Source organism: Nyctibius grandis, chromosome 3, assembly GCF_013368605.1.
Source record: "Nyctibius grandis isolate bNycGra1 chromosome 3, bNycGra1.pri, whole genome shotgun sequence".
Taxonomy (NCBI): Eukaryota; Metazoa; Chordata; class Aves; order Nyctibiiformes; family Nyctibiidae; genus Nyctibius; species Nyctibius grandis.
The window spans coordinates 57,614,474-57,725,869 of NC_090660.1; the positions used below are offsets into that span (position 1 = coordinate 57,614,474).

At 39.0% G+C, this 111,396-nt stretch overlaps 1 protein-coding gene across 4 annotated transcripts; it reads right to left on the minus strand.

Annotated features, from left to right (window-relative positions):
- Window positions 1-550: 550 nt before the first annotated feature.
- Window positions 551-90,102, minus strand: SMCHD1 (structural maintenance of chromosomes flexible hinge domain containing 1). 4 transcript variants are annotated; one of them, XM_068395847.1, is made up of 49 exons: window positions 89,888-90,102; window positions 77,711-77,786; window positions 77,116-77,277; window positions 72,300-72,382; window positions 72,074-72,204; window positions 70,076-70,190; window positions 69,803-69,922; window positions 66,764-66,930; window positions 64,411-64,504; window positions 63,994-64,204; window positions 60,722-60,842; window positions 60,437-60,620; window positions 59,724-59,921; window positions 59,474-59,587; window positions 58,846-58,943; window positions 58,485-58,567; window positions 58,216-58,329; window positions 53,747-53,824; window positions 53,545-53,664; window positions 47,059-47,203; window positions 46,722-46,818; window positions 44,213-44,281; window positions 43,308-43,380; window positions 41,461-41,600; window positions 39,403-39,537; window positions 38,166-38,393; window positions 37,306-37,454; window positions 35,296-35,384; window positions 34,033-34,151; window positions 33,174-33,341; window positions 31,789-31,914; window positions 28,460-28,539; window positions 26,764-26,921; window positions 22,450-22,565; window positions 21,927-21,988; window positions 18,281-18,368; window positions 17,740-17,871; window positions 16,359-16,508; window positions 12,686-12,812; window positions 12,400-12,519; window positions 10,914-10,999; window positions 9,834-9,956; window positions 9,374-9,564; window positions 8,444-8,553; window positions 6,740-6,810; window positions 4,882-5,053; window positions 2,691-2,849; window positions 1,857-1,974; window positions 551-871 (listed from the first exon to the last, which is right to left on the minus strand). In XM_068395847.1, the coding sequence occupies exons 1-49, from the start codon at window positions 90,065-90,067 to the stop codon at window positions 754-756; spliced, it is 6,168 nt and encodes a 2,055-aa protein (XP_068251948.1). In that variant the 5' UTR covers window positions 90,068-90,102; the 3' UTR covers window positions 551-753. The 4 variants fall into 4 exon arrangements, with proteins under 4 accessions (XP_068251948.1, XP_068251946.1, XP_068251949.1 ...); XM_068395845.1 differs by having other exon boundaries at window positions 58,846-58,952; XM_068395848.1 differs by lacking the exon at window positions 44,213-44,281 and having other exon boundaries at window positions 58,846-58,952.
- Between the last annotated feature and the right edge of the window lie 21,294 nt (window positions 90,103-111,396).

Below are 111,396 nucleotides of genomic sequence, written 5' to 3' on the forward strand. Positions count from 1 at the left end.
ATGTTGAAAAGTGGTTAGCATTGGTACAATATTGTATCTCATTCGCACCCATGAAGTATTCCTACTCACCACTCTCCCAGTCCATAAAGTAGCCTCCTAGCAAACCTGTTACACTTTTCATACTCACAAGTTACTACTTTGTTTTTTCCATTGGCACTGTCTGAAGGAGATATGAATTCTCATGTCAACACCTTGGCCACAGCCTTACATATCAGCTTGTTGTTAACTGTCTGAAGACTCTACAAAACGGCTGTGGTTAGATCTCAGTATATCACTGCTCAAACCCTCCCTTTTAAATTGATATTACCTTGACACTTCATCCATCAAAAAAGAGCAGTCCAGAAAGTTCTCTTCCTGAAGACAGCCAGGGATGCTTTTAAAATGAAAATCGCATTTCATGGCACAATCTGTTGACTTAATTATTACAATCTATTGTATTGGAAGCGCTTTGTATTGAAGCAGTTTTATTGAAAAGATCGATTTTTTTTTATAAATAAAAAAGGATATATTTTAAACTTTTTTCACACATGAACATAAAAACTCTGCAAGCTTTTAGAAATGAAAATTAACTATACAAAAATTAATCTATCAATGTTAAATACTTACATTTTTGTTACTACTAACTGAAATACATTTGTATCTTCTGTAAGTATAAAAATCTTCATAGTAATGGGTAATACAACATGAATATTTCCTTTAACTGAATGTATTCACATTTTCAATACATAGCTATTTCCAGCAAGTCTCATCAGTCTATGCCTTTCTCTTCCGTGGAGTTCCATTAAGTTCTGAAGGGGATATCTGCAGTGGTTGCTGCTGCTGTTGCTGCTGCTGCTTCTTTGTGGGAGAGGAGATCCATTCTTCTTCAGAGCTAAACAAAAACATAGCACAGTAGATTATAAACCAAGCCCTTTTTTCTATATATATATTACATATATGTCTTTAAATTTTTATATATATTTGATATAACTGATGCAAAAGCACAGAGCTCCCATTAGTATGAATATTATAAAACCCAAATTTTGTGCACAGCTTCTTATTCTTGTAATTATTGTTAAAATTAGCAATAGCATCAGGCTAACATTAGGTAATTTAAATACATAACCACTTAAGTTCTACATGTGGATAAAAAAAATTAAAATAGTAACAAATATAAATAACAGACATAGTAATACAGTGAAAACTCATTCTAACATTTACAGAACACAACTGAGTAAGATTTAAATAATCTCAAAAATATGACCATAGTTCAGCAAAGACAATGACACAGTCATAAGGAGAGCCAGTTCTATGTCATTTTAAAGATACAGACGTACAGATTTCCCTGATTTTATTTTGTGTGTACACACGTTCATTGGCCACAGAGGCAATGCAGAAGTAGATACACAGGTAAAGAGATAACTGTGTTAAATACTTTACCACCAGCTCACCTCTGACAGTTACTTAGAAAAAGTTATATAAAAATTATTCTTTCTCTGTTCATCTGCCCAGTATTTGACATCGACCCTTAAAAGAATTTACAGACCAAGCCATCTCAAATATTTCTGGGGTGTAACGGAGCTGAATATACCAGAAAATATGGCGAATGTGAATGCAGAAAGATGCCAATCAATCAGTTCATAAAGAGAAACAGAATTAGCAAGCAAATCTTTATATCAAGCTTAATAACAGCAGAAACTTTAAAGGAAATAAAAATTACCTTGAAAATCAGCCTTACGCAAACTCTGCTCACTGTTGGTTATTGTATACAAATACGAATTAAAAAAAAAATCTCCCACGCAAAAAAAAACAAACTAGCTTTTGCTTTGAATTCAGGATATGGGAAAGTAATGACTAGATTCAGAATATAGACTTACCTATACAATTTTTTTACTGTTTCTCTTCGCATTCTTTTGGAAGGGACAGGGGTGTCAGACATATCTAACATTATAGGCTGAAGTAATGATTCAGTGACTTTATCCGATGGAGTCATACCTATGAAAAAATTGCAAGTAAGAACAAATTTTAAAAAATATTAATTCTATTGGTTGTAAATGGGCCCTGTAACAGTAGTGTTAAACCTCTGAAGTAAGGCTTTAGACATGCCGTAAATTTCATAGTTATCTTATGGCTGAAATTAAGTTTGAAGATGACAGGTAAAAACATTTGCTTCGTTTACAGTTCTCACAGAGTAAATGTTGTTTTTTTAAAATATATTTTGAAATATCATAAATTATTTCATATCTACATAAAAACCATTTCTAACTAAGAAATACTATTCTTGCAGAATTAGCGGTGTTTCTTTTTATAGTACAATGTTTTGATTGTGTTTCCTTAGCAAAAGCAATTCAGCTCTCTACTACGCAGTCATTTCAAAAAGAATGTCAATGTTCTCTACAACTGGGCCAGCCAGAATGATAGTTATATAATCTCATATTAGTAAGATCATAGCTTCATGTTCACAAGACGCTAATTCCACACTTTTATTATCTGAACACATTACAGGGCAGTGCTGGTCTAGGCAATATCCACAGCATCATACTACATAGAGTTTTTCTATTCTTTCCCTAAAATGAGACATCTCTAAGCTCTTAATTTTAACAATCTTCCTTCATAGTTTGAACTTGTTAGTTTGTAAGAGCAGAATACCTCTGGATGCAGTTAATGGTTCTCCTCCTTTAGGACACCAAAAATGTAATACAATAACCTACCCAATTTTTGTTCTATTAGCTTGAGGCTTTTCTCTTGTTCGGCCAGTTCCTGTTTTTTCTTTTGCATTTCTGGAGTGTTAAGTGACTGCAAATGTAAATCAAGGTCCTTATTCGCGTTATCAAGTTTCACCAGTGCTGTACGGTATTGCTGAAGAAGATCTAATTGAAGAATAAAATAATAAAACACAAAACAGTAAATAAGTGGTCATTTTGATTTAGAAGGCTATCTAAACAATCCAGACAATGTGTAAGATTCACAAGAAAATGGTATCTTTCAAAAGCACTAGTTAAAAACACTCACCCAAACTTACAGTGGACCAGTGGCTATTCTTAAAATGACTATAAAGACAGACTGAAAAAAAAAAATAAATTTTGATTCCTCTTTTCTTTTTGAGCCTGTATCTTAGAACATAGTAAAGTACCAGTGAACTCTGAAAATGACATGGCAAACGGGTATTTTTTTACACTTCTCGTTGCTTGTGTGCTCTAAACTGAATTCTCTGCCTTTGATGTCATTAAGTGTGCTTGTAGTATGTTTTGCTTTTAGTGCTACAAAGCTGAAGCTTGTATTACTGACTTGAATTCTAGTCCACCTTGTGGAACAAGAGAACGTTTACTGAGTTTCACTTTGTCCCACCTACAGAAATTTAAACAAGGACACAGCAGTAGACTCAGGTAAACAAGGGCATATTTTGCTTACAAACTTTGTTCCTCTTTTAACATATGAGACACAGAATTTTTCTTTGTCCAGGCACTGAATAAATATGTCAAGTAATAAAGAAAGGGTTCAAGCATGTTAGCCCAGGCTCATTCATTTTATTTTGTGGTGAGTATGAGGTAGCTTGCACAAAGCTTAACTGAACACTAAATTACCTTACATTTGCCACAGGGTGAAAGCGTTCACATAGATAGTTACTGCAGATTGACAAAAGGCACTGTAAATTCATAGTACAGTTTATTTTAGAAGTACCTTGTCAGTGTTATCACAGTTTAACTACTTTCCTTTTATGCTACAAACATAGACTATCAAGTCAGAACTAATGTTAAGGCTGAAATTCAGTTCAAAACAAGTCCTGTGTAATAAGGTGCTGTCCTTTATATGGAACCTCAGTATTATTTTCCTTTAAAAGTCTAGTAACTATCCAAATGAAATTAAAACACACCCTTTTCTTCTACCATGATTGTTCTTGTACTATATTACAGACAATTCCAATTTAATTCACATTGGGTAATAACTGAGTTCAACAATTGAAAATGTGTTGATAGACAAATATAAAGTGTGCTAAAACCAGCATATTTCAGTCTGTAGCTGAAATGCTTACTACATTTTTCCTACATGTAACATTTTTACTGAAATGCCTAGGAAAGATTTCAGTCTTCTTTCTCCCTCAACTGGTCAATGTTAAGTAGTTTGCTCACATATAAGGCTACTCCAATAGATACATGTGTTCTCTCTCTCTCGTTCTCTCTCGTTCTGCCCCGACCCCTCTCCATTGCACTTTTCTAGGAATACTTGCATGGAAAAACTTCATGTCCTTTCTTTTGAAAATTAAGTATTTAAGAACAACCTTGTTTGTGAATAAGACTTTTCAATGTTTTACAAACCAGTCAGGTCAGCTGTTACATGTCAGAATCTGCCACCTTTTAACTTTATTTATAACCTTTATTCTGAAAGGAAGAATCCAAGCACATAATGAAATATAAGTGATCCCACAGGAAATATAAGGTATCTTCTTGTTAGGGAAATAATGTAGAAGATGTTGTGCATGACTGATGAGAACAGGAATTTTTCTACCACTGCTTCATAGAGCTTACTTGTACAGTAAGAAATTCTAAATTGAAATAGTGTTTCTGGAGGAGAAAGACCTGAAACTTGTTTTTCAAGGATGCTGGAATTCAGTCAGCTTAAGCTTCTCATGCCTGCTGTTTGAATGATTACCACTGCTTATACTCTTTCTTTAATAAAACTAAGGAAAGGGGGGAATTTATTAATTTTTTTTCAGGAAACTTAATAGCTGTAAGCTTTTAAGAAAAGGGAAATTCATAAACAGGACATTGTACAGGTAATATTTCGTACAATAACTTTATGATAAATTTAAGTTTTCCTTTTTATATTACATAAGAGAATAACAAACACAGGCAAGCAATATAATTTTGGAAGTTTCGTATTTTCATGACTTCATTAACCCACCTATCTGTCCAGAGAAAGTAGAGTAAAGTTTTGGTATGGGTGCTCCAAATACCATTCCTCTGAGTTTGTCCATTGGAGGAGCTTTATTCTGAAGGCCTCCAAATTTTCCATTGCTGCGAATCCTGTCTCCTTCCCTAGTCAGCAAAGTAGGGCAATGTGTAATTTTTACAACCTACACAGGTACAAAAAGTGATAGTAAATTAGTAACTCCATAGAAAATCTAAGTTTTCAGTAATGCTGTTGTGAAGCTTTGTATCTTTCAACTATGATGCAGCTTGTTCTCTAGTGAGAACGTATTTTATGAAATTACATTTCATGACCTTTGCTTTCAAGCAGTAGAATGCATATATTAAAATTAAACAGTACTGTCAGTAATTATGAAGACTAGATTTTTTGTTTGTTGTTGGTTTTTTTTTTTGTGTCCTCACATTTTAACAGAACTCTGGAGGCAGAATTTAAATCTATACTGGGAAAAAGCTAGTCATCAACATACACTGTGAAGCAATGACAATAAACATTAGTGTTGATAAAAAATGCAAGCACTTATTCAATTATTTGATGAAGATTGCTTTTTTCTTTTCCTTTTAAAATGCACAAGATTTAAAGCATCTAAATTGCAAGGGATTTATTTCTAACATGTTCAATAAAACTTCCATATAGTTGATGAAATTTACCTGTGGTGGGTGACTGATACAAATGGGGTGACAGACTAACCAAGTGAAATGACCCAGACCTCATTTTGAGAAATGACCACATATACAAACTCCTGACCCAGACGGTCAGTCTCCCGACACTGATCAACAACAGAGATCTGACTCTCCTGTCTTTCTTTTTGATTTTGCAGTAAAAAATACTTTCTGATGAAAGAAGCACACAGTCTTCACAGTTGACAAATGGTAGCTATTTTTTCACTTGATAGACATTGAGATGGTTATAACACATGATGAAAATTATAATATCAATGTCAATCATCTGTTTTTTACTATGACTATATCCATACTTCTGAGACACTCTTTAGAAACATTCAAGACAGTCCTTGTTCCCAGGTTACTAGCTAGTGGTAGCCAATAAAAAGGGAAGGGAATCACAGAACAGAAGAGCTGGTCAGGCCCAGAGCACACAGCAGGAAATCGGTGCTGCACTGACTGTGAAAGATCGAATCAGGCAACCAATTTTTGATGCCACCAGAGGTTCCTCATTAACTCATTGTTCTCTTAAGAACAACCCTGCAGTACACTTTCTTATACTTCTGGAGAGGAGAAAAAAATATTAATATCCAGCCCCAAAAGCTGAATGTTTAATCAGTACAGTTCTACATTCTTATGCTGAATCATTATTTCAATTCTAGCAAACCTGTAAGCTGAAACAGAAAGTGCCCAGTATCAGGACTTCCTCAGAGACTCTTGCCTCCTAAAATGTGTCCCATTAAACTTAAATAAAATGGGTCAGAAAAAGGTCTAGTAAGTTTCACATCAAGATTTTAGTCATTTTAGTGGATGTGAAATTTTATCATGTGCCTCAGACTCCTGTGTTTTATTATACATCCAGGGACTAGGAAAGTACTGAAGAACTTGCATTTAACACTAACAGCAAAACTAAAAATGTTTATCTTTAAAAACATGGTCCCATGCTTCATGGCAACATTCACATAATGGAATTTGTTGAATGGAGGTAATTTTGTCAGTGCCAATAATAAAAATTTCATTCACTGTTAAGTGCATTGAGACCTACAGACACTAAGCACACTTCCAGCTAATGCAGCATTAAAATTAGCAATTATTCTAAGTTTGTAATGTATTAAATATGTAGCTATGCAATATATTTGTTTTTTAAAATATCAAGAATAATAGAAACATACCTCTTTTCTGTAATGGTTGGCAGCATCCAAGTTATCTATAACGATAGTGTCACCCAAGAGCATCCCAAACACTGAAAAATGTAATTTTTTGAACCATGAAATTTATCTGCAACAAAATAACTTGAGTTTTGAGAAATAAATTCTGAGGCATCATTATTACAGCTTTTCAGATAAGTGCAAGTGAACTAGCATGTGCATGATTCTTTTTCAATGAAATTTTATTCTCAGATTGAGACAAATAGGCAACCTTCTGTTTTCATCAAAGAATTCATAAAGAAAAAAATTCAGTATGTTTAATTGCCTTACGGCATAATTGACTATTTTCCAAAGTACTTTCTTGATATCTTATATTTACATTTATGAAGACACACATAATAAAATCCCAAGTTTTAGGAAATTATATAAATGATAATTTTTTTAAGTCCTCCTTGAATTGTGTTCTCAGTTTTTTAATATTCAACGGGTTATCAAAGAAAAAAACCATTCACAGGCTGACAATCCAACTAAGTTTAAGACTTTTCTTCTAATAAAAGACTGTTCTATACAAAGTCTAACTTGATGTAGCCTTGCACGAGATACATCAAGCAATGTGGTTTTTAAATTCCCCCAAGGGACACGAAGAAGAATTTATAGATAAAAGTCTAAAAAGGACTAAATATTGTTTTTTATTAACAGTAGAGAGGAATATTTCAATACTGGGAAGTTGTGAAGTAAAATGAAAAACTTATTGAACTACTTTCAGATTCCAACTCTCTATATAAAGGAGTAGGTCTACTTAATTTAATACGAAATAGCGTGTAGGAAAAGGTAGGTTCTGCTACGCTGTTAGAAAGAGCGAGAGGATGATGGTTTCCTAAATAGAATCTGCATAAAAATCGAAAGCTTATTCTTACTGTAACTACTTATGCATAACACATATAGTCATGTACAGTTCAGTCTGGGTGTACATAAATCTATGCATTACACATTTTTGAGAGGAATAGGACTGGAAAAGCAGCCTAACAAAAGCAGTAACTTCTGCAATATGGAAATATAAAACTAATATCACGATTGTCAGTTTCTGCTTATATGAGCTTGGAAATAAGATAATACTGCAGTAATTTAAAAAAGAAAAACCCTCTAGTATATATAGTAGAGAAAATAAAAATAAGACAATAAGCAGAAGACAGTGGTCATTGCTGAAATGTTCACAACTGTTGCTTGCAAATACTTAACGCTAATCACAGAATCCCAGAATGTTAGGGATTGGAAGGGACCTTGAAAGATCATCTAGTCCAATCCCCCTGCCGGAGCAGGATTACCTAGATCATATCACACAGGAATGCATCCAGGCGAGTTTTGAATGTCTCCAGAGAAGAAGACTCCACAACCTCTCTGGGCAGCCTGTTCCAGTGTTCAGTTACCCTCACTGTAAAGAAGTTTTTCCTCATATTTATGTGGAACCTCCTGTGTTCCAGCTTGCACCCGTTGCCCCTTGTCCTGTCAATGGATGTCACTGAGAAGGGCCTGGCTCCAACCTCATGACACTTGCCTTTTAATGTCCTAATGTCATCCTCTTTTTACAAGCAGACATCACAAGGAACGTACACGGGTATTTGCAAATGCCTCAGTGAAGATTACGGAATGGATTATGATTTGTGATGTTTCTGTATTTAATTTACTAAAGAGAAAGAAGTTATGAACAATTTCTTTAACATCATTTACCTGTTTGACAATGCTCAACATTATCTGGAAATGTTAACAGATCTCTGGCAAATACAGGATTTCCAATAGGTCTGAAGAAGATTTCTCCGTTTCTTAAGTGAGGCAAAGACCTAATTAAAGAAAGAGGAGAGTGAGGGAGAAGAAAAGAAGAGGAAAAAAGTAATTTGTCCTTATTTCATTATTGCTCCTGATAATCTAGTCAGAAATCTCCAGCTGAACTGAATGCATCTTAACACTTCCACATTAGGTGCTAAACAATCCCAACATGAGCTGAAATGCCAGTTATATTAAAGATGCTTTGGTGAAACACTAATCTGTAATGAGACATATATCCAATAAATTCATATGACTAATTTTATGGAAGTTTTAATACACTATTTTATCAAAACTGAGATTTTGGACCTTATAAATTCATCTGCACATCAAATCTTTTCTAAAAGGCATTCTTTATGATACTAGCAGTCATCTTCATATGCAAATTATTTTCAGGCACAGAATTATTATGTTTTCCTGTATCTTCCAGGAAACCAAAACAGCAGAATGAATTTCTATTACTACAATGATTTCATAGAATGTACTCCAGAATTGGATTTTTAGAAAAGTTAGAATTTGATTTGAAGCACTAGAATTATTTTTATAAAGTTCCTACTCTAGAAAACATGTAGAAGTGAAGAAAAATAAATGGTAGATTGTCTTCTCTTTTTAACAGAAACACCCTATTAAATAAAGAACAATGCACACCAGTTAAAGATCTAAAGCTATGATCTCAGCTAACATTTCAAGTGACATTACTGTTGCTACAATTATGAAGCCAGAAATTTTATACTTTGAATCTTCAATAGGAGTAAAGTTTAAAAAACAAATTAGACAAAAAAAAAAGTTGAGGAAGTATGTAAAGCAAAAGCAGAAGTTTCATTGTTTTTTCTCTACCTGTTCCAATCAGGGAGTGTCTTCATGTAAATAGAATCAAGGGGTAATACTTGTTGTCGACCTTGAGTTTCATCAAAAATAGAACGAGCAGCTTCAGTAGTCAGTGTGACTACACAGTCCATGTCGCTTGCCAAATGCCAAGAGATAACTTTTGCTGCTTCGTTATCCTCAATTTGAGCTAAATGTGCAATCTGTACCACATAAGTTAGAACAGTCAAAATGAAAGCCAAGACCACCTCCCCTTTTCATACTAATCACAATCATCCTGCAACTTCAATCAGACATTTAATTCCCCTGTTGATGGCTCTGTTAGAAGAGCTGGTCAACTGATGGGTTGAGAATGCCATCTTCTTTTTAATCTCCTCAAAAATTACTTGCATATTCAGTTGGCTAATTTTCATCATTACCACTTCCTGAAACAAACAAAACCCATCTGAAGGTTCTCTGAGAGAAAACTCACCTTGCCTAAAATATCCTGGTTGCCTTTTGGATAGTTTGGGAGGGTACAAGTTCGCCTTGGCTGTTTCATTACTCTTTCTTGATCCAACATCTTTTGTTTTATAAGAGAATCCATATACTGAAGCTGAGAATTAAAATTTAAAGTAAGCAAGCATATATCATTGGGCTGAGCTGCAGAAGTAGTTACTTTACCTGTTGTCAATCAAGTTCCTAACAAAAAACATTCAATAATCTGAAACAGACTCTTAATATATAGGGGACCACTGCATATAATCTCAGAGGAGAGCAAAAAGAGGCACACTGCAATTGTGACTATGAACATTTTACTACTACTTTTTTTTTCTTAAAGACTTCAGGGAGCTTTTCACGAAGAGCCACCAGAGCTTGATGAGAGCCAAAACTGAAGAAAGTTTAAATCAGCAGGAAGAGACAACCACAAAAGTACAAAAAGAAACCATTTTAGAAGGGGATTATGTCCAGGTCTGAAAAATTTAGCCAGCAGGGGAACTTGGGTATCATGATTGCAGAACGTGTATAATTTAATTCTACTGATTTGTGATTAATGATGGTAACACTTGTTTTTATTTGATCTAAAGACAAATGATTGTTTACATTTTTTTTTTCCAAAAAGTAGTTTGAAAACTTTCTTTAAAAAGTTTCTTTAACATATGAAATTCTTTAATTCTCTGAAAAGAAATGTTTTCCTTTGGTCTACTTATGCCAGAATACATCCAATATTCATCAGCCTGCGCAAACGCATTATGAAACTAGCAGTACCAGTAACACAACTGGTAACCTTAGCAGAAAGGCAAAACCAATATCAGGACATAAAAGAGAAGTTTTTCTTATTTCTCTAGTAGTTTCTTTAAGAGACAGTCACATTAGCAGAACAGTAAAAAAAAAATTAAGCTTGCCATTGATCCACAAATTTTCCTCATGGCTTAAATTTTCAGGGTTTTGGTAACAGGTGCTTGTGTATATACCAGTGAGATTCAATAATGTTATATAATGATATCAATTTCATATTAAGATTAGATTTATTTGTAAGATGTTATAGAGTTTAGTAAGAAATAAGCCATACTGTGTTTGTCTGTGGTAATTCAATTTGGTGTTTTTTCAGTTCATTCTTTAGGTAAGTTTCTCTTGTTTCAGCTTCTTTAACCTGACCTGAAACCAATAAAATCAACAGAGAGTAAGGAAATATTAGAAAGCAATGGAACACTTCTTACAGAATTTCTTACAACTTTTCAGAATCTTGCCACCACCCACAGCTGATTCTATCTGCTTCTTAATTTCAGCACAGAATGTCGGGGTTTGTCCATAAAGATCTTGTGATTTGTCCAGCTTCTAAGCAATTTCAGAAGCTGCCATCTCCTTCAGCTTCAGGAAGCAATGGGGCCAGTCCTTAGATCAGTCTAGTAAGCTCTTTTTTTCTTTTAATACTCAATTATCTTTCCAAATGGTTCTCCAACAGGCAAAATGGCAAGAGGGAAGGAAAGACTGGTAGCTGGCACTACTCTCTTTTGTTTCTTATATGGGACACCACTTTCTGGACATTATTTCCTCAACTCTCATATCTGAACTGAGGCAATTTTCAAAACAAATGAGTAAACAGGTGAGTTCTTTCCACTCTATTCAAACAGGTTTATATCTGGAAATGTTATTTAAGCATAAAGTATAATGTTTGCTCCAACTTTCTCTCTAGAGATGTGCAAAAATCTGCAAATATGGAACAAAACTTTTTGCCTTTCACACTGGAATTCAGGAATTTGCATCCATAATGGAAACATGCAGTAAGCAAGTAACAGAAACATAGCCCTGTACTAAAATTACAAGAAACAGCAGCATCTTCTAATTCCAGCATGCTTTATTTACATTTAGTGATTATTTAAAATAAAAATTCAAAATGCACCTATTAAACCTTCTGATTGACAGACAGGATGATTCAAACAAAAAAAATAATGCAAAGAAAACATTTCCTTCACCTCTCCCATTCCCGCAAACCACTGCCCTCAAACTGCTCTGCTGTTTAAGACTTTATAAAGGATTACATTTGCTGAAGAACATAGAGATAAACAATGAATAGCTACACAATAATTTTGAATAATGTACAACATAGGATCAAATGTGGGGAGAAAAAGTAACATTTAGAAAATGTAGGACTAACTTTTTGAAAGAAGATTATCTATAGTTCATTCCCTAAAATTGTTTTAAGGCAACTATTGAATTTCCAGATGGATCAGCATTCACACATCCATTGCAAAGATGGGAGTGCAAGGCAGTCACGGAAAAAAAAAATCAGACCACCAACTTCAATGTTTTATTCCTCCTTTTGACAGTTCTGACATAAGATGTTCTACCTCAAATCAAGACTCTTTATAGGTAGGTCCATCCAAACAACTAGATGCTTCCCTGTTAATGCAAAGATATACTCCCTTCTGCTCCCCTCTGATTACTGTATCTCATTATTTCAATACTCATTTTTCTTCCCCTCTCTACATTCTCAAAATTATTAAAGGAAAAAAAAGTTTAATTCCCAGGAAACTTATTTATATATTTGAACTTACATTTCATTTCAGATACAAGCTGACTGGTAGTATCAAACCAATTTCTGTAAACACCTATGGACTGAGATAATTGGTCTCTCTCCCTTGTAAGTGCTGCCATCTGTTGCTGCTTCTTGAAATCTACAGAAATAAATATATATATTTTTAGAAGAAAATACAGTAACATACTTGGTTTAAACATCAGCAAAAATCTATTAAACTATTACACAGTTCTGAAGAAGTATTATGAACCTAAAAATAGTTGGTTCTATGGAAAAGCAAGCACTTTAGAGTAATTGAAACATACCATTGTAAAACATAAATGAGAGACGGTATGGTTCCAATGGTTTTTTCAAAGCTGGCAGATCTGGCTCAAATACAAGAATATATTCAGTGCTATCTCTTCCAGGACTGTTTTCAGCAAGCACTAGATTCTAACAGAATAAACAAACAAACAAACATACATAAGTTTATGTTCACACTTGAGGTAACACACAAAATAAAATAAACATTCTTCAAATAGTATATCTTATAAAGTTACCTAACACATGATGTCTATACAATATTATTACATTTTTAAGTATTGGCTTGGAAATGCCTTTTATACCTAATAAAAAGAAGTAAAATACAAAGATTTATCAGTAACTATTTCATTATTTAAGAATTAAGATTGTCATTTTTACCTGTTTAAAGAGTCTTACTATTTTTGGCTACGTATTTTATTATATGACACATATGCTTAGAAAAAATATTATCTGCACTGTCCCATAAGGAAGATTTCCTCGGATGTACTTCATTCAGCATGTGAGCAAAGGCAAATGGAACATTAAAAAGAAAGACCGAATGTATAAACACAGAGAAGGAAAAACAAACTATTCCCAGTGCTAAGTTAAAGTTACTGTTGTTACCATGGAAGTAGACAGCAGGTCCCAAATGAATGAACAATATATATCCAAATACTAACATGCACATCCCATTTCTTATCAATTCCTCATTGAAAAGACAAACTAAACCCTTTGCCTTTCTTTACAAACACAGGAAATATTATAAAACCATGAAGAATGGTAAACAGAAATAAAATTAGTATAGGTAATATCTAAATGTGCTGTTACTTTGGGAAAGGTATCATGCATAAAATGAATAATGCTTATAATAAAACTCATACTGTTTCCACCTTTAACATGTAGAAATTGCTACTCAACTGGCCAAATCAAGAGAGAGATGGTTGCAGCCTAAAAGAAGAGATAGATATATAACCTTCAAAGATAGTCTTCATGGCTTTCAAAAATATTGCAGCTACATATTTAATCAGGAGAAGTCTGTACTGGACATATCTTTTCCTTAGAAAATTTACACTAATAAAAATCTAAACATTTTCCTTCATTAAGGAATTAGTATTCCTGAACATCAGTGTAAGGGTAAACATGTCAGATTATCAGCTTCATTACATTGATGCTAATTGCACATGATTATATTCACAAACAAGATGGAACAATTTCAAGATACTGGAAAAACCACTAGTGTGCCTCCTCCTCTCCCCATTAGCAAGTGAAAGGTACCTTGCATCACAACCAACAAATCTGTTCCACAGGAGTTTTGTGAGTTGTCTGAAGTCAGAGAACTCAGTATAAACTAGACAACTGAAAACTGCCCGAAGAGGGGAAGAGGTATGGGATTCACTGAAATGAAATTACTCCCAATAGAAGACTAGGGAACACAAATTACTGTCAAAAGCAGTAGGATCTCATCAGATCATAGTAATGAGAAAGCAGTTAAAATGCAACCCCTCCTCATCCCCCAACAAGCCAGGAATAGATAAGTAGAAAGAAAAAGCATCTGCTTACAAAAAAAAAAATCCAAACCAAGACAAAAAAAACCACTGAAAACATCCCATCCCTCCTGCCTGCCTGCCCGCCCCCCCCCCCGCCATTACACAGGTTGTTAGTTTAGTCACTGAAGCAAGACTGGAGTATTTAGGCCACAATGGCTCAACAGCAGGTTACTAGTACATGGAGATAAAAAAAAATGTTTATTTCTGCATCTGTGAGGAGTCTGAGAAATTATCCAGTAATTTTACCTGAACTGTTAGAGCCCACTCTATGGGGTTATTATTCCCCTCAAATGTATGCAGATTTAAACATCTGTTCAAATTTCTACCGTAGGTGTAAATGCAAGATTTGTGGAGAAAAGCACTATTTTATTAGACCAGTGGGTATAGCTGACCCCTTACCTATACTTTTGCACTTTTCCCTACCCTACCTGCCGAAGAAAAATGTGTTCACAAACCAATTAATTCGTTACTCCTGAAACATGGTTGGGGAACAAGAGAAACTGACAGTGCACCATGAATCAACTAATATATTAATTTTATCTGATACTTCTATTCAGTCCATGCATTTTATTTTTCTAGCTTGTTTTTCACACATATTTTGTCACTTTTCCTTACAGAGCAGAGTAGACCAGAGTTTGACAGATTGTTCAGTGAAAAACGTTTGCCCATGTTAACTGGATACTTCTGTCCTTGACCATTGTCCACAGAGAATCATTTATGCTGTGTCATTAAGCTTCATCTATGTAGTTCCATAAAAACAGTTGATGTACAGAATAAAATATATTTTGAAGAAGTTTGTATGTATGATTTGTAGATTTTAGTGATTTACTTTTTTTGTCTTTGTTTCTCACTACTCAAATCTATTTTAATTGGCGATAAATTAAACTAATTATCCACAAGTCCACTGGGGTTTTATTGTCGTGATTTCCAAGATGTATTGGGAGATCTTGCATTTGGTTGCTAAGGCAGTGTCTGCCTCCACCTGGCACACACTGATGCGTCTGCTGGGAAGCTGCTTCCAATGAACGAGTCAGAAAAGGTGGCTGAGAACATTTCTTTAAAAAGTTGGATCCTCGCCCAGCACACCTTCTGACTGTTTGAAGACTTCCATAGACTTCAGGCTAGTAAAACATGTGACAACTAGAGGAATCAAATGAAGTAGGGGTATACTTTTGTTCTGCAATTCTTATATGATATTTCAGCAACTTAAAAAAAAAAAAAAATCTATATATACCTATTTCACCACGTGAATAGTCCTACTGACTGAAGTTCTCTGTAGGCTTTTAAGAGAGATATTGTGACCATTCCACTCAGAACAAATGGGCAGATGTACACTCTGCTGGGGTTTTTTGGTGTGTTTTGAACTGTTTCCAGTTTTGTACATGTGCATGTTTTAACTTGTGTCTTTTATATTATACTTTGCAACAACTGTTACAAATGGAACTCACAGGTTTAAAAAATTCAATCCGTGTTTGTTGAAGAAAAAGTGACTGCGATGACGTGACTACAATATGCAGTACTTTCAGAGGTATGCATGATGCTACAGCCAGAGATTCAAACTGAAATAAGGCAAGAATTTTTAACAGTCAAGGGCACTAATGACTGAAAGTGTAAAAAGAAGCGGTAGTTTTATCTTTACTTCTTCAAATGAGGATAGGATGCCAGTTAGCTTGACAAAATGTAAAGAGAACCTGGTAAAAATTAATTACATATATATGAGGAAGTCAGACTAAATAATCTTAAGATATTACAGCCAAATAGTACTATAAATAAAATAATAAAATACCGCTAATATTAATGGTTTAACTACAAACTGGGGAGGTGTTATTTACATGTGGAATTCAAATGAGGAAAAGACTTATCCTGGATCCCCCTCTATGTCCCAGTCCCTAACTGAATGTACTTGTAAACTTCCCTCGCTTGGCAAAGATAAACAGTTTAAGGAATGTCCTTCCTTCAGGTTTTCTGAAAATCAGCAACCAAGCAGAGAAGAAATAATTTATCTACCTATATGTAATGGAAGGCTACAATATATGCTAACCCTCCACAAAACATGATGAGGTGTAATATCAACTTTGAAACTGCAGAAAAATATGCCTCATTAGATCCATTGCTCATGGAGCTAACTGTGTATTTCAGTCACACTTACTATTTCAGCGGATCCTCTGTTAAAGGGAAACTCAACTGCACTGACTTTCCCCTGAAACTGTGGGATCTCTGTATCATCTTCATTGGGGCTCTTAATTTTTGCTATTATTCTGCCAACTAGATCAATTCCACTGCGGTTGTTGTATTCATCCTGTAAGTAAAAAAGACAAAAAAGTTAGTTTGGAACATGAACTTCACTAAGTAATCCATTTATATACTGCATTAGGGTTACGTGGCAAGGTGCTGGCAGTGGGGGGCTGCAGGGGTGGCCTCGGCGAGAAGAGGCCGGGGCTGCCCGGTGCTGGACACAGCCAGTGCCAGCCGGCTCCAGCCGACCCACCACAGGGCACAGCTAAGCCCCTCAGCCAAGGTGGTGGGTTCTCTGGGAAAATATATTTAAGAAAGGGCAAAAATGCACAGGCAGATGAGAAAGGAAAAAGAAAAAAAAAAAAAAAACCAAAACAGAAACAGCAGAGGGAACACCAAGGTGAGAGAAGAAAGGGGGCAGGCACTCCAGGTGCCAGAGCAGAGATTCCCCTGCAGCCCGTGGGGACCACAGTGGAGCAGGTATTTCCCTGCAGCCCATGAAGGACCACGGTGGAGCAGATATTCACACGGCAGCCTGTGGAGGACCCCACGCTAGAGCAGGCGGATATTTCCTGAAGGCCTGCAGCCCATAGAAGGACCCACACTAGAGCAAGAAAACTGCGAGGAGGAAGGAGCAGCAGAGAGGAGCTGTTACGGACTGACCATGAGCCCCATTCCCCATTCCCCATCCCCCTGTGCTGCTCGGGGAAGGGTAGAGTAGCCTGGATCAAAGCTGAGCCTGGGAAAGGGTGCGGTAGAAGCTGTTGCTTTACTTTTTTGTCTTTGTTCCTCACTACTCAAATCTGTTTTAATTGGCGATAAATTAAATTAATTTTCCACAAGTCGAGTCTGTTTTGCCCATGGCAGTACATGGTAAGTGATCTCCCTGTATCCCTGTGAACGTTCAAAGTTCAGGAAACCTTATTTTTTGTAATACAAGATTTCTAAGAGAAACTGTGTCCTGGAAGAAAAATCACGGAGAGAAATATCTACTGTACAGGTAAGTGTTTTCCCACTAGAATCTATCCTTGAAACATTTTTTTCCTGTGGCAACAAGAAATGGGTTTCAATTGAGATGCCTGACAGCAAGGACCGCATGTTTTAGTTTTGGTCATCTGTATGTAAATAAAACAAGATGCACCTGTCATATACTAGAAATCACTGATTTACATCTTTTTTTTTTTGTGAAGTTAATCTGCAAAGAGATAGCAGCAATGACTTACAGCAAAATTAAACATGTTTTTAGCAGTCTTATGTATTTCCCTAATTATGATTTTGTATTAAAGTATAGTTACCATTACATGGAGGTATAAATCCTTGACCAGTGTACGGCTAGTAAGAGTTCGAACATTGGAAACTGCTGGAGTAGCTGGTAAAGAATCAGGTAACAAGCGTACAGGGTCATTAGGTACAACTTCAACTCTAATCTAGCAGAAAAAGGAGGAAGAATAAAATAAAATAAAATAAATACTGATATAATTCACTGCAATTCACCTGCACACATGGGTTGCTCAAAAAATACTGAAACAAATGCATGTGAAATTTACTGACAATCTTGAAATAAATTAGCACGACCACAAAACAGTTCTACTAGGTTGCAAATTATGCAGCTGTGTTGTTCCACAAAATTTCTGCCTAGTTATAAAAGCTAATGAAAAAGTATTTTGATAATCAACAGTTTGAAATCAGTTACTATCAAAAATAAAAATATACTTTTATGCAAAGCTTGCAAATGAAAGTATTTGCATTCTGAATCTACAAAGTATAATAAAATTTCTCCCAGATGATTCTGTATTACATGTTCTTGGCTACATGTAATTAATTATTGATTCAAACCTGTTCACTGATGAGCGTATTTGTCTTATCCACTGCAAAGGTAAACTGGATATTGTACATGCCCACTCTCTCCGGAATCATTTTATCTCTAAATAAATCAAAACAAAGTTAGTCAAAAGTGAATCAATATTGAAGTGACAAGTACGTAAGTATGCAAGCAATTCAAATTCTGAGTAGTCCTCCAAACTAGTTAGAAAGTCCTGTTAAGGCATGACGTATTTTAGTACACCTCCATAATGCCCCTCCTTCAGCAAGAATGCCATGAAAGTTTTTCAAGAACTAGAATAAGGCTTTTGGAAGCTTGGAAGAGCAAAGTCTCCTCCAAGAGTTCATCTCTACTAGCTGACAGGAAGCTTGTCATAACCCTATTATTCAGAAATCTGCAAGTCGATCTCATTTCACTTCCCATTCAATGAATTTTCATAAAGCTACTGAAACAGAACAGAGAGACATTTAGATCTGTGACAACAACAAATTCTCTCTAAATTTAATAATTTGGCTTGAATCTACATAAAATCTGAGTAGCTAATTCCTTCTCTTACTCAGAAGGTGTACAAAGTTGGGTAACTTGGACCAGTGGCCAAGGTTTAGCATAGTGAGAGAGAAAAGAGTTTTCATTCTACCTTACAGCATTCCAGAGCGCAAATGACTGGCAAAGAACCCCTAACAACAAAATACAAAGGGAAGACAGACGCCTGTGCTTCTGCTGCTATAAACAGAGCTTCACCTCGCAAGGAAAGCCACACTGCATCCAGAAGACCGCTGCAGTGTTTAACAAGGGATAGCAGTGACTTACAAATGCTTAGAAACTTTTGAGGAGATGCAGTCTCTAACCAAGATTCAGACATTTTTCTGAGAGGATGACCTGTGGCACTGTTGAATTGGTTAATGAGATTTTTGTTTTCAACATACAGCATTTTATCTGTTTCGTCAGTAACATTAAGCAATTTGTTTCTTCTTATTTTGTTTGGGAAGGAGTAAAATGCAAGATTCCCTGAAATGCTTAACTTGTAAAAAACAAAATCCCAAAGCTTTACCTATTTCTAGGATGGGCCATGACTTTTCCTTTTTGTGTTTTGTATAGAGAAGGAACAATTCTACCTTCTTTTCTGCATTTTATCTAGGTTAAGACTGAAAGTAGTATCTGCCTTGTCAGGATGCATTAAAAAATGGAGTTGTAAATAAACTGCTAAGGATCTTGTGGCTGAACACCATCTAACCAGACATATGCTTTAGAAAAAGAAGAAATTGCACAAATGTTATGAAACTTGTAAGACTGCGTAATAGCATCCCTGTTACTGACTGGCGTTAAATAGATGAAAACCATCTGTGACTGTGCCGAGGACAGGAAAACTTGAGAGAAATCAGGTGGTAGACAGTGATGACACACTGGCAGCAATGAGTAATACGTACTTTCCTACAAGGGCTGCTAATGGGTAGTCTCTACCGTCTGTTCTTTCAAATTTTTCAAAAAGGCTGGGAGTTTTAATTCCGGACATTTGTGGACAACTAGTAAATTACAGGTACCAATGTCAAGATTTTCATAATTCCATATTCAACTCTATCTAGGTTAGTTTATATCACACTGATCGCCATAGTGCTTTTCACAGGAGAACATTTATTAGCATGACTACATACTGGCACATTCATTCTAGTTTTCTTTTTCTGTAGGCACAAATACATGATGCAGAGGGCCTTGTTTTGATAATGTTTTAGGAAGCTCTTACGTTTTAACTACATCTATAACTAAGAGCTTCTCAGAAAGACCAACGTCACAGAAATGAACCTCATACTTAGACACATACATCATACTGTAGATCAAAAACCAGGACTGAGGTCTGTTGTGTCCAGCCCACTGGATTCCACCCTTTATGCTGCATTACAGTAGAAGCTCTGTCCAAAGGCTTCCTATCAGCACTCTGTCCTTGGTTTCTGAAGAAGTTCATCCCATAACCTTGGATTAGCCACACAGAAAGCTCTGCTCTGTTAAAAGCAAAACTGCACCCTTATTTGGGAGTCTTCTTTTATTATAGCTGACAAACTGAGCCTTAGAAGGCTTTGGAACCTCAAGTGCCTTCAAGGTAAAGATCGATCTTGGTAATGATACAAAAAGCCATGCTTAAACAGCTTTTTGAATTAGTTGTAATCTCTTAAATGAAAAAGCCTTCATATACACGGAATCACAGAATCAACCAGGTTGGAAGAGACCTCTGGGATCATCGAGTCCAACTGTTGCCCTGAGACCACCATGTCAACTAGACCATGGCACTAAGGGCCATGTCCAGTCTTTTCTTAAACACATCCAGAGATGGTGACTCCACCACCTCCCTGGGCAGCCCATTCCGATGTCTAATAACCCTTTCTGTAAAGAAATTCTTCCTAATGTCCAACCTGAACCTCCCCTGGCGAAGCTTGAGGCTGTGTCCTCTTGTCCTATCACTAGTTGCCCGGGAGAAGAGGCCGACTCCCACTTCACTACAACCTCCCTTCAGGTAGTTGTAGACTGCAAATACAAATATATTACACTGCTGTACACCATCCAAGAAGCTAAAAAGACTGAACAAACAAAGGTCATACCAACTGCTTTCCCATATGGGACAGTTTCCTGGATGGATATGACAGAGAGAGTTACAGATGGAGGTATATCTGCACTGCGTATCAAGCTGGGTCAGAACCGTGGATTAGAGCCTCAGCTCCCCAGGGAAAAAAGTGTTGACTTAATGCTACATCAAGGTCTTGAAAGCACAGATTCCCAAGGATTACAAATTGGATGCCTGGCTTCCTGAACTCTATTACGCGCCCTGAAAAGGAGGAGAGCCACAGCTGAGAGGCAAATTAGGAAACTTCCTATCACCTCTTGAAATGCTGCCACTCAGATGCTTCTGGAATCTTGACATAGCTGAGCTGCAGCAGCCTCTGTTCCTCAGTTGCAGGAACCAGAATCAGCTGTGCAACAGTGGTATCTGCTGCATTAAGGTGATCTTAAAGTCTGCTTTCTAAAAGCAGAAGGAAAACCTGTTCCTAGGATGCAAGAGCTTGAATCAACAGCCAGTACCACAACTGTTTAACTGATCCCATAGCACGGCTGCCAGGAATAGGTTTAGAAAGAATGTGGCAGTCAGGCACCAGCTTATGATAAGCTCTAGTTCTGCTGCCTGTCATCTAACTCACTATCTCTGAATAAGTAATCCAAGGAAAGACCACTAAACTGACAGGGCCGTGGTCATGGTTCAGGATTAACACACAGCTACAGAAGGTACTAAATCAGAGTTAAGTCCACTTTGTCCAGACTGCAATTCTACAGCAGTTGAACATAACATTGAAAAAAATTAAGGAATGTCACTAGATAAGTGACAAGCAGATGATGTAGTCCCTTATTACTAGCATTTCTCGTCATGTATTCTAATGTATTATCTTAGACTCAGATTAATCTATTCTCAGATTAAAGAAATGTCAAATCTATCTAGGGAAGAATTCAATCCTCACATTCACTGCATCTTGCTCATACCTTTTACCATTCTGTAGCACTGTATAATACTAATTCTATAACAGTTATTATCATAACATAAAACTCTTGTTTCTGTTTCAAACTCTGTATTTTGTTCAGTAAATTGCACCACTAATTATAAAATAAATGCTGCTATACCTGAAGTAGAAAAAGCCGTCTTCCTTGTCATCATTCACTTTATTACAGCTAAATGTTGTAACCTGCAAAAAAAATGCAGAAAAATTAATGCAATATACTGAAAGTTAAAGTACCTTACTTGTAATATGCTATCAAATCTTAATGATTTGCAGTACTGCTGGCATACAGTAATTCAATGAGATCACCTATAATTTAGATGCTAGTTTCTAGTTTCACATTCTTAATTCTCAGAGTCTTTTCTTTGCAAAATTCAGGGTGGCATCTTTTAATAATCTTCCTGCTATTAGCTTCTGCAGAGCAGTAGCATTTTTGTCCTTACTATAGTCTTGACTTTTGAACAGACTGACAACTTGTAACAGGACAGACATTGATAAACAAATATGATTGACACATAATACTTGTTATTTAAAATCTAGAACAGGATATTGATCTAAGTTAAATGAAGGAAAGTTTCTGCTAAAAATATGTTTGTCCTATGCTGGCATTTTGATAGCCATTTTGAAAATGCATTTTGATGACTTACATCAACTGGTGTCCTAGTTAGGCTGCTGGGTGTTTCCCACATTTTCATAGAAATCCGTGCTGGATTAATATTTTTAATAATGGTGTCATCTTCAGAAAGAACGCTAACCATAAAATCTGTAGAATGAAAGATAACATTTTTTCAAGATTATTGTTATTCAGAAATAAGAAGACTGAACTCCATGAATTTCTGTGTCTCCCTCACACCTAGAGGAAAACCACACAAACCCCATATTTCAAACAGAACCCAAACAACAAAAAAATTAAAACCAGATATGGAAAACCTTCTCTCCCGAGCCCTGTAATTAGACCAAGTAACAATCCTTAGGGAAAAAAAAACCAACTACTTTATTCAATGACTGCTTTAAAAAAACCCCCTCAAATTTCAAGTCTGCCTTTCCCAGATTATCATTCTTATCAAAATAGCAAGCCAGGCTGCTTCTTGCTCTCAGGAAAGAACCATCGTTAGCTAGTTAAGTAGCCGATTCCTTCCTTCAAGGACAGGAAATCCAGATCTTCCTCTTCCTTCACAAGTGCTTTAGCCATTGAACTACTGGATAGAAAGGCGCAGTAGTTGGAAAGAGACTGTACCAACACCACTGTAGCCACACTGTAACAAAAAGAAGAACTCAGGCTATAAATCTGAAGCTGAGTTTGGCTACTTCTTACAGACTAATATCACAAACTTAAATCTGTTCCAAGTAGGATATAGGGACACGTTTCACTCCTCCATCTGCTGTTGACTGGTTCTGCAGTCAAAATACTTGTCGTTTTATATCCTGATCTGAAAAATTTAGCTTTTCCTATGTATTCCATAGAAGTTTAGTGATCTGAAGGAAATGGAATCCAAACTAGAATAAAGCTACCCTTCTTCTAGTTGAAAATGTGAACTAAGCACTTTGACACTATGGTTACAGGTGGACTTCATGCAAGTAATTAAAGCTGCACTGCTCATGTAGAACCGAATTTTGCACTTTAAGGAAGCACTGTGCTTTTGATGTGTATGAAACACTCAGGCATGACTTCCTCCAAGATTACAGTGCCTGCCCTCAGGTGTACCTGAGTTCACCAGTAAATCCAATAATTAGGATGTTAATTAAATATGAGGCTGTTAATAAGGAATTTAATATCTAATTTTATATCAAAATTTAATGTCATATTTATAGTACGTTATCTCCTGAAGCTGCTGTTTAATTCTCTTCCTCTCTCAAAACCTGGTTGATTTATACTACACACTACCTTTGAAAAAGGTCTATTTGTCAGGGGCATTTGGAGCTAGGTGATCTCTAAAGGCGCCTTCCAACCCAAACCACTCTGTGATTCTATGTTCTATAGTATGCTTCCTCTAGGCAAAACTAAAATACCTTGTGAATTTAGTCAAGTTCATAACACTGTACGGAGTATTTAAAGAACAAAAACCTATTTCCATAAAAATGTTGGCTCATCAAGGTATGACAGTATAATTAATATATTTGAATATGAACCTTCTTTGGTCAAGAAACAAGCCCCCACACTATACACTTCGTATTTGTGGAAGATATTCTGCTTCTCAATTCTTAGTACTACAAATAGATGCCTTTTGTTCTAAATTTTGAATAGATGTTGCAGGTATTTCATAGAGGCTTGGGATACAACAAATGGATTTCTATGAAGCAGATTTTCTGATTTTTTTTGGTCACCTTTGAGAGATGTTTATCATCTGGGAATCTGGAAGTATTTACAAAGGAGTACAGAGAATAGGTGGGAAAAATTCAGATGCTTGTACTAAAAAAATCACACTGTGAAACAGCAACAGAACTGAAAACACTCCTTAGATAGACAACTTTTTTGGTTTTAAGTCCACCTAAAGGCATGGGAAAGGCTGAAGTACAGGAAGGACAGTGTACTGTAACAGCTTACTTTAAGAGCCTTTGGTTAAGGAACTTCCCAAAAGCTCTCTAAGAAACCAAGTACTCTGCATCAGCAGGATCACTCACATTCACCCAGTTGTCAACTCCTTCAAACACATTTGCAAGGCACCACTTTCCTGTACAAAAGTCACTTAGTTCCCAACCTGCTCCCATTTCTACATTTATCCATGTACTGACTTAATTATATTCTTTATGTTACTTCCAACAACTGCCCAGTACTGAAAACATACCTACTGACTGATCAAAAGTTTCCCTAACCTCTCCTGAAACTTTTTGAAAACTGCATCAGATTTGCCACCTTAATTTATGCCTTTCAAATAAAGGCTGAATTAAATAGATTAGTATATGAGAGTTAGTAACTTAGCAGTTTCATGCCTAAATTAATTTATAATTCTGAAGTGAATAACATTCAGTATAGGAAATTTGTTAATATTTACTTCATCAAATAGGTCTAGAAGTCATCTAGTGAAGATTCAAACATGATTTTTAAATTTTTTTTTTTTTTTTTTTTAAAAAAAAAAAAACAAGGATGGGCTCAAACAGGAAAAAAAAAAATAGTCTGGAAACTACTTTCCTTCACAGGTACAACTGACAAAATACAGCAGGCTTCCAAGTCTTAAATGTTTTTTGTTTTTTAATTTCACTAAATTGTTACTGAAATATTTTTTTTTCCTTAATATGGTATTTTTTGCCTTCCTTAATATGGTATTGTATTTAAAATAACAGGATCTACTTGCTTTCTATTTAACTTATTCAGACAGGACTTCAGCTTTCTGAAGGGTATCTTCGTATCATGGTTTCATAGTGCAAATGGTGTTACCGCAAATTAAATAGGAAAATTTTCTGGAAGAAGGGCTAGAAAATGTGTATACTTCACTGGCAAATTCAAGAACCGTATCTCCCATAGTTATCGTAAAGATGACTTTTATTTCCTCTATTAATTGAATTAGTTAGTATAGGTCTCTTATTCATGCCAAAGTTTCCTTATAGGAAAAAGCAGAGGTTTCAAATTCTGTTTTGCTTTTAGCAAAAGATGTTTCCTCATGGTCACAACTTGCTCTTTATCTGTTTTCCTTATTGTGAATACTGCTGGGATATAGAACATGAGATGGGTTTTTTCTTTATGACTCAACAACCTTAGTTAGAAAGCACAGATCATCTTTTGTGAGAGAATATAGCAAGAGAGAAGAATATTTTGTACTGTCCCTAGCATACTTCTGATCACTTTTTGGTTCCTCTTGGCTCACAGTTGGCCTATAATTTCACAGAATCACAGAATCAACCAGGTTGGAAGAGACCTCAGGGATCATCGAGTCCAACTGTTGCCCTGACACCACCCTGTCAACTAGACCATGGCACTAAGGGCCATGTCCAGTCTTTTCTTAAACACATCCAGAGATGGTGACTCCACCACCTCCCTGGGCAGCCCATTCCAATGTCTAATAACCCTTTCTGTAAAGAAATTCTTCCTAATGTCCAACCTGAACCTCCCCTGGCCAAGCTTGAGGCTGTGTCCTCTTGTCCTATCGCTAGTTGCCTGGGAGAAGAGGCCGACTCCCACTTCACTACAACCTCCCTTCAGGTAGTTGTAGACTGCAATAAGGTCACCTCTGAGCCTCCTCTTCTCCAGGCTAAACAATCCCAGCTCCCTCAGCCATTCCTCATGGGTCAGACCCTCCAGACCCTTCACCAGCTTGGTTGCCCTCCTCTGGACTCGCTCCAACACCTCAACATCTTTCTTGAAATGTGGGGCCCAGAACTGGACACAGTACTCAAGGTGCGGCCTCACCAGTGCCGAGTACAGAGGGACGATCACTTCCCTAGACCGGCTGGCTACACTATTCCTAATAGAGGCCAGGATGCCACTGGCCTTCTTGGCCACCTGGGCACACTGCTGGCTCATGTTTAGCCGGCTGTCAATCAGCACCCCCAGGTCTCTTTCCACCAGGCCGCTTTCCAACCACTCTTCCCCCAGCCTGTAGCGCTGCAGGAGGTTGTTGTGGCCGAAGTGTAAGACCCGGCACTTGCTACCTCCTTTGTTACTATTCCACAGAAAAGGAGATGAGGGAAAACATGCATGAACTAGCTCAGATCATCTTTTGGGAAGATCAAAAACTGAAATATAGTATTTCACTAAGGACAGAGAAGAGATTCTGTAGTTTTACCATTTATAGACAGACAAAGCCACTAATTTGGAACAACTAAATACGAGGTCTTTTCAAATACTTTCCAAAGATGATGATATCTTTTCTCTCCAAGTGTTACATAGGCATCTCAGAAACGCTGGTTACAAAGAAATGAGACAAAACAGACCAAAAAAAGTAAGAAAATACAACAGCAGAATCATCAATAGGTTTATAAAGCTCTTGAGTGATTGGTTTCCACCAAAGTATCCTTATACTTACCAGGGAAGGTACTTCCTGCTGGAAAAGAATAATTTTTGTCATATTTAACATTCAACCGGACAGGTTTCTCAGGATCAGGTAGGACATTTAATGTGATTATAGGACAATCTAATGTGGTCTTGTTGTATAAGGCTTTCAGCTGTAAAGTGTGCTCTCCCCTGAAATATACAGAAATCATAAAAACTGTTATAAAAGATCTCTTCTGAAAAGACAATTTTCAACAGATTTCGAGTCTGAATCATGTACATGAAAAGCATGATAAAAAAATCTACAAGTTATCAGTAGTAATGGGAAGAAAAAAATGGCTGTGTTAATGCAAAGTTAGACAAGTAAAATCAGAAGTTTAAGATATTCTCAAGATATTAGCTTATTAAATTTAATTTTGCTTTAATATTTCATTAACTTGACTGTAAGACACTCGCAACTACAGCTTTAAGTTGCAAAAGACAGTAAGGTGGAAAGCAAGCACAGCTAATTAAAATGCTGTCTGAGGAGCATTCTGCTTTGACAGTTTCCAAAGACTGAATCTCTGTACAACTCACATCTTGCAAAGTGTGTTGCAAGTATATAATGACTTCATTGCTATAGAATAACTAATTCTCTTTACAGTATTAAAAACTTCAAATTTAAGTTTTTAAATAGAACTGGGAATACAGTATTTAACTGCATAGAGGCTGTACTCCCCAACCAGTTTTGATTATGCTATAGATACTATGATGTCACCACTGAGCACACCTGTTTCTAACCTCCAGTAATATAATGATAACTAATATTCATCATCCTTCTACCAAGATGGAGGCATTATAAATACACTGAGCACCATCAATAGCATTTAAAATAGATTTTCTTCCAAATGCAAAATAGTATGGATCAGATCCTGCAGATAAGAATGCAAAAATATTAACTGCCATGAAAAACTTCAGTAAGAACAAGCACTTATTGCTAGCTTCTAAGCTACCTAAAGCCAACCTAGCCTGTAGTAAAAATAGTTGGTAGTCCCTGAATCTTTTGCAAGAAAAGCTCAGGGATACAGGGAATGGGTAGCAGAACCGTGAACGTGAGGATATAGAAATAATGAATTTGGAAAGTCAGATGGGACACGTGAGTGTAAGGGGAGCCAGGGTGACTGACATGAAGAAGCAGGAGCCACAGGACACATATCTGCAGGAAATGAGACTTCCTTAGTTCTATTGCAAATAAGAAAAAATAAATATATACATCTAAAATTCTTTTGGACACTTTACCTAGTCCTTTAAAAGAATGGCTAGCACCCAGAGGAAGTAGGGTTTCAACACTCCTAAAATGTGTTCCTACTTTGAAAGCACAGTATCTGGATCTGGTCACCCAAACGCTGTACATTTCAAATATTTTAAGTGGTTTATGACACCATCTGCACTAGGTACAGGTTGACAATTATACGCTGTGTTTTACCATGACCAGAAAAAACAGCATTCAAAAAATTAGAGGAGCAGCTTCTCAGGAAACCAAAAGAAGCAGCTATTGCATTTTATTTAGCCAAGCACTTAATTTCTTAAAGCTCACTATCTGGCCTTCCACCAGCATATAAATAATAAATGTTTGTCCTTGGCTCTAGATTAATTCTTGGTAGGTACTTTATGAAATGCGCAGCTTAAATACGTCTAGCAAGCGACATTTCAGAATTCATTTTTTTTTCCATATAGTTTTCACTACTTACCTAGGTGCATGAATACTAATAACTCCCAGGTTAGCCCTACCATTTTCATCTGTTTTATGTTGCTGGTTTGAAGGAACAATCTGTCAAAAAAAAAATTTTTTATTCTTTCAATGACACAGAAGTAGTATCAAGTCTCAGAATAAAATGTATATCTCATTTGCCTGGATACTGTCTTTCCATTTGAGCAACAGCTTCTTTGTATTTTTGCACTCTAAATTAGGGAAAGATACACTGTTATGAATACAATATTAAAAGAGGTTTCAGAATTTTCTCTGACAGTTTTTGAAGACAATCACTTTACCTGACCTAGGATATTTTTGTTCGTTAACATGTTCTAATATTTTATTTATGTTATTTCTTTAATTGCTACTGATGCTATCATGTCATCCATAGCACACATTAATCTGGGTATATTTTCAGATTCTAAAACCTTCTACAAACTATGTATTCCCATTTACAGTGTTTCTCCAATCTGCACAGAGATTCCTGGGTAGCAAAAATGAAAGAGTGATATAACTGGAGCAAAAACAACTAAAACATCCGTGTCTCTCTTCCCCTTCCCCCATTCTAATCCCACTGCCAAAAATGTAAGACTGCTAGACAACCTAGAGAAAGGTGTTAGGACAAGTGATGAAGTACAGTACCCTATTAAAATGTCATGACAAACAAGAACTAATCTCTATACCATAAGAAACGGCATTTAATCAAACACTAATAATGATAACTTCTTGTCAGTGTTGTTTTAGGATAATAACACAAACGCCTTAAACATCTCCTGTTTACCCAGCACATTAATTAGGTCTGATTCTAAGTCCTTTGAAGTCAATGGGAATTCTGCTATTGACTTAAAGGAATTCTCGCTGAATCCCATTGTTAGAAAGTAACTCCCCTTTAACTCACTGGCATTCTTCAAGGTGTGTTTTCTATGTACACCCTGCCTTTGCCGCACTTACTTACCTGGCACTGAAGTCTTACGATTGGCAGTACCATTAAGTTATACTTGCCTTTACACATTAAATGGTAGAGAAGCTATCACTTCACTATCCTCATCAACCACAACTTTTTGAAACTATGGACTCCAGTGTAGCAGATAGAGAATGCCTATCCTCTCATAGAAACAGGCGTGAATCTTAAAGCATACTAATACAGTCTTAAAGTAAGCAGAAGCTATTTCTTCTGCAAATTTGTGTGTATGCTGTCTTAGCCCTACCTAAGAAATATCTTGTCAATGTACCAAAAGAACCTCAGATAGTAGCGTTAAAGTTTGGAGGACAGCAAAGAAAGCCACAAATACATTCTGAGTTCTTCTGTAATGAATTCCCTTCTAACAAGAGAAATCAACTTTTTCATTGATGATATAATGCAACAGTGTGGTGCAAATGTTTGTCATTATCTGAATAGTGATTGGCATTAAATTGCTTTCCCTTTGCTATTTCAGCACAAATTTCAGGAGCCTGTGTCTAGTGTCCTCTTACACAGAAACAATGTTTTTGGAATACTTGAAGTGGGCAATCTTCTTCCAAAATTATCTTCTTTCCCAAAACTCATGTCAACTACTCTAGGAAAAAAAATTGTGACCAAGCTGATTCATAGTGGATCAGCTATGGTAGCATGAATTTATCCTACCATGTCACTAGAGAAAAGCAATGGCAATAAATGTGTGCTTAATGGTTCAAATGGAAGGCAGCACTGTAAAGATATACTAAGAAAATTGCCAGACATTTCATAAAGTCTTTTGAAGAATATATTCAACTCAACAAAATAAGGTCCATATTTGAAATTACAGTACATCACAGAATAGAAAGTTTTCATTTTTACAGGAACCAGTGCTTTGTGCATTTCCACTACTGATCTGCACATAAGAGTTCAGAGTGTTTCTGTTCAGCCATACTCATTTAGTTTCAGACCTGTAAGAAAGAGAATGGAGTACAGGAAATGCATGCTGCAACCGCAAAATATCAAGCTTAGGAGATGTAGGGGCCAGGATGTGAAATATAGACACACAGCTTGTCTGAGAATTTCAGTTCCCAGAAACTTCTCATTTCCTTTGGGAGACTGTGCATACAACCTATTCGAAATGCCAAGGCAAGACAGTTCTCTAAAGAGGCTCCCCGATATACTAATGAATACTGATCTGATGTCTGCTCAGCAAATATGCAGTTGGTTGCTCTGCTAATGTATGAAAGTAACTCTTAGAAATGATACCGGTGTTAAGCTTTGGGAGAGTGCACTGAAATAAACACATTATAACAATGATCCACCTTGGCTTTCAGAACACTTTCTCCTGGACACTTGGATAAAGAGCATGCAGACTTTCTAAGACATGCTGCTGGTCCTCCTGGAGGAAGGTAAAAAAACAACCAATAAAAATAAGTAATATTAGCATAGTTAAATTGTGGGAAAGGTGAGGCCACGGCATAGTTCTTGAGGGTTGAGCAAAAGGAAGTTCTTGACTGCTGTGTATTCTGAGAGAACTCAGGGACACAAATACATGGCAAGCAGTAACAAAAAGGGAACAGGACCAGCCCTGCATGAAAAAAATGTCATGTCCAGAGGTGGATGAATATATGCTGTATTGATAATGTACACATTCAATATAACAGTCTGCACCAACAGTTAGGAACATTTGACTTCTCTTTTTTTTTTTTTCCAATAACAAGAACAAAAATTTTAATGAATGGAGTATTCTGTCAAACTCTTTTCTTCATACAGACTAATGTGCAGACCATCCGACACTCATACCTCACTCATGGAGAGGACAGTAACCACTTAAACTTGGGTTAGATTTGCATCCTCATTGTTTTAATTTGCTTTATACTGCCAGCGCTTTTCACAAAGGTAATCAAGTAGGGAGCAAACCTGCTGACTAGCTTTACATACAGACTGTAAGTCATACATTTAGGAACCACAATCAAAGAAGCACCAGATAAAAATGATTTGGTTGCCAGTTTGGACCATATCATCATTATTATTAGTAATCAGTAAATTACCTCAGATACAGTGGGTGATGGGGTGGGGTGGTGTGCATGCAGAATTTGGAAAAAGGTCCAGCAGAAGATCCAGAATGTATACTAATTACACTTGGACACTGTACTATAGGAATTTTGTTATATTTGTGATTGTTATAATGAAAGGAAGCTGAGCAATCTGTCCTGGGAACTGTTTACATTACTTGTTGACACTACTATTATATGATATTAATTATTCTTTTGTGCCTTTACAGTGTTTTATTCACTTCTCCAAAATGTCTTGAAAATGAAGACGACAATGTAGACATGACAACAAAAATTTGTGTTAAGCAAAGTTCACATAATAAGGCCTATGCTTACCCTTAAGTTGTTACTCTTTGTAAGGCTGATTTTGACATTAGGTTCAGCAGATGGATTTCCCCACTGGTCACACAGCTGAACAATAAGGGGCTTCTGCAGTTTTCTACCATTAATCACTGCCACAGGCTGGAAGAGATACAAATGCATTATACTATACTGTTCTAGGTATATCAGACATTCATGGCAGGTCAGGAATCCCCAGAGCAACAGTATCTGCCTTTTCCATACTATTTGTCTCCTGTAACAGCTAGACCATGACAGAATTTTAAAACTCCAGAAAGGTGTTTCTAGAGTTTTCCCATTTATATTCTCTTATCATCATAAAATGCACTACTTAAAGTGAAATGCATGTTACTCATGTTGATGTGACTAAAAGGAAGGACATGCTTCTGAAGAGGCTTACCAAACAGTTTCCTTGTTGCTGAAAGACCAAATGGCCTAAAACTTATCTTCTGATACACCTTGACAGCTTTCTAGAGAGTAAAAATAGTTGATACTCCCTGAACCTTTTGTTTCAATTTTTTCTTCAACTAACTTCTCCGTTTTCCCAACACGCCAGTCTTTATTCTTGTTCTCTAATCAGAGATCCAATTTTCTCTTACCTGCGTCCACTCTCCTGTTTTGCTTTCTGCTGCAACTTCAGAACTATCATTTGAATAGCCAAAGTAAACATTGAAAAACAAAAAAACCACACCCAGCAAATAAATGGATGGTACCAAAAATCTCCATCCTTTTCATTTAAGTACTGTACTCCCTTCCTCGCTTTCTGACTGTAAACACTTGTAAACTTAAGTAAATTTGGGACTACCTTCCTACATCCTAAATATCAAAAACAACCCCCAAAACAGATAAAAGGACAGATGAGCTGCCAACTATTACTATCATTAAGGACAGCATCTTTGGCAAATAGCAGTGGAAGATGGGTGTTAGGATCCAGCCCACAGTAAAACTGCTGCACTAAAGAAAACACATTATCTGTAGAAGGGCAAATGGGACAGAATAAACAGTTTAAGAGATATTAAGGAATACATTGTTGGAAACGTACACATATGAGTTATATTACTCCAAAATAAGTTTACTTTTAAAAAACTAATGTAGTTAGCTATTGTATGAAAAATGCTTCACATCTACAGTTCCATTTAAAACACGTCTATATAATTAGACAGATTGCAAAATACTTACTCAATGTTGCTTGCGTTACGTTGTCCTGTATAGAATAAAAAATGTCTCTAGAGCTGTCATATTCTGACAATTTTTAGAAGTATCAATACTGAGAAATTAGGGTTTTCAGCTTTGCATCCTGTGCTCCAAAAAGCTCTGGAAATAAAAGACCTGCTGACTAGTGACCCTCTTGTTGTTTTACAAACCAAAACTGTTCAGCTTACCTTTTCTAACTCTGGCCAGTCCACAAACTGCAATTTAGCAGGGGATCCTGCAGTTAAATTTATTCTGACAAAGTCAGAAAATTCACGCCAAGCGAAGCACAATTCTTTGTTTCCAAGTAAACAAGGTTTATACCGAATACCTTTTACTCTCATTGTTAGAGTACTTTCCTATTGAGAAATAAAAACAAGATTTTATCAAGAACAGATAATTTATTTGTTTTTTTTCCAATATGGTATTTTAGTATTTATGCCTGCTAGACACTATTTGCTGTTTTTATTGTGAGACAGTGGAATAAAAATTAAACTACAAGTTCTATTTCTTTAGTTAAATTTAAATGGACTTCTTGTGTAAGAAGCAATCAATTTCAAACTCTAGCATTTCTCAGGAACCTGTTTTTCAATGTATAAGAGTTATGTACAACTCAGTTATATCCAACGTATTTTAAATTAAACTATGGCAGACAATACCATTAGTCTGTTCTACAAGGTTCTTCAAAAGATCATAAAATCAACTGTACCACCATAAAAAAACATAGAAGAAAAAGTTCTAAAAACAAGTTAGGAGAAAAGATATAGAACAACGGACTAGAAACAAAGCAAACCTGACACAAGCACGAAGTAAACTGGCCCCCACACTGTATAGCTGCAGCAGTGATAGGGTTTTTAACAGATGCTGCTGTATACCTTAGAACAGGATCATACAATTTTAATGCTTTAAGTCTCTACCTTGTCACAGCTTACCAACTACTGTTTAATTTCACCACTTTTCCACAGTTTGTTTCAATTCTGTGTGACAGAATTAAGACAATTGCCACACAAAGGCCACAGAGAAATAAACTATACGACATCTTATAAATACCTGCCAAGTTATTTTCACATTTGATTTATCAAGTCCAGGCCCAGAAACTCCTAGAGAATTTACACACGCAGATGTCACTGTCTGAACCTGATTTCCATACTGATCTGTAATCACTACATCTGTTAAAAAAGATGATGATTAAAATGATTATTAAGATTATAACCTCAGCAGCTGCTTTAATGAAACGTTATACAACATACGGAACATAAACGTATACAACATGCACACAATATAGAGAAAATTTACATATCACTGAATCACAGAATGGTTGAGGTTGGAAGGCACCACTGGAGGTCACCTGGTCCAACCCCCCTGCTCAAGCAAGACCATCTACAGCCGGCTGCCCAGGGCCATGTCCAGATGGCTTTTGAGTATTTTCAAGGATGAAGACTCCGCAGTCTCTCTGGCCAACCTGTGCCAGTGCTCTGTCACCCTCACAGTGAAAAAGTGTTTCCTGATGTTCAGAGGGAACCTCCTGTGTTTCAGTTTGTGCCCATTGCCTCTGGTCCTGTCACTGGGCACCACTGGGAAGAGCCTGGCTCCATCATCTTTACATGCTCTCTTCAGGTATTTATATACATTTATAAGATCCCCCAATCTTGTGGGTATCAAAAGTGTATAAAAAAAAATTATCTGTCTAGTCATATCACATATCTGTGCTTCCCAGTTTTTTCGAATAAAAAGAATACTTCTTGCTATATGAAAAAAGAAAAAAAAAATCTTAAAATCGAAAGCCGTTTTTCAACCTGTTAGTTTGTCCTATGCGCTTTTCTTCACTCACACACAAGCTTTTAATGTTCCAAAATACTGTAAGAATTTTTAATTTCTTACTATGCCATGTAGCAACTGCGTACAGAAACTGAAGGAGAATGAGAAGACTGATTCCTATCATGCTTTCCTCTTAGGTTAAAGTTAACCTTAAAATGTTTTAATTTGAAGTCTGTGCCTTTGAATGCTGTTATGGCCTGTAAGATTTCAGAATACATGAACTAAACAAAAATTTATAAACAATTTGAACTCAGTGTGATGAATGTCCCAATGTACAAATGAAGAGGCAAAACTTCATCAGAGAGTAACTCCAGAATTGTAAAATGGCAATTAGAGAAGTCTGATCATCATTCCATGAATGAGAATGTTAACCTGTTTTTTATATTAAAATAGTCGAAGTTCACTCTTTATGACATCCGTATACATAACAGGCTAATAAGCTGCAAAGAAATAGAAATGTATATTACAAGAAATTGAAGAATAGCAAATACTTACCAATTTCACTTTGTAGTTCTTCACCCATCTGCAGTGTGTTTGGTCCTTTTAATTTACATTTAATGTGTTTGGGTTCATCAGGAATTGGTCTAAGTCAGCATACGAAAATTGACTTACAATCATTCTCCTGACAGTAATCACTTATAACAGCAGGCATAACAAAGCTACAGCAGTTATCACTCATTTGTGACTGGATTTTTTTCTAAATTTTATTTTAGCCTTGCACGTATTTACAGGACCAAGTCTATGTGCACACAAGTTACGTAGTAGCTTTCACCTCAGTCTTATCAGTGAGAGCTTATGACACTGCTTACATAACTAACCACAGCAATGTTATGGGATTTTACCTTATCTGCAATAATTTGCCTACCAGTATTTTACCATAGATCAGATCATTAGCCAGATAAAGTAGAATTCAAGTATGGAGTATTTAAAATCTTGAAAAAAACATCCCCAACACCTCTAAGCCAAAGTTACATACAATTGTTGACACATTAAAATACATCTATTACTGTAAAACCAATTATAATATCAACATTAATCCTGATATGTACATACTAAGGTATCACAGCTTCCCTTGCTACAAAAGTATTTGCTGACTTCTTAAGAACCTGGTTACAACTAACACAGCTTAAAAATTTAGTGATACAGTTTTTCCTTAAAAGCAAAAAAAAACCCAGAGCACATTACAAAAATGCTGGAGAAGATGAATGACAAAAAAAAAAATCAGATTTTCATTTCCTCTTTTGCTATGATAAAGCAGAAGTCATCAGCCTAAACTATGCCCAACACTAGTTTCTTAAAAATACCTTCTGGGGTGCTTTTAAACAATCTCAGCCTTTCCTTCCGTTTACTTGATGAAGGCTAACATATGTGCTGGCTCCCCAAATATTTAAGAGTTATCTGACATCTGTAAGTTATTTAAGAGTTATCCAACACAATGTTTTTTACTGCTTTTGTGTGTTCTAAGCTAAAAATTATATTGAAATCTTTAAAAATCCCATTAGAATGACCTCCAGTTAATTTTTATGACAAATTCAACAGAATAACCCCTAAATAGAAGTTCCCTGATCTGAGATTGCTTTTCAATGAGAAGCAAAAATGTATTAAAAAATTCAATAAATCAATCCACTGTTCTACTTTCTTTCAAGAAGAGAAGTATCAATTCAGGCTGCTTTTCTGTTTTTCTTGAAACAGAAAATACTACTTATCTGAAAATTTTTCTGCCTCTGACAGTGCTGCATCATGGACAGCTTTTTTTACAAGCATTATGCTCCCAATTTTTTAAAGAATCTTAATGCTTGGTCATGTAATTTTTTTTCTCTACTGCACATCTGTGAAATGTCTAATTGCTGCAAATTTACCCCTGCCATCAGTGTGCTGTGAGCTAGTTACTTAATTTTAACCTATTAAGAACACATGGAATACACTGAAGTAATTTAGAATCAGATTCATCTTAACAAACTTTATAAAGATACAGTAAGTAGAGCTAGCTGTCTAGACTCACTAAGAGTGATAAACAGGCAATTTTAAAGTTCAATTTACAGCCTGTCACTTTTGCCTGAGATACTAGATGCAGGCATCCAGCATTTGGCTAGATAAATACTATCTTTAGCTTCAAAGTAATAATCTCTGGAAGGTAAGGTAAGGTAAGTTCATAGTGATATTTCTCTTTGGTATCCAGTGACCTGACTCTTCAGTAAAACTAGTTATTCTGTAAGCTAACGTCTACTGAAAGTTTTTGAAGATAGCAATAATCTTCTTCAGTGTATGTATATTACAAAAGTGATTATAGGGCTGGATACAAACAGATTGTGATGAAGTCTTTCACATATGTAATGTTCTCATCTGTAAACAATTTGCATACCCCCCCACCCACTTTTCTCTGTTAATTTGCCAACTGCTTTCATTATTTCAGCTTCCGTAGAAAGATATTTTTACCCCAAAGTACAGATCTACAACCCTTTGCCAACAACAAAATTAACAAAAAAGTATTTCAAATGAACAAACCTGACTGTGAACGCACTCTCCAAAGACACTTGGTCATCAAGGTAAGTAATTAGACAGTAACGTACATCTTTTACTGATGTTGGTACTTTTATATCAGGTAATAACCCCTGAATCAACTGTTCTTTGTTGATTTTAGGTGTCCAGTTAACCTAAAATTAAAATTTCTTAAATTAATCAAAAGCTAAATTATTAATGACTAGCTACATAATACATCTGTGGTCATTCTAAATATGCTGAAGTAACATACAGGCAATAGAAGATTTCAATGGAAAGCCTGCGCATTTCCCAACAGTAACCAATGCTATCTTCCCAAATACAGGAAATTAGTCCCCAAACAAAACAAAACATACATTAAGTTTCCCTAACTTATCTTCGGTTAGGAAAGATCTGATTCTGAAAAACCTCATCAAAAAAAGTGTGACATATTTGGTGAAGCTCTACCTTTGTATTGGGCTCCACATATGTACACAGTCAGAAGGGTAAGATTGGTAAGCAAATCTTCATGAAGGAACATGCCTATTCAAGGTTCCTAAATGTTGGGAAAACCCCACATGTGAAGAATCGTAACTATGTCAGAATTATTTTATTGTGTTTAGGAAAAGCACTGGAAATTACTAACCTGCTTTTCATAATACTGCCCTGAAGCATTATTTAACATTTCATTAAATGTCTTTAGCTCATTAAGGACGCAATTTTAATAAAATTATTTTTTAAAATTTATTAAGCAGAGAGTGAAGTTCCCATGTTTAATAATACAGTCTTGAGGAATATTATTTCATAGTCTGATGTCTATGAATTTTAGAGAATCAGCATTGTATCTCTCTCCCATATTATGCTGCTGTTTACTCAAAAGTACTTGCCTTGATTTTTTCTGCCATAGCTGGAGTTATGTTTATCTCCCTTTCTCCTTCATCATACATCTGAAATACAAGGTTGTGCAAGACAGCGCCAGCAAGCCAATAAATTTCATCCTGATGTTTAATTTGGATAGCTTTTTGTCCATCCATACTTAAGATCTGTAGTCTTGCAACATGACTGCTAGGAAGAAGTTTAATAATCTTTTCCACTGCTGGCACATCTTTACAGTTCTATACATGGGAAAAAAAGATATATAATTAAGATATTAAATATACATATATAGAATCATAGAATGGTTTTGGTTGGAAGGGACCTTAAAGATCATCTAGTTCCAGCCCCCCGGCCACAGGCAGGGACACCTTTCCACTAGACCGGGTTGCTCAAAGCCTCATCCAATCTGGCCTTAAACACTGTCGGGGAGGGGGCATAAATAACACTCCGTAATAGCCTATGGCACTCCTTTGGATTACCAAGTGTGATCAGGTGTCCAAACATGAAATCAGTTTGACTAGTCAAAAGTAAATTAAAAGAATATGCCAGAATACTTACAACTTTTAACAGATACTAGAATTGATGCTAGCTATTTAGAAAACGTTTTCTATTCCAAAAATACTATGGTATACATTTACAAAATACTTCTTAAGACTAATCATAAGTATCCTTTAATATAGGTCATCTTGCCATATTAGTATTTCTTTTCACATTTTTCAGGGTAAAACACCACAGGTCTTATTTTCTCCAGCAATGTGGCTCTGCTGTTCTACCAGAGAACTGGGATGTTCAACAGCATTTAAAAAATTCAAACTTCAAGAGCTTTAAGACTGAAATGCTACAAAAAGCTATTGATTTTTAACCTTTGAAAAAATATATCCTTCTTCACTAAAGTTTCAGGGAACATGTTGCCATATCTATTCTAAATGTTTATGCAATGAAGGCAATTTGTGAGAGGACCAGGGAGTAAAAAGGGAAAGAAAAATCACAGAAATAATGCCTATTTCTGAAACACTTCAGAGATTTCGGAAATAAAGAGTAAGAGGTGAAGAAAAAATGGAAAAAATTCGTTCCCTTTTTATTATTTTACAGAGAGGAAAAAGGGCAGGCACCTGATTATCAGGCTTATGGTAACTAAAACAGTAACTTTTGGGGGTTGATTCATAAAAGACTTCAGTGCACTAGCAAGACAGTACAATAAACTGTTTTCAATCTTTTGTTCATCCAAACATCCCAAACAATACTTACAACTATTTCGATCCTTGCTTTCAGTATCTGGTCTTTCTTGATATTCTGTACATGTATAACTGGACCAGTTAAAATGTTTGTTCCTGCATTACTACAGTCCACAGAATACACAGGAAGGTTTGAAGCACCTAAAAACTATTTAAAACATAAAATTAAACTTCAGGTTTCTTTTACAGAACTACTAGGATTATTCCAGAAATTATTATTTGGACAAGTCGCAATCTATATAGGATAGATCTCAGTTTTCCAGAAGCCTGCAAGATCAACACCTATATTTTTTTCAAGGTGATAAGAGATGTCTGTGAGAAAGGAAGAAGTTATAAAAATAAAATTTACTATCTATTCAACTGTTTCGCAGTAACACATAAACACTAGTCCCTTTTTGCCATTATGGCAATAAATTCAATTAAGTTGTTGAACAAACCTTCCTTTCCATTACTTTTCTAAAAATCACACATTAAACAGAATTTAAATACCAAGTTCCAACATGTCATCATACTACTGCAGACTCAGTCTACAGGAAGAGAATCACAGAATCGTCTTGGTTGGAAAGGACCTTTAAGATCATCGAGTCCAACCATTAACCTAACACTACCAAGTCAACCACTAAACAATATCCCTAAACAATATCCCTAAGCACCACATCTACACGTCTTTTAAATACCTCCAGGGATGGTGACTCCACCACTTCCCTGGGCAGCCTGTTCCAATGCTTGATAACCCTTTCCGTGAAGAAATTTTTCCTAATATCCAATCTAAACCTCCCCTGGTGCAACTTGAGGCCATTTCCTCTCATCCTATCACTTGTTACCTGGGAGAAAAGACCAACACCCTCCTCACTACAATCTCCTTTCAGGTACTTGTAGACAGCAATAAGGTCTCTCCTCAGCCTTCTTTTCTCCACACTAAACAACCCCAGTTCCCTCAGCTGCTCCTCACAAGACTTGTTCTCTAGACCAGCTTCATTGCCCTCCTTTGGACTGTCTCCAGACCTCAGTGTCTTTCTTGTAGTAAAGGGCCCAAATCTGAACACAGTATTCGAGGTGCGGCCTCACCAGTGCCGAGTACAGGGGGACGACGATCACTTCCCTTGTCCTGCTGGCCACACTATTTCTCATACAAGCCAGGATGCTGTTGGCCTTCTTGGCCACCTGGGCACACTGCTGGCTCATGTTCAGCCGGCCATCGATCAACACTCCCAGGTCCTTTTCCACCAGGCAGATTTCCAGCCATTCTTCCCCAAGCCTGTAGCGGTGCATAGGGTTCTTGTGACCCAAGTGCAGAACCCAACACTTGGTCTTGTTGAACCTCATACAATTGGCCTCAGCTCATCAATCCAGCCTGTCCAGATCCCTCTTCAGAGCCTTCCTACCCTCAAGCAGATCAACACTCCCACGCAAGTTACTGTCATCTGCAAATCTACCGAAGGTACACTCGATCCCCTCGAATGTACGCATGTAAAGTGTAAATGGAATGCAGAGTATTTTGCAGTGGGAAAACCAATTTTATTTCTTTACCTGTTCTTGCTGGAAGACTGAATTCACTAGAATTATAAGTCACTTTCTTGAGTTTAAAAAACACTAGGTCCAAAAGGGCAAAAGTTTTTTACTTCTAAAAGCCACAGTAACACCTGCATTCCTGTCTGAACTTCGATAAGAGCTTATGATAACAGTCTTATCTAATATTATTTTTAGGCACTGGACTTGCATTTTCATCTTTAAAAAAAAATCAAAAATAAGCTGTATGAAGTTTTTTTCCTGAATAAATTTTAGCATTGTACATGGCAAATATGGCCTAAAATACCTTAAATTATAGCTATATATCCTCACAGAATTTTCTCTTCCATTTCTTAGGCCAGGTTCCTCTGATTCTAAAACTTACTGAATGGCTCGTAATAGATGAGCCAAGAGAATCACAGTTATGACTACCAAGCCACAGAAACTTCAAAAGCATTATTAAAGACAATAAATTCTATCTAAATGCCAAATAGGCTCCTATCTGAGCCCTTTAAAAAGCAAGTATCAAAATCCTTATGACACATAATAAAAGGCAGTTTACCTTACAATGAACTATCAACTTTGGCTGTGCTGTTATATTCCCTGAATCATCCAGTACTTCAACCTGAAAGGGGAAAGCTGTACCATTTTCAATCTTTAGAACTTCAGAATCTGGTTTTACTTTCAATTGACAAGGAGGGCCTGTAAAAATGCACAATTGAAGAACAGTGGTTATATTTTAGATAACTTGTGAGACACTGGATTTCAGTTTTTGTTATCTCAAAAAGTTTTTAAAGCCAAGCTACCAAGATATTTGTGGTAACAAATCATTTAGACCAATTCAAGTGTACTGATTTATGCCAAGAAGTTCTAGACACTTCCTGTACTTCAATACATATCACCTGTCAATCTTTTGAATTAATTCAGTAAGGAACAGTAAGACAAACATGATGAACTTCAGCATATACAAGATGTAAACACATGATACAGTGCTATTTACATACTATACTGATTCATATTCATCAAAAAGAAACTTTGAGCTTTCTCTTGACATGTTAAAACCAAATATATTAATGTTGAGATGTCTGATCAATCATGATGTGCAGCACTTTATTACCAAAGCCACCACTGCTACAACTTGCAGGCAAAGAAAAGCAAAGGAAAATTTTGTTGGCATTACTTGGATAGTAAAGTGAAGCTATTCAAGTAAGTCTACCCCCTGGAACATATAATTATTTTATCATTTTTTTAAAAAAAAGAGAAGTAATAGATTACTATTAAAAGACAAGTTCTGAAGGAACAAAGAAGGCCATTTTTCAGAAACATCCTTCACGCATCATTCATTAAAACTTCCATTTCAAACTCACTGGTTGAAGAACAGGAAAGACTGAAATAGCTTTTATGCACTCCTTCCTCAAAAAACAGCTTTAAAAGCCAAGGATAAGTCCAATGAAAAGAAAGAGGTAGTGAAGCATCTCTACATTGCCAAAAGCAAAAGATTCTAATGAATGATGAAGTTGCCTTCAGTCCAAGGTAAATAACTAAGCAATACACGATACAATCTGTCTCAAGCCAGATTGTTCCACTCCATTTTCTACATGAAGCCTCAACTCCTCAAAAGCTAAATAATGGAATAAACTGTGCATTATTGGTCTAACAAAGCTTGAAGTATGCAATTTCTCTGCAAAATGAGATGGGAAAGCCTAAAGTTTGGTCATTTGGGAGGCAAAAAATCAGCCTTCAGACTATAACTTATCTCCCAAATCCAGAAAAACCCAGGTAACAAGGGATAACAGGTATCACATTAAGGGAATCCTCAGTATCAAGACATCCACAAAACATAAAATTCTGGTAAGGGCAGCAGACTTACAGACTTCTATATTCCTCTCTTGCATTATGATAAAGTCAACATGAAACACTAAAAATTACAGATGCAATCCCAACCGCTAAAGCATGCCTCCTTTGCTGCGGTAAGAAACTGAAGAAAAACTTATTCATTCACAAGATGTTTTCTACAGGGAGAACAGGTCAATGCAGATTAGTACAGGTTAAAGGGCTTAATGTTGAAGAAAATCAAGAATATAAGAAATTTATTCATTCAACAGTCCTAAGTTAGAAAAAGATTTAAAATAATTAAAAAAAGTAGTGAAAAATCAGTCTCAAGTAAGCAGACAAATTCCAGCTGCTAGAATAATGGACAAGATTGGGCCGTGAGTTTGATGCTCTTCCTGCCAAGAATGACATGTCCTTAGCTTTATTTAGTTTCAGTCATCACTTGGATGAGCTAGAATATCCTTTTTTTTATGCTAAATCACTAAATATTTTACCTTCTTGGGAGAAGAAGCATTTCATTAATAGTGTCAGAATAAAGTTCAACTGAAATTCACTAAATATTTTAAGGATACTTACCAGGCTGCAATCTTATTTTACAGATTTGTGTGTCTTCTTTCAAACCAGGAATAGTAACCTTCAGATTAAAGTTCTAATGAAAAGAATATTTTAAATATTAACCTTAAACAAAACCAAAACATAAATTATCTCACATAGTCATGTCAATTCATATATATGTAAATTTCAGAAGTCTATCCAAATTTTCTTGCACTGATACATAAATCAAGATTTTTTTCCTGTACTAAAATCTTTTTCATGTTATTATTCCCAGAGATGTTCAATCCAGGATTTGCATGTTAAACTACATTGTTCTGAAACCATTAAAAGCAGTTATCATAACTTGTGGTTTCCTGCTTAGAGGCTGTTTTAGTGGGAAAAAAAACCATACCAGTTCAAAAAAACTAGTTTTAAAGAAAGCGTCTGCAAGTTCTGTGTTCATTATTTCTTGGCTAATTGCCTGAAGCAAGGCACCACAATTACTATCCGCCTCATCTTTGAATAAGGCCATAAGAAAAACAACTGGTATAGAACTGCATTACTAAAACTGATTTTCACATTAAAATCAGAGTGAAGCAGTCTAATCAATAATCTTAAGAGCTCCAGCTTTAAAAAGCTAGTTGCACTGGAGATAGGTGAATTTAATATTTTATATATTTGAGAATATTTAGTTGCAATTCATTAATTGTAGGTTTAGTTTCATAATCCTGGCTTATGCCCTTCCCATGCCCCTAATCAGACAATTCTTTTGGTTTGCTGGGTAAGAGAAGCAGAAAGGTGCAATGAAGCCTGGGCAGGTGCATCACAACTGCAGCCACATCAAACACATGAGCTCCTCAGCTGATGGCTGGCCACACAGGTTTACATCTTTAACTTCATTCCTTTTAATCTTTCAGTATCTGTGTCCTCTAGGAAAGTTATTTTACCTTATCTTTCGTGATCCCTTTATCTACTTTCCTTTTGCTTTCAAGTCTGCTTCCATGTATACTGCAGTACTTCGAAATGAAGAACAAAGAAATATTATTTTCCTTTTTTAAACTCCCTTCTTCACCCTTCTCCTGACTGTATTCAAAATCCTATAAGGGAGCCATCATCTTGATATTGCTTACACACTTGTCTTAAAATTTTCTTTGATTCCACCCACAATCAAAACATACTTCTCTCTGTCTTGACTGGTTTGGGCAGAATTAAATAAATGACTACAGAAGTAAATGAAGCCTGCTTTCTCTTCTCTATCAGTGCTTCCTTCATTGACGACTGTGATATTCTGTATTTCCTATCTCAATCAAGTTTCTCTTCTCCATTGGAGATGATTATTCCTTCATTTTTTTTTCCTTACTCCTCCCTCCAAAAAACACTAACCTTAATTTTTTCATGCTCTCCATTTCTTTCTTTTTGTTCTCTCATTCACCCTCTCGTTCTAAATTCTTTCCAGAATCCTATTACTAGCTGTTTGTGCTGGTTTTGGCTGGGATACGAGTTAATTTTCTTCATAGTAGCTAGTACGGGGTTATGTTTTGGATTTGTGCTGGAAACAGTGTTGATAATGCAGAGATGTTGTTGTTACTGCTGAGCAGGGCTTACACAGAGCCAAGGCCTTTTCTGCTTCTCACACCACCCCACCAGCGAGTAGGCTGCGGGTGCACAAGGAGCTGGGAGGGGACACAGCTGGGACAGCTGACCCCAACTGACCAAAGGGATATTCCATACCACATGGCATCATGCTCAGCATATAAAGCTGGGGAATGAAGAAGGAAGGGGAAGACATTTGGAGTGATGGCATTTGTCTTCCCAAGTAACCATTACATGTGATGGAGCCCTGCTGTCCTGGAGGTGGCTGAACACCAGTCTGCCGATGGGAAGTAGTGAATAAATTAGCTGTTTCTCTTTGCTTGTGCCTGCATCTTTTGCTTTACCTGTTAAACTCTCTTTATCCCAACCCACAATCTTTCTCACTTTTTTACCCTTCTGATTCTCTCCCCTATCCCACTGCAGGGGGTGGGGGTGGGTGTGTGAGCGAGGGGCTGTGTGGGGCTTAGTTGCTTGCTGGGGTTAAACCACAACACTGTTTCTCTGAAGTATTTTACCTGTTCTGCTACCATTTCAAAATAAACTTTTAAGCTGCTGAAAATTTATGTTCTTCTCTGCTCTTATTTTAAATTAAGCACTGAAAATTACACTCTATTTATGTTTTAAAATTACCTGATTTTCCACCATCCTGCTATTTCCCATTATTTTTCGTTACCATCTTAAATAGTCCTTTTTTCATATAAATTAGAACTGCTACTTTCAGTGCCAGTTCCTGTATTGTCTTCAATATTTTATGCAACTAAGCAACATGAGAAAATAACACCTCCTTTTCCATTATTATGGTATTGCTTCTGTACTGCAGGTACCTTAAATGACTCTTGGTCTTGCCCCTCACTAAATTTATGTCTTGCTACAGCATGACACTTTTGCTCCTACACATTTTATTTCCCATAATGCAACTCTATCTTGTGTCATTTTTCTTGCCCTTCACCTTAAATTCTGAGCTTTACCTACAAAACTTATTACATTCAACACCCTCCGGTTTTCAATAAGCAGGTATATGCTCCCTCTTCTCTTTACACACCTTTCCACAAGCAACATGATTTTTTTTTTCTAAACAACAATTTCAACAGTATAACGAGGTATCTTCAGCTACCTCAGTTCCTAGCTTTGTCTTTACAATGCTAGACTGCAAGACTAAATGAAAAGATTAGGATCTGGTTAGAATACTGTGTGAATATGCCATATACATGATTTTAAAATTATTTTTTAAAATCTTCAAATCTATATTTATCAGAAGCATTAAGATCTATTTAATGAAATAAATCTTCTTAGCATGTAACATACATTTTTGTTTTTACAGTAAATTAGCAGCCTGACTAGGTGCTGAGAATCCATCAGTAACAGGTTGAATCTGGATGACATGTATTTGCTACAGAAGCGAAAAAAAGCATTTTGGAAACCTCTAGAGAAGCTTGAGTAGCTACCACGCATATTAACTATTACTATTCATCATCTCAACTACAAGAATGAAATATTTCAGTGCTCTCTATGCTATTTCAGTGCAAAACTCACCAGGATGATTTGGCTTAAACCAATTTCAGCACCAGTTTAAACTAAGAGAGCTGATTTAGCATGCTGGGTACACTCTACCACACACCCATATGTTGCTCAGCCCCTCCAGCTCCAGTCCCATCAGCTAACAGAGTGCAGCTGTGGGAAAGACAAATTCCTCCAGGCAGAGCTGTAAGAGATAATTTGAAAATATCCCAAGAAATACCTGCAGTCATTAGTGTAGACCAAAATTAAATAACACTATGTGACAGTCCATTTTATAAAGAAATTATTTGCTCTGTGTTTTTTGTTTTTAAACATGTTACTTCAAGTTTAAATTCATTAGCCTACCTTGCCCTGGCAACTACTAACACAGCCTTTAGCAGTGACATTCTTAACGATGCACTTTGTTCCTGTAGTTATTCCTTCATACTTCAACGTTAATCCACTAGAAAAATACACAGAAAACAAAACAGAATCAATTTAAAAGTAAACACAGTATTCTGATATACAAGACACTTTCAAATATTCTTAAGGAAATAGAAGCAAAAATGACAGTTAATTTCTGTGAAAAGTATCCAGTATATCACTCAGACAAAACCCAAAGCATTACTATATTAAAGTCACATGAAGAAAGGATAAAAAACAAAAAAACAAAAACAAAAAGAGAAAGAGATCCTTGAATTACCTAGCTTCAAGAACTGGTCTAATGCCGGTTGGCAACTGCGTTGCATGACCAAATTCATCCTGTAATTCCAAAGGAATACTAAAAGGTACTCCAACTTGAAAAGGAAGCTCCAAAAGACCCACTGAAAATTTCTCTGGTTTGCCCTCTAAGAGAAAAGAATAATACATTTTTAGAAGGAATTATGTGGGTTCATTCGCTTTTTCTTAATTAAGGCTGCAATTAAGTGGTTCTCAGCCTCAAAGTAAATAAGCTGTTCAGAACACTGTTGCAACCAAAATCATGGTTTACCGATTGATTCTTTTTTTTTAACTTACACTAACATAAAAACAATAGTTAAAACATAATAGCAGTAGACTACCGTATAAGAAACGTAATAGGACAGTCAAAACTTCCAAAGTACTTAGAACATCAATACATCACCTGAAAGTGGACAAGTTCCTTGTGGACAGGTTTTCTTTAACAATTAATTGCTTTAATTCTGTTAAAATAAAATCATTCATGCAACAAAACATTTTTGTTCTACAACTATTCCAAATTTGAGAGATGAAGATGAGTAATGATGAGTACTTGAAAAAGAAATCTGAGTGCATCCTTCCTGTGAAATCTGTCCCTGTTAGACTGCCTCCAATTAGGCACTAAAAAATGAGACCAAATAGAGTGGTACAAATGGGAGCTTGTAAATGGAAGTAATGTTTTGTGGAATCAAACTGTCTTGGCCAAGTAGCCTTTGAAAAAAGAAGCAATATAGTGCTCAGCTAAATGGTAGATAAATATCCTACTAAATTATTCTGGACTCAAATTAACACCTACTTTCACTACCTACAGGTGTCATTATTAGGGAGCTTCTTTTGCACCAAAGATGTGAAAATCATGGGCAGAGGGAAAATGTTACCTTGTAGCGGCCAAAATTACTTTAACAGTTACAACAACAACAAGACCTCAACCTTTCACCGTTTACAATTTCATTTACAAGTGAATGATAAAACCATAAAATGATTTGACAAAATAACAGTAAAAGAACTTCCGCACTGTTAAAGTGGATAAGTACCAAAAGAACTTGTCTAAATTAAAACCACAAAACTTATAATTAACTTAGGAAGTTCAGTTTTAACCGGCATTTATGAGTTTTTAGCTTACCAAGAAGAACTTTAAATACTGAGCAACAACCTGCTGTTAAAGAAAAAAAATAATTTGTTTCTCGGACAAAAAAGCTGTTGATTTCAGTTTAGATTTTAATTATTTTCTGGATTTTTAGAATCTATATACATAAAAGGTTACACAAACGTTAATATTTTGGAATAATGAGTGTGAGGATTTATGGCTGCCTTTGAGACAACACAAAATATTGCAAAAATAAAGACTTGAAATATTGTCTTTCCAAGACTGAAGACATCAAAAATGTCAAATTATCTTCTGACTAGGTAAAAAAGCAGTAACAGATAGTAAAAGTTGCTTTTAGTACCCTTTGTGTTAAAAGTACCAAATTATTAGTTCATTAGATTTTTAGAGTGTATATTCCTTTCCGGGGAGATTTGTTGATTTCAATTGTTACGGCCAAAGAAAGCTTAATTGAAGGCTGCCATGCTGGGGAAAGCCACAATGCTATTGAAAAAGAATTTTTAAAATACAGAATGCAACTTTGCAACTTTCAAGATTCTCTTTTTGCTTTGATAAACAGAGATAAAGAAGGAACAGACAAGGTTCATTTATGTATTCATTCACAGAAAGAGATTTTTTTTTCTTTTCTTGGAACTTCACAGAAGTATCTTGAGACTTCAATGCCAGGTTTTCAGACATATGTTTAAATACTCTTCTCAAGTAATGCCAAGTATTTTTTCTGTATTATCATACAAGAATACCTCTTTCTATTCTGCTAATAACACTTCTGCAGAAGCGTATAGAAGAATATGCTACACAGAACTCTCTTCTGCCTAAAGGCTTTTCATTCAAAGCCTCTAGTTTTGTGAAAAAAAACAGGAGGCTACTGAAAGCATCTATTTTTTCTTGATCTTCTGGAAACAGATGCCAGCTCTACCTCCCAAACTTGTGACGAAAATATCCATTTTAATATTAAATGCAAAGGAAGTAGTATTTTTTGTCTTCCCCCCTCCCCGTCCCCCTTGTAGATAAAGCTCACAGAATGGCTGAGGTTGGAAGGGTTCTCTGGAGGTCATTCCCTTGGCTCAAGCAGGGCCACCTAGAGCCAGCTGCCCAGGAACTTGTCCAGACAGCTTTTCAATATCCCCAAGAATGGAGACGCCACAACCTCTTGGATAACCTGTGCTCAGGAAGCTTGTGCCAGTGCTCAGTCACCCTCACAGTGAAGAAGTGTTTCCTGATATTCAGAGGGAACCTCCTGTGTTTCAGGTTGTGCCTTATGCCTCTGGTCCTGTCACTGGGCACCACTGAAAAGAGCCTGGTGCCATCTTCTTTACACCCTCCCTTCAGGTATTTATAGACATTAGTAAGATCCCCATAAATCTTCTCCAGGTGGAGCAGCCCCAGCTCTCCCAGCCTTTCCTCATATGAGAACACTCCAGTACCTCCATCATCTTCATGGCCCTTTGCTGGACTCTCTCCAGTATGTCCATGTCTCTGTGCTGTAATGTAATGTGCCCAGACCTGGACACAGTACTCCAGTTGTTGCCTCACCAGTGCAGGGTAGAAAGGAAGGACCACCTCCCTCAACCTGCTAGTAACACTCCTCCTAATGCAGCCCAAGATGCTGTTGCCCTTCTTTGCAGCAAGAGCACATTGCTTGCTCATGTTCACCCTGTTGTCCACCAGGACCCCCAGGTCCTTTTCTGCAAAGCTGCTTTCCAGTCAGTCAGGTGCCAGCCTGTACTGGTACAGGGGGTTGTTCTTCCCCAGGTGCAGGACTTTGCACTTCCCCTTGTTGAACTTCATGAGGTTCCTGTCAGCCCATTTCTCCAGCCTGTTGAGGTCCCTCTGGACGGCAGCACAACTCTCTGGCGTATCAGCCACTCCTCCCAGTTTTGTGTCATCAGCAAACTTGCTGAAGGTACACTCCACCCCATCATCCAGAATGAAGATGTTAAAACAGGATCAGACCCAGTATTTACCCTATTGACCTCTGGAGTGACCACTAGTTATTGGTCTCCAACTAGACTTTGTGCCATGAATCACCACTCTCTGGGCTCAGCTGTTCTGCCAGTTGTCAATCCACCTCACTGTCTGGTCATCCAGCCCCATACTTCATCAGCTCCTCTATGAGGATCTTACAGGAGACAGTGCTGAAAGCCTTACTGAAGTCTAGATAGACAACATCTACGGCTTACCCCTCATCTACCAACCTAGTCATTTCATCACAGAAGGTTATCAAGTTGGTCAAGCATGACTTCCCCTTGATGAATCCACGCTAACTACTCCTGATGATCTTCTTGTCCTTCATGTGCCTGGAAATGGTTTCCAGGATTAGTTGCTACATCACCTTCCCAGGGATCAAGACGAAGCTGACTGGCCTGTAGTTCCATGGGTCCTCCTTCTTGCCCTTTTTGAAGACAGGAGTGACATTTGCCATCATGGCCCATGGACTTACGTGCGACCAGTTTGCTTAGGTATTCCCTGACATGATCCTCTTCCACCAAGGGAAGGTGGAATCTTCCTTGCTCCAGACCCTCCACTGGTCTCTGGGGCCTGGGACTCCTGAAGGTCCATCTTGCTAGTAAATATTAAGGCAAAGAGGCATTCAGTATCTCAGTCTTTTCCATGTCCTGTGTCCCCTGCCTCATTCAATGAAGGGCTCGCTTTTACCCTAGTCGTCCTTTTGTTACCTACGTATTTATAGAAGCCCATCTTGTTGCCTTTGATATCCCTTGCCAGGGATTCCAGTTCCAATTCCAATTGGACTTTGGCTTTCCTAACCCCATCCCTGCATGCTTGGATAGGGTCTCTGTATTCCTCCCAGGTTACCTGTCCCCACTTCCACCTTCTGTATACTTCTTTTTTTTGTGTTGAGTTTTGCCAGGAGCTCCTTGCTCATCCATGCAGGCCTCCTGGCATTTTTTCCTGACTTCATTGGGATGGACTAGACTTGAGCTTGAAGGAGGTGATCTGTGAATAATTAACCAGCTTGCCTGGGCCCCCTTTCTGTCCAGGACCTTATCCCATGGAACTCCACCAGCCAGATTTCTGAGGACACCAAAGTCTTCTCTCCTGAAGTCTGGGGCTGTAAGCTTCCTTTTTGCCCTCCTTCTTCCTTTCACAACTGTGAACTCTACTATTTCATGGTCACAGCAGCCAAGGCTGCCTTCAATCTTCACATCCCCAATGAGTCCCTCTTTGTTTGTGAGTATGAGGCACAGCAGAGCACCTCTCCTTGTTGGTTCCTCTATCACCTGAGTCAGGAAGTTGTCATTGATGCACTCCAGGAACCTCCTGGATTGCTTATACCCTGCTGCGCTGCCCCTCCAGCAAATATCAGGGTGGTTGATGTCCCCCATGAAGACCAGGTTCTACAAACACGATGCTGCTTCTGGCTGTCTGTAGAAGACCTCATCCACTTCTTCTTCGTCAGGTGGCCTGTAGCAGACACCCACTACAGTGTCATTCATACTGGTTTCCTCTTTAATCCTCATAAGATTTCAGTTGGCTCATCATCCATCCCCAGGCAGAGCTCCATGCATTCCAGCCATTCTCTTACATAAAGGGCAACTCCACCTCCTTGTCTTCCTAGTCTGTCTTTCCTAAAGAGCCTGTATCCATTGCAACATTCCAGTCACGTGAGCCATCCCACCACACCTCCATGATTCTAGCAAGATCACAGACCTGCTGTCTCTAACTCACCATCTTTATTCCCTACGCTGCTGCACTAGTGTACATGCAGTTCAGAGAGGCACCAAAGCATGCCGATTTCCCAGAAAGGGTTTTGTGGATTTCTCCATAATGGTGCCTTGTAGGCATTTACTCGCATACATGCAAATACTGGAGGTAAGCCCACTTCAGCCCCATTTTGTTGATTTTGTGATTTTTCTGTCACATCGCTCCAGGTCTTTTGCTTGTCAACCATGTCCATCGCTCCCTCATAAGGCTGCTGGTAACTCTGTTCCTCCCCTGTCATTCCTAGTTTAACTTCGGCTTGGTTTTTGCCACTTCAGAAAAAGGGAAAGTCACATCATGGCAAAAGGGCTGAACAAAACTTTTCCTTTTGAACTGGAGACTGAGAACCAGAGACCAAGAGAAGATCTATTTTTTTAATGTATATAGGCCACAAATTTTTTGATTGCTATGTACAAGCACACTTACATAAAAGGATGAGTCTTGGTGATAAGATGGAGCAGGGGATGTATAATCTGTAGTTCGCATTTATTTTTTTCAAATTAATTTAGCAAGTAAATAACTACAGATTTTCTTTAAGATGAATTATGATGTACAGAATCAGAAGTACAGACTTTTTTTTTAAATCCTATGAAATCTCACTTACAGATAACATATTACTACTTTACAATTTAAAAACTAATTGTGTTTCATATTTCTGGACAGAAAGAGCAACTTCAAAGTAGTCTACATATTTACCCTTTTTCATAAATATATGCCTATTTTCCCTGGAAATGAAGTCTTTTCAGCAAAAAGAAAGAGAACTTCTTCAGAGAAAGGCTTATAAACAAAATCTAACCAGCCACTAACAGATAAATGCACACAAATTAATTAGGAAATAAAATTAACATCTTAGAGAATGAGAGAAACAGGACTAGAAAGGCTGTACCAGAAACATGATGTAACCATACACTGTATATCTTATGGTCTTCAACAGCATAATTAAAATCAAAATATATGAGTTTTCTTGGGAAGAGATGATCAGTCACATACTATTTTAGGCCACATACATACATACCAGAGTGTATGGCAAGAGAGTGTAACATCTAGACATTTTTAACAGTATTATTTCTATTCTGGAATTCAAATAAGTATTTTATGATGGTTAATCCAAAGATACACACCCATTATAACTGAATGAGAATTTAGTTTTGCACAGGATTCTTCTTTTAATAAAAAAAAAAAAAAGAGACTTCAATCTCAACATGCATATTTTATAAATGCATAACCTGTTTTTGAATGAATTTCCCTCTGTGGGTTATGCAAAGTTGGCCTAACAAATACTAGTTTTATGAAAGACTGTTTATGCCAATGGCATGAGGAAAAAGGGTGATTTTAATTACATAAAAATTTATTTTTATTAAGTACATCTAGGAAAGTTCACATCAGGGAAAAGCTTTTGATTCCATCAACACTTTTCTTTTTTGTAAAACTGACTGTATAGCAGAACCAACACATTACAGACAAGATCAAAACCTATTAGGCAAAAAAATTACTTTTTTTCCTAAATCTACTTCATATTTGACATGCAAATGCTACTTTTCAGTGCTAAAAATTACCTCTCAACTAAAACATGAATAATTTTGATATACAATGAATCAAATAGAAATACTAAAAGTAAAAGAAAATTGGCATGACTAGAATTCTTACCTATAATATTAAATTTAAATATTTTAGATGGTAGAGGCCTTCCTGCATAAGTGTCTGCATTACTTTCATTCAATACCACCTGCAGTTTCAAAGTGTAGTTCCCAAGTTTCTGAAAATTTTCTAAACAGAAATACAAATACAATTAGAAAGCAAAAAAAGTAAAATTATAAATAAACTGAAAATGTTGCTTATGTGAACTTACCCATTTTTTTAAACCAGTACGGCCATTTGCCTCCATGCTGACTGATATGGGAAATTATTTCTTTATTCCCAGTAGGTGCTGAAAAACAAACAATTAGCTACATGTATTTAGATTTTACACCATAATTCTTCATTTTTTCAAGTATTACTATCATTCATTAAGTATTACTATCATATCTAAATCTAATAAATAAATTCAGCTCCACAATTAATCATGATCATAGCTAAAAAAAAAAAAAGAGATCCCTATCTAATCTCATTGTAATTAAAAATTGCTAGCCTCAGACACATGAAACTGAAAGCAGCAGGTTGGTAAACTTGAATTTTATTAGCTTTTTGGTTATATGTTCCCCATTAAGCCTGAGCAGTTATAGGCTGTGCACTCCATACTGGCAATTGATCGACTTGACAAATGACCATAACAAATTAGCTTAAATGGAAGCAACGGCAAAAATGTGCAGTTGACTGAACATATAATTGAGGAAAAAAGAACATTCCTTTTTTGCTCCAAATTATTGTATCTGTCTTTATAAACACTTCCGCAGCATTAAGACACGTCCCAAAAGAGAACACACTGAAACTTCGAGGCAATTTTTAGTGACTGATTCTATAACCTAAGATAAACACAGGAACAACATTTATGTTTGAAATTTCAAGAGGCATTAATATATTTGTTCTTCAAAATACAATTTAGAATAAATACAGAATACGACTGCAATAAGACTACACAGAATAAACAGAAATGCTGCAAAAAATATACATTGTTCTATAGCTAAGTACAACTGTTTCAGATCCTGTTCTTGCACCAAACTGCATACATAAGACAATGTAACAGCTGTCAATTTTCTTAGGTGTATTTCTTTAAATGTGTAATTTGGGAAGTACTGGGTTATTAAAATAAATTTTGATGGTGTTTTGTAGTAAGAGCTAATTCAGTTTTCTATATCAGGGTTTTTTCCATCTTTGGTAGTTACTAACACTGAGAAAACAGAACTCAAGTGAGTGCAGTTTTCCTATTGCAGTGTCAACTGCCACCAAGTTAAACTGGAAGTCTCTCTGTATTATGCAAGATGCACACCTGGAAGATGCACACCTTTCTTCTTGTATTGCCCAATATAGATAGATAATCTGAGGTGGAAATTTATCCATAGGAAGTGAAGAAAGTTTAATACTACTGTGCATAGTGATACACAAAAGATGACAATAAAACAAATGGGATCTTGGAAGAGCACAAACGAGAAAACCCTGGCTTTTAAAGGCAGGGCTGTTATGTTCTGATGTTCTCTTCCGAAAGAGGAGACAATCCCAAGAGTAGCTCTGCGCAAGAAAGTTATCAGGTATGTCCAACGTTGTTGTTGTGATCTCTGTGATGAAAAAACATCCTGATGTTTCATATGAACAGCAGACTAAATTATTTCAGTGGAGCCACATGCAAAGATTTAGAACTTTCTTGGGAATTTATCCATTTTTTCCTTTGGTAGAGGAAAAGCCCTTCAAACACTTTGTATTAGTAGTGATTAATGAACTCTTCTCTTTGCAGCTCCTTTGCTAGAAAGTACCATTAGGACTCCTAACCACCATGTTCTTTTCTTGACACTTCCACACAAACATGTTTATGAATATTACCAGTATCCCTACAACCAAAATACAAATACCAAAAACCAAATATTTGCAAAAAATACAAACCTGAGGCTAAATTATTTAAATTTGGTTGGTTTTCCTCATGGAGAAACAGAAGAGAATTCTCATTCATCGTTGTGCACTTTTTGTTTATTGTTTGAAACCTTTTGGAAATAAATGTTCTTCTAGATACAAAAGGTACCTTTTACTCACAGGATTACTACGGTAACAATGTTTGCTTCTCATATGAAGAAGTTTTCCATATATAATATTCTGAAAACAACAGATACCTAAATGTCCCTGCTATGGTACAATATAAATCTATGGACGGAACAGACAGAGGAAAAAAGTCTGTAATTTTGTTTCAAACGACATATTAAAAGCTGATAGCCATAGTCTTCCTGAACTGGGAGAATTCAACGGTGCATGTGAGAGAGAGAGAGAGAGATGCATCTGGACAGCACCTCCCATTGGGGTTTACAGGAGGGAAATGGCAAGATAACTCTTTGGTCAGAAGAATAGTCAATTAAGTTCTAAAATAAATATTTCAGTGATGAAGACAGTTCGCTGAACTGCTCAAAAACCTAAAAAGATGCGTCACTGTTGCCACAGATTGCCACAGCACCTACTTGAGTATTTTAACAGAGTTAAATTTTACTGCAATTTAATTGAGTAATCAGGAGTGATTTAAAAGTCACCTGAGACAGAACTGCTTATTTCTCAGCCTCACCTTAAACAAGAACCACCCAGTCATGACTTTGAAAAAAATTTCCCCAGAACCTAGCTTTCCTGGCAGCCCCCTTCCATCAACACTAATCTGAAATTTTGGAGTGAGCCTTAGAGAAACAACCTGCTGATGGCCTGGGAAAAAGCCCAACACATCCGAACAAGCAAAAACCAAAAAAACCCTCACATCCCTATTCTCCTAGCCTTCCACACTTCCCTTTGGCAGACACTTTCCGCAGGCAGTCTCTTTCTCTTTATCCTACTCCTTCATTTGGTAGCCCCTTTGTGTTCCTGCTCCACCTAGACCCTTCAGCTTTCTCTTTCTCTCAGCTCTAACCCATAACCCCAGTCTTATTTTTTTCCCAAACCTTACAAGCCCCACCTCATCATGGCCCAGATAAAAAACTTCTCATATCCCAGCTGTCTTCCCAGCCCTCACTTCTGTCCAAACCTTGGACAAGGTGCTCCTGCCACGGCCCAGACAAGAAGTTTCTCACAGTCTAGTTCTCCTGGTATCCCACCCTTTCCTTTGGCAGCTCATTTTATCCCCACCAGACCCCTCCACTTTATTGTTCTCTCAACTGTAATTCAAACCCTAATTTTGAACCGAACCTTGTATAAGGCTCCCCAGTAACAGACCAGATAAGAAGTTTCTCATAGCTCAACCCTCTTGGCAGTCCATAGCATATTTTGCCAGGTATTCCACTCTTCTAATGTACAGAAAGTTTCTCTTCTCTTTTGAAGATGTTTGCTATTGGCCTTCATACGGGCGTGGCCACTTTAGTACAAATGAAAGCTTGATATTATAAGAAAGACTAGGGGTTTGAGTTTGACAGGTATGCCATGCCCAAATTGTCACTTACAGGACTTATTCATTGTTCTGGTGACAAACAAGGAGATCACAGTAGTGATTCCTAAATTGACTAGAGACAAAAGTTAAGATAGGAAGCAGTAAAAACAGCTGTGAGTACAAATTTCCATCAATGAACTGAAGTGGTTAGGAGACACGAAATGTCTGAAGATAGTCTTTTCAGTGATCAGAGGCAAAGGGCAAACTTAGTTTTATTTCTCCTAGAAACAACACTGACAAAACACAATAGAAGCACCATGCCTCTTTCAAGTTTATACATCCTGAAGTCAGGATGGTCTACCTTAGTTAAGGTTGCAAAACACTTATTTGTCCCCCAGGCTGCTAGCAAATACAATCTGATAATCTCTATTACATAAACACGGGGGTTTTTTTTTCAATTCCAACCTCTTCATGCCCCTGCACACTACCTTGGACAATGGACATGAACAACAGACAGTCCCCACACAACAAGTGTCATTGAAATACCATGTATAGTCTTATGACACGTACAATAAACTGAAGCTATTTCCATTTGGTCTCCTTTGACATGTATCATTACAGTAACCTCAGTGCTTCAGAAAGGTATTTTTATAACTCATCAGATAAAGGAATTGGATTTTCCTATTGTATGTGGAAAGAAACAAGGCAAACAAGATTTTAAGTTTCTGTAAACTTCAGATATATTTGACATATGCAGGAATGGAGTTTTCAGAGAATTTAGTATTCCAGTTCTGTGTTCAACACACAACTGAGTAATTTCATCTGCCTTGGAGAGAAGGCAATTCTTCAACAAATGCAATGTAAGAATATCAAGTGAAGCACCCATAAAACAGAAACCACAAAACAGTAACTCACTTGATTTTCTAAAGTTCTGAAGTGACTTCATGTTAGATACTAAACAAGTCTGGTCCTTACTTTTATGCAGCTCATGTGAATTGCAATGTTAATTACAGAAACATTATCCATTTTAACCATGCTCTTATGCATATTAAGTAGACAGCCTGGAACTGATAGGCCCTCCTTACATGTGCCAGAAGATGTAATCATAATATATCATTAAGACTTTAAACATTTGGCACTGAAGCAACTGTCATTTCATGAAATGTGGCTTTGGAGTACTACACGCTCTGATGGGATATTGTCCTTAAAATTAACAGCTATATCCATCTATTAAATTCTAATATGTATTATATGTATATACACAAAGAAATACATTATCCATTATGCATTTTTAAAATAATAAAAGACTCATATAAATATACTGAAATACTTACAATGTAAAATAACCTTGAGTTCAACAAGCAGTTTCTTTGAACCTCCGTGGCTTGTACCTGGAAGTTTTTGCATTGCTTCTCCTTTTTTATTCAAAATTTCTATTCTTAACGCTCCTGTTTTTAAAAGGAAAAATGATGGACTTTTAAAATATGTACTGTGTATTATAAGTGATTGAAGATTTCTATATGCTTGTTTTTTTAACAAGAGTGCATAATATATTTTTAAATTGACATTTTACTTTTTAGTATTTGGAAGAAAAAAAATATACCTATTGGTGTACCAGCAAATCTTGTTTCATTTGGTAATAACTCATCTCCTTCAGGCCATGTTACTGATAATTTGTCAGGAAGTCTAGTGAAAAAGAAAGAATGAACAGTTCTTCTGTGAGTGAAAAAACAGGGTAATTTATCTTCAGTAGAATATACATGAAGTTACTTTTTTTTTGGGAAAAAAAAACCAAAAAACGAACTGTTTCTTCTTGGTTTAGAGTTCTAGTGGTTTTTGTTTCTCCTTAAACAGCTAACTGTTTTTCCATTTGGGAATAAAACTGAACTTTTTTTTGTTCCTGGAGAAATACTAAAACTGTTATTAGGAACTCCACAAGTAAATAATTACAATTTAGAGCTTACCTTGCCATTTCATCCTCTATGTATTTTTTAACAGCTTTGTCAGACACTGTTCTGTCAATTTTTGAGATGGGAATAGTTTTCATCTCAGCATACAGCGCCTGAGGTTCCTGAAAAAAAAACTGAATGCAGTTATAAACAGCCAGATTATAATATGTCAGAAGAAATACCTCTCTATCAAGGGACTAGACAAGTAGACATAGCAATATCTAACAAATACTACCTGGAGACACCACAAGACACTGTTCTAAAATTTGCTGAAGTCACAAGGGTTAAGAATGGATGCACAATATACTATTGATATCACTTGTGATACTCTATTTCATATGCAAATTTAAATAAATTGAATCATTGATCATGAGTAGTAATTTTAATATATTTATATTAAAACTAATGTAACTAAGCAGTTTGATTATTTCTAAATTGCTGAATCTCAAAAAAAAAATACCATAATTTTCAACAAGTTATTTCAAAGTCATTTAAAGAAGTCTGACCCAGGATTATGTTTGGCAGGGGGTTGGACTAGATGATCTCCAGAGGTCCCTTCCAACCCCAACCCTTCTGTGATTCTGTGATGTTTAAACATTCCATAGGTATACTAGGTGTGTGAATCTTTTTATATTTGTCTTACCAAAGCAATTTGAACCTCTCCTCCAGTGGCAAATATATCCCCATCATGGTCTCCATACAAAAAAAATTTCTCAATAGTTCCATAGAGTATTGGAAGAGTCTTAATAGTTTTCACCTATAAAGAGAAGACAACAATTAACGTCAATACAATACTTCTGCATCAAAAGTACAGTATTTGCTTTTATAGGGTTCAAATGCTCTATTACAAAACAAACAAACAAAACCCCAACATCAGGGAGCAACTAACTTACCAGCTGTCCAGTTTTGTATGTTTTCCCATCCCACTCTATTGCAGCATACACTGTCCAAGGGCTCTGCATTCTTTTGGATGGTAAATCAGTACGTGTAGTTATTCCTTTAAAGACTGTGAATTTTATCTGTTTGTCATATTTTTCATGACAGTCTTTGAGCCACAAAGCAAATTCTCTGTCAATTTTCATTCGCTGCTCCTGTAAAAAGATTACAAAATAAATACATATTATTAATGTAATACAAAATTTAAATCTGACAACTTCAGAAGTATGAACAATTATAAGAGTACAGCGATACTGTTAAAAAAATGGATTCTTCAGCTTAGAAACAATACAAAATTCTAGGAAAGCTTTACTTCAAGCCAGAGAGAGCATTTCCCCCAGCACCCACATTCCTCTGTGAAGAGGGTCTTTCCACAAAAATTGTCACATAACAATTAGATAAAGTCATTGTTTAAGAAAATAAAAGGAAAAACACTATTTTTTTATTTTTATTTTTATTTTTTTTTTAAGATTTAAAGAGTCAGCTTTACTACTCACTAAAACCGAGAGAAGCGTCTGCTACAAAGTCCTGCAAAAGTGCCCACGGTGAAAATTCTTCAGACACCAGGCAATATTCAGTGACATGAACAAATGACCAGTGAGTAAATGTTTCTATATCATATACATTAAACTTCGCCAAGAAGAAATACGTAACAGAATAAAACAATTACCTGTCCATTGAAGATTCTTGTGAACAGAGTATTCTTATCTTTTAACTTCAGCTCCAGATCCATGAAAGTGAGCTTGTTTGTGCTGACCTGGAACTTATCATTGGTAAATAATGCACCAGAAATTCTGTTGTAGCATTCAACTGGTGCCAATCCTCTCTTCTTTGGAGGAGCACACCAGTCAAAACTTAAACAAAAGGAGAAAGACATTAAACCCGTTTCTTATAAAGAGAGGTTTACATTATAGAAACAGACTGGTTTACACTGTAGAAACAGATGACCACTTACTCATCCACAGTTGTATATGGTATTAATCTTCCATTCCAAAAACATTCAAAAATAGGCCTTTTCCCTCTGGCACCCTTTTCTACTATAAAGCAGTCGTCATCATCATCATCATCATTTAATTCTTGATTAAAAAGAAGACATTCTCCATGAATAAATTTCCTTAAAAAACTAATATCATATCAAAAAACAGAGCAGTCTAAATTAAGGATTATCTGTTATTAAGTTAGGCACAGTAGCAGTACACATGATATCAAGCTAGGTATATACAATATCAGGGGTTGTTTTTTTTTTTTTGTTTAAGAAATACCAAGCAGAAAAATTAAGGAAAGCTAAGGAAAAATTTTAAGCAGGGATTGAATAATATTACCAAATCTACCAAATTTGCAAATGTCAAATTTGAATAAATATTACTTTTTCCTCTTAGTTTCAACTGATGTTATTCTAGTATCATATGATATTTGCTGGAAGGCTTATTCAGCCATCCATCCTCAGTCCAGGAGGTTCCTCCAGTGATAGCTTTCTGATGCAAATGGTGGATGAGCCAACCAGGAGAGGAGCGTTGCTGGGTCTTGTTCTCACTAACAAGGAAGGTCTGGTTGAAGCGGTGAAGGTTGAGGGCAGCCTTGGTTGTAGTGACCATGAGATGGTAGAGTTCAGGATCTCATGTGGCAGGAACAGAATATCTAGCAGAATCACAACCCTGGACTTCAGGAGGGCCAACTTTGGCCTTTTCAAGCAATTGCTAGGGGAAATCCCATGGGACAGGGTACTAGAAGGTAAGGGGGCTCAAGATAGTTGGTTAGCATTCAAGGACTGCTTCTTCCGAGCTCAAGATCAGAGCATCCCAGCAGGCAGGAAGTCAAGAAAGGGTACCAGGAGACCTGCATGGTTGAACAGGGAACTGCTGGGCAAACTCAAGTGGAAGAAGAGGGTGTACAGATCGTGGAAGGAGGGGCTGGCCACTGGGGAGGAATAGAAGTCTGTTGTCAGAGGATGTAGGGAGGCAACTAGGAAAGCTAAGGCCTCCTTGGAATTAAACCTTGGAAGAGAGGTCAAGGACAACAGAAAGGGCTTCTTCAAATACATTGCAGGTAAAACCAACACTAGAGGCAATGTAGGCCCACTGATGAATGAGGTGGGGGCCCTGGAGACAGAGGATAAAAAGAAGGCGGAGTTCCTGAATGCCTTCTTTGCCTCTGTCTATACTGCTGGAGGCTGTCCTGAGGAGCCCCGGACCCCTGAGGCCCCAGAAGAAGTCAGGATAGAGGAGGAATCTGTCTTGGTAGATGAGGGCTGGGTCAGGGACCAATTAAGCAACCTGGACGTCCATAAATCCATGGGCCCTGATGGGATGCACCCGCGGGTGCTGAGGGAGCTGGCGGAAGTCATTGCTAGGCCACTCTCCATCATCTTTGCTAAGTCGTGGGCAACGGGAGAGGTGCCTGAGGACTGGAGGAAAGCGAATGTCACTCCAGTCTTCAAAAACGGCAAGAAGGAGGACCCGGGTAACTATAGACCAGTCAGCCTCACCTCCAACCCTGGAAAGGTAATGAAACAACCCAGTGGACAGATGGTGGTAAAGCTGTGGATGTGGTCTATCTCGATTTCAGTAATGCGTTTGACACAGTCTCCCACAGCATCCTCGCAGCTAAACTGAGGAAGTGTGGTCTGGATGATCGGGTAGTGAGGTGGATTGTGAACTGGCTGAAGGAAAGAAGCCAGAGAGTGGTGGTCAATGGGACAGAGTGCAGTTGGAGGCCTGTATCTAGTGGGGTCCCTCAAGGGTCGGTACTGGGACCAGTTCTATTCAATATATTCATTAATGACTTGGATGAGGGAATAGAGTGCACTGTCAGCAAGTTCGCTGATGACACAAAACTGGGAGGAGTGGCTGACACAACGGAAGGCTGCACAGCCATTCAGAGAGACCTGGACAGGCTGGAGAGTTGGGCGGGGAGAAATTTAATGAAATATAACAAGGGCAAGTGTAGAGTCCTGCATCTGGGCAAGAACAACCCCATGTACCAGTACAAGTTGGGGGCAGACCTGTTGGAGAGCAGCGTAGGGGAAAGGGACCTGGGGGTCCTAGTGGACAGCAGGATGACCATGAGCCAGCAATGTGCCCTTGTAGCCAAGAAGGCCAATGGCATCCTGGGGTGTATTAGAAGGGGTGTGGTTAGCAGGTCAAGAGAGGTTCTCCTCCCCCTCTACTCTGCCCTGGTGAGGCCGCATCTGGAATATTTTATCCAGTTCTGGGCCCCTCAGTTCAAGAAAGACAGGGAACTGCTAGAGAGAGTCCAGCGCAGAGCCACGAAGATGATTAAGGGAGTGGCTTATGAGGGAGGCTGAGGGAGGAGAGGCTGAGGGAGCTGGGTCTCTTTAGCTTGGAGGAGAGAAGACTGAGGGGTGACCTCATTAATGTTTATAAATATGTAAAGGGCAAGTGTCATGAGGATGGAGCCAGGCTCTTCTCAGTGACATCCCTTGACAGGACAAGGGGCAACGGGTGCAAGTTGGAACACAGGAGGTTCTACATAAATATGAGGAAAAACTTTTTTACGGTGAGGGTGACTGAACACTGGAAGAGGCTGCCCAGAGAGGCTGTGGAGTCTCCTTCTCTGGAGACATTCAAAACCCACCTGGACGTGTTCCTGTGTGATATGATCTAGGTAATCCTGCTCCGGCAGGGGGATTGGACTAGATGATCTTTCGAGGTCCCTTCCAATCCCTAACATTCTGGGATTCTGTGATCATAAAATCTTGGCGCAATTAAACTCAAGATTGGTTTTGTCAAAAAAAAAAAAAAATCACCAATACAAATGATTTTAAAACCCTAGCATCTGAAAACTCATCAAGACTAGATAAAACGAATTTTAAATTAAGGACTCAGACTACACGTTGTCTTCCGCGATATTCCGATGTTAGAATCTCTTGAATCAAACTGCCGCTGTTTCATTACTTTCTTGGAGTAAAGATCTAACAGTCAGGAAAGTGGAAATGTTTCAATCAGACTACATTCCATTAGAGTTTATAGTTTGAAATCAGATGGCGTTACGTTAAAGATCAGGTTTACATGAAGGAGTTACCACAACAGCCAATTTGTCCACGGGATTTGCTCATCCCAAAGGATGTGAACTTTTCTGTTCTGCCACAACCCAAATTACATAATAATTTACACTTCAATCTAAATTGTTCTAGTTTCTATTTCATTAAAACATTTATAGTAGGACTGTCTATAATAGGACTGTCAAGCAGCAAAACATTTCACTCACTTGATGGAAAACATGGATCATCAGGATATGTTTCTTTATCATACAGGAACGGATGATATCGGATGATGCCTTCCACTATACCTTCTCCTTCAGCATGTGCCTTAAACTCAAAACTATCTGCTGCAGTATTTATATACAATGTCTGCATGTCATCTTTTATCTCCCTAAGATTGACAATCTTTGGTAGTTTTCCTTTTTCAAACATGGAAATCTGGAAAAAAATAAAACAAGTTGATTTTCCTTAGACCAAAAAACCTACAGTAATTAGCATTTGTGACATTTATCTTAACTGCTAGCAAAATGAATTCGTTCCTATGCTGCTGTAGTTCAAAATGCACAATTGAAGAGAAACAGGCACAATATTAAGTAAGTTGCCACCAAAGAAGAATTTTGACTAATAAGTATAAAATCTCTTACCTGAATGTCGATGTTGTTGAAAGGGCTTACGTCTTTTGTTACTGCATTAGTTTCATTTCCTTTTGGTCCATGGATATAATAGTGATAGATATGTCTGAATACATTTTAAACGAAAAATAAATCTCAGAAAGTTAAATTAAAATTGCACATTATAATATTCAAAAATCTAAATAAACTCGTATTTTTATTAAAATATAACTGGTTCACTGCATTGCTATAAAGCAACTCCATGAGAACATGTGTATCTGGTACAGAAGATGTACTAAAGGGAGTGAGTGACTCCTTTTCACTCCTTTCAACTCTCACCTCCTTCATGCACAATCGTATTATGATCAATTTTTTGATAAAATAATCAGAAACATTGGAAAATAATACATAAGTGGATAAAAATTATGATTGTTACATGACTACAGATCCTTTACATGCAAGTGCAAACTAATAAAACTAATTTGTTCTGCACTCTGGAGATTAAAAAGAACTAGAACCAAAAAGCTTTCCACACATTGTTTCTGGTATCAGTTTTGTATTGATCTTCTAATAGTAATAGAAACATTTAACAAACAATCACTATCCTTAAATTATTTACAAAGAAGCAGTCATGGATGTGCTCTGCATATTAAAAATGATTTTTCTATTTCTAAATATTATTTTCTAATGGCACTTGTACTCATTTAAGAAACTCCAGAAAATCCACAGGGTCAGACAAATTTTTTTTTAATCTCTATTTTCATAAAGATATGAAGTTTGAGAGAACTGAGGAAGTCTATTTACTTCAACTTTTCAGCAAGCTAGCTAATTCTTCCAACTTCAAAGACTGAGTCCTTAAACCTCAGGGTGGTGGTTTGCAGAAAAATGAGACTATACAAGTCAATGGGACTGAATGCATGAAGGAAGTTAAATGCACCTGCAAGTGTTTATAATCTCTTTGCTTCTGACATCCACTGCACTCAATGCACCTCAAGGAGAAATCCTGGTTCCTAGACAAAAGCTCCTCATAGTCTCCTTGCTCAGGACATTAATGCAGACTGGTATGTCCAAACTGCTTAGCATTTTGTCTGTATTTCTTCCAGACTTCAAAAGGTGCTCTCATGGCCTTAAGAACTAACATTTTTGAGGGTTCATCTCCCCTCCCTACACTTTAAAGCATCTGGAACAATATGAGGGCTGTGCTGTAGCCCATTAAATCAGACTGAAACTGGTATCATACATGTGTGACAAAAGGCATGGCAGAAGGGTATGTGGAGGTGTTTGAGGGGAAAAAGGCCATTACAGCTGAAATGGTGATGAAAGACTGTGTAGCACTAGGAAAATAAATCTGATTGGTTTTACTGTAATAGCTACAGGGCATATACTTGAATAATTGCACCTGGGTTTCATCTCAAATGGAGGTAGTTCTTTCCCTTCAAGAGATCGCTGGAATGAACTGGCACACACCTAAGTGTGGGTGTTAACCAGAAGAGCACCTAGAAGCTAATGAGGGACCTAAGTTATCTGTCAATGTGGATGTATCCCTACATCTTCACGAGGTTAAAGAGGGTTTCAGCAACAAGTTCTTATATACAACACTGAATGATGTTTCATATAATAAGCTATTAACTAATCCTTATATGAATCTTCATATTAAGTATTACCTATTATTATTAGATTACAGGTACGCAAAAATAAAATTATAGCTTGAAAATCAAGTTCTGTGGTTTGTCAGATTTCAAAATTGGGCTAGGACTTCATAGTTCAGTTTACATTCACAGATAGATCCATCATCTTAACAGATAAGCCCACACGATTCACAGATATCAGACTTCTTATCTCCAGGCTCTGCATGCCCAATGATGACACTACTATAGTACTGACTGGACAGTATCATATATCGTTCTCCCTCAAACTGGAATGAAGCAGCAGCTTTTTTTTGTGTTTTTTTGTTTGTTTGTTTGTTTGTTTTAAAAAAAAAACAACCCAAAAAACTGTAAATACAAAGCTAGATATCAAGGTTAGGAGCACAGGTGTGAGAAAAGTACCTTATCAAGTTAATAATTAGACATGTAATTATTACATTAATAATATAACTATTAAATTGGTTATCAATAATTAGATTGGATAATTATGTATCAATTATCAAGTCAATTGAAACTGATGTTTGTAAACATCTTTGTTTGGATGGAGGGCCCCATTCAGTTGCGCTAGTTCCTGTAAAATCAGTTAGCTAGGAAGACTAATTGTGTAGTCAACAAAATATGTACCAACAGCCTTAACAGGAATAAAGCCAATGACTAAGTACAAAAAGGAAGTAATTAATAATTATCTGACTTTGTTAGTAGTCCACTTTTAAACCAAATCTTTTAAATCACCAACTTACGCCAGCTGCCTTGTCCAAAGATGAAAATAGTTTTTCAAGTACTGCATGTGATCTGGTTGTACACCTGTAATGACAACTGCTGTGAAACTTTCTTTATCTCTTTCTTCTAATATCAGAGTATGAAGAAATCTTTCATCATCACTTGTGATGTGAGTAGAGTCAGATGGCTATAAAAAGAGTAAAATAGTAAGAGCAGGAATGTAAACTGAATTTTTGAACTCCCATCAGCTTTGAAAGGGATTAAAAAACAGAACAGGAAAATAATGCATAACATATGATGCTAAGTATCACAAAGGATTAATGCTTAAAATAAAAGCTTCCAAAGTAAAGTCAACAAACTGAGAATCTGACATCCCTGATCCAGTTCATTCTCAACTCACTTTTCATCACAGCATTTGAAGTGTTCAGTCTAGAAATGCATTTAATCATGTTTAATGTGGCACTGTGTGATATCCATGTTCTTGTCCATCATATGGAACTATTATGTGTACAAGACATAAGTCTTTTTGAAGAAAACCAAGCCAGAAAAAAAGATTATATGCTTTTAAATGGATAGGCTGCTTTCTGTAACAGAAATTGAAGTGGAAGAAACATGCTTTTGTTGTGAAAGAGAAAGGGTGAATCCTCAGTTCCAGCTGAAATATCCAGTAGTCACAAAGAAACAGAAATTCCTGATTTCAGAAAGTTGTAATTGTCTTTTCCTGGATGGATGCACCTTAGTCTTATGATAGGAGGTTTCTAAGCTGCGTAGAAACACAGCGGTTGATGCCATGCTTCATGCTGGACCAGTGGATAATCCTTTACATTTGGTGGATCCAGAAAAGAAGCTATTTTTAATACAATGATTGAGATCTTTGTAGCAATTGCAAACAATTGGTACAACTGAGAAGATAAGCTGTTCCATGCTGCATTAAATGCAGCTTCATGCCTTGTTTTGCAGGAAAACAGGCAAAAAGGAAACTACACTGAGTCAGTGACAGGACACATCTCCTACCTAACTGTAGACGGTGAAATAGGTTAGTCAAGGGAGTTCCGTTAAGACTGACTTTACCCAGGGAATCAAAGAGCTCTCTGCAACCAACAGGATAATTTAACCAGTTGTGGGAACTCTCATCAAGAAAGACTACAATTCTTTAAATGCTTTCTTCTGTCCACAGCATAGCCTCTTTTAAACCCAACAGCCTTGCTGATTTCATCCAAGCAAGGGGCTGTTTCTATGATAGTGTTGAGATCACAGATAATGAAGAAAAGCCAGGGTCCTCACCTCTGTATGATTTGACCAATGACCTAGAAGCTGCATGCACATGTTGAACAAGTGCCATCCTGTACAATTTACAGAGTTAAAGTACCTCCGAAATGCTGTTCCCAAATTCTTTGGCTGCCTTCCCACTACAGATGACAAACTACCATGGCACCTTCCCCTACATTCCTAGCATCCATCTCACCTAGAAAAGTACTATTTACTTGTTGGCAATATTAAATGGTCCAGGGAAGTGACTGCAGTAAAGACAGGTCCCTATTATCCATCAACAGAAGATGATCAGCTGGGGTGCCATCAGTGCCATTTCTCTTTAGTGTTCTGGCCTTGTTCTACAATGTCCGAGGTTTGACATTAATTACATCCTGATTTCTTTGCAAAAGTAACTTCCTTTACCAACTCAGTGCCTCAGAGATTCAATTATTCTTCTCACACTGCAGTAATCTGTTACAACTTCTATTTCTGCCACGGTATTCTCTTGCTCACCTACGTGCACTACATACCATTTTTCAAGACACTAAAGAGACAAATTCACACATTTAATTTCACACCAATATAATGAACTGGCCTGGCTGTTTCAATGATTTGCAAAAAGTTCTTAGACCTGAGTTGTCTATCCATTATCTCCATGCTTCACTTCTATTGAGCGCTTCACATCATCTCTTCCCTCTTGGATATTTACAAGTTATTTTTTACCTCTAACAGAACTTTACTTGCAATTTTTTTTTAACTGCATCAGCTTAACATTCATTTTATACTATCACCAGAACTTTTCAAACAGTTGATTGCACCCCCTTCTGGAATTCTTTAGTAGTATCTATGCATCTCATTCACTAGTTTCCTCCAACTAATATCTGTTAGCTTATTTTCTACTTTTCTATCCACCACCCTCCCTTTTCAATATCCAATGCAGAAGGAAAGCATTTCTGCCCTCTACAAAAAGCAGATTTTGTCTACTTTTATTTTCAGTTTCTATTTCTGTGACTCTACCTTCTCATCTCTATTGCACAGAGATTAAAAATAAAACTTGTACATTTCTGACAATTCATTCTTCGTTGCAAGTCACTGACCCAAGACTGGCATGATAAAAACCTTATTCACCTTCTGTTCCTTTCTCACCCACACAAAAGGCCAAGAACACTGACACAACCCACAAGACATGGGCTATAATCAAGGTCTGATTACCTCATCATACACAGCACCCACTTATGCTCCCATCTGCACCCTTAGCTTTGCCTTTATCTCCTTGCTCAAGAATGTCCAAAGAACAGTTTCTTTCAGTCTTCTTCCTTATCTTATAGCTCTTTGCTTAAGCCTTACTTCTTCATGAAAAACATCAGGGTTTTTGTTGATTCGTCTGACTTTTCTCCCATATGCAGTGTAGTTCTACATACTTCTATATAATACACAGTTTGTCTCCCTAATTTATTCCTTAATACCTCAGAGAATGGACATTTTTCTTTATGTTATACATAATACATATTTATACATAATAAAACAATTGCTGTTCTTAGAAAGATCTTTTTAGATATTTTTCTTAACCTGATACGTCAAACTATATGGCATTTCTGTCCTTTAAGCTAAACTGAAAAAATGAATCACATACAAATTAAACCTTATGATACAGTGTCTCAAGTTTCCCATTACTTCCTTTTACACTCCAGAGTACAAATGATAAAAGGTATCACCAGATTAAGTACTACAAGAATATTACATAGTGAAATCACGTTAACCTGGGAAAGGCTTTCAATTAAAAAAAAGAAAGTACTAAGGCCATTTACCTTCCTGTTTCGAATGTACCCAGTATATATTGCTTCTCTGTTTTTCTCCTTCTTTTCAAAATCCTCTTTAGAAAGGACAAGTTCATGAACATCCTGAGAATCTGCAGGTTTGCTTATCATCTGTTTTTATTAAAGAAACAGCATTTAAAATAAAAACAAGAGTTAAAGTGAACATAATAAAACAGCTTAATGCTGTGATTAAAATCTAGGATAGTAACAATCTGATTACATAAAAATGTTTTAAAACAAAGTTAAAGATTGACATTTACTTACTCTGGCAGACTGTCCAACGAAGAACACTGCTTGTTTGCCTCCAACTCCAAAATATGAGATATCACTATTTAAACTACGAGGCACAGGCAAAGGGCGTACATATCCTGAATGATCACTGACAATAAAAGTGGCTTTAATAAACATTCTCAAGACAAACATAATTTAGAAAAAAAAACACCTGAAAAAACTTCTGATTCAAACAGCTGTACTAAATTCTTCCTGCAGTTACTTTGTTCAAAAATCCTTCATTTTAGATCTATTATAATTGCAACATTAAAATATACCTAAAATTCTTGGTGTATTTTTTTTTAAAAGGATGTTGACAGAGTAACTCTTTTCCTAAGTCATCTTATAAGACACTTCTGTGCCTTTTAGCAAACCAGACCTTATTCACTCACACACATTCAACTTTTTAATCTGAAAGACTCTTGCTTATTACTATGTAAAATTTTTTTACACTGAAGTTCACATGAAAGAGAGGAAAACATTCGGCAGAGAGAATCTTGATAGAAAAAGAAACTATTACCCTGAAAACTTTTCTCCACTGTTAACTCTGCAACAGGGACATGGTCAATAGGTCTGTGAGACAGGTACTGCGGTAACAGCAATTACACACAGTTTTAATGGTAGAAGGTAAAAGGCAAATCCCTCAATGCTCTCCCTTTGACTATGGCAAGATATTAACTGTGAAGATGCTGCAAATGAAAATGGATTACAACAGAAGCTTGATCTTTCCGACATCACTTTCATAGAAATAGTTTTTAGTCAAAATGGGAAATAATGCCAACCAGCTATTAAATGCAGTCTTGGAAAGAGTGCATATGTCATCATTAATTAAGTTATATGTCTTTTGAGTCAGTTTTGATGGATGAAGAGTCTTACCTAGTTTAAGTAAATAGTAGGACAAAAATCTTATTTTAAATCATAGCAATCCCAAATGAAAACAAGGTGTAGACAGTATCCTGGTATAATTTACAGCTATGCTCCCACTGAATGGTATCAACCCACAGTTTAAACCTGTAGCTAAAGAATACTATACACTTCTCGTTACTAAATTCACCTACAGCAATTTCAAAAAGAAGTGCATTTCTCCACAAATGACTACAGAAGATGACTCCGAATCACTTCATATGCACTTATCTCCACTTGTTTGATAGATATTGATCGTTCTATTTGAAGATGCATCCAATGCAAAAAACCAAATCCCTCAGCTGTACTATAACTTTCTACTGCCCCATTACTTTTTACACTAGTTTCTCATAGGACCAGTTAGTTATGATTGAGACTGTCATCCTTATCTTCACATTTACTGTCCTAAGCTTAAGGTATTAAACAAGTGACTAAAGCTCAAGAACTGTACATAACTGCTTCTATGGAATTGTCTACACTAGGGTTATGCCTGGTTGTGTACATGGAAGATCTCTTGGGAACAGATTCAAAACTGTTAAATGAATTCATATAAGCACCAAAACCCATCACAAACCTCTATTTTCTCGTTTAAATGCAAAATATTTATTTTGCTTAGCCTTCTTCAATAAACAGACATCTTCAGGTATAATTTTGCATTACATTGTCCACAATTAAGATACAAAAAAATAAGAAAACCTAAACCAAAACCCCATACCAATTATTCCAGTAGTATGACAGACACTGAAGGTACTCCTTAATGCACACTTGAAAGGCTTTCAGGTAACACTATTAAAAAAACTCTGCAGAACACAGAATGCTCCTAACTGTATGTAAGCAAGTCAAAGACATGACAGCTTGGAAAAGGCACAAGAATAAATAAATGTTCTTACAGTATCACAATATTAGAAGAGTGATTTTATGTTATGAAGCTTCTCTATTTCCTACCTACAGAAAATGTGTCTATTTACAAGAAATTATAGAATGACAGGTTTTAGCTAGGCATTGGTATAGAGATATGTCTTAAAATGATATTCTGTGAATTTTCACAGAATTTGCTAATTGTTGTAAAAATGATGAAAACTTTCTAACCTCTCGAAGTCACCTTGTCTTGTAAACTTTGACAGCCTATATACAGCCCAGCTGTTAAGGCGTTTAGAAGTCATTCCTCTTCCATTATCAATCACAGCAACAGCTGGTTTACCTTGGGACTCATCAAATAACTGTTTGGGGAAAAGAACAAAAAAAAAGGAGCACCAGGGAAAAAAAAAATACAATGCAAACTACACCTGAAAACAAAAGAGTATTTCTATCTTACCAATTTTATCTGTATGCTCCGAATACCAGTATTTCGTGATGTTGCTGATAAAGAATTGTCAACCAACTCAGCAAGGGCAAATGCTAAAGAAATTGAAGAAAAACAACCCTATTAAAATCCTGTTCTCAAAAGACAGCACTCAGAAAACACACACACACTCACAGTAGTTTCTTCCGAGCAATTTGGATAACACATTCCCTAAACACAGACAAAAGCTAAGCACTGTCAGAACCACCAAAATTATATAATGTCTTGATTTTTAAAAAAGATTTCGTACATATACTTTATGATTTGTTTCATCACTGAATCTCTCATCTCTCTGTTGATGGTAAGAACACAATTACTGGAAGTATCTAGGAACAGTGATGAACGAACAGGCTCCTTATCACAAGGCAAACTTCTCTTTTTCCATGATTAGGAGTGAATTTGTACGATTCATATGAAAGTCCAAAGTATGTAAAAAACTGACTCTGACTTCTTAAAATATTGAAGGAAGAATGAACTCATTGAAAAAACCTGAACAGAAATGTTGCAGAATTTAGTCAATGGTAAATACAACCAAAATTCTGTCGAATATGTGGCAATACATAGCAGAAATAGCTAGCCAAACTACTTGCACAAGTTCGTTGTTTCTAAACATTAACACTTGGAGCCCTTACCTAATTGAAGTTAGGACTACCTAACTTCAGTGAAAACTTGCATTTAATTTAGGACAACAGCATCAATTTGAAAAAAACACTTCAAGTTCAGATTAATTTACTCCGACTGATCAGCCCTAATGAATAAATATTACCATTCAGTCTCTCGGATAAGGAAGTTTTATTCCCTACAGTTTGCAAGGTTCTTCAGAATGCTACACTGCAAATTAAACTGGCATTACACTCCAGACATGCAAAATAAATCCCTTGAGTATTACTATCATATAGCAAGACTGAAACATTTGGCTTTTTCCCTCAAGTTGTTTTTGAAGTATAAAAGCAGCTCCCAGTTTCTTTGCAACTTTCTTCACTGCTAACAACAGGAGCTGAGCACCAATTATGTGATCCATATTTACTATTCCATATCAAAGAACAACAGCCCTTTATCAACACATTAAACTGGTTAGGCATGCCCTTAGAGATGCTGTAAATAAGGAGCATCAGCTGCAGTACACTTACGCTCAAAATTGCTATTTTCTCTAACAGTAAATTCTGGTACATAATAAACAACAGTAGACAGTTTAATATAGCTGTTTTGCAAATTTTAATTACTGGTGTGTTGCAGAATTTCACAAATGACTTCACTAGGGTCTCAAAGAGTGAGAAATAGTAACAAATTAGGAAAAAAATACACCAGTAATGTCATTACAGAAGCGGATCTAAAAGTTAGTTTGTTTGTAGTCGATCGTTGTAGTCTCTCTAGGACTGAAGAGTTATGACCACAAGGAGAACCAGAACTTTTGGACCATTTTAAAGGCTTTTGTGGTAGCAATATGAACACATGCAGTATACTCAGCAGGAATCCTCCTTTTCCCTGTGTCACTCATTGCAGAGTACAGACAAGATCAAAAATTGACTTAAATGCATATGAAAAGTCTCTCACAAACACCTGAAGCTTGTTCACTGTCTTTTAGAGAGAATGATGATTTAAAGCACCGTAGCAAGCTGCTTTAGCAATAACATGACAGAGGAAAAGGTAGGGAAAAAGTTTGCTTTGCTTTACTAAAAAAAAAAAAAAAAAAAAAAAAAAAAAAATCAATGGACTTCAAAAAGATAACATTGAGATTCCATATTTAAATCACTTCTCTGACTCATGAATAAATATGCTTCAGGCTTTTGAGCAACAGTATGCAGGGAGAGAAAATAGCAAATATATGTTGATGATACTGACAGATGGACCCAAACAAAAGTTCAAAATGTTTTTAAACTACAGCAAGTTGTCAAGAAACTTTGATATCTAGGTTCACAGACATTGACAGGCATGATCAAAGTCTTTTCCTCTCCTGTGGATATACCTTCTTCCTGTTTCAATACTTCTGGAACACAAGTAAATCTGTCAAAGACGCTGCTACATTTGACATTCAAACCACATCGTAAAATGCAGTATTTTCACATGTGGATGGCAGATTTGACCTTGATACAAAATCTCTGGATAACACAAGAGGTTATCACTGCAGTTATGTAGAAGGAAGTGATCATAACATGAGGCAACAGAAGTGAAAAACCTCTTTTAGAAGAAAAGGAAGGAAAAGGAGAAGAAAATGTATGTGAGTAACTAAAGGAAAACTGAACATATGCATGTGCTATCCTTTTTCATCTCATATTATTATTCTGAAGCTTGTTGAGAGAAGGAAAAAGAGGTTTTTCCTACCAAGGGAATGCTCAGCATTTCGTGGGAGATGAGTGGTAGCTACAACTCATGTGAACACTTACAGGAAGTGCAGTATTGAATGACTTCATAAAGATCTTATGAGATACAATAGTTCCTTCTGACAAGCCAACAGTTTGTTTGCAGTGCTGTTCACTACCACAAAAACAGAGTGAAGGTTGGATTCTTATGCATATACTGGGGAAGTTCTCCAACGTAGAAGAGTTACAGTCCTCAGTATATGTTAATTTTATTTATTGATTTAATAATTAAATTTTGCTTTAGAAAGAAAAAAAACCAAAACAGCAACACTGAAGCCAAAACTCTTTAAAAGTGTAATATATTTCTAAACTGAAAACTTATTTAAACATTTGTTTTCTTGACATAAGACATCACAAAAACAGAAGAAGGAACTTCAAGTTCTATTATAGAACTTGATGACCATGCATCATCTTGCGTTTAATGCACAAACTTGTTTGTTTAAACGCTACCGTAAGTAAAGTTAAATGGATGATATTTGACTCTGACTCCAAAATCCTCTTTCTTTTCAGACAAGACTTTTTTTAATAGAGGAATAGGGATTGGGAGTTTTCATAAACAGTTATAGAAAAATGAATACAAGAAACCACAGACTACATATACCTCTTCAAAGCATAACAGTTCTAATACAAGGTAGTTACAATAACTATAACTATATGACGGAGGACTAGATTTCTCCATTTTTCTATCCTTCATCTCTCCATTCTTGCAGTACAGGTCCTTGCTCCCAATTTCCAGCTCTCATCATCCTGGACATATGGAACTATTATATGGCAGTAGGTGCACTCATCCACCCTGGTGCTTGTGAGCACACTAGTGTCACGGCTTTGCACCCCAACCCCCAAGTTTGTTAGTTTAGAGAATGATTCACTAAGTCAGCCAATCTGCCAGCAATGCTATATGATCTCTCCCAGCATAAAAAGTAGGGTCAACAGGAGAAAAACTGGTAACTAGTTCAACATATCCTGGGCTGCATCAAAAGCAGCATGGCCAGCAGGTCGAGGGAGGTGATTCTGCCCCTCTGCTCTGCTCTTGTGAGACCCCACCTGCAGTACTGCATCCAGCTCTGGGGCCCCCAACATAAGAAGGACATGGAGCTGTTGGAGCGAGTCCAGAGGAGGGCCACAAAGATGATGAGAGGGCTGCAGTACCTCTCCTATGAAGACAGGCTGAGAGAGTTGAGGTTGTTCAGCCTGGAGAAGAGAAGGCTCCAGGGAGACCTCATAGCAGCCTTCCAGTACCTGAAGGGGGCCTACAGGAAAGCTGGAGAGGAAACCCTTTCCTGTGAGGGTGGTGAGACACTGGAACAGGTTGCCCAGAGATGCTGTGGATGCCCCCTCCCAGGCAGTGTTTAAGGCCAGGTTGGATAAGGCTTTGAGCAACCTGGTCTAGTGGAAGATGTCCCTGCCTGTGGCAGGGGGGTTGGAACTAGATGATCTTTAAGGTCCCTTCTAACCCAAATCATTCTATGATATACAAAAACACATGACACTTCACATCACATGCAGTTAAGCTGGGGGCTCAATACCACAAAATACTGTGAATGCTAAAGATGTCCAGTTACTTTCTGAACCACATAACAAGTTCATGGAAAACAGCAATCCATAGACAGGAACTCACAAGTTCCCAAATCTCTTTTGCTGCATTTCTGCATGGCCTGTCTGTTCTCCTAGTATTTCTCAGGTATCTGATACTGGCTGCCGGTCGGAGCAAAGCATAGATCTAGACAGAATGCTTTGTGTGGTTTAATACAGCAATTTCTGTGCACAGAGATACACATATCACTGACCAAACTATTAGTGCACTTTGAGCATAGTGCTCCCAAACCTGAACCCAAACAGTGTCTTCAGCGAGACGGGAAACAAATGAAATGCAGAAAGAGGGAGGGGGCAAAAGAAGAATGGTACTTAAACTTGGTATTTATAGACATTGTTGAGAATGTTTTGAAACAGAAATCACTTTGGGAATGGTATAATGCTTGAGTCTCGATGTTTCTTCTGTACAATTTTGAGCCTGCTGTACCTAAGATGTACATACTTAAAAAGTAATCATAGCCACAGACAGAATCTTCAGAGAAGCCATAAACAGAAATTAAGTTTATCAATAAAACAACACAAAATGCTGGTTATGTATTTGATATACCAGTTAGATAAAAACTAAAGCACCATCTTTTTAAAGAAATACTTGCTCTCGTTGGTAAGTTAAGCCCTGTAGAATCACAGATGGGCCAGCAGACAAAATTGTATGTAGCTCATACAAAAACTGGTCACCACGTTCAAAGTCAGTACAGGAGACAAAAACCTGATAACACAAATGCCAATACAGTTAAGACTATTTTTTCCACCAGCTGTAACTAAAAGTTAAATTGCTCATAAAGACATTATATTCATATAAACACCATTTACCCAAAATTATTTTGCCAAGTACTTACGCAAAGGATTCTGCCCTTCGCTGGCATAGTACTCGTACATCCCACTTTTGACAAGTGTATCATAGTGGGGCAGGAAGTCAATTCGCTCCTTGGTTGCCGAAAGCAGCGTTTGATCAACTGACTGTAGCAGATATAAAGTAACTCCATCTTGGACAAGTTCGCCTGCAGTGAAGATGAAATATAAAGTACATTGAAGAGCATTCACTGCACCAGTCAACTCCTGCTCTCAAAACCGCTACAGGTTTAGTCTCAGGTAATCTCCATATTTTCTTAGGCGTTGACTACTCAACCTCCTAGTAACAACATTTAATTTAAAATATTTTCATGTTTCCAAGTTTAATAATGCAAATTTTCTCAGGTGACAGCTATTTACATACCATTTTTTCCTATCATTCACAGAATTTGTGATAGAAGGTAAAAAATTACCTTGTGTAACTGTCATCATCATAAGTCAATTTTGTAACAATTCTTGGCAACCTATTACAGGATTTGTACTTCCAGTTAATTACTGCATGTCATAAAGTACAGTCACCATGTGGTCTTTACAATCAATATAAGAAATAGCTGTATTTATTTTGCCATCTAAGATACTTACTGAAGCTGTCTTCTGTAATTTCCTTCCTGTTTGTTGTGGTGATAACAAAGTTTTCATCAGTAGCTATGCCAAATGCCTACAAAAAATGGAGGTTATTCAGTTATGATAACTAAGTGCTCTGTAAAGTATTCAGATAAATAAAAAAAAAATAGCGGTCTTTCTATTCACTTTGCCACAAACTACTGAGAAGTCACCAAATATTTTTCCTGTATTAACTCAGAACACAGTTTAATTCCTGAACTTACCTTCATTTGCTTTCTCAACTTAGCCAAAACTGTCTGTACTAGAGCAGTTTGGTTTTTTTACCTGCTTAAAATATGTTTCAGCAAGCAACTGGAATTTTAAGGAGTAACTATCTTATGGGTAATCACCTTGAGGGCTGAGGAACGAGACTTAACAGCTTTACTTCAGATTGCGCAACTACAACAGCAACAATCAAGATCTAGAGGGTGTCCCATATTTAATTGCACTCTTTCGAGACACTAAACCAACTAAATATTTCTTAATTTGGATACACAGTAAAGTCTTTGTTCTTCAATTATATCATACATAAAAAAAAAATAATCAAGATTTGTTTTAGAAAATTCTTTACCATTAAAACACTGAAGTATACTCTTCTGAACCTAAACAATCTTTGCCACTTTGCTGCCTCCAACTTTTGAATATGTTTCTGTAGGTTTGGACTTTTTATCCTGCTTTCTACACATATTTATATGCCTCTACATCTGCCCTCATTTTTGCACCCTGACGTCCTACACTAATCTCTTTGTCAAGATAATTAAATGTCTGTATTTTCTTCTGCCTTTCCAGGTCTTTGAAACTCAAGTAAAAGTCGACTCTGGTCTTTTTTAACTCCACCAACCCCTTCAGTCTTGCGGTCACAACTCCCACAGGTGCTTTCTGCACTTTTAGCCAGATTTTTCCCTGAAGCTCTTGCATTCCCTGTAGCAGCTTGCCCTCATCATTTCCCATACCTCTTTCTTCCCATCCCTAGTAATCAGACTCACAAAAATATTTTTAGAACACTCCTTAAGGTTTCATTGGAAGTCTCCTTCCCATCTTTCAGTTACTTTCTCCCTAGTTGAGACTATGTTAAAGATACAGTTAGTATCCATGAGCAAAATTAGCAAAATTGTCAAATTTCTCCTAGCACTTGGTGCAAGTGAAACTAATGGAGATGACACAAAGAGACTTCAGTCTTAAGAGTCTGGAGTAACTACTACTTTTTAGCTCTTCTACGTTCAGATCACTTCAACTTAACCTCTCACATTACACAAATTTTCACATGGCAAACCTGTGCAGGAAAAAAAAAATTGCTCCGTGCAAGGAAAATAAGCAATAAAAGTTACAGATACTATAAAACTAACATCCTACTGTGCCATTCAAGGTTCATGGTTAATATAGAATAACTGGAGAGTTTTACATTTGAAAGCACAGATAAGCATCTTTTCCCTCCAAGTATAATTACAGCTTCCCTGTTTTCTCTACCTCCCAAAAGCTCTTCTGCTCTCAAAACCTTATGAAGTGAAGAGTGCAGTATTTACTTTAAGGCAGCAATAAGATAGGACAAGGTAGCGCATGCACAAGACAGCAGCCTGCTAACCGAGCAGGGGCAGCCTCCTACTTCTGGTCCTCTCCCCCATTCCATGGGTGACCCTCAACTAAACCACACACAACAGCCTCGTAGGCAGAGCTACACCTGCATTTCCTGGGTGAGCCCAGCATTACTGTATCTACTGGCAGCAGGTCCTTTCTGCTTTGCTCCAAATGGCTGTCATTTCCAGATAAGCTACTAGGCAGGTTCACGGACCAAGTCTGGGAGTCCGAACTACAGACAACTTTAATAGTTGATGATGTTTCATTTGATTCTGATAAACAATGTTTGGTCAAATGTTTCATTTCTCACTAAGACTTTCACATGTAAGAGACATCATGGTATCTTTTGTTGACTTGATATAAAGTTCAGGTTTCACTGCTGAGCCCTTTTCAACCTAGCATCAGTGCTTATTTGAAAAAGGGCACAAAGATGCACCCAATTCTTTACTTCAGAAGATTCATGTGACAACCTAGCAGTATGTTCAGATTACAAATCTGTTGGTTATTCTTTTGCAAATTGTCCATATGCAGAATCATCATCTAGCTTTTGATGTCATCAAAATCTTAAGAGTACAATAGAATCACTATACTCAGCAACGCCTCTGCATATTCACAGTGAAAGTATGTTTGGAGGTTATTGTGTTAGAAGAGTTAAGCAGAAAGCTTTTACGTTTTTGGATACGAAAGAAAAGACTTTTGGGAAAAAAACAAACCAAAACAAAACAGAAAAGCTCCAAAGTAATCCACAATCTATGGGAAAAAAAATAGTAATTGTACATTCTCTAAAAAGAGAGGTAGATATGTGAAAAGACAAGGATTCCTGAACTATTGGTTATATATGATCACTACATGCAAATGCAAAAGTCAAAATATTAGAAAGATGAACGGTTACATGCATACAAAAGAGAAAAAAGCCACCTAAATCCAAAAAAAAGTATACAAGATTATATCAATAAACCAAATTTTGCCTAGTCTGGGGAAACAACCATAGCTGTTCACCAAGAGCCATTTAAATTGTTTGCTAAGCCACACTTCAAGGTGTACTGAGTGTACACTGCAGGGTTTTGGTGCCAGAGGGCTGTAGGCGTGACCAGTGTGGGAGAAGGCCATGAATTGCCCTGAGCCAGTCACAGCCAGTGCCAGATGGCTCTCAAACTGATGGAAACAACCTACTGGATGCCAAAATTTCAACCAGAAGGGGACACGGTGCTTCTGCTCAAACATATTGGGGAAGAAATAGAGGAGACAAACGAGAAGCAACAGAGGAGACGAATCAGACGAGACATTGCTAGGGACAGCACTGGAGACACTGTTGAAAGGAGATGTTCCATGCCAGAGCAGGGATGGCCCCAAAGGTGCTGGGGCCCATAGCAGATTCATGTCAGAGCAGGCAACTTCCCCTCTGTCCTCCTACTCCCACAGGGCGGTGGCCTGTGGACAACCCACCAGAGCAGAGTAAAGAGCATGGAGGAGGAGGAGCAACAGAGGGAAACTTTGCACATGGCCCTGATCTCTCACACTGCCTGTTGCCTCACCAAAGGAATCAGGATTGACCGAGCGTTGCGCATTGAGAGAACAAGGGAGGCTTAGACTAAGAATAGGGGAAGAGAAGTGTATGACAGAAGATGAGCTTGGAGAAGGGGGAGAAAAGGTGTTTCCATAAGTGTTTGTTTAATTGCCCCCCACCCCAATCAATAATCAAAAGTTTGTGTTAATTGGGAATAAATTAAATTAACAAAAATTCCCTGAGTCAAGCCTGTTTGGCCACAGCAGGATGTCAGTCATTATACCTATGAGACGGTACATAAGCCAAAAAGCTTTGTTCAAACAAAAAGAAATGCATTCTTTATAAACTGGAGGCTCAGTCTGGAGCACTGCCTATATTTCATGATAAATAAATAAAGCTAATAGCTCTCAATTTGTTAGTGGATGTTTATGACATGAGATTAATATAATACTAAAAGGTAAGAGTTTGAAACAGCCAAATGAATGCCAGATGCCCAAGAAGCTTTCAGCAGAGCAATTTACAGGTACGATATACGAAAGTGTGAATGAATTGTGATATCTCTAACTCTTAAATCTGACTCAAAAAGCAAGGTTCAATTTATAGACTTGCTTCAGTCACAGGTTTTCTTTATGAACTAAAAAAAACCCTCAAAAGAAAACACAAGCCCGCAAATAACAGACAACTCCTCAGCAGCTAAAATGCGTTCAAATAGGTCTCAGTTTCTTTTCTCTTTCACATATTAGCAGATAAGCACCAAAGCAAATTTTGCTGCTCTTTCATCTGAAGATGCACTGTGAGGCTTACCCAGCTACTAAGCCAGCTAGAACACTTAACATGAAGTCAACACAGATTATACGTCTAGATTTACCATCTGCCTTGGAAAAGGTGTTCAACAACCAAATATTCAATTTTGTGTGTGTACCACCACAGCTTGCAATAACATGGATAGGCTTGAAGTGGTAAGCAAAGGAGAAATAACGCACTGACTGCTTCCAGTGGTCCTCCAGACTATTACCATAAAACATTAATTGCTGGTGCTGACTTTTCAAATTAAAGGAACAGAACAGTCTCACACATGACAGATGTAGAACAGTGAAACCGAAACTACAGTATCTTTAGAGAAGATGTTTAACCTGTTGCAACCCAAACTTTTCCAACACAAACAGTTGTTTCCTACAATAAGCAACTTCCATACCTTTAAAATGCTGTCTCCTCCTACGGTAACCATTCCCAGCTGGTAGATGCATGAGAATGATGTGAAGAAACGGCCTCAGAGCTTGGCAATGTAGCCAAGGGATAACAGAGTTAACAGCCACGCAGCCACCTTCCACAGAGAAGCACCTAGACCAGAAATAATTTTCTGGGTAAAAGAACTGCACTGCCCATGTGAACCTCTTAAAGGGGACCTGAAATTTACCATTTAATTGTAAAGAAATCTGGCAAGGGCATTTTCAAACCTGTCCTATATAGCTACTCATTTTCACAAAATGTTTCTACATACCTCAGCTACCTAACATGATAAAAGAAAACCAGATTTACTTTGAGTATTTCACTCAAAGGATCCAGCAGCTCCTTTGCAGGGACTTGTTTAGGAATCTAAAAAATGAACCTAAATGCCATATCCAAACTCTGAAAGCCCTGTAGCCTTCTGTAACTTTGCATGTGATTAACAATGTCCCGTGCTATTTGCCAATTTATCACTTGAAAGATATACATTTACAGTTAGATATCCTGCTTACTGCCACATTAAAAAGAATTATCAGTCCAAACTGAGAGAAATCTATTAGATCAAAAAAATGGACGAAACTATAAAACACATTTAAGGAAAAGGATTTTATTCTCAAATAACAGATTTTCAAACCAATAACTGTCTTTCAGTAGTGCTTATGGATACTGAGATATTTCTATCATCTCTCAATTATTCATACAACTAGATCATGTTAAGGCTATTCATACAAATTAACATATACAAAAAGTAAGATATAAACAGATTAAATGGAGATAAAGGCCTTGCTGGAAGTAATTGAGAACAACTGTATGTAACTCATAAGAGTGCTAATGAGATAAACTTTTCCAGTCCACTGTTGTGTCAGCTAGTCTCAGACAACCTGCTGAGGATCTGGTAGCAAGGATCTGGTACTGAGCACTCATGGTAGCAGAGCAAGTATGATAACAATCAATCATCTTTAATCATAATCTGAATGAGCTTGCCTAATGTCAGCACACAAACGTACATCATCTTTGGACACCAACAGAGAGGGGATCCAAAAGTCTCTAGAAAAGCAGCTGCATTCAAAAAAGACATAAATTATTTCTAAGCATTTCTCGAAGCTCAAAGTGAAGAACTGTATATTACAGAAATACAGGAACACCCAGTAGCCTGTATCTTCTGGGCAGATGGTCACTAGAGACAACCTACAGACTAAAACCAGCAGTGAACACCAGCATTTTGAAACATTTTCCAACCATCCTTTATTGACAGTCACCTCCATCTAAAGAACAAATTACAGAAGACAACATTTGCAGAACTTGAAGCTCTTGTCCTCTATCCTGCTTAAAAGTTTCACTACTTTTAGCAGTTCAACTAACACACTTCTAAACATTTGGAAAAAAAAATATCAATGAAAGGTGTTATGAAGTGAACAGACGGTTCAACAGAAACACTAAGAACATCGCTACCTATCACAAGATCCAGTAATAGAAGTTTTTATGCAGTATCTTAAAAGTAAAGCTTTATCATAATTTCAGTGGAAAAACAGAGAGAAAAAGCAAAGAGGGAAATTGCATGACAGAAACTCTCTACAGAAGCTGCATACATAATCTATGAAATTTTGTCCAGAACAATGAGTTAACTCAGACATCTTTTCAAGATTTGCAAGATTTAACAAGCGGAAAGAAGCTGTGGACCTCAGAATTTATGCAAAGAGCGTGCTGTCATTAGAAGACTTATTCAGAGTCTGGACAAATGTACGAACTTTCACCAGACCTTCACAAGCCATTGTGTCTAAAAGCACAACGACAAATGGTAATGAGTGAAGCTGTCAGCCAAAATTTTGACAGCAACTCCATACAGCTTCCACCATGAAAATACTTTGTATGGCATCACTTGTTAAAGTGACAAGAATTCAGAAGTCACTCTTCAAAAGCAAAAAATACTTGGTCACATCTAAGAAGTTGCACCTGGATAACTAATGCTAAAAGAATTCAAATACTCTGCATCTGACCATATCACCAGCACTCAAATTTGAGTAGGAACTTAAAAAACACACAGCTTTCCAAATCAGTCAACACATAGTAAGGTCGTATCCAGGTGCACAAAGGTATGCAAACTGCATCCTTCTTCCCACTGAAATGTCAATATTAAAGAAGCTATACACAAGTATTTCAGTGAAGCCTGAAATACGACAGTTTTGGAAAAAACAATATTTTTGCATCTTATACATGCCTTACAGTACCTCCAACAGTTTCTTTAAAAATCAAGTAAAAAGCTGTTTTGTGTATGCATGTCATGTTTAAAATATATCTATTTTTAGTTTCTCATTATACAGAAACTTGAAAAGCGAGTAAATGAACATAGGTTTTATAATACAAAAATATGATTATTGCAAGATGGATTGATTTCATCATTAAGAATGGAAGTACTTTGAGCAAATCTATCAGAACAGTAGCTTAATAAGTAATCCAGATACCTCTTAAATACATTTAGGTGTTACCCTCTGGTGATAAAAACAGCAGAAGTTGCTAATATTTTTTCACTGATCACCAATAATTTCATTATACATTATTTATTAGCCATTGGCAAGCAAATATTCACACACAAAAAAAACAAACCACTTATTTCTTGAGTTTCCACCACTGCTGTGCTGCTTCTCCATATTCTCTCTTAATGAACGTCCGTTTTTGTCTCTTAGCTTATTGATACACTGCAATTTATTTTGGTGGACTGGCAAAATAATCTGCTTAAATAGTAGGTAGACTTTTAGGATACAACGGGAAGCTCAACAAAAGATGTGACAAAAGATTAAAAGCAAAGTATTTTGTTTTATTGCAATGTCTGAATTTTGAGTATTTATTTAAATTAGATATTTACTTTCTGTACAGATTACAGATATATACTTCCTATATATTTCTTCAAACAAGGGGGTTGCAACAATGATGAAAAGTTTCAAGAGAATTGAAGAAGCATTTACAAATCTGTTCAATTCTTATTTAAGCAGTAACACTAACTTTTGTACCACTAGCTCTCTTCATACTGGTACTTAACCTCTCAAAAATGCCTTCACGCATAGCAAAACTTCTGTGTACTTTTCAGCACAGATACCTTTCTGCTTTAAAAGGAGCGTGACCTCTCTAAGTGCCTGGAAGGGTTCCTGCTAGCTTAGCAACAAACTGAAGTGCTCCAACTTCCCTGTCTACCTGCACAACGTGAGCCAGGGATATAGGATTAGCTGCCAACAAAGGTTTGCTCCATTCTGCTCATTGCAGGTAAATATTTTCCATTTACACTCTAAACATCAGGACAAGCAGTGGGACACTTCACAGAATGGTTAAGGGTTGGAAGGGACCTCTGGAGATCATCTTGTCCAACCCCCTGCCAAAGCAGGTTCACCTAGAGCACGTTGCGCAGGGTTGCGTCCAGGCGGGTTTTGAATATCTCCAGAGAAGGAGACTCCACAACCTCCCTGGGCAGCCTGTTCCAGTGCTGTGCCACCCTCAAAGTAAAGAAGTTCCTCCTCATATTCAGATGGAACTTCCCACGTTTCAGCTTGTGCCCGTTGCCCCTTGTCCTCTCACTAGGCACCACTGAGAAGAGTCTGGTCCCCTCCTCTTGACACCCACCCCTAAGGTATTTCTAAGTGTTGATAAGATCCCCTCTCAGTCTTCTCCAAGCTGAACAGATTCAGCTCCCTCAGCCTCTCCTCATAAGAGAGATGCTCCAGTCCTCTGATCATCTTTGTAGCCCTTCGCTGTACTCTCTCCAGTAATTCCTTATCTTTCTTGAACTGGGGGGCCCAGAACTGCACACAGTACTCCAGATGTGGCCTCACTAGGGCCATGTAGAGGGGCAGGATAACCTCCCTTGACCTGTTGGCCACACTCTTCCTAATGCACCCCAGGATACCATTGGCCTTCCTGGCCACTAGGGCACACTGCTGGCTCATGGTGAACTTGTTGTCCACCAGAACACCAAGTTCCTTCTCTGCAGAGCTGCTCTCCAGTAGATCAGCCCCCAACCTGTACTAGTGCATGGGGTTATTCCTCCCAAGGTGCAGGACTCTACACTTGCCTAATGAAAGATGACAGCAAGGTGTACAAGCAATAGGAGCCCAAGAAGAGGCAAGACTATTGAATTGACTAACCTCAAAACTTCCTGGTTCTGGGGACTGAAATTACATGACTGCTTTACATATCCTCAAATGGAATAATCAAGCTAACAGATCATTTTTGATTAAGAGGTTTTTGCTTTAGGATTGACCACTGCAAGGAAGAAGAATGAAGACTATATATGCTCCAGCTTCTTTTATAAAGATTTTTTTTTCCAAAATCTCTCCCCCCACCCCCTTGAAAGGAAAGGCTAATTTATCAGTATATAAAACCACATCCAGTCACACTGCCATGCATTAACTTGTTGTTAGGGGACAGTAAGAAAATTCAGAAGGTGACAACACATATTTGCTTCAAAATCAAAACAAACAAAAGTTTCAAAAATTAATAAAGAACATTTTACTAATAATGGAGAAATGTTTTATATGACGATAGAATGTGAATCAGCTTCTAAATCCACCTCTCAGTGGCTCAATCTCGTCTCAAGAATCAGTTATTTTGCCACACAAACAGGAAAATACCCACCTTCTCTCTGCGTTACAGAAAAAAAAAAGTAAGTTTCAGAAGTAGCAGCCTGAGACTATGCCTTCAGGCATTCAAGTATTTTCAACTTGGGATCATCACATACTGCAATCAGGTTTAAATTTCATTATTTTTTCAAGATTCACATTCTCCTTTGACTCCTACGTATGCAGTTACATCCAAAGAAAATCTCTTATGCCATGGGAAGATGTTCACAGCAGAAACAGTTCCAACAGGTTAATATATTTCTGGCGCCCTTGTCAGATATTACCACCCCCACAGCCCAGCTGGCAGACTGGAAAATGCATGTGCACCTTCACTGCTACAGTAGAGTAATTGAGTCGCAAGACAAACTGGCAATGAAAGTCGATTTAAAGCTGAGCCTGTACCGAGGCTGAGCCACTGGACAGGACGCTCATGGAAACGGACACTGCTGGATACACTGTATTTGCCTGATCATGCACTCAGAGAGTCTCTAATAGCTTTAATAGGAGGAAAGCTAATACAACGTTCTGCTTCATCTCAGTCCGAACAATTCAAAACCTTCTTATCAAAAGAATGTTTCTTCCTGAACTTCCATCACTTCCCTGACACATTTTCAGCACCATGAAGCAGGGAAAGTCTGTCCCAATCAGGTGAACCCATACATCACCTTTTTCCTTAAAGTAGTTAGCTGCAACTCTCAAGATGCCAGAAATTTGGCACTTCAAGTACAACACCTGGAGAAACACAAACAATGCGCAAAACTCTCAGAGGCACCAAGATGCCAGAATGCTCTTCCAGAAGTCTAACGAGAACCTGTACACTTGTTGGTGTGGGCGACATCAGATATCAAACTTCCTGGACCTCAGACACCAGTTTTCACTGTACCTGCATTTACCGTTCACGTCAAACCATCTGCCTTGGCATGCTTTCAGAATTAGGTGTCCCACATAGAAGGTAACAAAAGGTCCAAGATGCAAAGAGCCACCACACTGCAATTAGCTGTAATGGAGACATCCCTGACTGAACTCGCAGACAGTCAACACGTTATCAGAGAAGGCCTTTCTCTAAGGGAACGGTAATTTGAGGTTCTTGTTGTGCAGGTTTATAAGAGAACCAACTCTATTATCCTTAACACCTCAAAACAGCCACCAGGACTGGTGATAAGGAACATGGTGTTGACATGGTAAGAACTTACATGTGAAAAATGTTACTTTCACAGATACCAAATCCAAACACACCAAGTTCCGCTTTGCAGTGACAGACTTTTCAAATGCTGTGTGCATATCTGAGTGGCCTGCCTAATGACATTAAAGTACCAACTCCACAATATCAATACAGTTTTGAGATAAGAAAACTCTGAAGCTGTTTGTACCCAAGATTTGTTACATCTTGTGATGATGGCTTGTTTCTGTGTAAGACTGCAAATATGCCAAAAGCTCTGTGAACTACCAAACCCCGTGAGGTTGTATGGAAACAGAAGTCACTGCAGTGCGCAGCATATATAAAAAAAGACTAAGAAAAGTTTTTTTGCCTTGTTGCAAATTAGTGTTAACCTCAGCCCATCAATTAATTACAAAAGCCAAGAAAAAAGATGGGTTAAACATCAATATATTTGCCCTGAATACTGAAAATACGAAGTATCTCTTCAATTCATCCGCTAGGTACAGTTGAGATGGGATCCATTATGACAACTTCTGGAGAAAATCATGTAATATGCATAATTACTCATAGGAGATAAGAACACTATAATGATGCTCCATGGAGGAAGTTGGTTCTTAGAAGGCCACAAACCCACCCCTGTCTAACTTCTCAGAATGTTACACTGCATGAAGTATACCGATTTCTTTACTCCATTCAGTTACTTCGTTTCTTCCAGTCTTCTGAGCTTTAGGGGTGCTGACCAGATCAAGGGGTGTCCTAACACTCCAGAGCCAAGTTACTGCTGAGTAGTAGCACCTTAAGTAGTAGCACCGATGCAGCTCCTCTAACTGAATATGATACGCCATTTTGAACACTGAAGTTGGAGACCCGTGCAAGGAGAAGGCAGTCGTGTGTGACAGCTATTCCTGCTGACATTGATAACTCACAAGCCTCCATCGCAGTAGGAAACCATTACATTAAACACTGTTCAAACATGGGACAAATGAAGCAACTTCTCACAAGAATTTCTATCTCAGAGAGCAAAGCGCAAATTACACTGGATAAAGAAACTCAAATAGAATGTTTTATCAGACTAAATTGGTGCACAATTTACAGCTGATTTTCCTGTGCGCTTCAGAATACAAAACACACACAGGCAGCGAACAGGTTTATGGCATTTATTTACTCTCTTAGAAAATGAAACCATGACAGAAAATGGGCAACGCCTACTGCTATCACCAGCAAACTGAAGTAACCAGCCTGTACACAGAAAGAAATCTCCACCTCCAAGAGATCCGAAGAAAGAGTGAGTTCTCATTTTGCATAACGAAAGGAAAGAGAACTGAAAAGCCACACGAGACGGCAAAGAACCAGCCAGGCAAAATATTTAACTGGCAGCCACCGCTGCGGACCTCGAGAGACAGTTACAGGGCTCCAGACGGGAAGCGACCGGCGCTGATCGCCGACACCTTGGACAGCACAAACACCACCGGTCCGGCCCTCCGCTGCGCTCCACCGTGCCCGAGGACACCGCCCCGTGCCGCCGCCGCCAGTTCCCCGCGAGGGGGAGCTCCTGGGCCGCCCGCTGCTTTCCCGCCCGCCGCCAGGGGCTGCTCCCGCCACGCCGCACCGCTGGCCGCCCCGGACGGGCGTTTTCAGCGCGGCGGGCCCGGTGCCGGGGGGAAGGGGACGCCAAGGCAGCGGGCGCCGTCTCTCCTCGACGCCCGCCCACCCGTCCCGGCAAAAAAGTTCGGGGGACGGAGGCAGACGCGGCGGCCCGCGCACCCCCGGGCAGGCGCAGGAGGCAGCCGCGCGCCTCGCTCCGCCCCCCCCCCCCCGGCCGCCCAACGGCCCCCGGCCGGGCGCGCGCCGCCGGGGCCGGTACCCCTCGTATGTGGGGCTGCGGTGCGATGCGGCACGTGCCGGCCACCGCGCCGCGAGACCCGGCCGCGCGCGCGGGCGGAACGTTGGCGGCGGTTGGGGGCGCGCAGCGTCCCTCGGCCCCCCCTCTCCCCGCCGCCCGAGAGGCGCTAACGCCGCGACGCCGCCGTGCCCGCCGCCGCCGCGCTCGCCCTCCCTCCTCCCTCCCCCGCCCCCAGCACCTGGCAGACAGCGCTGCGGAACGCGCGGTAGTCGTCCTTGCCGTAGCTGAGCACTTTCTCGTCCAAATCCGCTTGCTCCCGGCGCCGGTCGAAGAGAAAGACGGTGCGGTCACCACTGCCGCGAGGCGTCACCAGCACCGGCCTGAGAGCTCCGCAGCTGCCTCCCGCCACCGCTGCCATGTTGGGAAGCTGAGGAGACGGAAACCGTCCCGCAGCGATGGCGGCAGCTGCATCTACTGTCTGGCCCGCGAGCTCCCCCTCCTGGCGCTCCCCGTTCCGCGCGCGGAAGCCCCTGCCGGGGAAGGAGGAGGAGCCATGCGTGAGGCCGGGGCACAGGCGCCGCGGAGGCCCGGAAGGGGCGGGGGAAAGGGTGTGCTGCGCGCGGCGGCGGCCGTACCCACCGCTGGGCGGGCGGGGAGCGGCCTGGAAGAGAAGGAGCGCCTCAGCGCCGCGACCTCGGAAGGAGTTCACGCCCTCCAGCCTGCGCCACTTCCGCCGCCGGCGGGCGATGTCACCGAAATCGGGAATAAAACTCCTTAACGCCAGGTTATAGCATTAACGAGCAGGCAGTACTTAATTCGGCCGAGAGACGTGGGGGATCGCTCTGCCAAACGTGTCCACCCAGGAACAAAAGCACACTCATTATCTACGTTGTAGAAAAATGAATATTCATACAATTCCAAGAAAAGCCCACTTATTCCAAGAAATTTATGCATATGCTAATACATTATGTAATTGGCTTTGCACATGCATACTAAATTGGGGAAGGGGCTTGGGTGGTCTCTGCGGGTTGTAATCCCCCCATAGTTTTGCTGTCCACTGTATGACCCCGCTTCTGCGCAAGTGTGGTTGAGGCCTTCTTGTTGACACGTGCAGGTGGCCTCAAGGAGAAGATGTTGTTCTGGTTCTCACTGGACTTATCTCTCCTCTGGCGCCAGAGTTTGTGAATCAAGTTAATTTAGACAATACAAAGCTGTTGTTCACAGTCTTGTCTCTGGCCCTTTATAATTAGCAAGGAATTTTAACAGAGACCTTGGGTTTTCTAAGACTAAGTGCAAGCAAGAGTCATTGACGACTTTTAACACTGTTGTCAGTCCCATAAGCAGACCCTGTCTACAAAACATGTTAGTTTCAGAACATACTGTTATTTTAGCTGAAAGGAAAATTACTGACAGGAAAGTTGATTCTGTTTAAAGGTAACACAGGCTCTAAAGGCCTGCTCTGAGGCCTACTCTTACTCAACCGTCTGGTATCAGCGGGGCGGGGCTGGAGCGGGAGGGGCAGCGCCACCGCCACTGCAGGAGACGCGCAGGTGGCCTGGGAGGGTGAGCCGCATGTTCCACGTGGCCGCCGCACCAGCCCCGGCAGTTGATGAACCCGAGGCCACTGCCTGCTGCCTGTTCCGCGCGGGGGCGGGGTGGCGGAGGCTCTGCGTCGTGGGCAGGGCCGCCAGCAGGCTCCTGTCACCTGGCGGGCACATCCCTGGCCCAGCCCCCCGGCAGCGGCGCCCGGCAGTGCTGCGGCTGAGGCCAGGCAAGTGGCGTGTGCGACAGTGCTGTACCCGTCAGTTGTGGCGGTGGCGTAACGGAGAGGCTTGTCCTTGGGGTTGGTGCGGCAGAGTTTGGCTTCAGTCTGGAGGTGCGAAGGCCTGGTGCGTCTGCCTTAAACCAGGCAGTCGAGATCCATGAGCTGTTGTTTATTCTTTTTTAATGTTTAGTGTTTGAAACGCTTTCCTCCTCTGAAGGAAACAGTGTACTGTCTTCAGTCTTAAAAATCAAATTCCAATTAGAACTTAATTTAATTGAAACTTAAAATCTAATAAAGCTCTTGCTTTTTTGTATATGTAGAACCTGAATTACTTTTGCATTGTGCTGTTATAGAGGAGTGGTAGGACTAGAGTAGCTGCAAAACTGCAATTGAAATAAAATAATTCAAGAAATAAATCCAGTTTTCATGATCTTTAAGGAACCAGCGAAATATACTTGTTGGGCAACTGTCAAGATCTTTTGATTTGTCATTCATTGTAGGGTAGACTAATAGCTTTTCCTCATGTTATAAACAATAGGGCTGTAGTTGGGATATACTTTATAAACGAGCTTAGAGAAAGAACTGCAATAATCACAATTTATGCGTTCAGGTTTCTGGAAGGTGCAGCTTATACTTCCGATGGTGTTAACTCGGAGAAACTGAATGTGTTCAGAGTTTTGTGTGTTCTCATCATACTTGCAGTTCATTCTTCCATGGTGCATGTTCTTATATTCTGAGTTTATGTGTAGCTTTTCAGTACTGTCAATTGAGCATAACATTTTAAAGAGTTTCCTCAGTATTTGCTGTCATTTCTGAGAGAAGTCTCTGGTCTAAGAACACATAAATGTTCTAACTGGAAATATTTTTATCTGTAGTCACTCTCTAGAGAGTGACATTTTCATTGTCTGGTACAATTGCTTGTATGGATTGAGATCTAGAAGACATACAGGGCTGGACACTTTGATCTTTGACCTTCAGGCCCTCTAAGAAGGTGATCATCCCCCAACTGTAAATACTTCAAAGCTTTCTTGGTACAAAATCGCAGCTGATCTCTCATTTAGCAGTGCTCAGGGAGTATGTAGGGTGTGTAGTCTTCTTAGGACAGGAATATAAAATGTAAGAGAAACTACTTTGGGGAAAAAGAACTGGTGAATTATTTCATACCCCCATGATTATATCCTTCGGGCCATATACTGCACAGCTACCTGAGTATTTGCCTACCTCTCAGGCCCGCAGTGCCAGCACACTCGTCCGTCTGTGCCCCAGGGAAGGGATAGATATGAGGATGCCAAGCTGTTGCTGGCAGCGGTGTGGATATTGGGAAGCCCAGCAATTTTTAGCAAACAAGTAAGCTGCTTTTACGCACCGAGATGCTTGTTAAAGCTCATTAATTCCTCCCTTCCAAAAAAGGGATACCCTTTCTTTTCTTAATCGGGACATAGGGTTGGACTTGATGATCTTAAAGGTCTTTTCCAACCTAAATGATTCTATGATTCTATCTAGTTTCAAAATGAATATGCCAAGGGGGAAGGATGGTTCTACCTGAAATTCAGGCACTTCACTTGCATGAAAATAAGGTTCTTGTTATTAAGCCTACCTGCAAGTTGGTTTAAAGAGTGCCTGCAGTTGCAAAGTTTTAATTCTGCAGTATGAAGTATTTTGTTCAATTAACAACTGAGTAATCATTTTCAGTCCTCATAGAAAAGAACTTTCTTTGCTGGAAAAAGGAATATTGCTTATATTGTTCTACTGGATTTTAAAGTCAAATGTCATGTTATTTTTCAAACTTAATAGTAGCAGTAGAGTATCCAATTATTGGTTCATCTTGCCATTTGATATTTCAGGTGATGCTCAGTGTTACGACCTGGTCGCAACTAGTTCATAAATATCTTGGAGTAAATTAAGGTGAAACGACACCAAATAACTGCTATGAAATTAAGAACAATTTATTAATACAGGGAAAGTAGCATGGTCATAAGTGTCTTGGGTTTCTAAAGGCATTGAGAAAAGAGAGGAAAAGAAAAGGAAAAAGAGAAAGAAGATAGAGAATATGAGAGAGGGGAAAAGAGAGATCACCACCCTTGGATCCAGCGATGTAAGTTGTTTGTAACGTTGGTAAATTGCTTGCAGAGTTGCTCCTCCAGTAAATCACTTGCAAGATCAGCCCTCAGGTGGCGGGCAGGAGCACGCCAGCATCCCAAGCGAGGAGTTCTAAATACTTTAGGGCATTTGCATGTGAGATAGGAGAGGGTGGTAACATCCCTCTTGTCTCCCTCCTCTGCTCATGCTAATTGGGACGCCTGCGCACTTGTAGTCTTAGATTGTTATCGAAATGAGTCAGTGGTCCCCCAAGGGGTGTCTGGTGGTCGCAGTCCCCCCTAGTTGTGGTGTCCGCTGTATGACCCTGCTTCTGCACAAACGTGGTTGATGCCTTGCACATGTAGGCTGGCCCCAAGGAAAAGATGCCATCTGGCTTCTGCAGGACTTAATCTCTTCTTCTAGCCAGAGCTGTAAATCACACCAATTAAGGCACAGCAAAGGTATTGTTCTGTTCCCAAGGCCCTTATCTCTTGCCAGACTTCCAGGCCTCTGTAGCACCCATCCACTCCTCCAGCCAGAGTTGTCAAGCAAGTTGCTTAAGGCATACCAACTCTGTCTGTCACACTCAGGAATGTGTTTTTTATGTGTGTGTGAGAATGTATTTATCATTATGTCCTGCCTGTATCTAATTTTTTCATTCAAGGAATAAATTAAGTATCTGATTGCTTTGTATTGAGGGAGAATATGAACTAAGTTCCACCATTGGATATTTTTAGATAATAAATATTTCATATACATGTAATGAGAATTGCTGTGTCTTCACTAGAATAAAGCGCAATTCACTGGAATAAAGTAGGGCCTGTTGTAGTGGCACAGTCTATTGAGTGATACTGGATGCTACTGCCTATGTATGCTTTGTAGGTACAAAACTACAAATTCCAAATTATCTAACAAAAAGCGCTGCTCTTCCTTAAGGTAACAAAGGTTTTATATCTAAGAAGAGGAGCCTGTGGCAACTTGCATTTAGAGCTCTGTAGACCTTTGACATGGCCCATTACAAAAAGTACTTTAGTGAGAACCCCTGGGGTGTGAAATGACAGCGTCATTACTCAGAAAACTGAGAGACAGAAACCAAAGAATATAAATGAACAGTGAATTGTCATCATAACGTGCAAGCTAAGGTAGACATGGAGAACTGGGTTACTGAAGTGCTGGTTTTATTTTTTTTCATTTACTTCTCAGTAACTTGAAAAAAATGAGTGAGCAACTAAAGTGACAAAATTTGTGAAACACAATCCAGGTAGTTGAGAGGACTGTAAAGACAGTCCATGTTTCTGAGATATCTGACCAATGTGATAACAGATTAAATTATGTTTTTAAAAATTGAAAGCAACACAGGAAGAGATGGTGGAGGAGGAGGAGGGACAACGAACCATTCATTCATCCTCCTGTGGTCCAAATTAACTCTGTCAGCTTGGCTTTGTGAGTAAAACTCATGTAAATTCTCACTGTTCATTGTGTACTTTCTTAACAAAAATAATACAATGTCACGTGCTCATTTAAAATCCAATGGAAATAATGGCTCTGATGACTGCAGATAGAATATAACTATTTGTGGAAAGTGTGCCTAAGATGACTGGGATTTCCAAACTAAGAAAATCATAGAATCACAGAATGTTAGGGGTTGGAAGGGACCTCTGGAGATCGAGTCCAACCCCCCTGCCAGATCAGGACCAATCTAGGGCAGGTTACAGAGGAACACATCAAGATGGGTCTTGAAAGTCTCCAGAGAAGACTCCACAACCTCTCTGTGGAGCCTGTTCCAGTGCTCTGTAACCCTTACAGTAAAGCAGCTCTTCCTCATGTTGAGGTTGAACTTCCTATGCTCTAGCTTGCATCCATTGCCCCTTGTCCTATCGCAGGGCACAAGTGAAAAGAGGTTGCACCTTTCCTCTTGACACCAGCCCTCATATTTATACACATTAATCAGATCCCCTCTCAGTCTTCTCTTCTCCAGCCCCAGGTCTCTCAACCTTTCCTCAAAGCAGGTGTTCCGGTCCCTTAATCATCCTCGTAGCCCTCCATTGGACTCTCTCCAGTAGATCTCTGTCCCTCTTGAACTGGGGAGCCCAGAACTGAATGCAATACTCCAGGTGAGGTCTCACGAGGGTAGAGTAGAGGGGGAGGAGGACTTCCCTCGATAGTTAGAAGTATAAAAATAGGAAACATAATCAGGAACTTCCAGTCTATTATTATAAAGCAAGAAGAAGGGACATAGGGTTATATTTAAAAATATGCAGAACTGATAGGAAGATATACTTTTCATAAATCATTTGATTGAACTGTGAAATATGTTTTCACATAATGAAAATTAATAATTTTGTGAGGTTTAAAACAATTTTTTCTTTATATGAATAGAAAGGAGATAAAGAACTACACCACTTTTAGACACACAAGTCTAAGTCTACCCAGGGGTACTGAGGGAGCTGGTGGAAGTGCTCACCAAGCCACTTTCCATCATTTATAATCAGTCCTGGCTAACTGGGGAGGTTCCAGGTGACTGGAAATTAGCAAGTGTAACTTGCTAATTACACTTAATTAGTTATTAAGTTATAGTTACCAGGAGGACCCGGGTAACTATAGACCAGTCAGCCTCACCTCCATCCCCGGAAAGGTGATGGAACAACTTGTCCTTGGTGCTGTCTCTAGGCACATCAAGGATAGGGGGATCATTAGGGGCACTCAGCATGGCTTCACCAAGGGGAAGTCATGCTTAACCAACTTGATAGCCTTTTATGAGGACGTAACCCGGTGGATAGATGATGGTAAAGCTGTGGATGTGGTCTATCGTGATTTCAGTAAAGCGTTTGACACAGTCTCCCACAGCATCCTCGCAGCTAAACTGAGGGAGTGTGGTCTGGATGATCGGGTAGTGAGGTGGATCGTGAACTGGCTGAAGGAAAGTGTCACGGTTTAAAGCTGGGCTGGCTATTAACCCAGTGGCAGACACTCTCTGTTAACCCTCTCCCCCCCCCACCCTCAGGGAAAGGGAAAAGGGAGAGAGACTTAGGGGTTGGAAAGTTAAAACAGTTTTAATAAGCTATAGTAATGAAAAAGAGTATAATAAGAATAATAGAAATAATCAAATATATACAAATATATACAAATATATACAAATATATACAAATATATACAAATATATACAAATATATACAAATATATACAAATATATACAAATGTATACAAATGTATACAAATGTATACAAATATATACAAATATATACAAATATATACAAATATATACAAATATATACAAATATATACAAATATATACAAATATATACAAAACCAAGATTGAGAGCTTAGAAATCCTCCTCAGGCAAAGTTGCTCCCCCAGCACGGGCAGAGGGGAAAATGCAGTAGCTCCCCTGCCATCACACCTGCAGGCTTTTAACTGGAAAATTGGCAAAGCTGGTACCAATCAGTGGGAGACAGGAGGGCCCCTCCCTCCTGGGCCCCACCTCCAGGAGGTGGTGGGTTAGTGATAAATAGGAAAGTGAGAATGACGTGTATGGGATTGGATACCTCGTTGGTCAATCTTGGGTCACCTGCCCTGTCTGCTTCTCCCTGCAGGTGCGACCCCCCTTTGGCTCTTCACTCGTAAGCAGTGAGGAATTTAGCAGTGACCTTGGTTTCTCTAAGACTAATTGGCCTGGTTTGGGCCAAACCAGGACATTCCACCCCTTATTCCATACCATTCACGTCATACTCAGATCACCACTACCTTTTCATTTTCAAATATATATACACTTATCACTAGTTTATGATTCATCTTTATGCAAAAAGTTCATCAAGTTCATTTAGTTCAGGATTGTGGGTTTCCATCTGGCTAGCAGTCTCTCAGGGCAGGAGACATGGTATGAGTTTTGTCACGGTTCATGCCCATGGGTTGCAGGTTAAAGATGTCAGTCTCAAGGAGGTTACTGGACGCCACTTGCAGCTAGCTCCAGTCTCATCATCACTGTCTTAACCTGAAAGACACTTGTGAACGCTGTTAGTATAATGCAGCAACAACATACAGTTCAGAATTAAGTAGTCTCACCCAGAATCAGATCACCTTCAGGGACACATCGGACTTCACCACCTTGCAACATCACCCACAAAGTACATCCAGGTCCCTGAGCAAAAGCAATCCCACGAATGGGTTTACCTTTGCCCGTTGCAGGAAGAACCCAGACAGTTTTTCCCAATAGATTCCTTTCATGCACCACAGGGACTTTATTCCCTTCTACTGTATGTAGAAGGTCTGACTGAGCAGGGCCAGCTCGATTGATAGATCCCCTGGTGTTAACTAGCCAGGTAGCTTGTGCCAGATGCTTATCCCAGTTTTTAAAGGTTCCACCCCCCATTGCTTTCAGGGTAGTTTTTAACAGCCCATTGTACCGTTCAATTTCCCCAGAGGCTGGTGCATGATAGGGGATGTGATATACCCATTCGATGCCATGCTCTTTGGCCCAGTTGTCTATGAGACTGTTTTTGAAATGAGTCCCATTGTCCGACTCAATTCTCTCTGGCGTGCTGTGTCGCCACAAGATTTGCTTTTCAAGGCCCAGAATAGTGTTCCGGGCAGTGGCATGGGGCACAGAGTATGTTTCCAGCCATCCGGTGGTCGCCTCCACCATGGTAAGCACATAGCGTTTACCCTGGTGGGTTTGAGGGAGTGTGATATAGTCAATTTGCCAGGCCTCCCCATATTTATATTTCAATCACCGCCCCCCATACCACAGAGGTTTTAACCGTTTGGCTTGCTTAATTGCGGCGCATGTTTCACAATCATGGATAACCTGTGCAATAGAGTCCATGGTTAAGTCCACCCCTCGGTCATGAGCCCATCTGTATGTTGCATCTCTCCCTTGATGACCTGAAGTGTCATGAGCCCACCGAGCTAAAAATAGTTCACCTTTATGTTCCCAGTCCAAATCTATTTGGAACACTTTAGCAGCTTGATCCACTTGTTGGTTGTTTCGATGTTCCTCAGTTGCCCGACTTTTAGGTACGTGAGCATCTACATGACGTACCTTCACGACTAGTTTCTCTAGCCGAGCAGCAATATCTTGCCACAATTCAGCAGCCCAAATAGGTTTACCTATGCGCTGCCAGTTGCTTCGCTTCCACTGCTTTAACCACCCCCACAAGGCATTTGCTACCATCCCTGAGTCAGTATAAAGATACAGCCTTGGCCACTTTTCTCGTTTAGCAATGTCTAAAGCCAGCTGGATGGCTTTTACCTCTGCAAATTGACTTGATTCACCTTGTCCTTCTGTGGCTTCTGTGACTCGTCGTGTAGGACTCCATGCAGCAGCTTTCCACTTCCGATGCTTTCCTACAAGACGGCAGGATCCATCGGTGAACAGGGCATACTGCTTCTCATCCTCTGGTAGTTCATTATATGGTGGGGCTTCTTCAGCACGTGTCACCTCCTTTTCTGGTGGCATTCTGAAGTCTTTGCCTTCTGGCCAGTCCATGATCACTTCTAAGATTCCTGGGCGATTAGGGTTTCCTATTCGAGCCCTCTGTGTAATTAATGCAATCCATTTACTCCATGTAGCATCAGTTGCATGATGGGTAGTGGGAACCTTACCCTTGAACATCCAGCCTAGTACTGGTAATCAAGGTGCCAGGAGAAGTTGTGCTTCAGTACCAATTACCTCTGAGGCAGCTCTAACTCCTTCATATGCTGCCAGTATCTCTTTTTCAGTTGGGGTGTAATTGGCCTTGGAGCCCTTCTATCCTCGACTCCAAAATCCTAGGGGTCGACCTCGAGTCTCCCCTGGTACTTTCTGCCAGAGGCTCCAGGTAGGACCATTGTCCCCAGCTGCGGTGTAGAGCACATTTTTAACATCTTGTCCCATACGGACTGGTCCAAGGGCTACTGCATGCACAATTTCTTGTTTAATCTGTTCAAAAGCCTGTCGTTGTTCAGGACCGCACTGAAAATCATTCTTCTTTCTGGTCACTTGATAAAGAGGGCGTACAATCTGGCTGTAATTTGGAACATGCATTCTCCAGAAACCCATAACGCCTAACAAGGCTTGTGTTTCCTTTTGTTAGTTGGTGAGGACATAGCTGTTATTTTGTTGATCACCTCTATCGGGATCTGGCGACGCCCATCTTGCCATTTAATCCCTAAAAACTGGATCTCCCGGGCAGGCCCCTTGACCTTGCTTCTTTTTATGGCAAAACCAGCTTTCAGAAGAATTTGGATTATTTTCTCCCCTTTGTCAAAAACTTCTGCTGCTGTATCACCTCACACAATGATGTCATCAATGTATTGCAAATGTTCTGGAGCTCCACCCTTTTCTAGTGCAGTCTGGATCAGTCCATGGCAAATAGTAGGACTGTGTTTCCACCCCTGGGGCAGTCAATTCCAGGTGTACTGGATACCTCTCCAGGTAAAAGCAAACTGTGGCCTGCACTTTGGTGCCAAAGGAATAGAGAAAAATGCATTAGCAATGTCTATGGTGGCATACCACTTGGCTGCCTTTGACTCCAGTTCGTATTGAAGTTCTAGCATGTCTGGCACAGCAGCACTCAGCAGTGGCGTAACTTCATTTAGGCCACGATAGTCCACAGTTAATCTCCATTCTCCATCAGACTTTCGCACTGGCCATATAGGACTATTAAAGGGTGAGCGAGTCTTACTAATCACTCCTTGATTTTCTAATTGTCTAATCAGTTTATGAATGGGGATCAGGGAGTCTCGATTGGTGCGATATTGTCATCGGTGCACCGTGGTAGTAGCAATTGGCACCTGTTGTTCTTCAACCTTCAGCAACCCCACAACAGAAGGATCTTCTGAGAGGCCAGGCAAGGTAGACAGCTGTTTAATGTCCTCAGTCTCTACAGCTGCTATACCAAAGGCCCATCTATACCCTTTTGGGTCCTTAAAATACCCTCTCTTGAGGTAGTCTATGCCAAGGATGCACGGAGCATCTGGGCCAGTCACAATGGGGTGCTTTTTCCATTCATTTTTAGTTAGGCTCACTTCGGCCTCCAATACAGATAACACTTGAGATCCTCCTGTTACTCCTGAAATACTGATAGATTCTGCCCCTTTATGATCCAATGGCATTAGGGTGCACTGTGCACCAGTGTCTACCAAGGCTCGATACCTTTGTGGTTTTGATGTGCCAGGCCATCGAATCCACACAGTCCAATAAACTCGGTTGTCCCTCTCCTCCACCTGGCTGGAGGCAGGGCCCCCCTAATTAAGAAATGGATTCGTGCTGCTCACAGGGACTGGACCTTCATTTCTCCTATTCACACTTGGGAAAAAGGGATTTGAGGCCCATCTACCCTGACTGGGGTCCTGCTCACTGGTAACTGGAGCAGCCATCCTTCTAGAAAAATTCTCTCTGGTATTTCTTTTAGCTTGCAACTCACGTACTCGTGCCTGTAGGGTACTGGTAGGTTGTCCATGCCATCTGCTCATGTCCTGCCCATAACCACGCAGGGCAAACCACAGGATACCTCGTGATGTGTTCCGTTTCCTTTGAGCTGGTCCTGTAGGAGAGCGTTTTCTCCTAACAGCTGCAACGCGGGCCTGTGTAGGTAGAGAGTCAAGTTTATTCTCAATCCTGGACAGTTTGTCTGACAGTTGTTTAAATGAGTCCTTGTTTTCCTTAGTCAGTTTTTCCACAGCCGAGACGCGGGCCTGCAGTGGGGAAGAAATACTATCTTCATACTGTCGCATACAGTTAGCCATTTCACCCACAGTAGAACGTGCCATATCATCTTCTCCCCATACTGATATTCACAATGTATGGGTATATGTCAGTGGAGCATTCTTCACGACCTTCCGGAACATGGATCGGTTGCATTCCACTTCATCAGGATCTACAGGATCTACAACTTCCCGTGGGTGTCTATAAATGATCTCTTGCACAGCTAGTTGTCTAAGGTAGTTAATACCTTTTTCTATAGTGGTCCATTTGCTTAGGTGACTCATAACATCATCTTTATAGGGATACCTGCTCTTTACAGCTGACAAGAGTCGCCTCCAGAGACTGATAGTGTTTGACTTTCTTGCGAGCGCCTTATCAATATCACCATCTCTGGACAGGGATCCCAACTGTCTGGCTTCTCTGCCATCTAATTGCATGCTATCTGCCCCATTATCCCAGCATCAGAGCAACCAGGTAATAATAGGCTCACCATCATAACGGCTGAAGTCTTTCCTTATATTTCTCAGGTCCTTCAGGGATAAAGAGTGGTAGGTTATCTCTACGCCCGAGTCCTCCTCTTGTGATAGTTCTGCTTTAGAAGGACCTTTCTTCTGTGATGGGTCTGCTTTAAAAGGACGATCAAGGGAACCCCCATCTGTGTTGGGCCCTAACTCTGCCTGAGAAGGGCCCTCACCTGGGTCATATGATGGCTCTGCCTTAGAAGGCTCTGAGTCATCATCCTTCTCTTCACGAGCTGATTTCTTTTGGTATTTCTTCCTGGTTACAGGAGCAATTGGTACAGATTCGATAGATGCTGGGGTCTGAGTAGATGCAGTGGCTGTCATGGGAGTGCTGAGACTCGTTAGAGTCTGAGTAGCTGCAGTGGCCATCTTGGGGGGTGTAGCAGCTGTGGTGCAGGCTGCCGAGGTTTCAGTGGATTTAGTGGCTGTAGCGGCAGCACACGCTGTAGGATCTGAGGTGGCTGCATAACACCTACAACTGTCCCTGCACCGATATTTAATCCTATCCCACATCAGAAACACATTCAGGACAACTGAAAATAAAAACATGCCACCTAGACAGCACCATCCTAATTTCGCAAAATCTAGTGGAATCAGCTTGGCAGAAAAGGAGAAGGTACTATTTCCCGAAGTAAAACTGGAAGTGTAATCATTAACAGAGTCAGCTAAAGGACGCCTGGAGCGTGCAGATGAAGTCGCTGCTACTGATTCGTGATTAAAGCTGCTCATCATTGTGTCATAGAGATAAGAGATTGGAATAGGAGCTGCCCAGTTTATCACAGCATAAATCAGTATCAAACCCCATACCAAAACAATACATTTCGACCAGCGCCCACTGCTAAACTGCATGTAAACATTCATAAGAAGCAAGCAATAACACAATGCCTATGGCAGGCAAGGCATCATTGCAATACTCAACTGTGAAAGAAACTCCATAAAAAGATGAGATAATACAGCATTCAAAAATGACATCACCATCTTCACTATCTGTTTTAATTTCCAACCCCTTGTAAATCTCAAAGGAAGAAATCTGACACTCTCTCAGCTGAACTCTCCGGGTCTCCTCCCACCAGAGCCAGGATTCAACTTACCAGAGCAACCTGTTGGAGCTTCGCTCAAGCCCCACCTTGGGGGCCAATAAATCTGTCATGGTTTAAAGCTGGGCTGGCTATTAACCCAGTGGCAGATGCTCTCTGTTAACCCTCTACCCGCCCCCCCACCCTAAGGGAAAGGGAAAAGGGAGAGAGACTTATGGGTTGGAAAGTTAAAACAGTTTTAATAAACTATAGTAATGAAAAAAAAAAAGAGTATAATAAGAATAATAGAAATAATCAAATATATACAAAACCAAGATCGAGAGCTTGGAAATCCTCCTCAGGTAAAGTTGCTCCCCCAGCACAGGCAGAGGGGAAAATGCAGTAGCTCCCCTGCTATCGCACCTGCAGGCTTTTAACTGGAGAATTGGCAAAGCTGGTACCAATCAGTGGGAGACAGGAGGGCCCCTCCCTCCTGGGCCCCACCTCCAGGAGGTGGTGGGTTAGTGATAAATAGGAAAGTGAGAATGACGTGTGTGGGATTGGATACCTCGTTGGTCAATCTTGGGTCACCTGCCTTGTCTGCTTCTCCCTGCAGGTGTGACCCCCCTTCGGCTCTTCACTCGTAAGCAGTGAGGAATTTAGCAGTGACCTTGGTTTCTCTAAGACTAATTGGCCTGGTTTGGGCCAAACCAGGACAGAAAGAAGCCAGAGAGTGGTGGTCAATGGGACAGAGTCCAGTTGGAGGCCTGTGTCTAGCGGAGTCCCTCAAGGGTCGGTACTGGGACCAGTTCTATTCAATATATTCATTAATGACTTGGATGAGGGAACAGAGTGCACTGTCAGCAAGTTCGCTGGTGACACAAAACTGGGAGGAGTGGCTGACACAACGGAAGGCTGCGCAGCCATTCAGAGGGACCTAGACAGGCTGGAGAGTTGGGCGGGGAGAAATTTAATGAAATATAACAAGGGCAAGTGTAGAGTCCTGCATCTGGGTAAGAACAACCCCATGTACCAGTACAAGTTGGGGACAGACCTGTTGGAGAGCAGCGTAGGGGAAAAGGACCTGGGGGTCCTAGTGGAGAGCAGGATGACCATGAGCCAGCAGTGTGCCCTTGTGGCCAAGAAGGCCAATGGCATCCTGGGGTGTATTAGAAGGGGTGTGGTTAGCAGGTCAAGAGAGGTTCTCCTCCCCCTCTACTCTGCCCTGGTGAGGCCACATCTGGAATATTGTGCCCAGTTCTGGGCCCCTCAGTTCAAGAAGGACAGGGAACTGCTAGAGAGAGTCCAGCGCAGAGCCACGAAGATGATTAAGGGAGTGGAACATCTCCCTTATGAGGAGAGGCTGAGGGAGCTGGGTCTCTTTAGCTTAGAGGAGACTGAGAGGTGACCTCATTAATGTTTATAAATATGTAAAGGGCGTCATGAGGATGGAGCCAGGCTCTTCTCAGTGACATCCCTTGACAGGACAAGGGGCAATGGGTGCAAGCTGGAACACAGGAGGTTCCACATAAATATGAGGAAAAACTTCTTTACGGTGAGGGTGACCGAACACTGGAACAGGCTGCCCAGAGAGGTTGTGGAGTCTCCTTCTCTGGACACATTCAAAACCCGCCTGGACGTATTCCTGTGTGATATGATCTAGGCAATCCTGCTCCGGCAGGGGGATTGGACTAGATGATCTTTCGAGGTCCCTTCCAATCCCTAACATTCTATGATTCTGTGATTCTGTGATTCTGTGAAGTGTGATGCCCATCTACAATAAGGGCCGGAAGGAGTAAATTTGCAGATGACACCAAGCTGGGTGGGAGTGTCAATCTGCTGGAGGGTAGGAAGGCCTTACAAAGGGATCTGGACAGGTTAGATAGATGGGCCGAGACCAACGGCATGAGGTTCAAGAAGAACAAGTGCCGGGTCTTACACTTCGGCCACAACAACCCCATGCAGCGCTACAGGCTGGGGGAAGAGTGGTTAGAAAGCGGCCTGGCGGAAAGAGACCTGGGGGTGCTGATCGACAGCCGGCTAAACATGAGCCAGCAGTGTGCCCAGGTGGCCAAGAAGGCCAATGGCATCCTGGCCTCTATTAGGAATAGTGTAGCCAGCCGGTCTAGGGAAGTGATCGTCCCTCTGTACTCGGCACTGGTGAGGCCGCACCTTGACTACTGTGTCCAGTTCTGGGCCCCGCACTCCAAGAAAGGTGTTGAGGTGTTGGAGAGAGTCGAGAGGAGGGCGACCAAGCTGGTGAAGGGTCTGGAGGGTCTGACCTATGAGGAACGGCTGAGGGAGCTGGGGTTGTTTAGCCTGGAGAAGAGGAGGCTCCGAGGTGACCTTATTGCAGTCTACAGCTACCTGAAGGGAGGTTGTAGCGGAGTGGGAGTCAGCCTCTTCTCCCAGGCAACTAGCGATAGGACAAGAGGACACAGCCTCAAGCTTCGCCAGGGGAGGTTCAGGTTGGACATTAGGAAGAATTTCTTTTCAGAAAGGGTTATTAGACATTGGAATGGGCTGCCCAGGGAGGTGGTGGAGTCACCATCTCTGGATGTGTTTAAGAAAAGACTGGACATGGCACTTAGTGCCATGGTCTAGTTGACATGGTAGTGTCAGGGCAATGGTTGGACTCGATGATCCCTGAGGTCTCTTCCAACCTGATTGATTCTGTGATTCTGTGAAGGAGGATCTGGGGAACTACAGGCCTGTCAGTCTGACTTCGGTGCCAGGGAAGATTATGGAGCAGATCATCCTGAGTGCCATCACGTGGCACGTACAGGACAACCAGGCAATCAGGCCCCGTCAGCATGGGTTTATGAAAGACGGGTCCTGCTTGATTAACCTGATCTCCTTCTATGACAAGTGACCCACTTACTGGATGAGGGAAAGGCTGTGGATGTTGTGTACCTGGACTTTAGTAAAGCCTTTCACAGTATTTCCCACAGCATTCTCCTGGAGAAACTGACTGCTCATGGCTTGGATAGGCGTACGCTTCGCTGGGTAAAAAACTGGCTGGATGGGCCCGAAGAGTTGTGGTGAATGGCGTTAAATCCAGTTGGTGGCCAGTCACAAATGGTGTTCCCCAGGGCTCAGTGTTTGGGCCAGTTCTCTTTAATATCTTTATCAACCATCTGGATGAGGGGACTGAGTAAGTTACCCTCAGTAAGTTTGCAGACGATACCAAGTTGGGTGGGAGTGCTGATCTGCTTGAGGGTAGGAAGGCTCTGCAGAGGGATCTCGACAGGTTGGATCGATGGGCCAAGGCAAATTATATGAGGTTCAACAAGTGTTGGGTCCTGCACTTGGGGCACAACGACCCCATGCAATGCTCCAGGCTGGGGAAAGAGTGGCTGGAAAGCTGCCTGGTGGAAAAGGACCTGGGGGTGTTGATCGATGGCGGGCTGAATATGATCTAGCAGTGTGCCCAGGTGCACAAGTCTTATGAGGAGCAGATGAGGGAAGTGGGCTTGTTTAGTCTGGAGAAAAGGAGGCTGAGGGGAGACCTTATTGCTCTCTACAACTACCTGAAAGGAGGTTGTAGCAATTTGGGTGTTGGTCTCTTCTCCCAGGTTAGAAATGATAGGACGAGAGGAAACGGCCTCAAGTTGCGCTAGGGGAGGTTTAGGTTGGATATTAGGAAAAATTTCCTCACTGAAGGGGTTATCAAACATTGGAACAGGCTGCCCAGGGAAGTGGTGAAGTCACCATCCCTGGAGGTATTTAAAAGATGTGTAGATGTGGTGCTTAGGGACATTGTTTAGTGGTGGACTTGGCAGTGCTACATTAACAGTTGGACTTGATGATCTTAAAGGTCCTTTCCAACCAAAATGATTCCATGATTTTACAATTTTACGAAAAAATCATGAAATTGTTACGGGAAGACACACAAATCATATACTTTGGTCTTAGGATAAAATATCCAAATATTACTGAGTAGGAAGAGTTTAAGTCAGAAAGCAAGTCATCCCATATCTGATCGTTGTAGCATTTTTTGCACCATTTTCCAAAGCCATATTTGGAAGGAGGACACCCGACTAGGTGGATACTTGTAGGATTTAGCCTGGTAGCTCTCCTAGGATTGTCATGGAACTCTCTGAGGGAAGCTGTGGCAATACCAGGGAACTTCTGTGAAAAGTGAACCAGCAAGAAACTCTTGCCATTCACCCGCCAGGGACAAATGACTGCAACCAAAAATGCAGTGGTCGTGAAATGAGTTTGATAGAACTCCACTGCATCTTGAAAGTACCAGCGTCACCTCTCTCATAGGACATGAATGAGGATGGACCAAACCTTAAAAAATTTCTTCCTCTGTGAGACCAAGAAACATGAATGATTCTTGAACAAGTACATGAAAACGTGTATCTGACAAATACACATTGGGAGAAAATAAAGTTTTTAATTTGTGGAAAGGCTGTTGGAGTATAAGATTAACGTCTCTTTTAATAGAACACTGTTGCTGTTATGGTTGCAAAGATTTTTTTTTTAAAAGACTGTGTCTGAAGAAGTACCTCCAACCACACTCTTAAAAGTCATAAAGATTGGGATCAAATACATCATGATGTGTATGAAATAGAAAAACTTCATAAATAGATTGTCACAGAAAAGGTCCTGCTACATGTGTAGGACATTATGCTTTTCAATTCAAGTCGATTTTGCTGCTACAGGGCCTTATTTGAGTATCTTCCAGCCTTTTTGTAGCTGAGCGGTACCAGTTGACTGCATAGTCATTTAAATGTCTCTGCGTGGTATTGCTCCATGCTCCGTATTTTGGGATGGTGACTGTAGGAATGAGGCCTGAGGCCATGAGATATGTGGTGAGGGGATTAACGAGATGTGGTAGTTTCAACATGCTGATGGAGTTAATAGGCTGGGGGGTGATAGGCTCTCAGGCATAGGCCGAATGGCCCTTACTGCTGTATCATCTGGATGGAAGAGAGAGTGATACTAATGTACTACGGTTCTGTTCCACCCTTGCCCAAGACCCAGAGCCTGACCAAAGGTAATCGACACTCTTGTTACCCCTCATTTACATATGAAAAAATACACCAAAATGAGAAAGTGGCTGCCCACCCCCACACTATGGCAGCATCAACAGGTAATTTGACTACAGTCTCACCTCCAGTTCTCCCAAAAGTATAAATTCGGCATTTGAAATCCTCCATGGCAGAGGATATGATCCTACTTCATGGAGAAGTCAACGGGCTTGCTTCTCTCTCCTCCTCAAAGCAGGGATGCCTCTTTGGTAAGATTTACATCTCCGACTACGTCGAATGATACCCAGGGAGTACTAAGATATTTAGCGCTAATGCAGTAAGTGCCTTTATCAACGGCAGCTCTGAATCTTTATTTCTGTTGCTTCAATAAACCGCACTATCTGTGAATCCATAATCGTGAATGTTCTTATTGAACGCGATTGGATTTACAGTGTTGAATTGGTTATAACCTGAGATTAAGCCTAGCTGCACACAGCCCCCCTTATCTCCGAGGACTAGCTGGAATGCAAAGGGGTTTATTCTCTGCCAAATTTCTGTACTTTTAACGCAAAAGTGATACAGTAACCTGTCTTTCTTATTGTGGGCATCTTTTGGCATGCAGAGATTCTGTAAGCATGTATCACAGAGTTTTTGTTGTAGCACATGCAAAAGACAGCTGGAATTTAAGGAGCTGCTAGGCTAAGCATTTATGTGCTCAGCATCCACAATAAAACACCTGAGGAGTATCTTCTGAGTAATCAGTCAGGTGGGAAATGTTGATCTTCGCTGGTTGCTGAAAGACATCCTCAGTGATGCTGAATTGCTATTCGCTTTCTTGTTAATTCCTTTACAATTTTGTATCTTTCAAGGTGGTGGTTTTCCTCTTAAAAAAACCTACATTTGTCAAAACAGTGCAACTTCTGGCTTTCTTATCTTGTGTAACTAGTCTGCAGCTTTCCTTATGACTTTCTTACAACTGATGGCCAAACCCTTGGGAGGGGGAGAGGACAGTAAACTCACTGTACAGTATTAGTCAAGCAGAGCCCATTCCTTTGGCGTCTTCTCTGCACTTCAAATGTAATGTAATGGCCCGGTAACTCCAGATGCTCTTTTCCAGACAGAATAGCCAGGGGCTTTCCTTTAGCTGGGTGCACCAGTAGTCACATATGACTGTGCTAGTGTTCACAGGAGGGCCGTGTGATACCTACTGATACAAATGCATTCGCTATTCCGAATCCCAGTATGAAAAGTGAAACAAAATTCCCTGCATCTTGCTTGTTTCAAAATATTTATACACATCCCATCACCACCTGTCTTTCCTTCTGCTTTGGAGCCTTGCCACACTGAAATATTCACCAGTGGAGGTGAAATTGGAGTAACAAAATTTCATGTGCCTTTTAAATCTTAACCCTGTGCAAAGGGTTCTTAAGACTAAAATGCTGATCAGATAAGACACTACCAATTAAAATTGTAATCTCATGCATGAGGTGCTAGGGAAAACACCATACAGACCACACATCACAGACTCCTTGTTGTCACAGAGCTGTTGATAAGGACATCTGGAATGGAGGGACAACACAATCAAGCATCCTGTAGACAGACGTGATCCTATCTACTCTGGGCAAATCCGGGACTGGTAGACCTTATGAACTGGCATTCAGAAAAGGTCCTCTCTCCAGAGAGGAGTAGAGCACAACAGACCTGGCCTCTGTAGTGTTTATGTAGTACCCTGTGGCCAGGCCAGTACCATGGACAGTCTCAAGTGTGAGCACTCAGCTAGAGCATTTTCTCTGCTTGGCAATCATTAGCATTGCCTGACCTGTGGTAAGGAACAATTGCCTTTTATTCCTCTGGTAAAGTTTTAATCTGCAAGTCTGAAAAACAGACAGCAAAACAGCATGTAGATACTCTTCTGCCAGATCTTGCTGTTGTACTGATGCAAACTGACATCTGCTAGAAAAATCCTGTAAACAAATCAAGTTCCACAGAAAAAGCCTGCAAAATTGTCTTCTCAGGCTGACAGAGCAGCCTCTGCCAATCTCCTGCTACAAGACTGAAGATATGACATTGGTTAAGGCCTCAATAGTCCCTCGTTCAGCGAGGACACTGAAGGCTGTGTGAGTCTTCTGTGCTCCCTTCCATTCCTTAGAAAGGAATGGTTACCATCAAAAACTTTCAACAAGCACCTAAAATGTAAAACTCCAATGAAGATACAATAGTCCTATACGGTGGAGATCTTTGCAAGGAAAAAGACCTCAACAATACATTATTTCATCATGCCAGGACCCTTTCACAGCCAAAAATCTGGAGAGAGCAAGTGCTGAAAACACAGGTCAATTCCCTGTTCTATACTAGTACCAAAAGAGGAAGGTTAACTGACTCTAAAGGAGACATTAAGGTTTCCAGTATTAAAACAAAACAGTGCTCCCCAGAGAAGAGTGGAAAGAGAACATATTTAGTCTCTTCAGATTCTTTGCAGTGCTCAATATACTTACATACGAAATAATCTGTAGAGTAGACATAGGCAAGTAGTAGTCAGTACCCTTATCCACAAAATCTCCATTGCTTTGCATAGAATCACTTGGCATGAAAGACCATGGACTTCCTTTTTACCATAGGGCATTGCTGCAGGGAGTTTCCCCTCTTCTTATTGAAAAGGAATGTCCTCAGCTGTTGGCCTCTTCTTCTTTTGTACTCTTTTCAGATAGAAGAAGATAAAAATAGATACGTGGTTTTTCAATTCTACCACAAAAGGTGGAGCATGGATGAGAATTCCCATTAAAGGCCAAAGTATACAAAAATATTAGAAGTATTACAGAACCAACAGAGAACAACATATTGTTGTCCAGCTTGGAACTAAAGATTTGCATAGACATGCAGTACCATACATTGGCAAAACCAATGAGAAGCATCTGAGTAGCCTCACACATGTGAGCTGAATGGACACTGCAAAGTTAAAAAAACCTTGCCAGGCTTATATGATGCACTCAAGAAGTACTCCAAAATGAACTACCCAGTTCTTGACAGCAATGCAAGTTTCTGACAAGAAAATTTGAAAAATAACATATTGCATAGAATAGAACAAAGCTATACACAAAGTTCTACCATACTTGATGCTTCTACAGCATCAAGTATTACCTTTTTATAATTAGGAAAAAAAAATAATCAGATGGAAGAGTGCTCATGTAAAGTAAATAGTCCTTTAACGCTTAAGACAGCAAAAGGTTGGTTGGAAAGATTAATGCCAAAGGGATACGTACATACATAAATCAGTTGTCAAAGTAGCTTGGACCTCTGCTCCTTAGAGTTTTTAAAAAGACATCTATTTTTAAAAAGGTTAAGACAATTTTTATTCCTTTGCAATTTATAGGAAACAGATGTTTCTGTATTTATTTTTCCTCTACACAATGCATGTTTAACAGCAAGGATAGTCAGGGAATTAGTATCTGCTGCTAATAGAATCATTAATTACCTAGTTCCTCCAGGAAAATAAAGTTAATTGTGCTTTTTATGTCATGTTTTTATACTTGCAGTAAAAATCTATCCTTCAGGGAAACAGTTTTAAGAAATTTTATTGAGTATAAAAATACAGAAACTTACGGCATATTAAGTAAACTGTAGAAGAGATACACTAGCAATAAATGAGGGAACTCTATCCATACAAAAGCCAAAAAATTTACAAACTACTCGTACTACTGAAAT

Bases quoted from the DNA above. Each gene is read 5' to 3' on its own strand.
- SMCHD1 (XM_068395845.1), bottom strand. From the start codon at position 90,067: ATGGCAGCGGTGGCGGGAGGCAGCTGCGGAGCTCTCAGGCCGGTGCTG. The intron at 58,568-58,845 runs GTAAGCTCTAAA...CTTTTTCACTAG, and splicing joins ATAGAGGATGAAATGGCAAG to ACTTCCTGACAAATTATCAG. The intron at 2,850-4,881 runs GTGGGTTAATGA...TTCTTCAATTAG, and splicing joins TACTTTCTCTGGACAGATAG to ATCTTCTTCAGCAATACCGT.